Raw genomic sequence first — 131,660 nt, forward strand, 5'->3', positions numbered from 1 at the left:
GAGTCCACATTTGCTGAAGGAAGTATTATCTGCACCTGCTGCATGGAAGACGTTTCTCATTCAGGACTCTGAACAGTCCCGAAAACTTATCAGGCAGAAATTCTTTGAGTTTGGGGATAAACCGGGAAGATTCCTTGCTGACCTTGTCAAGCAGAGGGCAGATTCTCAAAATATAGTTTCTGTTACTGATTCTCATAATGTTATTCAATTCTAGAATCATTAACAAACATTTTACATCATTCTGTTCTAATCTATATACAGTTCTGAACAGCCTGACAATGCTGTGATATTTATACGCCACTTTTTTGCAGATCTGAGACTTAAGCTACAGAATATCATATATTACAATGAAATGCTCAAATTACTGGAGAGGAAGCTCTCCTCTTGCTTTGCTCTGAAATCTCTGCCTTCTGGTAAGGTGTGAGTTTTTTAAGGAGTTTAGTTTCATTCTTTTAGACCCTCTGCTGGCTCTGCCTAACCACTCATATGAAAATGAGATTCTACCTCAATCCCTGAGGGAGGACAACATTTCTCTCATCCTTAAAAAGGAAAATGCCTGGAAAACTGCGCCTCCTACAGGCCAATAGCCCGACTCAACTCAAACCAAAAACTGCTCTCCGAAATACTTGCAGAATACTCACAGGTACTCTTCAGAATGATGAACACTGACCACTCCACTTCCTTTGAGGTTGGCTCCTCTAACACATTTCACTGTTTCCTGATCTGCCTCCCTCCTGGCCCTGCTGGTGTTTTCTTAAATGACTTCAATCACTTTCTGTCATCCATCATAAAACTGGATAAAGTTTTAGTCCTTGGAGATTTCAACCTGCATGTTGATGATGGCTCATGTAACCCAGCAGCTGAGCTCTTATCTCTGACTGAATCTTTTAATTTTCAGCAGCCTGTGTCAGACTCCACTGTGGAATTTTTGGTGATTCAGAGCCAAAGATGACGAGTCAAGGTGCTGACACTGCACAAGGGGGATTTGTTGAGGATTGCAGAGGATGCACACACAAATCAGCTGATCGAGAGCGAGGCTGCTGCTCAGAGGAGAATCCAAACCAACTCTGGTTTAACTCCTGGCAATGCCTGGCAACGAACCTGGCGGTGAATAATTTCAGTGAGTTTTTGTTTTAACATTGGTCCAAACCCGGCAGACAAAATTCCGGTTCCAGCAAATGACAGTGATGAGATATTTATAGAAAGAAACTCAAATTCAATGTTCCTCAAAGCCACTGATGCAAAAGAAATAAGATAAACCCTTAAAGCAACACTAAGGAACTTTCAGTTTTCGTTGATTTTGGCGGTGCCAGTGGACAAAAGCGGTAGTGTTTTGCCTGAAGGAATACTGCAGTTCCCATGAGGAGTAGCGCGTGGTGTTGTAAAATGCTGCTCCCGGTGGCATGCTGTCAGACTGAACTCGCCTTCATTTGTTTCCAGTGGCTGTGAGAAGGATGGATAACGACGAGGTAATGAATCTAATGTTGGCTAAACAATGTTATATCATGATGTGACGCATGCCGTAAAGCAGTTCCCACATTTGGAGTTTTTTAGTGTGCAGGGTTCCTACCACCCTCCTCACAGCTGCTCAGTCCAAGTGAAAGCAATGCTGACGCCCTCAGGCCGAGACAGAGGGGTCATTCAACTAGTTACGAGGGGGGACCCAAAAGTTCCCGGACTGTGGTTATAACTTTTTATTTTTTTATTTTCACATTCAATCAAAGCTGTCACCTTCAAAGTACTGTCCTTCGGCTTGAATACAGTGCTGCAGCCGGGATTTCCACTGCTCGAAGCAGTCGGCAAACTCGTGCGTAATGATCGCTTTAAGAGCGTCCTTCGATTTTTTTTGCACCTCTTCCACGTCATCAAATCTCCGCCCCTTCAGTGCCTTTTTCATTCTTGGGAATAGAAAGAAGTCGCAAGGTGCTAAATCGGGGGAATACGGCGGATGGGGCAGCAGGGCCATTCCGTTTTTCACCAGGAACTGTTTTACGCGCAGAGCCCTGTGCGCTGGCGCGTTGTCATGATGGAGCCACCAGTCCCCCTCTCCCACAGCGCCGCCGCTTCAGCCTGACCGCTTCCCGGAGCGCCGCAGCACTTCCAGATAGAAGTCCTGGTTGACAGTTTGCCCCGGTGGCACAAACTCACTGTGGACCGTCCCTTTGATGTCGAAAAAGCAGATCAGCATGGTCTTAATCGCTGATCTGACCTGACGCGCTTTCTTCGGCCGTGGTGATCCCTGATGGCGCCATTGGCTGGACTGCTGCTTGGTCTCCGGATCATAACCATAGCACCATGTCTCGTCCCCGGTGATGATCTTCTCAAACAGCCCTCCATCATCCTCCAGCTGCCTTTTCAGCTCCTGGCACATGTCCACGCGAGCCTGTTTCTGCTCCGTGGTTCAGAGGCGCGGGACCATTTTGGCAGCGACCCGCCTCAAGCCCAAATCCTCACGAAGGATCCTCTGGCAGGAACTCCAGGAGATCCCTGTCAAATGTTCAAACTCATCGATGGTCCTGCGTCGATCTGCCATGACCACAGCTTCGATTTTGTGGACATTTTCCTCTGTGCGGGAGGTGGAGGGTCGGCCGGACCGAGGCGAGTCTTCAATGGACATCTGACCACTCTTAAAGCGCCCATACCAGTCGAAGACCTGTGTTCTCCCCAGAGCCTCATCTTTGTACGCGGTCTGGATCATGGTGAGTGTTTCTGTTGCTGTTTTCCCCAGTAGAAAACAGAATCTGATTCTAGCGCGCTGGTCTCACTTATCAGTGGGTTCCGCCATTTTCGCATTTTTCGAAGAAGGGGGCGGGACTGTAGTAACATAAACACTGCCTGTGAGCTGCCTGTGTGTCTTTGGGAGGTGAAATTTTTCACAGTTATGCTTAAGGCCTTGCTATAGTGACGTGTAATGGCCAAAAGTCTGAAAAAATTCTTGGTTTTTTTTTTTATAACCACAGTCCGGGAACTTTTGGGTCCCCCCTCGTATAAGTCGATGTATCATCACAAAAGATATTAAAATGTTTTATTACGGTTGAAAAGTTCCTTAGTGTTGATTTAAGAAATGTAAAAACAAAACCTCCACTGACTGTGATGGAATTGACATGTTGGTAACAAAAAAAGTCATTGTGGGTATTTCTAAACCATTAACTCATATCTTCAATCTATCATTTCAAACAGGGAAATTCCCAAATAAAACGAAAACAGCCAAAGTTATGCATCTGCACAAAAACACTGGCAGACACCACTTCACAAACTACAGACCTGTTTCTCTTCTCCCACAATTCTCTAAACCTCTCTCTCGAAAAAAAAAAAAGAAAAAAAAAGAAGAAGAACAGATAATATAATTTCATGGAAGAATTCAACCTACTGTCAGACAGTCAGTATGGATTGAGCTAACCATTCAGTAAAACTAGATCATAACTAACTGATCAACATCAGTAGATCAGAAGTAACCAGTCAAAATTACTAGATCAGGACTAACTGGTCAACGTCACCGGCTTGAACTGACATCATTGAAGAAATTACAAATTCTATAGACAATAAGAGATTCGCAGCAGGATTTTTCATTGATCTGAAAAAAAGCATTCGATACCATAAATCAAGACACATTAATAAATAAACTGGAGAAATATGGAGTCAGAGGAGCTGTACTCAGGCAGCTCTATTAATACAACTAGAGCAACATGTATGTACAGGATATAACAAATGCATTTATTCGGGTAGAAAGCTGATAAGTAAACAGAACAGGAGAATCTTCTTCATCGCAACAGACACATGTTGCATCCTGACACCACGGCTCTTTGCAGCAGAGCATCTGGAGAACATGGAGAACCTGAAGTGTCCGGATCCTGACCAACTCTGAGCTGCAGACGAACAGATCAGTAAAGTCATGATGAGTAGTGTGCGATGCAGCTTAATTAAAGATGCTGTTCAAAATAGAAATGCTGCTGTATTATAAAAGCTGCATTAAACCTTGAAAGTCTGATAAGTGATGAAATTAAATGTAAATGATGAGCGAGACTTCTATTCTCCTATTCTCAGGTCAAGTCATTTCATTTATCTCATCATTGGATTAGGGAGTGGTTTACACCACTTTCAGGACCTGTTACCAGAGCAGCAACATCTGTAACTGCACCTTGACTGCACCCAGCCATAGACTGGATACAGGAAGACTCCCTCGAGTGCCTGCAGCTGCGAGGTAAGATAATCAGAAAAAGTAAATTATAGCCAAAATATTTGCAGTTCTTTACATATCTCACTGCTACTGCTTGGGTTTCAGGATGTCCCCTCATTCGAGACTGGACGGTATCCCTCATCGTGTAGAAGTGCAGATGTGACGGGATGCTTGAACCTGAAACAGTCTCCTGTGAGAGCCGACACTCTGACACGTTCAGAGCTGCAGGCTCTGCATCCACGCATCACAGATCTAACTGTTCAGTTTTCAGAAATGAAACTGAAAGAAAACAAAAGCATCTAGTCCAATTCCAATGGGCTATATGCACAGCTCCATTACTTCCTGAAGTTCATACAGCACCTTTATTTCCTGTCTTTCGTGATAGGATGAACTGATTAATCCAGGTGTGTCTGGCCATTTACTGAGGTCAGACACACCTGGATTAATCAGTTCATCCTATCATGAAACACAGGAAATAAAGGTGCTGTCTGAACTTCAGGAAGTAATGGAGCTGTGCATATAGCCCATTGGAAAAAGAAAAAGATAAGTTTTTTTGGTCATTGAACAACAATGAGAGCTTAGAGCTGGAGGCCTGTTTCCATGAAACCACGTGACTTCTGGGAAGGCATTGCCCTGCAGTTCTCTCATTTGACCAGTAGGTGCTTCTGCTCACAGGGCATGCAGAGGCATTTCTCAGAAATCAGCCTGAACTCAGGAAATCCCCCCAAGTTTTCCTCCCATCAAACTCGCAGTGGCATTTAGTTTCACCCGAGGAGAGTGAAGGTGAATCATTTCATCTTTCAGTAACAGCCAGGGCTGGACTGGAACACTTTTTAACTTTTTCCAACCAGGAGTCAGTCATTCAGCAGGTCACACTACCCACAAGAACACACACACACGCAGTCTGTTTTTTAACTGTTCTGAGGACTACAAGTACAGTCCTCATTTGTGGACACACACAGAGCATGTTCATAATAGTGTTTTTGGCTGATCAAACACACACACACACACACACACACACACACACACACACACACACACACACATATATACAGAAAGCTGTCAATAACTGAGGCACTGGAAACTGCTAAGCAAAGACTCACAGCCCGAGCTGCCCGCCTAAAGAGATACATGAGAGAAGTAGTGACCAGGGGCCTTACCTATAAAGCTTGCGGCGCACAAAACGAGCCCCAAACTTTGCGCAGCGGCTCCTCTGCGCCAAAGCAGGTACCTATACACATTTTGCGAAGGGAAAAAATGCGCGTGACTTTGCGGTCCTCACCGCCAACAAAATAGCTGCCGTACGGGACCGCACAATTCAGAAAAACTACGTGGAGGCGACAAAGCAGAAGTAAACGCAATTGAAAGTCCTTTATTTGTCTCGCATGGGGAAAATGCAGGGCTGCAGCAGCAAGAAACGTAGAAAGAAAAGTAGAAAAATACAAAGCCCAACCATACAAGGAAAAGTTAAATATAATTAGATATAATTGCATAACAGGAATATACCGACCGACACAACTGATTATTTAAGTTAAATTAAATATCACGGAAATAAATCGAGGACACTTATAATTAAATAATAGATAGAAGCCTACAGATATAAATCAAACAGAATTTACACCAAGATCCAAGACAGATATAATGAAATGAATAACAGACATAAGTTCGATATAATTTAAATATACATTTAAGACAGACAGTGAGTGGGTGATGAGCACATGAGAGGAGACACTTTGAGGAAGTCACGTTTTTCAGTGCGCTTTGGAATGTTTTCATCCTGTACCCTCACCTTTCTGCATCTTCTAAAATAAACACAAAATAAATAGTTCACAGGGAGCAATCAGACACATCACGTAATAAAAACACGTACAATGTCTTTGTCTCTGCACTTACAAATACCGACTGTCACTTGTCACATAATTTTTCTCATGATACACACTTCAAATTGTTCTCAATTAAATGGCAAATTGGCACAAAAAATGTTTTCTATTTAGCCATGGCCATATCTGACGTCCGAACCCCGAATCATCCCGGGTTCACAGCCTCTATGTGCTGCAGCGCATTAAAACCCTGTTGACTCAAGAGGCAAAACAATTTTGATAATGCCTGGACGCACAATCATATTGTGCAACCAATTTCACTACATTTTTATGTTAAATTTTTTTTCTTTTTTTTTTTTTTTAAAGGTGTTTCTGCAGTGTTGAGACACTATGAATTATGACAACTCACCTTCAAGTCGGACCACTTTTTTTCACTTCAGCAGTAGTGGCCCGACAGCTCTGACCACGTTGTGGTCACCTGCTCCCACTCAATATTTTTCCGTTTGTCTCTCCACTGCTGTGTCCTCCAGAGAGGACAGCAGACCGGCTCTCCACCTCACCAATAACGGCAGCAGCATCACCTCAATCCTCCACAGCAGCAGATCCACCGCCTGCATGCGGCGCGTCTCACCTGCCGGCCGACACTTGTGTTCTGCCTGCAGCGAGACGCTGATCGTCTTGAAAAGGAAAAGCTGCGTTGTCCTCTGCTGAATGTGCGATTAAATTGTAAATGCCATGATCATGCACACTTTTGCTCGTTTGGCTGATCAAGAAGTGTTTTTCTATCGTTTTCGTTCGTTTCTTTATGTTTGGAATGAGATTTAAAATGTTACTTTTTTTTATTTGAGTGCTTCAGCAGCAACCCGCCCGAATGTCATTAAAATCTTAATTTTTCGACACTTCATCCGCCCGATCCGCTGTTATCTACAGGCTCATTTGGGTATATTAGACGGTGTGCTGCACCGTCTAATATACCCAAATTTCATTCATGAGTTCATTTGCATACCCATATATGGTGCCAAGGGGTGGAGTTGGGGCGGGATTGTGGGTGTGATCGGCCACCGTCACGTTCTCCGCAGGATTTGAAACCGTGACTTGGAAATTGCCAACAGCTGTGCGGCGGACTTTTTTTTGGCTCCTGAATTTTTTTTGCGGACAGAAGTTTGTGTTGCGTTTCCACGCACAATTATTGTCAGATTTTTCCGCAGAGTTTCATAGGTGAGGCCCCAGGACAATAAACAGGGTGTTCTCCAACAATCCAGCTAAGGTCTTGTGCTGTGGAATGTTTAGACAGGATCGGTCTTGGTCGGCACACAATGAACATACAAGACACTGATATGCTAGAGTAAAAGCGTCAGTTTATTCCCTGCAACACAGCGTATCACAATCACACAGTAATATTAAGCATAACAACACATTGTTATAGTTCCTTACCGCGACGCACGATCCGGGGACCCAACAGACCAGGCAGGAAACTCTTTACTGCATCAGTCCGAGTGAGTGTACATCTCCACGGAAGACTCCAACTAGACCACGAGCGCGCACCGTCTTTTATCCTGTCAGACCCTCCCCGTGGTGTCATCTCGAGATTGGCCAGATCTCACATGAACCAGGGAGGATGACCAGGCAAAAGAGTTCTCACACGCCTTTTTCTCCACCTGTCCCTACTCCCATACCTTGTTATGAGAACCAGACATAACAACCTGCGGGAAGAAAGAGTTCCCCCACATTTCGAACATGTTAGTGTAACTCTTACCGATAACGATATGAGAACATGTCACCCTGACCCTGCTTCCCGGACCACAGCATAAAAACATGTTTATTCCAAAGCATAGGCGGACGTGTAAAACCGCACGAACACAGAAGATACATGCAGACCTGGAGGGGGCTGAGGACTTTCATCAGGTTATGATAACTCCAGCTGAAAAGCAGCACTGTCACCACAGGTCTACTCTAAGTGGCAGGGTAGTAAGACCACAACAGACCCACCCAGGGCTGAGACTGAGCAATACTGGAAGAGTATCTGGGAGAAAGATGTGTCACACAACACCAATACTCAATGGCTGGCAGGCTGGCAGGCTTGCAGGCGGAGCACAGCAACCTCCCAGAACAAGAGCTAGTAGTAATTACAACAGCAGATGTACAGGCAAGAGTGTCCAAATGAATAGCTGGACAGCTCCAGGGCCCGACAAGATTCACACCTACTGGCTCAAGAAGCTAACTGCACTCCATGAATGCCTTGCAGCACAAATGAACCAGCTGCTAATATCAGGGACCCCCCCAAAGCAGCTAACCCAAGGTCGAACAGTCGTCATCACAAAGGACACCCAGAGTGGAACAATACCATCAAACCACCGGACGAAAACCTGCCTCAGCACCACATGGAAACTCCTATCAGGAATCATAGTGGCCAGGATAAGTAGGCACATGGATCAGTACATGAGTAAAGCACAGAAAGGGATGGCAATAACACCAGCTACTGGTTGACAGGACAATCGCCCAAGACTGCAAGTCCCGCAGGACCAACCTGTGCACTGCCTGGATTGATTACAAGAAAGCCTATAACTCAATACCACACGTGGATACTTTTGCTTGAAACTGTACAATATCAGCAGGATACTAAGGACTTTCATTCTGAACTCAATGGGGCTGTGGAAGACAAGTCTAGAGGCCAACTCAAAGCCAGTGGCACAGGTGAGCATCAAATGTGGCATATACCAAGGCGATGCCCTGTCCCCCCTGCTGTTCTGCATAGGCCTGAACTCCCTCAGCCAGATCATGACCAAGAGCAGCTTTGGATACCGGTTCAAGAGCGGAACAACTGTCAGCCACCTTCTCGACATGGATGACATCAAACTGTATGCCAAGAATGAGCATGACATCGACTCCCTGATTCACCTCACCAGGATATACAGCAATGACATCAGGATGTCATTCGGACTGGATAAGTGTGGACGAATGGTATCTGGAAGAGGGAAGGTGATCACAACTGAAGGAGTTGAATTGCCTGAAGGGAACATAACAGATGTGCAGGACAGCTACAAGTACCTGGGGATCCCACAGGTAAATGGTAACCATGAGGAGGCAGCTCGAAAGTCAGCCACAGCCAAATACCTACAGAGAGTAAGACAGGTCCTGAAGAGTCAGCTGAATGGCAAAAATAAGATCCAGGCCATAAACAACTATGCCCTACCAGTAATCAGATACTCTGCTTGCATAATATCCTGGCCACTGGAAGAAAGGCAAGCCACTGATATCAACATGAGAAAGCTCCTTACAATCCACGGAGGGTTCCACCCTAAGTCCAGCATACTGAGGCTGTACACCAAGAGAAAGGAGGGAGGCCGAGACTAGTGAGTGTCAGAGCCACTATCCAGGAGGAAACCAAGAGCCTCCATGAGTATACCAAGAAGATGGCCCCCAGTGATGATCTGCTAAGTGAATGCCTCAGACATCAAAAGCCCAGTAAGGAGGAGCCAGAACAGCTATCATGGGCAGACAAAGCCCTGCATGGCATGGACCACCGACACATTGAAGAAGTGGCTGACATTGAGAAAACATACCAGTGGCTGGAAAAGGCCGGACTGAAGGACAGCACAGAGGCCCTAATCATGGCTGCACAAGAACAGGCCCTTAACACAAGATCAATAGAGGCCGGGATCTACCACACCACACAAGACCCCAGGTGCAGACTGTGCAAAGAAGCCCCAGAGACAGTTCAGACCATCACAGCAGGGTGTAAGATGCTGGCAGGCAAGGCATACATGGAACGGCACAACCAGGTAGCGGGCATCGTGTACAGGAACATATGTACGAGTATGGACTGGAGGTCCCAGGGTCCAGATGGGAGACACCTCCAAAGGTGGTCGAGAACAATCAAGCCAAGATCCTGTGGGACTTCCAGATCCAGACTGACCAGCAGGTGATGGTCAATCAACCTGACATAGTGGTGGTGGATAAACAGCAGAAGACAGCTGTGGCGATAGATGTAGCAATCCCAAGTGATGGCAACATCAGGAAAAAGGAGCACGAGAAGGTGGAGAAGTACCAAGGGTTGAGGAAAGAGACAGAGAGAGTGTGGGGCATGAAGACAACAGTGATACCAGTAGTGATTGGGACACTGGGAGCAGTAACCCCCAAGCTGGGAGGATGGCTCCAGCAGATACCAGGAACAACATCTGAGAGCTCTGTTCAAAAGAGCGCAATCCTAGGAATAGCTAAGATCCTGCAGAACCCTCAAGCTCCCAGGCCTCTGGTAGAGGACCCGAGCTTGAAGGAGACAGACACAATACCGCCGGATGGCGAGAACACAGTTTTGTTTTGTTTTTTAATTTACTTATTGTTTTTTTTTTAAAAGCCCCAAATTATTTAGTCGGGCTTAAATATTTCTAGGTTGAAAGGGAGGTATTTTATCCGGTTATGACACTTGGGGGAGCAGGGTCTGTCATGGGATAAAATACCTCCCTTTCAACCTAGAAATCTGAAATTTTAGTAAGTTGTTCTGTCTTCTGATGAGATTTGCAGCATGTGTTCACACCTCTGTCAAAAAGTCATACGTAGCGTTTGGAAGCCCCACCTCCTTCCTGAAGCTAGTTCCTGTTTGGGAGAAGCTTATGGAATAATTCCTCCAGATTGTGATTTTATAGTTTCCAGAGGCATCACAGTTTAAGTTTCAGGTCTGTATCTGCTGTAGAGGTCAAATGAGAGAAAAAGAGCAACAGAGGTCAGAGGGCACAGCAGGCTTCATGTCTCAAATGGTAAATTGACCTTTTGGGGCTCATCTCAAGGACTGTGTGACACTATTCTTCTTTCAAGCCTCAGCGCACAAAGAAAAAAAGAGAGGCTTTGTGTTATGGAAGATTGTATTAAGACCACAATGCAGGAGGTTCATATAGGGACAAACATACAACAGCACACACGTACACACACATACAGACATGTACACACACGTACGCACATGTACATACTGTGTCGTTGCGGACGTTATGGCTGATTACACATTTCTCGTATCAATGACGTTGCAGACGTAGATGTGTCTCAGCATGTTTGACACTCAAAATGGTGAAACTAAAAAAAGCAGGAAAACAATACAATTAAAACATGGATTTGAGACCGTAATATAGCCTAATACAATGCACTAACATGTAAAAAATTCATTTCATTCATTCATTCATTCAGGTTATTTATTTTGAGCAGAATTTCATTCAAAGTGCTCAGCAGTAACAAAAAGTCAGTACAATCCAATACATCACAATACAATAATAATAAACACATTTATATTGGATCGAAAGGGATGAAGTAAAGCTGACTATCTCCCACCCCTCCTATATACACACACACACATATATATATATATATATATATGTTGAAATTGACTGAGGTCAGCCGTCCCTCGGGGCCCCCTTCAGCTCGGGGCCCGAGCCAGTTGCGGCGCCTCTGGCTGGAGAGAAGCAGCTGCTGCTCATTCCGCCTCGGATTTAAACAAACAAACAAAAATTCTGGGCAGTGTGGTGGTGGTACAGGATTTCACCCTAAAAGGGCCCGTGGGTTTTCATAACCCACCAGCCCGACGTAAATGACGCCTCTGCTGTGGATCCTCTGTTAATCAGTTCATCAGATTTTAATTAGTTGAGTGTAACTACACTTTTGGTTTGCAGTTGTACAGTTACTGTTCTCATATTGTTTCAACACATCATTTGACAGGTATTCTCAATTTAATTCATCTGGGAAAAGAAAGAAAACAAACAAAAATAAAATTAAAGATGAATCTGAATGTTTGTGCCATTATTAGTTAAATTTTTGCTGATATCGTGATAATATCGTTATCGTGATATTTTTTGCCCATGATAATCGTGAAGAGAAAATTTGATATCGTGACAGCCCATACATATATATATATATATATATATATATATATATATATATATATATATATATATATATATATATATATATATATATATATATATATATGTGAACACTGTACAAATGGCCGAGACGTTATCTTGCCGACCCTGCATTTCAGGCGATTAACTTAGTACAAAATCAAAGTCAGTCAAGTTTAACCTTAGCTGCTAGAGAACATTACAAAGATTAAATAAACATGTTTTAAATGTAACTAAAATACTGACCGGCGATGCAACCTCAAAATATAAAGACATTACGATCTTGGAGACGGCACAAATGGAGAGCTGTCATCGTCTGCTTCCCGAGCTGTTGACTCGTCACTTCCGCTACATAAAGCTCTTTTCAAAATAAAATGCACACCACATATAAGTAACAGGATTGTCCACTAGGGGACACCAAAAACACATGAAATATTGTTAAAACAAAAAGGGAAAACATTTTACATTTCATTAACATTTTTAACTCCATTCTTAAAGAAAAAATCCAGTCCGTGACACACATCAACCCCTTCCGGGTCAGGGGTCAGAGTCCTTAACAACCGCGACTGGTTGCTAAGGACGCAGCAGACCGACAGCTCAGCAGAGGAAGCCGTCGGAAGGAACGCAGAAACGAAAAAACTGCCTATCACACCCATAAACCGAGTGGAAACTATGAAAATAAAGAGTATTTTTGTCTCTAGAGAAGCTTTGTGTAAATTATAATACAGAGATTTCTCCATTCTATAGATTTATGTTTGTAGTTTTGCTTTTATGGTTCATATTGTGGATTCTGATCTGTTTCAGAAACTATTTCAGAGATTTTGTTCTGTTCTGAAAATCAAACTGAAGTCATTCAATGCAGAGAATTATATTTGTGGTTAAGTGTAATTATTAAGGGAAAGTCACTCCAGGAAAAAAACAAACAACCCTCCAAAAAACCCTCCATCAGTGTGTGGTGTCCGTGACATTATTTACATGGCCACTAGGGGGCGCTTGATTGAGTGGTCGTTTTCTAGGGGAAGACCGTTTTGTATTTCGCTGTACATTTGTCTTTTCTTTAATTTTTCAAGATGGTGGTTTTTGGTCATTTCCAGTGATTTGAGAAGATTTCTCCAATTGCTGTGACAGAATAAATACAACCAAACCATCAGTTGGAGCGTGGCTTTCTCTGGTCCAAATGAAAAACTTTGGGAATAATTATACAGTTGGACACGGATCAGTTGTCAGTCAAATATTCCTCTCAGAGCAGTCTTTGAAAAACCAGGACTTGTTCCCATGTCAGATGGATGTATTGTTCCATAGAGTCACATTCAGTGAGGTGAAAAGTTCTGAGTGAAAAACATTTTCCAGTACGGCAGCATTTCAAACTCTGTTAACGCCATGGACATCTACTGATGATACAATCTGTGGAGAGGAGGAAGAGGAGGAGGATGAAGAGGATCTTCAGAGCACACAGCATCCTCTCTGCTCTCGGTCACTCCTCCACCTGCAGAGAGAAGAGAGGTGATGATCAGAGTGTGTGAAGCAGTGAGGACTTCAGTCCTGTTCAGAGCAGCAGTCAGCAGCTCAGAGCTCATGAAGGACCACCACTGTCAGACCAACACAACAAGCCTGTGGCTCCTCTGATTGGCTGACTGTGTGTCCTCTGCTGTCCAATCCTGAAGCTGCTCAGCGTTCTCCTCTCACAGCCTCACTGAGAGTCAAACACTGGATCTTTGTTCTCACACTGACTGTGTTTAGTCCAAACCTGCTGAAAGCAGCATGGACTCACTCCAACCATCTACTGACCTCAGAGTCTGCAGGCTGCAGTCTGGACTCTGATGGAGAGCAACCAGCTGCTGCACATCTGGAGACCGCAGATGGTTGGAACGCAGGTCGAGTTCCTCCAAGTGGGAGGGGTTGGACTCCAGAGCTGAGGCCAGAGAAGAACAGCTGATCTTTGACAACTTGCAGCTCTCCAACCTGAATAAAGAGAGAAAGCAGCAGAATCACTGAGGAGGAACCAATCAGATGTATTGATGGAGAAATGAGCAGCTCCACATTACTGAGTCCTGATCAATGAGCTGTTCTGTTGTTGTGGATCTTCATCACACACAACATTCACACTCCTCCTCATGTCCACACACACAGCAGTCAGCTGCTGCTGAGCTCAGTCCACTCTCTCACTGCAGGATCAGAGTCTCAGATCAGCTGCTGACAAACATTTCTCCTTCTACAACAGGAACAGACAGTCAACTGACCTCAGAGCAGTGCTTAATTTGTAAATCATAAGGTAGCGGAACACATGGTGCACATGACAGCGTGGGAATATCAAGACAGATACAGGTCCCAGAACGCATACAAAAAACAGTGCTGAAAAAAAACCAAAAAAAAAAACAACAACAGCTGAAAACAACATACAAATGCCCACGTACCATGCTGTGGGACTTACAAGCCTAAATTTCAAATAGAAACCATGGTATAAATGTTCTGATAATTATATTATTATAGGGTGGGTAGGGGGGTTGAGGGGGGCCAACTTCATTTGGCATCGAGCCAATTTTTGTTTGGGTTTTTTTGCAACTGTCAGCTACAGCTCCCTTAGTCCTGAGAGCTACAGGATGGTCACTGAACAACCAGATGAAGATAAAACAATAACAGAACAGTAAACAGCCAGCTAAACCCATAAACTAAACCTACCAGAACAGTGTTTCCCTCGTTCTCTCCAAGCCGCAGCGAAGCCGCTCAGATCCTTCCTCTCAGAACTGAACTGTCCTCAATCACAACTTTTACCGTTCTGTCTGAGACGCTCAGCGTTTAAATCTTCTTTCCACATCTCAGAAGTTGAGACTGTGTCCCGTACACTGATGTTGGAGCACGAAGGAATCGTTCAAAGCCAGCTCGTTCGTCGGTGGCTAACAGCTAAGCTAACAGCTGCAGCAGGAGCTGCCAGAGCTTACAATGGATCACACAAATCTTCCATTGTTATCATTTCAAATCTGGCACAGCGGCCGAAGTACAGACAGTGTGCTTACCATATTTAACTGTCCAAAACAGCCCAACATGTCCAGGTTCTCCTCCCCCTCCCTGTTTCGGCTTGGTGTCATTTGCTGGTGTTATCGGACTCGTTTTGAGTCATCGTTCCCCTTCCTTCTTTTTTAAAATGACAGTAAATTTAACTGTCTTTTAGACATGTTTCATTCGCCCTTTGCTTACTCTCTTCATGGATAATCTCAGATGCAACAACTTTCTGTCAGAGTTGGGGTTTGATTCAGAGCATCAGCAGATCTGCGGCTCTTTTAAATGACTTATTTTTTTACTTTTAGTTGTATTAAACAACGTGAAATGAGTGACATTTGTTCTGTGAATTCATATGTTTATATATATATATATAACTTTATGCAATTAACGCGATTTTTTTTCTTCCTGTGACGAGGTACCGGATCCGCCCATAGAGGTCCCGGAACACAGACAGATCAAAATCAAGAGGTGCAGGATCCGGCACAAATTAACCCCTGCCTCAGAGTCTGCAGACCACAGAGTGGACTCTGCAGAAAACCACACAGCTGAGAAACTCCTGAATCCTGCAGAGGGTTACTGCTCAGGACCAGACGTTCCAGATGTTTCAGGAGGGAGGGGTTGGACTTCAGAGCTGAGGCCAGAGAAGAACAGCTGATCGCTGACAACCTGCAGCCCATCAAGCTGAATAAAGAGAGAAAGAAGTAAGATTAGAGGACAAAGTCTGATGTTGAAGTGATTGACTACGTTTCCATGCAGTCAGTAACCCTTTCAAAACTGGAATATTATCAATAACTTGGTTACACTCAGTCGTGTAAACATCACCAAAATCCTGAATTTGCTCATATTCTGGTTTTAAAAACCTGAATTAGACTCCTGGGTTCCTCCTTTTCCAACCTGAATATCTGGTCACATCAACACGTATCAGAATCTCACCTTTGAAAGGAACATTCATTTGTGTTCTGCACATGTTCTGAGCAGCGTCTGGCGCCAGACCAACCGGAAACACAAACGCAGAGGTAAACAAACACGGTGAAGGTCAGAAGCAGACACAGACGCAGCACCACACTTCTGGAGCCAGGAGGAAACAAATGTCTTCATTAAACGGTGGCGTGGATGTGTACAGCACAGCTCCGGCTCCATTCACACTTTCTTCTTCACATTCTCTCTTTAATGAAGACCATGAGGAACAGGAGTGTTCAGTACTGCTGCTGGGTCAGAACCAGCACCAAAGCACAAACAAAGGCCACTGCTATCGGCCTGGACTGTTCCTGATCCACCGTGCTGCTGCTGCTGCTGTGTTTGGATTTTCAGGACATTCTCTGTGCGTCGCGGTTTAGATGGGGATATTCCAACTGATCACAATCACCATGCAGCTGAAGCCAGCAGGAGGAGAAGAGCTCTCATCAACAGAGCTCAGTCCACTCCCTCTCACCACTGATATAGAGAGACAGAAACTTTATTTCCCTTCTTCACTAAAATCAGAAGTTTGTCTTGGACGTGGCTTCATGACAGATAAGAACACTCATTCAAACATTCAAACACAACAACAGACGGAGCTGGCGCACGTCAGCTGAGTTTGTTTCTGTGTTCCGGCTTTTGTTTTAACTTCCACCAGAAGTCGTGCTGCTCAGGGCCGTTTAAAAATGGCGCCCCCTGCTGTCAGTTTGGAGCTGCTCCCTGGATCAGCACACGCTATGAACGGCTCCGGCCTGCTTCTCCTTGTCACTGCTTTGGAAGCTTGGCAGATGTTTCATATGACGTTGCTCTGTGTTTCCAGCAGGCAGCATCAGAAATGAACGTCAGGTCTCAGCCGTGATCAGAAGTCTGGCCCCCGTCCAGCTGGTCTGTTGGGTCAGGGGACGCTACAGCAGGGAAGAACAGGGCTGCTGGTTGAGTGCTGTTTAAAGCACTTACTGAAGAGGAGATGAATGATTGATATTTATTCAGTTCTACATAGTAACTCACATATTGTGGCTTTTTATTAGTTTAGAACTGTCTTTAACTAAAAAAACCTGTTTTTATTTTAATGTTTTCAAGTCTGAAAACTTAGTTTTAACCTCTTCCACACAGAACTCAAATCCTTCAACATTTGCTTCTGAATATCTTCTGACTTTGGTTGTAAATGTGAGCTGAAATGAGTTAGAAATGAGTGAATCCTCTTTAGATGAGACTGATCAGACTGTTCCCTGGTGTCTATTTCTTCTTTTTCAGAAGGTTGGAGCTCTGAGGAAGTGAAAGAAGAACTGGGCTTCTTCTCCTCCCTGATTTGATCTTTGATCTTTTGGAGAGCTGAATTGATGTGAAGACCAAACAGAAGCAGAGTCCAGTGGAGGACATGTCAACAGCCAAGGTTACTGGACAGAAAGCCAACGAGTCCAGAGTCTGCAGAGCTGCTGAGAGTCTGGAGCTCCAGCTGGGAGATCGGTGACAGCTTGATCCAGGAGAGATCAACCTGCTCTGAAAGCTGAAGGTCAACATGGAGCGTGTCAGAGGTTCACAGTCCATGATCCACTGCGGTACCTTTCTCCTTCTAGCAAGCTTTGAAATGTGGAGCTGCACACGGCTCTGCCACCGTCACAGGACTAAAGACCAGAGAAGAAGCTCCGTTTCTCCTGGAGATCCTCAGAGTGGATCACTCTCAGATCAGCCTGATGTCTGACCTTTAGTGTCAACACTACTTTACTGAAACACACTCAAACATGGAGTCTGACCTCAGAGTCTGCAGACCACAGAGTGGACTCTGCAGAAAACCACACAGCTGCTCAACTGCTGAATCCTGCAGACGGTTCCAGCTCAGGTCCAGATGTTCCAGATGTTTCTGGAGGGAGGGGTTGGACTTCAGAGCTGAGGCCAGAGAAGAACAGCTGATCTCTGACATTATGCAGTCAATCAACCTGAATAAAGAGAGAAAGAAGCAGAATCAATGAGGAGGAACCAATCAGATGTATTGATGGAGACATGAGTAGTTCCACATTACTGAGTCCTGATCAATGAGCTGTTCTGTTGTTGTGAATCTACAATTCTGCAATTTTTATTTAGCAGACGCTTTTATCCAAAGTGACGTACAATGGAGGCAGTTCAGGGTTCAGTGTCTTGCCCGAGGACACTTTGACATGCAGATTGTGGGACACAGGAATCAAATTCACAACCACCCGATTGTGGGACGACTGCTCTCCCCACTGAACCACAGCCACCCCATATCTTCATCACATCTTCATCACACACATCATTCACACTCCTCCTCATGTCCACACACAGCAGTCAGCTGCTGCTGAGCTCAGTCCACTCTCTCACTGCAGGATCAGAGTCTCAGATCAGCTGCTGACAAACATTTCTCCTTCTACAACAGGAACAGACAGTCAACTGACCCCAGAGTCTGCAGAACACAGAGTGGACTCTGCAGAAAACCACACAGCTGAGAAACTCCTGAATCCTGCAGACGGTTCCAGCTCAGGTCCAGATGTTTCAGATGTTTCTGGAGGGAGGGGTTGGACTTCAGAGCTGAGGCCAGAGAAAAACAGCTGATCTCGGAGAAAATGCATCTCCCCAACCTGAATAAAGAGAAAAAGAAGTGAGATTAGAGGACAGAGTTTGATGTTGAAGTGACTGAGAGCTGAAGACGGTTCCGACTGGAAGACTTTAGAAATGTAAAGTCCAAACAGCTGAAGCCTCCAGGAGGAGAAGAGCTCTCATCAACATGCTGCAGAGCTCAGTTCACTCTCTGTCCAAACAACATCTGGAATCCTCCTAAACTCCTCTCAGTCCTTTGACCCCAACAGATTCTACCTTCAGACAGTGAACTCACCTCAGAGTCTCCAGTTTACAGTTTGGACTCTTCAGTCCAGCACTCAGAATCTTCGCTGATGAATACTTCAGGTTGTTGTAACTCAGGTCCAGATGCTTCAGATGGGAGGGGTCAGAGCTCAGAGCTGAGGAGATCACTTCACAGTGAGGATCAGAGAGTCCACAGCCAGAAAGACTGTAATGAGACCCAGAGAGGACAGGACGTTATGAGAGAGGACACTTTGTTGGACTGTTGGACATCAGACCTGCTCTCCTGTAGAAACTCCACAACCTGCCCCGCTGCACTGAGCTGCAGGTCTTTAGTCCTGTTCCTGCTGAGTCTGACAGGAATTATTTCATCAGATGGAAACAGTCTCAAGAAGATCAAGAGAAGATCTGCTGCTTTATTTTCACTTTCATTTTCACTTTTCATTATTCCCCCCGTGCAATGACAATGAAGGATTTTCAATTCTATTGTATTCTAGTGTATTCTATTCTTTGAGGGCTGATGAGATGAATTTAAAAAACTGGAATATATTTGAATTTTCCAGACAAGAACAGACTGAATGTGAATTAGAACATGAAGGAAGGCTGACAGCCTCAGTCTGAACAGATCCTGAGAACTGAGCCGACCTCTGGAGGGGATTGTTTACATTTAGTAACAGCAGTAAATTTAGAGAATAATGGGACGAGTGGACTGATGGGTTCTTCATGACAGATCATTGAGGAACATCTCCACAGAGGAACTACAGGGACTACTTTCTACAATCATCACTGAGACATTGATCATGAAGACATGTGGACTCACTCAGCCTTCCTGCAGTTCTTCACAGCTGGGATCAGTCTCCGTCGTCCCTCCTCTGATGTCTTGTAGTTCTCCAGGTCCAACTCCTCCAGGACCTGGTCTGACATCTGCAGCATGTAGGCCAGAGCTGAGCAGTGGATCTCAGAGAGTCTCTTCTCTGATCTGTTCTCTGACTTCAGGAACTCTTGGATCTCCTGATGGACTGAGAGGTCCTTCATCTCCGTCAGACAGTGGAAGATGTTGATGCTTCTGTCAGGAGACATTTTATGACTGTTGATCTCCTTCAAGTTCTTGATGACTCTCTTGATGGTTCTTGGTCTGATCTTTGTCTGACCCAGCAGAGCTTTTAAGAGTCTCTGGTTGGATTCCAGAGAGAGGCCATGAAGGAAGCGGATAAACAGGTCCAGGTGGCCATTTGGACTGCTGAGGGATATCTGAAGGTAGACCATCAGGAAAACATCAAGAGATGGGGCAGCAGGTACAAGTAAACTTGCAGTGATGGGATAGAGGACGTCTCTCCAATTGTTGGTGAAACGGTGGAACATGAAGACTGCAGCCAGAAACTCCTGAACACTCAGATGGACGAAGCTGTAGACGGCTTTCTGGAAGATCACAGACTCTCTCTTGAAGATCTGAGAACAGATTCCAGAGAACAGCGAGGCCTCAGTCACATCCAGACCATACTGCTCCAGGTCTTCTTGGTAGAACAGGATGTTTCCTTTGACCAGATGTTCCAAGGCCATCCTGCCCAGCTTCAGAAGAAGCTCCCTGTCAGCCTCTGTCAGCTCCTGTGGACCCGTCTCAGGTCCTTCATGGTACTTGAGCTTCTTCCTGTGAGTCTGGACCAGCACAAAGTGGGAGTACATGTCAGTCAGGGTCTGGGGCAGCTCTCCTCTCTGCTCGCTGCTCAACATGTGCTCCAGAACTGTAGCAGTGATCCAGCAGAAGACTGGGATTCCACACATGATGTGGAGGCTCCTGGAGGTCTGGATGTGGGAGATGATTCTGCTGCTCAGCTCCTCATCACTCAGCCTCCTCCTGAAGTACTCCTCCTTCTGGGCGTCAGTGAAGCCTCGCACTTCTGTCAGTCTGTCCACACATGTTGGAGGGATCTGATGGGCCGCCGCCGGTCGGGAAGTGATCCAGACCCGAGCCGAGGGCAGCAGATCCCCCTGGATGAGGTTAGTGAGCAGCTCGCCGACTGAAGACTGCTGGGAGACGTCAAGCAGCCGCCGGCTGCTGCTGAAGTCCAGAGAAAATCTGCTTTCATCCAGACCGTCCAAGATGAAGAGCAGCTTGCAGACAGCCAGCTCCTCTGCCGTCAGCTTCTGGAGCGTGGGATGGAAAACAGCCAGCAGCGAGAGGAGGCTGTACGGCTGCTCTCCCAGCAGGTTCAGCTCCCTGAAGGAGAGCACCACCAGCACCTCGACATCCTGGTTCTCCAGGCCCTCGGCCCAGTCCAGACTGAACTTGCGCACCGAGAAGGTTTTTCCACTGCCGGCCACGCCACTGGTCAGAACCACTCGGATGTGTCTGAGCTGCTGGGCCGAGGCTTTGAAGATGTCCTGAACCCTGATGGCAGAGTGATGGAGGCTCTCCTTCCTGGAAGCTGTCTCCAGCTGCTGCAGCTCAGGTTCCCTCTGAAGCTCCTCACTGAGTCCCTCTGTGATGTGGAGCTCAGTGTAGATCCTGTTGAGGAGGCTTCCTCCTCCTGCTTCATCACTTCCTTCAGTCACATGTTCACATCTCCTCCTCAGACTCTTCTTATGTTCTTCTAGAAGCTGCTGCAGACCCACACCTGCTCAGAGACAACAACAACAGTCACACTGCACACAAACAACAAGCTTTCATGTCTCTACAACACAACAACAAGTCCCAGTTCCTCAGCAGACACATGTCCACTCTTACTTCTGGATCTTTCTGGCTGCTCCTCACAGACATCAGTCCTCTTCTCTCTGTGGACACCAAGCAACATTTACTCTGAGCAACACAACACACAGCAGAGGCACAAAGATCTTCAACTCTCACACTGCTTCAAAATACTGGAGCTGAATCTGAAAGTGAGCTCAACATCTCTCACTCTGCTTTGGAGGAAATGACAGAAAAAAAACACTTTCTTACTTTGCGTCTAAAGGTCCAGGGTCAACACTGAAGTTTAGTGGAAGACCTTTGGACCAGTCACTGTTCAGAGACAACCTGCTGGAACCTGAAGACTCTGCTGTGTGTCTGAGGTGCTGATGCCTACACACACACACACACACACACACACACACACACACAGAGTTTGGTAAGCACAGCTCATGCTAATGTGGATCAATAACTGTCTTTGCTTCATGTCTGTGCTGCAGCAACACAACATCCACCTCCATCACCACCATCAGGTCAGTCACAGTGAATCAATCAGGAAAATGTTCTCTTCAACCTATCTGGTGGTTCGGTCAGTCTACTTTGTCGGTTTTCCCACTTTTAGATTAAATTCAGGAGCATCTCCATTCTTACTGGATCAAAATCTATCATCACACATTGAAATGTTTCAACTGTATCAGAGACAATTTCCTGCCAAAACACAGTCGATACACACTGGAATGGATGAAATGAAACAGAAACACTTTCTTACTTTGCGTCTAAAGGTCCAGGGTCAACACTGAAGTTTAGTGGAAGACCTTTGGACCAGTCACTGTTCAGAGACAACCTGCTGGAACCTGAAGACTCTGCTGTGTGTCTGAGGTGCTGATGCCTACACACACACACACACACACACACACACACACACACACACACACACACACACACACACACACACACACACACACACACACACACACACACACACACACACACACACACACACACACACACACACACACACACACACACACACACACACACACACACACACACACACACACACACACACACGGAGAGAGAGAGAGTTTGGTAAGCACAGTTCATGCTAATGTGGATCAATAACCGTCTTTGCTTCATGTCTGTGCTGCAGCAATACAACATCCACCTCCATCACCATCAGGTCAGTCACAGTGAATCAATCAGGAAAATGTTCTCTTCAACCTATCTGGTGGTTTGGTCAGTCTACTTTGTCGGTTTTCCCACTTTTAGTTTAAATTCAGGAGCATCTCTCTTAGCATAGCGATGCGCAGCAGCATAGGCACAAAAATGATTCCTTAAAATTGTCAGCGCCGCTCGGCAATCATCGGGTGCTTCCCGCATCACCAGAGACAGGCTTTTGTCATCGAGGAACTGGATGAGCTCCGCATAGGCCTCCTCGTTCTTTGCCACTTCAGCTTCATCCGCCGCATCTGCGGGCACTGTCAGGATGGTTTCTTTTAAACCTTGTAGGCGAAGATGCCCCAAAAATTTTGTCTCCCATAACTCATAGTTATTTTCATCGCCATCAAAAACCAAGCGAGACCAGCGGCTTGCACTCAGCTCTGCTTTCCTTCTTGCCGTCATTGTGCTGTGGCCACAGGTGTAGCTCCTTCGAGAGATTGCGCGCACCTTGGATCAATTAAGTGCTGCATTAAGAGTCTTTTCCAGGTTACAGCTTGGCTGGGCCCATAACCTCTTAGCATAGCAATGTGCAGCAGCATAGGCACAAAAATGATGCACACATTACAAGACGGAAGAAAATAATATTTGGAGACGAGACAGCGCCTCACTTTACGCAGCCAGCAGTGGACTGCCCTCAGTTTTTCCTGAGGCATTTTATTGAAGGCAAATGAAAGTGACGACACCCACTCACAGGTGGCATAAATTAAGTAAATTGCCCAAACACATTTGAAAAAAAAAATATAACAATGTGAGAGCATATCTTAACAATCTCCATTCTTACTGGATCAAAATCTATCATCACACGTTGAAATGTTTCAACTGTATCAGAGACAATTTCCTGTCAAAACACAGTCGATACACACTGGAATGGATTAAATGAAACAGAAACACTTTCTTACTTTGTGTCTGAAGGTCCAGGTTCAACACTTAAGGCTGGGGGACGACCTTTGGACCGATTACTCTTCAGAGACAACCTGAGAGTGAAATAAGAGGATTCAGAAACAGCTTTCATGGTTCAGTCAGTTCACTGGAAACACAGCATGACAGAGGTCAAAGGTAAATGGTCTACACTTATATAGCGCTTTTACACTGCATTGACACATTCACCCATTCACACACCAGTGGAGGCGGCTGCCATGCAAGGCATCCACTGGGGGCAGTTCGGGGTTCAGTGTCTTGCCCAAGCACACTTTGACATGCAGAGACAGGAATCGAACTAACAACCTCCCGATTGCAAGACGACTGCTCTCCCCACTGAACCACAGCCACCCCACACAGGTCACACCCACACAGCCCAATGAGGAGTTTGACAGCAGGTCCAAATGTTCTGTGGGCTCATTGACAGATCAGGGAGGTTCTAACAGTTTACACACATTCATCCAACATGTGAGACGTACATGTCCAACCTAGAGAGGAAGGTTCACACACACACACGCACACGCTCAGTCTTGTCTTCTATCCTTGTGGGGACCGTCCATTGACTCCCATTCATGTCTAGCCCCTAACCCTGACCCTTACCCTAACCCTAACCCACACCACAACAAAGCCTAACCCTAAAGAAATGTTTTTGCACTTTTACTTTTTTCAGTAACAACAACATGGTCAAGAAAACACTGTTTCTCCTACTTAGGACCGGAAAAAGGTCCCCACAAGGCACGTCGTTCCACGTTTTGCTATCCTTGTGGGGACATTTGGCCCCGACAAGGATAGAAATACAAGAACACACACACACACACACACACACACACACACACACACACACACACACACACACAAACAGTGGAAGAGTCAGTTTCCTCTGTGGAGGCAGGAACAAACACTGAGAGACAGACTGAAGAGAAGAGAGACTCCACAGGAGCAGCTGACGTCTCTTACCTGTCCACACCTGATCTGTCCTCCTCTTCATCCACACCAGACATCTTCAGTCAGAGAGGAAGCAGCAACACACACACACACACACACACACACGAACATGATATTTCTTCAAATCAATATTCAGATCAATAATCACCATTCAGAGGAACAGAACATCACATCAACCCCCCCCTTGCCTGGACCTCCCTCTGCCCCCTGGCCCCCGGTGTGACTGTCCTCAGTGGCCCCCAGCCACATGGCCCCACCAGCACGGGGACCGGCCCACGTCCCAGAAGGCCCAAGGGCTCTGTGGCGTTGTGGGCGACGCACCACACCCGTCAAAAAACACGGACCGAGGAGTCCAACGCACACGAGTCAGAGGGCGAAGGTGAAACCCCGCGCTGCCATGACAGTGAGGGCGGGGCTGTGGGGGAACCCCAGGGCCCCCTGAGGCCCCCCACAGCCCCGGGGGCACCACCGGCCCGTCTCACCCGCCCCGTCAGGGAGGTGGAGCTTCAGCCAGTGTGACAGGACCGCAAAGCCCTCAGTGAAAAAGAGATTTCTGATCAAACACGAGTTCAAACAGTAAATGATCAATAACCAGAGTCAGTAGAAAAGAGCAGAGTCTGTCATGTATCAGAGCTGAAATCAGTCCACAGAGTGAATCCAGAGAGTGAAGGGTGAGCCGCTCTCACAGCCGAGGTCTTCCAGGTCCAGGAACAGCAGCAGTCTGGCTCCAGGTGAGAAACTCGGCTTTTTAGGAAACCTCCTTTCTGCTGAAGCTCCTCAGAGGGTTCACACTGCTGCCTAACTGGACACACTGACCTCTGACCCTCAGAGTCCAGCTGGAGAACTGGCCTTGGACCAGTTCACTGAGGGGGTTCTGCTGTCTGAGCATTTGCAGTGCGCACAGAGGGAAAGAGGGAAGCAGAGATGAAAACAATCATCTCTTCTCAGCCTTTTCCGGGGATTTCTCAGCTCCTGCAGTAATTCTCGTCTGTATTCAGGTTGTGGCTCATCTATAATGATTTCTCAGCTTCTAAAAGTTTGATTTAAGGCTTGTGTCCGGAGTTTCCGTTCGTTTCCAATGTATGTATCATTTTTTAACAGAGCATAAATGTGTCAGTCTGGCTTGATATTATAATATATTAGTAGCATAAAGCAATATAAAAATGTATTTATGAGCCCCGCCTTCGTCTCATAGACCCCCATGTTATCCGAAAAAGCGCCGGTCAGCTTCAGCCAATAGATTTCGAGCTTCTGCTTTGTCATGCTGTCAATCAACGTGTGGAGCAGCCAGAGAGCACGGTCGCTCGCCCAGCAGAGGAGAGTTAGCTACGCAGCAGCCGCCGCGCTTTCCTCGGATATATCCACTGTCTGCTGAACATCCACCGTAAACAGCTCAACATGGAGGATGCTGTAGGAGTCGGAGGCTCTCATTTTCACCCGATGGATAATGTGCGTGCACAATTAAAGGGGCGTGGCTTGGTCGCTCACGAAAGAAGAGGGAGGGCGGAACCTGAGACGTTGGATTAAAAAAAAACTCTCATTCTTTCAAAACTCCGAACATGAGCTTTAACAGATGAACCAGGATCTCAAAGAACACAGAATTGATCATTTGAAAGGAAATTTCCTCCCCCTTTTTTGAAAACATTTTATTTTTGAGGATTAAAAAAACTCTCAATCCGTCAAAACTCCGGACTCGAGCTTCAAGGGGGTAGGACGTTTGTTTAAGGGGGGTCTGCCGCCCCTCCCCCACTATCAAGACCAAGTTGAAGAACCCAACAGCACCGTGAGGACTGATCGTGTCATGGACAGAGATGTCACTCCAAATAAACCAACATTTCAAATTTCAAGTTAAAAAACTTTTGATCATGAACTGTTGACCGTTAAAAATACATTTAGGCTCAGTAAAAATCTAAGATATGCACAGTTTATTGGATATATCCATGCTATGTAGGCTTATGTGTATGTTTTTCTCTGCATCCCTCAGGACGTAAGGTCACAGATTTCACAGCAGGAGTCCCCGTCGCAGTAAATCACTTTTGTTTGTGTTTTAGTTTTAGTTTTACATCATCTTACTCCTTAAAAAAATAGAAATGTGTCTTCAGAGTTGTCCTTGTTGATCACCTCTTTTCAACTTTTTAAACTGCCTTATTTGAAATGTAGAGATGACAACATATGATTCCATTAACATATTAGCTGATACCAACACAGGTATATGATTTACTTAATTTCTTGAAATGACAGTCTGAGAAACCAAGTTATCAAGATAAGAAATATTTTGTTTGAAATAATCTTTAATTTTTTTTTTTAATTTTTCTTTTTATATATATATATATATATATATATATATATATATATATATATATACATGTATATATTATATATATTATACACACACACCTCTCTATTATAAAAAGCATTGTCCTGACAGTTCGGTGTCTGGTTTTTCAACTGTGGCCCAATAGGGGGCGCTAAAGCGCCGTCCTCAGGGTGCGGTCCAGTGCTGTCTCCAGTGCTGCAGACATATATAATTGACTCTATTTGATCAGAAAATGATCATTCTGTTTCAGGCTCTGCCACTGATATCTTCAGGTTCTGGACAAGAACAAACCAGAGACTGGAAACCACTGAGAGCAAAGAGACTAAAGAAAGAACCGAAGCCTTTAAATGACTTTTTTACTTTCACTTTCACCAGGAGTCTCAGTTCTCAGTGAGAAAATACAGATAAAGGAAACCAAGCAAGGCAACTCAGAGCAAATGTGGAAGATAAAGCATGAAATCAATCCATGGGTTCAGTTTTCAGCTTGAAATGACACTAAAAGCAGCTAAACATCAGGACACAGGGAGACAGTGAGACTCATTAAAACTCACATTTCTTCCTGTGGACCAGTCAGACGGAGCAGAGATCCTGGAGACACGGAGACTTGTGAAGTGAACTGCGCCACGATCTGGATGTGAGACCTTATCTCCACCAGAGGAGCAGGATGTTTTTTAAAGGAGACGCAGCTCGCTGCTCCGGAGGACCGGTGACTGCACTCTAAAAAGAAATTTCTAGACTCAACAAAAAAAATCAACGCAACAGTTAGCATTAGTCTTTTTAAGTTATGGCAACCTCAGAAATTACATTGAATCAACAAACTATATTACTTTGAGTGAATTCATTTTTTGTCATCAGGCAAAGATCATTTTAAGTACTGCTTACTTAATAAATGCAAGATTTTTAAGTTGGTAACTCAAATGAATTGGTTGCCCACTTTTAAGTTGTTAAAATGGCCAGTTTCTGTTGATCCTTAATGTTGAGAGTATTTGAGAAGACGTTGCTGTCATGGGCACTGTGGACTGATTCTGCACAGACAATATCAGGCTATTAATAAGCCCAGAGGCAGATGGGAACTGTTCTGTTGAACTCTCTAAGATTTATAGCAGCAGCAGGAGCAGATTAAATGCTCAATACTTCTCATTCCAGGTTTGACACAAAAAGTAACTCAACTTTAGATTAACTGAACAACAAGAACACGACCAAACACAACTACCAATAACACTATTAACATCAGAACATCGAAATAAATCATGAATTCAATGTTTAAATCTTGAATATCTCATCCCAAACTCCCATGATGCATTGTGGCACTACCATCATCTTTGTTAAATTCTTCAAAGAGCCTGTTTCCTTTATGCTGTGACCAACTCTAACCATGCCGATGTGGTGTCCTTACCCTACTAAAAATGAATTTTAGTCACCATGAAATGTTGCTTGTATCAAGGTTTTTCATCCTGCTAACCCACTGTCCAACTTGTCCAGGCATGGTGTGTGGCGAGAGGGAACTTCAAATTGTGAAGTCAACGTTGACAAAATCAAATTATCAAGTCAAGTTTGTGAAGTTATAACAACTTGAATTTTGTTTTAAACCCATCAACAATGAATTTTGAGTTCAAACTGCAAGCAAAATTAAGTTGATGTAATTAAGAACATAACAACTTTTTCATAACTTGAAAAAAATAGGTTTGGAACTTAGAAAGTTTATCAAAATCAACTAATTACAAATTTTTACTTGGATCCATATATTAAATCAAGTGGTGTTAGAAGCTCCTCTGAGTTACTTTTCAGAGTGTGCAGTCAAGCCAGACGACACGTTGTTTAGTGGGGTGCACATATTCTCATCATTACGGTAAAAGCGAAACTGAAAGGATAACAAAATAAACATCCAGTGCTTACAAAATACATCCACGCTGTCTGCCCTGGCAGGGATCACAACTCACCTTATTGATCATTAATAGAAGACATATTAATACTGTTGCTAAAACACACAACTAAACTACGAAGTAAATTAAGGAAAGCTTTAATGCTGATTTTGACTCAATAAGTCAAAGAATCTAGCAGAAACTGACCTAAAACAAGACATTTTCCATGTAAATATTAATATAAACTATTGAAAACATTAACTCAAATACATTATCTCAAAGAAAGTGTATAGAATTGCATAAGAAATTAATTTGACTCCAAGTATGTTAAAATTCAAGTAACGTTTCCTTTAAAGGGGCTAATGGGCCATTTTCACAGCTCCACCACTTCCTGAAAATAGCTGTGCACATTCATTTCCTGTCTTGCATTATTGGCCAAAATGATTAATCCAGGTGTGTCTTGTTGCAGCAGTCTAAACAAGACACACCTGGATTAATCAGTTTGGCCAATAATGCAAGACAGGAAATGAATGTGCACAGCTATTTTCAGGAAGTAGTGAAGCTGTGAAAATACCCCATTCTGAAACCCTGAAGAGAAAACGCTCTGTTTCACTGAAAGTCTCGCCTCTTCCCCTGTGGGCTTTGACTGACAGCATACTTCAACCAATCAGCGCTTCAAAACAAATACCTGGTGAGCTTTAGCTCTTTAGCTCTAGCTTCTCTACACGCAAAGACACGCGAAAACATCTTTTCCTGTTAGAAACTCACCAAGCGCAGACCCTTCAGACTCTTGCTCTTGCTTGATTGTTGCTTTCAGACGATGGTCAAAGTTTATCTCCGTAACCGGAGATACAAAAAGCAGCAACGCTGATTGCCAACGGCCTGCGGGAGGGGGGCTCAGGGGAGCCATCTTCTCCGTGTGACGTCACAACCCAGTCTCACGGCAATTCGTGTAATGAGTCACGTAAATTAATCTATTGCATCGTGCCCGGGAGCACGATTTGCACAGTTTTTTCATGTCCCACGTCACTCTTTTTAAACTAATACATTTCAATGAGAGTCGCCTGGCCACGCCCCCCTCGCGATTAAACGAGGCTTAAACTATTGTTTCTTTTATCCAGACACTCAAATAATAGCCAGTTTTACTGTTTTATTGCCCTGTCCACGCTGAAGGTAACTTTAAAGATGTGTGCAGCCACACTGCTGAACAGGAACATGCTGGAAACATCGCGATAGTATCCATTCAAATATAAAAGGGGAGAAAAAAAATTATCCACTCTCTGTATGGTGGAAATACATATTGGCGATCTACGTGGTTCCATTCTCAGTTCAAATGTGTTCAAAAGTGAGCAAAGCGACATAACAAAGCGACTTTGACCGGGGAGGAACGGACATGCAGCGCAGGAAGTAGCTACGACTGCTCACCGGCTGCCGACAGCTCAGTTGCGGGCAGCCGGTTCAGCTGCTCCGCTGCTCCGCTCGTGGCGGCGGGCGGGCGGGCGACTGGGCTGTGCAGCGGCGCACCGGGCTCCCCGGTTGGGAGACTGGAGGACAAATTGTGTGATTCTGGTGACTGACAGGTTAGAAGTGGACAGTGTGCCCGGAGCTTAATGTTCGCAGTTCTGTGTGCACCAGCTAGCTTAGCTACAAGCACGCAGGCTCTGTTTGCTCACGTGACAGAACCGCAATGCATCATGGGAATCGTAGTGAAAAACAAGACGGGTGGTCCGATATGCACAATAACCCGCCGCGTGCCTCTCATATGCACATCTGTTCGGCAGGTTTATGCACCAGATCATCCGTGCTTCCACATCTGCCCGGGACGCTGCGCCAAAATCATCTTATAGACTGTCAGTGAACAAAACCCGCTCATCCAGAGAGCGAGACAGTCGGTATCGCGAGAACACAAGATCTCGCGGGAATAGCAACATTAGCAGTCACACAGTTGCTGGCAAATCACAGAAATAAATCCAGATCGATGTTTCTTCACACTCAATTCATAAGACACGCATTACCCTTTACCAGTAGCACATGTTCAGCTGTTCATACGGTTTATCGGCGTTCATAAGCTCATAAACGTAACCCTACGTTCAAACCCCATAAGGAACTACAAAATCGGTGACGTCATCACATAGACTTGCATCATTCCCGCCATTACAATTTGTAGTTCTATCTTCAAAATACCCCTTATCCCTAAGTAGAAGAGTAAAACATACAAAATAAGTACATTTAGGGGTTTAGAGTGATGAGGAACATGCTTCTTTGGATTATTTTTTCAAATGAAACTGACATACATAAGTGAAATTTAGTTTTTACCACATATCGTGATGCCCCCTGCTGGTGATAATATCAAGTCAAACCTGACAGGATAGTGGAGTTCAAGAGCTTTGTACAACAGTTGGTCCCATGATTCTAGCATTTTTCATTGTCAAAATAGAAGCTTTAAAGGAATACTCCGAAGATTTTGGACCCACGCCCAATCCCGATCATTTACAGAGTGAGATAAGCTCATAAATACCTTTTTGTGTCCGTTCGTCCAGTGGCTGGCTAACAGCTGTTAGCATCGTAGTTGCAGCCTGGAGTCCGGTCTGTGCTGCAGGGAGTCAGCTCACAATGACTCAAACTCCCAGGATGATCCAGGAACTCATCATAAAGGACTTTGCTGGTCCATGATGTTCACTAGATGAGACTAGAGGGTGGAGCTCAGGTAATCGGGCTCTTTTCAATTCTCTGAGTGAGTTTCTGTGGAACTGATTTGTCAATCTTATGTGTGTTTTTTCTGAAAGATGTCCGCAGTTGTCTGAATTCACATTTTTGAGCGTTTATGTATTTTCATTCAAACTTCATTTGTTTCTCCTGCAGTTCTAAATAATTAATTTAAGCTGAAATGGTGACATTTTAGTGACAGAAATGGAACATGTCCTGTGGGGGGATGTAACCAGGGTACAAGGCAGGGAGGTCCCTCTGTCAAAGCAGTAAAATAATGATAGCAGTAAAACAACAGACGAGTCTGTCTGCCTGAAAAAAAAAAAACTAAAACTAAAACCCTTCAATGAATCTGGGCAGAGTTGCACAGATCTGTCCGTTATACTGTAAAAGGAAAATAAAGAATTGTTTCCGCCCGGTCTCGAACCGGGGACCTTTCGCGTGTTAGGCGAACGTGATAACCACTACACTACGGAAACTGCCATACGTCATTACACAGCGGATAAGAGTGACGTCACTTTAAGAGCCGCTTACTCTTCGTGTGCGTTAGCTGGGAAGCAAATAGCACAGTTGGCTGTCGAGGGCCGCCCGTTATCCACGCTCGACGGAGCGTTTCCGTAGTGTAGTGGTTATCACGTTCGCCTCACACGCGAAAGGTCCCCGGTTCGAAACCGGGCGGAAACATGCTTATTGTTCTTGTTCCTTAAATGTTATCTGATGTTTCCCTTAAATTCGTATAGATTAATCATAGGTCACATTCCAAAAAGGGCCTCTTATTCAGTGTCTTTGTTCAGAGAATTCATTTTCAATGAACAAACAACAAAGTCAACATTTTCTGCACCTCGATGGCATTTTTTCATGGAGCAGATACAGAGTGCAGTTATAGCTACACTTTAAAGAAAGACAGTGAAAGGAGTTCCAGTGTTTCCATGGACCTGTTCTCTGTGCACAGCTGTGGTTATATTACAAACTCACAGCACCCTCTAGTGGTCTAACATGTAAACTGCAGCCTGTGTGAACTCGTGGTTTGGCTGATGAAGCTCAGATCTGTCCATGACACTGTGGATCAGTTTTATCTGGAAAATGTTTCTCCAGCTTTACTGCTTCTCTCCTAATTCACTTTAATCTGCCGTAGATTAAATGCACATGTGGCTCAGTTAGTAGAATGGTCCTTCCACATTTGGAAACTTGTTCGTTCGATTCTCCACACACTGAAGTGTCCTTGACCAAATAGCTGACCCCCTAACTGCTCCCAGTGGATGTATAGAGTGCCTTGCATATGGTTGGGTGAACATGAACTGCAGTGTGAAGCACTTTAGTCTGTGTAAAAGTGAGTAAATAACTGTTGCCCAGTTAAATGTTTGCAGACTTGAACGTATTCATCAAAAACAGGTTTATTGCCAAATGCAGTTTTTACAACACTGGGAATCTGTTGTGGTGGTTGGTGCAACAATAAATACAGCACAACAATAAATCGCAGAAAAGGAAAAAATGTATTAAGAAGAATAAAAATCTGAGGGAAACATAATCTTAAACATTAAAGTCTAAAAAAAACTGTGAAAAGATCATTTTTATCAGTCTGGGCTCAATGGACAGGAATTCAAATTGTTGGCACTTTAATTACAAAAATAACAACAATCAACAAGCAAGGATCAAGCATCAGTTGATGACTTTTTTATCTGTAGATCTTTCTCTGGGTTTAAGTTGATAAGCTTCAGAAAAGTACAAAAAACAGTTTCATCTGCATATAAAGTGCCATCACAATGCCAGAGGATCTCATACAAAGCCTTGTGGGACACCAGAATATAAACAAGAATGGAGGAATAGAGACAGAACAAGGATTAATTAAAAAAAAAAAAAAAAAAAACCCTCAATGTTGTCATTTTCAGGTTTACTATGATTTACAAACAAATGACTCGTCACCCTCGTCCTCTCGTGGCCAGAGAGCCCGGAGCAAATCAGTTTGGCTTCACCGTGACAAACGTGGATGATAGAGTCAGAAAAAAGAGCAGAAATCACAGCGTGCTGTCCTCCTCTTCCTCCTCTTCCTCCTCTTCCACCGACTGGCTGTGCTTTGGGTTCCTCTCCCATCGGGGATTCAACCTCCAAACTCCTGCACAGCACAGCACAAGTGAGTGGTCAGTTCAAAAATAAGAGAAGTGGAACCGCTGGAACCTGGTTCTCCCAGCGGCTGCTGAAGAAACAGCAGGAAGTCGGTCTCCTCAGCAGCTGTCAGCTTTATTCATGTAGAAATAGATCTATCTTTGAACAACTGCTCATGTGATTTTGGACGAGTTTCAGGCATAAATCATATTACTAGTGCAGTATTAGGCCAATTTGAAATTGGTTTCAGTCCTGGTTTAAATACATATTTTGGATGTGGTCAGAACTATTTAATGTCTGGTTTTGATCGAGGTGGAGACTTGATATTAGACTTAATTTGATGAGTTTTAGACCTGGTTCAGGTTGTTTCTACGCTGGTTTTGGACCCTACTGTCAAGCTTGTTTCAGACCTGGTTTAAGAGGGACGTGGTTTATTTCTAATGACTTTTAGAGGAAGTTGTGGAGATTTTCTAAGGTGGTTTTGGACTCGTTCCAGATGTTGTATCAGCCTTGGATTCAGATCTGGTCTGAGAGACTTCACAACAAAGCACCGAGAGACAGACTGGATGAAAGAGGAGGGAAATGTCCACATCTGGATGGACACGGGGGGAAGCCTGAAGTCTGAGTGTTACTGACTGTATGCAGCAGTGAGCAGCACCGCAGGGACGAAGACGATGAAGGACAGTCTGACTGTGTTACCAACGAACATCTGGAGAGTGTTTTCATTCTGCTGCTTCTGGATGGACGACTACAAACAAACAAACAAACAAACACTTAAGATCCAACACACTGAGATGACCAGATGCAACTGAACCAAAAAACCAAAGAATGAGTTACCAGGACCGGCGCGACCGCGGGCTCTGTGGCTGAACTGTCTGGCTGCCCGGTGACGGCTCCTGATAAACCACGGGAAAGATTAGTTCAGTGTGGAGTGTGTGAGGAAGGAGCTGACTGCTGGTAAATTGAGCGCAGTGTGTTCACCTGACTGCTCCTGAGCTGCCGTGGTCTGTGGTGCGTTCAGGGAACGCTGGTCCTTCCCGTCTGAGAGCTGTGGAGTCTCGGAGGCCGAGGGGCTGGGCCGGGCTGCAGGACCAGAAGAAACAACCAGTCAGAGTGGAAACAATGGGACCCGGCGCCGAGTGGGCGGAGTGGACGTACGAAGGACGATGATGAGGTGGACGGACGACGTCTCGTCGTTGAAGAGTCCCGGAAGCTGAACTCTGCAGTGATAGAAACCTGAGTCCGACTGCCGCAGGTCCGAAATGGACAGAGAGGAGGAAGAGGACACCGAGAACCTGGAGGGCAAAAACACAGCCCGTCTGTTCAGACGGTGTCAGATCTCATCTCATCTAATCCGGTTTGTGCTGGTCTGGTTCAATCCGAAGTGATTTAATCCAAACCGGTCAGGTGTGGTGGTTCTGCTCTGATTCCTCTCTAATCTGTTGACCTGATCTGACGTGAAGCGGTCCAGTCTGACTCAGTCTGGTGGGTTCTGATCTGGCCTGTGGAGGTGTACCTGTGTGACTTCCGGTACGTGACTCTGCTTCCGGCGCTGTACATGACGGTGTTGTGGCAGCCGAACAGCGAGGGCTCCCCCGTCCCCCAGCACACCTCCACCCCCGGCTGCTCCACCGCCTCCGAGCGACACGGCAGCGTCGCCGCCTGCCCGGCCACCCCCACCACCGTCTCCGTGGAGACGGCCGCTGAGACAAACACAATCACAAAGCACGGTGAACATCTCAGAGAACCGGCCTGGTTCCACAGGTCAGCGGTGTGGAACCTGCAGTTCCTCTAACATCCACCAGGTGCTGCTGCTGCGTCACTATGTGCTGCAGAGGCTGATGAGGGACACGTGGGGTCCAGAAACACACCTGAAAGCAACCTTTACAACCAGAAGACCTTTAAAGTCATTACCTGAATTATTCCAAACGTGACATTGACCTATTTCAGCTGCTAACATCTGAATGATAGTCCCTAGATTTACTTTCTTGCTCACCGTTGTGCCATGTCTCCCAAATGTGTGTGACGAAAGTGGGAGTGTGTGTTTATATGTGTATGCATTTGTGTGTGTGTGTGTGTGTGTGTGTGTGCGCGCGCGTGCGCGCGTGCAGTTTTGGTGCGGCTATGTTTTCATTTCATTATATTTTGATTTTTGTTTTAACATTGTAAGGCACTTTGTGTTGTTTTTGTGATATGGCAAAATTGATTTGATTCTTAGTTACAAAAAACTGTGTGAAAATTCAATGCACCCAACTCTTTCCTTAAAGGGGCTGTATCATGCAAAATTCACTTTTTGTATGTTTTAACCTTGTTGTATGGCTATGTACTCACCAAAAACACCCCCAAAGCATTTTTTTCCTTCGTGCCTGCGTGTTTGAGCTTTCCCCCTTGTTGTGCTGCTCAGAGAGGCAGCCCCTCCCGCACCCGTGAAAACGCTCTGTTTTCCGACATTCACGTCACACGGTGAAGATGGCTCCCCTGAGCCCCCCTCCCGCAGGCCCTCGGCAATCAGCGTTGCTGCTTTTTTCTAACTCTGATTACGGAGATAAACTTTAACCATCGTCTGAAAGCAACAGTCAAGCAAGAGCAAGAGTCTGAAGGGTCTGCGCTTGGTGAGTTCCTAACAGGAAAAGGCGTTTTCGCGTGTATTTCCGTGTAGAGAAGCTAGAGCTAAAGAGCTAAAGCTAACCCTTAGAGACGCTAACGAAGCGCTGATTGGCTGAAGTAGCTGTCAGTCAAAGTCCACAGGGGGAGAGGCGGGATTTTCAGTGAAACGTAGCGTTTTCTCTTCCGGGTTTCAGAATTAGCCCCAGAAAATCTTTTATTTCACACAAAATGACTTTTCCTTTGCGCCAAAAATAAACTATTACCATGTTAATGCCATTTCTAGGGTTTGGACGAGCTAAAAAAGCATGATACAGCCCCTTTAAAGTCCATGCACAAGTCATGCTACTCAATAAAGTCAAAAAGATGCTGCATTTAAAATATGACTTGCAAATATTAGCTTTAACAGACCAGTCAAAGATGAGTTGATAGTCCAACAATGCAGTAAAACTGCTAAAAAGTAACTTCGGGACAAAGGAACACTTCTGTCTGTCTCTAAAATCCAGATTGTTCCCTCCGTGAGGCTACCTGCAAGGTTAAATATCAAAGCTGTGAGAAAAACAGAGCTACTCAACTCACTAGGAACGCTGACTGCAAGAGAATGAATTCATAGTATTTCCTTTATAAATGTCATGTACGAAAGAAGAATGAAAGTATTTTCTCATTATTAATCCTACAGTGCCTACTTATTACATTTTACATTCGACTGAAGCACGAAAAAGCTGGTGAGCTGACTAACAATGCTGCTGGGCAATGAACACAAACTGCTGTGAAAACAAGAGCGCCAATTTCAGGATGAAAAATATCCAGTTGTTCCTTTTGGAATGCTTGTTATTAGCCTACAAGTTCTTAGCATTAGAATCTTAGTTACTAGCTGAACCTGACAGCTCGATTGCTTAGTGAGAAATGAAAAATGCTCATGAGTTTGATGCTTGTTGCCACGGTTTGAAAAATTGGACATTGCTAATTTTTACTTCTTAATTGTTCATGAAGGATTCCTATCTTCCAATCTGCTTACACTGCTAATTACCTGCTTAAGAAAGCTGACAGCATGGCTAAAGATTTAAGGCATTACGCTAGTTTTAAAATCCAGAGTGTTTCTTTTAGAAAGCCTGGTGTTGATTTTGGTTTCTGCGCGTCACTAAGCTAACAATGCACGCCTTTAGCTTCAGGCCTGTAGCCTCAGCTTCAGACCGCTGAAACGGTTAGCAGGAAAACATGGCCTTTAATTTTTATTATTGAGAAGCAAGTTCTTGATTGTTAACTTCTAAATGTGAGCGTAAGAATGTAAGTTGTCCAAATAAAAGTGCAATAATGCTGTTGATGGGTTACGATTTTATGTTTCTATGCTAAAATCCTAGCTTTAAAAATAAAGATGATTTTCTTTTTTTTTTTAATCATTATTAATTGTTGTCTTAAACTGTCAAGTCTTCAGCTTCAGACGTCTTAGTCTATCGATGTTTACTATAAATTTTGGAAGCTGCTTCTCAGTTACACTAAAATGCTAATGTTAGCCTAAGAACTTTTTTTTTTTTTCTTTTAAATTTGATAGCTGTGAGTTAATGCTTAAGACTTTCAGGCTTTAACCTGAGTTGGCTACTTGTAAATTAAAAAAAAAAAAAAGTTTTTTAACAAATAATTAGTGAGTCACTAATTGCATTAATAAGCTCCGCCCCTTTAAATCAGGTGAAAATGATGAGGGAAACAGAGAAAATCTGTTCACACAGTCACTGCAGGAGCTCATCTCCCCCTCGCCTCACGTGCATCCTGATAAACGGTGTTTATACACGGTAATCCATCTCAACACGTCTCATTTCTTGAATTCAGTCCATATGTGGCGAACAATGAAAGCCTCCCCGCTGGTCGACTGTTCCAGGCCATGAAAAGCTTCTTGGTTTCTCTCATCTGCCTTTGCAGGAGGAAGCAGAGTGTGTGTGTGTGTGTGTGTGTGTGTGTGTGTGTGAGCTGTCAGACCCACCTGAGAGGACGCAGACGCAGGTGAAGGCGTGAAGCAGCAGCGGCAGCAGCATGTCGTCCAGTCTGCCGGCCGGCCAGGAAACCGGCCAGACGTCGACTCACTGCTCTGACTTCCCCTTTCTGATATTTTTAGAGTCAGACTGCTGCTGCTCAGCAGGCCTGGAAAGCAGAAGATCCAGCAACACACAGGAAAACAAACGCGGTGAGCCGTCGACACCCCGGAGCCCCAAACGCAGCACGAAACAAACTGAAACCACAAATATTCAGTCAGAAGCTACAAGAATCAGGTCCGGCTGTAATAAATCTGCCCCTGTCGCCATCAGACAGTGGGAACGTGGTCTGGAGAAGGCTTGACGGTGGCTTTCTAAAGTCTGGACTGGCTTTTCCTAAACTTCTCTGTGATGGTTTTACAAAGTCTTTACAAAACATATCACCCGCATTGCACAGACAGTGGGATTCCAGATGTTTCCAAAAATGATCCCAGACAATGGGCTTTGTGAGGGGTCAAGACGTTGTTTTTGAGAAGTGTTCACAGATAAAGGTTTTCAGATATGCTAACAGATAGTGGTTTTCAGAAGTCTTCACTGTCTTTGTACGCAAGGCTTTTAAGAATTGCTCACATGCAGTGGTTCTTGTTCTCACAAAGGTTGTTTTTTTATACAGTATAGTATATACAGTTGTCAATACATAATGTGTATTAGGTGTACACGGACAATGGATTAAAAAGCGGTTCCCGATTGCTCTCAGAAGTGTTCACAGACTGTGGTAATCAGACAATGGTTGTCTTCAACGAAAAGGTTTACTATTTTAATTAAAAGTGTTTAGTTCATACATTTTTTGTTTTTGCAAAGTGGGTCTGCAAAGGGTCTACAGACAACAATGTAACAGCTGGACACAGGCAATGGATTTCCATTTCCAGATGTTTCCAAAACGCTCACAGACAAATCATGGTTTTATAAAAATGTTCTCCGACAATGGTTTTTGTAGTATTCATAAGGTTTTCAGAAACGATCAAAGGCAGTAGTTTTAAGATGTTTTCACAGAAACTGTTTTCAGAATAGTTTACAAACCACATGGTTTTCAACTTTTTTCACAGATGATGGTTTTATAAAATTGTTCACAGACAATGGTTTACAGATGCGTCACGCAGTGACAGATGCGTTCATTGTTCCACAGACGATGGTTTTCATAAGTGTTTACATATTACAGTCCTCAGAGACAACGCTGATGTGTGTACAAACGGTGGTGCTTCAAAGTGTTCACAGACAGTGATTTTCAGAAGTGTTCAGAGACAGCAGCAGTAGAAGTTTTGTTCACAGGCAATGGTTTGTTTTATTTTGAAAAGGATGAGTGTGTTTGTAACCGGTGGTCATCTTGGGTTTCAAACCTGCATTTCCACTCGATGTTCACAGAAGGAAACCATGGAGCTCAGTCACAGGGTGGATGGTTCGATTTCCCCTGCTGCCCTGCTCATCAGATCAACTCTCCTCTCTGATAAAGTAAAAACATTCAGAGGTGAAAGGTCAGTTATTTCTGGCCTCTCGTCTCTCCGACAAGATTTTATCCAACATTCCACTTTAATCACATTCCTGCTCCTGGAAATATAAACACTTCATGTATTTATATATTTGTACAACATATTAGATTGTAACATCATCATCATCAGGAGCAGGAGAAGCTCCCATGGTGCATCAGTCTGTAGTCTTTCCCTCAAAAGCAGCAGGGAGTGTGAGTTCTGTGTGATTCAGAGGGAAAGGAGCCTCGCTCCTCTTTAATGAGTGTTTTCACTGCTGCGGGTGTGTGGATCAGAGCTTCGCTACCATCAATAAATCTCCCCGTCCTGAACAGCCCGGGCGTCATCTGCTCTAATCGCCATCCAAACGTCAGCGTTGACCTTCGATTTTGATTTCATCCCTCAGTAAGTTAGAGTAATGAAACATGAAGAGCTGCTCCCCACAGGAGCAGCAAACCTGAAGCGTCGGCACTTTTACAAATGAATGACGCTCATCAAAGCAGTGTAAATGAATACATCATCCAATATCCCCTCCCTCCTTCTCATCCCCTCATCCCAGCCTCCTCCTCTTTGAGTCCCAGCCTCTCCAGCTCACATTAGCATCCTGATAAATGGCTCTGAAGCATCACTAATGCTAACGACATGAGCCCTCTGTTTGGTGTCATTAGCATACACCTGCTTGTTAGCTTTGAGTGTTTCTGTCAGGATGAAGCTCCAGCAGCTGAACAAACACCACAGATATCGTGCACAGAAAATGTTAAGTACGACAATAACTCATCTTTTGAGACAACTATCCAAAAATAATTTGTTTCATGAAGTTTTTAACATTCAGAATTCATTTCAGTAACTGGTGGAAACTCATATTAAACCTAGATTGTAGCTTTAAAAGGTTAAACAGATAGATTACAGTCTGAATGAGCTCCGGTCTGACCCTTTGCTGCAGGATGAGCGCCCCCTGCTGGTTGCTTCCTCCTGTGAGTCGGTCTCACAAATAAAAACATGGCCGCCAGGGAGACACCTGATATAACCCTCATGCAGGTCGTCACGGCAACGGCCAATGAAATGACATCAGCTGGCGGCGAGCTGAAGGTCGACCTCGCTTCTATCCAACTGCGTCACGCTAACGAGACTCTGACCTCCATCCGTCTATCCAGCGCCACCTCTCCCCCCGCCCCCCACCCCCCGGCCCCCATCCACACCCGCAGACCGTGTGTTGTTGTTGTTGTTGTCGTTGTGGACGTGTCAGAAAGCTACAAGATGTTCACAGCCACTAATGAGCAGCTTAGTATTCAGTCAGCTTTAACCTGTTTGGTTAGATAACACACACACACACACACACAGATGTGGCAGGGGTGACATCCTGGAGCTCCTCACTAATAGATGCATCGATTGCGGGCGTAACGGTGTGTCTGCGCTCAGTAATTGATTATGTAACCTTCACAAAAATGATGATGATGATGATGATGATGATGATGAGGAGGAAGTCACTGCCTCCACTCAGCAGCTGAAGTCGTGTCACTACTGTCCTGATGCTGTAAATCCATCTTGTTCTTTCCTCCTTTGCTCCACCTGGTTGATGAAGAGTCTCGCAGCCACTGAATCGTTTTACTGGGAAACAGAAACAGCACAGCGGCATCATGGGACTGGGATAAGTTTCAGAGAAACTCAGATAAAGAACTCTCCGTTTAAAATGTACCCACAAACGCCTCAAACACGTAGGTAGATGCTGCATTTATAAATATTCCTGAACTGCGTGCCATGCAGCAGTACAGCATGTTATCTAACCGATGGTCGGACCCACGGACTCTCTGTATCGCTTGATGCTCCGGCTGACTGATGCTCCCTAAAAACTCCACAGGCACTATTAGGAACTATTGTTTACAGCTGTTGGATAAAAACCTCACTTATACCAGTCACCGGTACAAATCCATTTACATTCAGTGTTACGGGGTGACAGTTGAAACGCTTCTCGTGTACTGACAGACGTTAAACTCACTGAACTCTTCGATTTAACAGTTTCAGAAACGCCTCTCACTGTTCGGTCGAGGCAACACCTTCCTAAGGTTTTTCTAAAAACCTCATTGTTATTATGCTTCGATTCCAGACGGGGTTTTGTTGAACTTTGAATGTCCACTTACACTGACAGCGGTGCTTGGAGCCACTGAAAAGGCCACCTTTTGGAAAACAGCTCCTGGGTTGGAACTTTTAGAAAATACTCGGACTCCGCTTCCATGTAAATGGGTGAAAACGAGACTTTCTGGAAACGCTCGCTGCCCGTGTTTCTGTTGACAGCAGAAATGCTGCTACTGCACATGCACACCAATCATAGTTTTTCTGCTCATGCACGAGTATGCCACGATTTACAGATGTTCTACAAATGCCTCACATGTATGCTCCTTTTTCCAGATGTTTTCTCAGTGCCTCGGAAGCACGAGGAGATGCTTCATCACGTTATCTGAATGTCTCACGTAGAAGACATGCTATGACTTATTGATGTTCCCAAAACACCACAGATTTGGAGATTTACGTGAAGACTTCTGATGCATTAACCAGGAATGTGTAATCAGGAGCAAGCGAGGCTGAAGCAGGCTTTCTGTGACTGCAGCCTGCAGCGGAGACAAAGAGCTCCGGTAAGCTTGAGTGCTGTGCTTTGAAGTGGCCGTTTGTGCGCTCGCCTCTCCGAGTGTTTACGAGTCAGAACAGCAGATCAAATCCCTGAAACCTTTTAGGAGCGGAGGCGAGTGCAGACGGTGGATTAAAGAGCGGCTGCCCTGCGTCTCGGCTCAGTTTTTAAAGGGCTGCAGTGGAACCGATTAAATGACGGCGACGGACCTGTATGTGTTCAGGTGTCGTCTGCAGAGAAACTCAGACAGTGGCTTTCACCCGTACAGTCCGGCTGGTCCGTCACCAGGCCCAGCACGGCCGGGCAGCAGGGCCCATCGCAGGTGCAAACAGAAGCAGGTGGATGACGGCCGCTTGTGACAGTGCAAGTTATGACAAGTGCAATGTGGAGAGGCACAAAACAGAGCCAGAAGCGGAAGAAAACTTGGAAACAGTTTCCCGCTACTGAAGAACATCTTCCAAAATTTCTCAGTTATCGATGTTGTTTGAGGCCAGTAAGCTGTAAAAGTTGTTTCTGTAATGAAAATAACATCCTCTACCATCTTGCACTGAATAGAATCTGTACGCTAGGCTGGTTTTAACTGCTGCTGAGGCATGCTTCAACTTGATTTTGTTGAACTTTTGATTATATTGCTGTTTTAGAGTCTGTTTTAATTCATTCTACGCTGATGTTTGAGTGCATGTGGCTTGATTTTAAACATGTTTTCTTTGAGAAGTAGTGTAAAAAAAGGAGAAGTCAAGGTTGGAGCAGATTCGCGTTGAGACACGGACCCTGTCCTGCTATGCCCTGTCTTTTTGATAAAGAAGCTTTCATTTCCTCATTCCAGGGAAAGTTGAACATGACATGGGCAAAGTTTTACTTTTTATTTAGTTTTTGCTCATAAAAAAACTCCTCCTCATCAGATTTAGCCGGTTATCGTGAAGAAGCGGTGACTTCTTATCACACAAAAATGAGCAGAACTTTGCTCTTATGAATTTATGCTCATGGGAGTGTGCTTTCTCAGATGCTGACTCCCCTTCAGGCATTTTCTTCCCTTTGAAGCAGACTGTAAGAGTACTTCGGTTATTGACTTACAGACACTTTGACGGCCCGTCTGTCCTCCGACTGGAAGGACGACGTTCAGTCTGCAGGCTTCACCTAATCTGATTATGTCCGCTGAGACTCTCGGACTTCACTTATGTAACACAGAAACCATTTTAATCAGCTGGACATATTTCCCTGTCAGCTGGAGCAGATTCACGTCTGTGCTCAGAACCAACAGGTTAAAGAAAACAGGGAGTCTTATTTAGGAAACCAGGAGATTCACAAAGTTACCAGCAAGAGTCACTGGGAGCTTCTGGCAGCCACAGCAGTTGTTGAGGGACACCGACGGATGAGAAGATCCAACGACATCCCCCCAGGAGTCGCCGAGTCTCCAGGAAGAAACACAAGTCACCAAGAAAAGACAAACGACCACGAGCCTACAAGAAGTCCCACCAGGAGTCACGAGACATCAGGTCCTCCGGTCGCTCTCCAAAAGACAAAATGTTTGCACTTCCTCAGCTCTGGTCCAGACTTGTTTTGTTTCAGGGTTCACCTGAGACGGCCTTACTGGACGCTCTGATGGCATCAACAGGCTGAAGGCTTTGGACTGACCACGGTTTGATGTCAACACATAAATCGTGAGTCTGACTCCTTGACAACAATAAAAAGATTCATTTGATCCATCCAAACATTTTCATGGTTTTACAGGGCTCACCTTCACCACGTGCAGCCTTCTCTGCTTCTCTTCTTTCACCTTGATACAAAGAGCTCGAATTTGAGCAATAAGTCTGTCATTGCTTCAATGTCCTCTATTGTTTTGTTACTTTTTTGTGCTGCATACAAATTGTGACACAGGAGTCTGGCCTTGGAAAAACTCAACTGTAATAGAAAGCAACCAAAACAGTGCAAATAGGGACACAGTAAAAACCAGTGAAACACACAAGTGGCAAACATCACCTGGAGTAGAGTTGGGTGATTCAGTCCTCAATCATGTCGTCTGATTGCTTCTGCGATCACCAATACCCAACCTGTGTCTGCTATGTCACCATGGTAGATTCCAGTCTGACGCCTTAAAGTCAGTGATCACAGGTTAAAAATAAATATTCATTATGCCATCTTTCTCTTACAAGCAGTAAGCAGAAAAAAAAACTGTTGCTGCTCTTTACTTTGATGGCTAATGTACAGTCAGATCGTCAGTCACCATAACCCCAAGTCAGAGCCACCAAGAGTCTCAAGAATCAACAAAAGTCAACAAGTTACCAAATCCACCAAGTTCTCAAACAGCCAACAAGAATGACCAAGAACCAAGGAGCCTCCAAGACTTACTGAGAGTAAAAAAAAAAAAAAAAAAAAAAGTCACCAAGAGACAATCGATTAGCAATCAGAGAATCAACGGGGGACATCAGTAGGAACTCATCACGAGCCACCGAGCGCCTCAGACCTCCATCAGAACCGCCAGGAATCAAAGACCCATCAAGAGTTATCAAGGACAACAAAAACCCAGGAGCTTTCTGGAGCCACCAGGAGTCTGAGAATTAAAGAGACATGAGCAGCAACACAGGATCAACAGCTGTCAAACGGCAGGATGCTTGTTGGTGTTTTGGGCTCTTTTCAGTTGGTTCGATCCTTGGTCCTGGGGGCTGGGGGTTTGGTCCTGGGGGCTGGGTCCAGGGTTCTGGGGGCTGGGGGTTTGGTCCTGGGGGTTAAGGGTTTGGTCCTGGGGGCTGGGGATTTGGTCCTGGGGGCTGGGTCCAGGGTTCTGGGGGCTGGGGGTTTGGTCCTGGGGGCTGGGTCCAGGGTTCTGGGGGCTGGGGGTTTGGTCCTGGGGGCTGGGTCCAGGGTTCTGGGGGCTGGGGGCTGGTCACCTGGAGCTGTCTCGGTGTGTACCTGCCCAGACAGCTCGACAGACTTCATGCTGCAGACATGAACAGACCCAGTGGGCTGGAACACACCACCCTTTAATAGAACCTCCTGATCCTGACGTTAAACAGTCTCTGCTCTGGATGACGTTGAGAGCTACTCTTCTTGTAGGACTATGTGCGTTGACCTCTGACCTCTGTGCAGCAGAAAGTAGTTTCCATAGAAGGAGCAGCAGCTGGATTGGAGTGGATCCCACCCTGCTGGAGGACTACTGTGCTCTCCCTGCAGACACACTGATTTACTGCTGATGGTGGAGGGAGGACGTCCAGGGTTTGTTGTCGAGCCGCTCTCACAGCGGAGTATGCGGACGGGACATTAACCTGTCAGCGCCGAGCACAGCCTCCTCCCCCTCCACACCCTCCTCCTGACTTATTAGCTGCTGAGCTAAAAATGGCAGTGCGCTCTTTAAATTTCAGCCGTGCATTCCTCGAATGGCAGCCTCCAGCACGGAGCGGTCGGACAGCTCATAAACACAAACACACCAGCGGCGGTTCGTAAAGTGCCTCGCAGCCTAAACACGCTTTATTCATCCATCTATTTATTACAGTGATCCTTTCAAAACAAACACAAACTGCTGGAAAGCATCACTGTGATGCAAAATTCAGAGGAGTAAACAAAACACCAATCAGTAGTGATTTTTTCTCTTCTAAGAACGTTGTTGGTTTGGTCTGAGTTAAAAAATAACAGCATCCTGAAGAAACTGAAAACAATGAAAAGAGAAATACAACCACAACAAAACAAGCAACACAAATCTAGCAGAACTATCCCCTCATTAGAGGCACACTTCCTTCTTCCTGCACCTGCAGCCACATTTCAGTGAGGTTTGGAGTTTTCCTTCAGCTGGACGGAGAAGCGAGGACGTGCAGGTTGTGCTGTAAATGTCTGAGGAATCGTCTTCACAGCCAAACTCAGACTTCTGAGTTTTTATTGAGTTCCTCTCAGCTGCAGTTTGTCCTCCTCCGCTCCAGCTGGAGCTGAGTTATGGCAGCGAGCAGCAGCTCATACAGCTGACGGAGGAGGAGGAGGAGGAGGAGGAGGAGGAGGAGGAGGAGGAGGAGGAGGAGGAGTAGATCCTCTGATACTTCGGACTCAGATTCATGAGAAGCAGTTATGTAAGAACAGGCTCCTTGCAGAGTTGACCACCAGCAGCTGAAACGGGCTGTATGACGGGTGACGACTGTGCAGAGCGTCCTGCGGAGTGTTGCATGACGATGACATTAGCAGCTGAAGTCCCGGAGAGCTCTGGACGTTCGTCGTTGAGGAATACAGCTGAAGAGCTGCAGAACTGTCTTCATCATACTCAGTGAGGCCACGTTAGCATTACCATTAGCTCATATCTGACCCATTCCCTTTCACTGATGAAAACACACCATTTCTGCATGGTTGTTTCAGAAAGGTTTGATGTTTTTAAAATCAATGTCTGTTTACACAGAATGCTAGGCCACACGTTGGCGCCAGTGGTTGTCTTTGTAAAGAAGAATATGGACTGGGAGTCAAGACGTGGCTCGGAGCACCGCTGTCCTGTTGCTGTTTTCACTTGAAAATGTTGCATGAGAATAATTCAGAAATGCTTTTAAACAGAGGAGACAGCAGCATGTGGACTTGTTAAAGAGCTGCAGAGCTGCTGTCTCTGTCTGCTCTGCTCAATAAAACGACTCTCCCCTTCAGCAGTGGCACTTTGTGAAGCAGGGGAAGCTGGGTGACCACAGGAGTGTCAGTGGAGTTAGGACCCACGCTGATGGAGGATTTAAAGAAGCGAAGGAAGAGTTTTTTTAGCGAGCAGACCGTGGCGTTACATAATCGGATGATTCAGAGCGGGAACGGGGACAGAAACAGAAGTGAGGATGAGGATGGCGAGCAGCAGGTGGAGGTCAGGATGAAGAGGCGGATGCTGCTGCTGATGGTGGTGGTGAGGACGAGGTCCAGCTGGAGGCTGACGGCTAATGCAAGAAATCAACATGTTTTGGTGGGGGAGGAGACACACACACACACACACACACACACACACACACACACACACACATTGGCATGAGTGGTTTCCTCGCCTCTAATATTAACTTTAACTGAGAACTGGCTTTAACCCAGTAGTGTCTTAGACCCTGTCAGATATTATACGTTCGAGCAGACCAGCAGTGATGTTTACAAAAACTTCTGTTTTTCAGTGTTTTCACATAAACAAAACCCCAAAACGCAGAAACAGCTTTGTGTTTTTTCCCCATGATACCTATACAGGGTTAACAGTCATGAACTGTCTGGGAAAGCTGGTAAAATAAGATCACACACACACACACACACACACACACACACAGAACTGGCTGAGAGCTGGTTTCACAGTAAGGACCGGTCCTCACAACATCTGAAACTTTCCATAGTACCTCCAAATACACACACACACACACACACACGCACACACACACACACACACACACACACACACACACACACACTGAGCGTCTATGATCCCGTGGACTATTTTTAATCCTCACTGAGACATTTGAGAACTTTATAACAGCATCTATTTTTCATCAGCCGGCCTCAGACTGTTTGTGTAAATCACCTCAAATTGCTTTGGCTCGGCTGCCTTCAAACGGCCGATAATCAGAGATCCCGCTCTGTGAAAACCGACCAGCTGAACGTGGGAATGCTGCGTTGACACCTCCACATTTGTCCGTTGGTTCGCGAGAGACATGCTCTCCCAGCAGAGCGGAGCTCCGACTCCACGCGCTCATAAAACAGGAATGCATGTCGCACGCGTGTGACCCCGGAGAGGACGAGCACCGCTACTGTGTGAGGTGGTCTGACGTGAACCTGGAAAGACACCAAACACACACTCACTCACACACACACACACACACACACACACACACAGCCGAAGCAACTAAAATTAGAGCTGAAATGTCAGAAAAGAACATTGTGACGACAAAAGGGACAGCAGAACTACACATTTCGAACAAACGACATAGAAAATGTCCATAAGTGGACAAAACGACCTCTACAGAGCTGCCGTGGGTCTTTCGGTTTCAGGTTGAATTCCCATTCATCCACATGTTAAAGTGTCCGTCGACTGGATGGACTGAGGTTCCTGCATTGGTGTGTGTGGGTGAATGGATGAATGTGGCAATGGTATAAAGTCTATGTCCAAAAACTTAACTTAATCATGAAATGAACATAAAGTTATTTTTATTAAACACAAAAGCCTAACTGCCTTTGAATACACTTTTAAAGCAGTCTTCTGAAAAATACCTTTTAATGTATTTTAATTTGAAAATGCTTAAAGTTTCCTCCCTTGTTTCCAGGTTTCTGTCGAGCAACAGATTGAGAGTGATCTGTGAAGGAGCAAAGATCTCGTTCATCCTCTCTGCAGTGTCATAACAGATGGAATGCGATGAACACTCTTGAATATCTGCAGCAGGTTTTTCAGTGTGTTTCTGACTGGCGCTGCAGTCGGCTTCGTGTTTGGCCAGACAATAGGAGCGAGTCCTGCAGGAACAGTCCGTCAGCGCTCATTATTCCTGCAGCCGTCACTTAATTTAGCTTCAGACGCCAAAGTGTGAGAAAAACCTCCCCGACATCATCTGTGTGGACGTGATGGAGCAGGATGTGTTTAAAACAATGACACTCAACACAGCTCGTTACTGATTACTGGAAGGAAGACAAATAAACAGCGTTTGTCTGAAAAAAACTGAAGGAGCCCAGAATCACTACAACTACAAAAAGACACACAGATACACGGGAAATATAAAGAACATTAAAACTGCAGTGTGTGGTCATAAAACTAAAGGAGATTAATGCTCTCTAGAAAATTCCTCTGTTGTAATAATGCTCGTGGAGTCCGCTGGAAATCCTGATTATTCCCCTTTGAAATGGCGTCAAATTGAAACAGCAGATGAGTAAGTGGCCTAAGACTGAGATGGATAAAGAGGTTCAGAAGATGGATGGATGGATGGATGGCTGGTTGAATGATGGATGGATGGATGGATGGATGGATGGTTGAATGATGGATGGATGGCTGGTTGAATGATGGATGGATGGTTGAATGATGGATGGCTGGATGAATGATGGATGGATGGTTGAATGATGGATGGAGGGATGGCTGGTTGAATGATGGATGGCTTGTCCACCTGCTGCAGATGCCTCCATTGTACATGTCTTCACGTTACAGTACTGTTGGCTTCTTAAAGGAGCTCTTAAACTTCATCGTGGTGTTGGGCTTCGGAGTTTGCAGGTTCAATTCCCACAGTGGAAAATTCACAACTGTGGCCGCTAAGCAACCCTTGAGCCCCACCAGCTCCCCTGAGCGCTCTGATGGATCTGCCCACCACATCCTAGAAATAGGACGGGTAAATACGGTGAAGGAATTTCCCCAAGAGGATCAACAAGGAATGAATGGTTTAGTTTTAAAAGTCATTAATAGCGTCGAGTGTTCAACATAAACCGTTAATCTACAATAACTCAAAGACTCACAACGCCATTGTTGCTTCAGTAAACTGCTAAAATACAACCAAAGTTTGTTGCTGTTAATTGGAAACGATGCCGTGTGAACAGGGCCGTCGTCTATCGCTCAAATCAAGAGTGGAAAAAAACAGCTGCACTGTTTATTCCTTCAGTCATCAGCCTTTCAACATATCATCTTTTGATATACCCATATATACAGTATACATAATTTAACATGTTTAATTCATACCGAACCTGGGGGTAAACATTACCAGCTACAGCCACGAGAGGGCGCTGTGAAGCATTAACTAAAAGACAGCTGAGGAAGACTGAAGACCTGTCCCTTCTGTCCAGCCGGGACGCTCACTGCTGTATTCGTTCTGCACTTTCCTGGAAGAACATAATCCGGAAAATACGCTAAATCAGGGATCACTGGCAACGGCACCCAGTGGTGCAGATCAGCCAGCCAGCAGGGGGCGAGCGGGAGCATCGGTCAGGCGCTTGGGGACGCGACACAGCAGGCAACCATAAATACACACAGCTTTTTCATTTATAACTCATAAACAACAACGGTTCTCCACATGGACCGGCAGAACACTCCGCCTCATCTTCCAGACTATGATTTGTGTCTGAGTTGAAGTCACAACTGTCAAAAACTGCATTATGAAGTAAAAAATACATTGAAATGTCTCTCTGGTTTATGGGAACATTTATTCTGAATGTCCTGCTGGTCATCCAGCTGCCGCTCCTCAACCTTCTGTGAGTTTCTTCCTCAGCTTCCAGGCCAGCGTTCTCTGTTTCCTCACCACTGTAACAGTTTCATGTCTTCATGTGACTTTGATTTTCATTGTGATCAGATGAATTCAACACAAGCTACTCATAACCATCAGTCAAGGCATTCTTAATGACTAGATCCCTGCAGTTCTAATCTCTGCTGAGCTTCACATTCTTTAGATTTAATTAATTTCTGTATGGTTTCTGACTGTTCATGGTGTGTTTTTGTCTGGTTTCTGAGTTTACACTGTTGTAAGAAACGAGGAGGAAAAAAAACTAAATTTGATGAGAAGCCAAGATAAGTGGCGTCTGTGTGAGAGAGAGTACTGAATGACTATCACTGCAGCAGCTGAACTGTGTGTGTGTGTGTGTGTGTGTGTGTGTGTGTGTGCTGACATCAGCTCCTCGGGTTGGTTCTTCTCGCAGGACTGTCGCAGTGTGTGTGTGTGTGTGTGTGTGTGTGTGTGTGTGTGTGTGTGTGTGTGTGTGTGTGTGTGTGTGTGTGTGTGTGTCCTGCGGTTGGTTCTTCTCGCCCCTGTGAGTCCACAGTGTTCAGGCAGGACTGTCGCAGTGTGAGGAGTGTGTGTGTGTGTGTGTGTGTGTCCTGCAGTTGGTTCTTCTTGTCTCCTATGAGTTTGCAGTGGTCGGGCAGGACTGTGGCAGTGCCCTGGGCGCAGCGCCCCCTGCAGGGCCCGTCTGAAGAGCCTGTTGATCAGGGTGGTGACTTCGGCGGCGGCCATCGCTCGCTGCAGCTCCAGAGCTGGAAAACACACCATGGTGTGCATCCAGCCTCTTCCCATGCCCCCCTCCAGCTCACTGTCTGATACTCAGCTCCGGATTACCCTCCTGAGGGGCCCCATGGTGCACATTTGTTGCCCGTCCCCCGTTAAATATATATCCTATATCCGTTCCTTTACCCAGAAAGCATCGGGCACTCCTCCGCTACTGACAGGATTCAGCCGGTTATTTCTGTCACAGCCCCCGGCGTTCCTAGAAAATATTCCCTCAAAACCGTTTCACTCAAATTTTTGAACTTTTAAAGTAAATGTATGCCTTCTGTATATTTTCCCATGAAGAGGAGGTTTATATTAATGTGATTTAAAAGGTTATTATATTCAAAAATTTGGGACCTTGCACAGAAAAAAAGAGAGGGATGTAAAGTAACCACTGAAATAGCCACAATAGACACAAGTAAGAAAATTACACAAAATAGTCCACATTAGGAGATCGATCAAAAACCCAGACAGAAACTACTAAAAAAAACGTCCGAAGCAGTTTAGAAACAAGTCAGAGAGCAGAGTAAACTCCAGATACAAAAAACTATCATCAAACTACAAATCAGCCAACAACACAAAGAACACTATACATCTATTTGAAAATGAAACTTATCAGATATCAGTCAGAAACCAGTCAGAGACCAGTGGAAACTGACAATAAACCTCTGATGAGAAACAGTCCAACAGCAGCAAGAAGAAAACCTGAATGTAGCCCAGAAATCAGCAGGATTAAGTCAGACGTTTGACAAAGAAAACCCAAAAATCTGATAAGACATGAGTCAAGTCATGGATCAAACCAAAACAGGAGTCACAAACCAGTTCTAGATTAATGGAGGAAAAGTTCCTCAGTCTGACCTGAGACCAGTCAGAAAGCAGTTAAAAAGTCATTAGAAAACAGTGAAAACCAAACTAAAAAAAATAAATCTGATCCTCAACCAATCAGATATCAGCCAAATCCCTTCCACAACGAACAATCAGGAACTAGTCCGGAGTTAATCCCAATTTGTGAAGCATGAGCCGTCTGGAAAATATGATCTACTAATGATCAGAATTCCCAGAAAGTCGACACAGACGCGAGTCAGCAATGAGATTAATGGTAACAAAGTCCATCAAATCTGATCTGAAACCAGGAAAAACAATCAGCCAACAAGTCACAAAAAACAAAAACAAATCATGGACAAGTGGTTAGAAAGCAGAGTGAATCTAATCCAACCAAAAATAACCAAATACTCCTGATAGAAACCACAAGAAAAGAGAGGCGAGGGCAAAATTCTGTACAGAGATGAGTCAGAATTGGTGTAAAGTTAAAGATCAGTGAAATCCCAGTACAGCTCTATAAAAACTACCAGCACGACAAGAAGACTTTACCAAAAACCAGTCAGGAGGTGATCAGAGAGCAGGACTGAACCTGGAGCTTCAAACACGTTTTGTTTTGAGCTTTCTGAGGGTTCTCTGCTCCGGGCTGCACTGACTGAGGCGGCCGCTGCTTGATTTGTGCGATATCGGCTTGAATAAATGGGACGAGGCCCGGGTCGGGCTGATTTATCTCAGACCAGCACTTGAGAAGGACCTGCGCTCTGATTGGCTGCTGCTCCGTCCACGCAGCGACACCTCAGCGGGAGGTTATTGTTGTTGTGCTGCCGACAGCATGGCGCACATTTCAGACCGATCTGGAAATAGACGGCATCTCACACACACACACACACACACACACACACACACACACACACACACACACACACACACACACACACACACACACGGGGTGGCTTATATCACCTGAAACTGGTCGACCTTGGCTGGAAAGGAATGAAAACTGCTTCCAGTCGCACACTCACATATTAACCCTTCATCCGGCTGTTTTGGTTCTTCATGTTCGAATAAATCAGCTGCACTTAAAATCCTCTGAGTCTAAACAGTCCCTCAAATAATCTGAGTTTAGTTGATATTGGATTAATTGTTACTGATGCTGTTGGTCTAGTTTGAGTCGGGGGCAGGGTTACGGTCAGGGACTCATTTAATGAATCTGGGTCCATGTGCACAGAGCTCAGGTGTCTTGAAGAGTGTAATCCTGAAAACTCCAAGCTTAGTTTGAAGTCTGTTCTTACTTTCCACTGTACGATCTACACACACTCTAGTAACAGTGGAAGCATCTTTCTTTGTCTTTGTCTTTGGGAAGTGAATCCAACCTTGTGCCTCTGCTTCCCCACATCTGGGTGCAGTGGGAAGGCCAGTTTGGGTTTCTGTAACGTACAGGTGTTACAGGAGCGGATTACTATTCTACAGGCCTCAGCCGGGAGGGCCAGCAGATCACTCTAAATCTGGTCTCTACCTGTTCAGCATCGGTGACCCTATGGGAGGACTGGAGCACTTGCTTCTAGAGGTCCGAGACTCAGACAGACTGTTTCATAGAGTCTGAGAGATTCATGTCTGTCAGTGCATGTCCAGCTGAGAGAGTCTGCCTCTGCTTTAAGGAGTTCAGCTTAAGTTTAAAAGGTCCACATCTCTTATAGAATTCAAATATTTTGTTTTTACATTGTTTTAGCAGCCGACAACAGAAGCTGAACGTACTAATAACTACACTGATTTAAAAATAGAAGCTTTTATGAGGACGTTAAATCTCCTCCAGTCCTTGACACATCACAGCCTGTGGTGAACTCTGGGGCTCTATCTCCACATGTTATCGGGTTTTATGCAGCGAACAATCAGCGATGATGAAGATAATTGCTGCTTTCAGGCCCCGACCACTTCCCCAGGACAGATCAACATGCCCTCCATCGTAAATTATTCCAAACATGGAAAAACCTTAACGCTCCTTGAACAAACACGCCGCTATAAGGACGGCTGTGATGCTGTAATGTGATGAAAAAAGAGTCACATGGAAGACTACAGGTTTTAACAGAAATATATTCCTGATTTCTTAGATTTAACAACTCCATAGATATAAAGCCCATAATCACAACAAATGAATAATGTGTACATCTTCATACTTATGTCAAACTTTCAAGTTAAAGTCCACATCAATATATTCAGGAGGTTTCTTGTGAGAACATGTAATTATTACCATAAATAAAAACTACACGTTTGGCACTTGTCAGTCAGAAGATCAGACTAATGAGTCCCTCTAGTGGTCATGGTGGATATTACAGCAGCAATGTTGGAAAGAACAGAGGAAATGTTGTTTGATCAAAATCATTTCTTTTTTCATTGACTAAAGATTATTGTTTAAAAAGTAATTCATAAATGAAAGATGTGTCAAAAGATTTAAAAGTTCCCATGTAATTTAATGTAGTGACAGAGCTAAATCACGGCTACAAAAAAAGTAATCAGTGAAGATGAGTGATGCCCCCCAGTGGCCATAGTGGTTACTGGAGCACCAATGTCTTAAAGCTAGGGTCGGCGATCTTGGAAAACTAGCATGTATTCGAATGTAACATCTCCCAAGGCTCCGCCCAGCTCCCAACCCATTGGAGGAGCTCCCGTTGGGAGCGAACGCACTGGACACGGAAGCGCCGCGCGCACGGAGTTTGTGATGGCCTCCAATGTTATTAAACTTTCTGACTGCCTGCACACAACGCGTATAGGAGTGCAGCGCGCCCGCTCTGCTTCCTTCTATTTTTCACGCGAGCCGTGAGCGAGAACCAGGGCCAGTGCACGCCATTGAAATGTACGCGCAGGGGGCTGGAAGAACGGTGAAGGGATTTGATTGGTTTCTTAAGAGCGGTCCGCGCCTTATGATTGGTCGGAGTTTTTACACTCCTTTGGCCGCTACAGTTGTCAGATTTTTTCCGTACCTTTTTCCGTCCACATAATGTATTGACTTCTCCCAGGGGGCAGGGAGCATTTCACTCAGTATGACAAGAAGTGCTTTTGGACAACATCGCCTACCCTAGCTTTAAGGCATGAGAATAAACAAGTCAATGTGTGTGTGAGAGGAAGCGCCTGCGCATCGGTGGTGAGCATACGCTCCAAAGCGGATGCGGGGAGCATGATCCAGGCTTTAGCCTCTGATAGCAGAAAGTGAAGCCCGCTGGGAGGCAGACATGTTGGATTTTTGGAGACAGAGGAAAAAAAAAAGTGAGGGAGTGGGGCCAGAGAGCAAGAAGGGGCGGGGCTGACTGAAAAAGCAGGACTGTGGTGTTGTGTCATAATGTGATGGAAAAGGGGCGGAGCAAGAGACAAGAAGGGGCGGGGCTGATTGAGAGCTGGACTGGGAACTAGTAGTGGTGTCTGGGATCTGTTTGGAGAGTCACAAGCTTGAGGGTTTGTGGAGAGAAGAACCGCCGGGCCGCCGCTCAGCTGCCTGCTGTTTCCTGATGGATCAATTCATCTGTCTTCTGACCATGAAATGCAATTAAAGAAAATACCTGTGAGCTGTAGAAACTCAGCTGATCCAGAATTATTGATCAGAATCAGAAACAGGTTTTATTGCCAAGTATAATAGCCTATATGAGAAATTTGTTTTCGGCGGTGGTGCAAACATAAAAAAAAAAGAAGGAACTTGTTCAAAAGGCAGAAGTATAAAATAAAAATAGAAGGAATTAAGAGACCAACAAATAACACAATAGCAATAAATACGATGAGGATTTACAGGGGATTGTCAGTGGTGGACTGATGCTTCATTCTGAACTGAGTCTATGGAGCCACAGCCTTTCTGGACCAGCCCCTGATGCATGCTGGGATATTACAAGTTTTTGACACTTCTGGGGACGCTTCATTTTTAGACCCAGATGCTTTGGCCATCTTTTATACAATCAATGGTACAGACAGACAACCAAGTAAGACTGTTATGGTGACTGTCAACTCTAAAACTGCCAAGTGCCAAGAGAATCTGGACCAGGATCAGGACCAGGAGAATATAGACCGGGACCAGTACCAGGAGAATATGGACCAGGACTAGGACCAAGAGAATATGGACTGGGACCAGAACCAGGGCTGGGACCGGAGCTGGCCCGGGCTTGTTATGCGCCCCGGATGAGCCCGAGACGAGCGCCCTTATCAACGGGGAGGGGGGGACTGCGATGCGGAACGGTGCTCACACGGAGCGTAGGAGCGACGCCCACGTGTGCGGCCACGGCGGCCCCCCTGTACACTGCGCCCTAGGCGGCCGCCTAGTTTGCCTTTGCCCAGAGCCGGCCCTGGTCAGGACCACGAGAATATGGACCAGGAACAGGAAAATATGGAATGGGACCAGGACCAGGACCAGGAGAATATGGACCGGGACTCATGACACCTGGGAGGCTGCCATTGTTGTTATTAGGTGGGGCAGCAGTATTCACGGCGGCCGTGGTTCCCAGGTGCAGCAGCAGCGTCTCTGGTCTACAGGGACGGAGCCCGAGTGTTTTCAGACCCCACCTCTGAGTCTGAGCGTTTTCCTGAAGTTCCGCCTGGGAGCTGTTGCCAAAACTGTATGTTTTCAGTGACTCAGATTGCTGTTATCGTGTAAATGGAGCCCCAGAATGCAACAGAAGTTTTGAGATTTCTCTTGGAAATGCTGTTGAGTAAACGATGTCAAAAACTGAAGAGTAATTATTATTGAGTGTGATTGTTGCAAACGTTTTAATAAGAACTAGAATTTGGCACTCAGAGAGCGCAGGCCTCCGCCACAGCTCAAATCAGTCACCAACAACAATAAGAACACCATATAAAATGAAACAACGTTGTGATCGAGGGTGTGATCAGAGCGGAGCGCTGCGGCGTGCGGCGCGCGTAGCGGTGCAGCGTGCGGTGCAGCGTGCGGTGCAGCGTGCGGTGCAGCGCGCGGTGCGGCGCGCGCATGCAGCACAGGCCCCCTGTCGGCGGGCCTGCCCAACTATGTCAAAGACTGCCCTGTCTCTCAATGATAAAGAATCATTTAAAAAAGTCTTGGATCCAGACAGTGATCCGGATCATCACCAAAATTTAATGGATTCTAAGTTAGCCCAAGACCCACCTTTCCACAAAGTTTCATTGCAATCCGTCCATAACTTTTTCCGTAATGTTGCTAACAAACAAACCAACAAACCAACAAACCGACGTGATTACACAACCTCCTTGGCGGAGGTAAAAATGAAAACACAGCAGTATTTGATTCTGTGACGTGAAGTTCTGGATCGGTTCCATGTAATAAAAAGTGAAACGAAGAGGACCAGACCTCATAACTTTGAGCTGATAAGAAGAGCGAAGACAAGAAGGTCCAGGAAGCTGCATCCATCATTTTCATGGTTTAAGTAAGTTCACGTGTTCCATATCCATAAAGGACGAGTGAAAACACTGAAACCTCCTCTTTTAGACTCTGAAGGCTTATTTAACACCAAGTTGGGGGGAGTCGGGGTGGAGAGAGAGATGGAGAGAGAGAAAGGGGAGGGGGCAGAGAGAGAGGCAGGGATGGAGAGAGAGAGAGAGAGAATGAAGAGAGAGAGAGAGATGGAGCAAGAGAGTCAGGGAGAAAACTGTTGGAAAGAGAAACAAGAGGAAGAAAGAGGAGGAAGGAATGAAATAGAAGAACCGCCAGAGGAAAGGAAAAAAATAAAGGACAAGAAAAAACCAATAGATAGATAGATAGATAGATAGATAGATAGATAGATAGATAGATAGATAGATAGGGGAGAGAGAGAGAGAGAGAGAGAGAGTGAGAGTGAGAGAGAGTGAGAGAGTTGTGTCGGTGTCCTCGGTGGGAGAAAGATGCCGCAGTTTGTGTCTTCGTGTCTTTCTCTTTTTTTCTCCTCTTCACTCGGAACTTTCCCACATTAAACACTTGGACCATAAAAGGACACAGAGAGCCGTGACCCGCGCCTCAATCACCGCATTACACCCCGAGGAGGAGCTGCGTCGGCCCGCGGGAGGGCCGCCACACAGCCCGCACGCCCCGAACCGGAGCCGGAGCCGCCGGAGCCGAACCGCCGGAAACACCCGAGCGGAGCCGAACCCGAGGCGGAGGTATCCACCTGCCGCCGCCACGCGCTCCCCGAGCGGGGCCGACCGACCGCCCGACTTTTACCGAAAATACCCGAACTTTACACCGACTGGAAGGAAAACGGAGCTCAGTTCAAGTCATTAAACTGTTTTTTTCCCCTAATATTTGAAGTTATAAAGAAAAATTAAGGATAAATTCCTGTGCCCCCTCACCATGAGCCTGTGGACTAACGGGTCCTCCGTGGATCTCTACGCCGACTCCTCCAACTCCTCAAACCGGAGCGACGGGGGCTCCCCGCACCGCCCCGCCCCGCTGGACCTGAGCCGGGCGGTGCCGGTGGGCATGGTGCTGGCCTTCTTCATCATGTTCGCCATCGTGGGGAACATCCTGGTCATCCTGTCGGTGGTCTGTAACCGGCACCTGCGCATCCCGACTAACTACTTCATCGTCAACCTGGCCATCGCCGACCTGCTGCTGGGCACCACCGTGCTGCCGGTGTCCGCCACGCTGGAGGTCAGTGCCCGCCCGCCCGGCGGCCGCCCGCCCGGCGCCCCGGGCGTCTGGCCGCCGTTCACCCGGAGGAGAGACGGGGGGGACAGGAGGGCTGCCAAAGTGCAGGACACAAATCAACAGCTAAGACATGAATCATCTATTAAAGGAAGATTTTAAAAAAACGTATAAAAGTCTGCAATTATGCACATATATCCTGAAATCCTTGAATGCATCACGATTCGCCTCTTTTACAGCAGATCATTAAAAATGCACGAGGTGGCAGATTTGTTCGTTTCTCAAACAGTTTGACAATAAAGGACATGAATGTTGAATTTCATATTTCAGCAGATAAATCTCAGCCGAGATCTTTAAAACTGCTAAACTGTCATCAGAACATGATGGGAAAATTATGCTTCTAAGTATGGATGATGAGGACAATTCTAACGTCCAAAACAATGACACGTGGACAACATGTGGCACAAAAAAACTCTGAATTCCACAAATAGATTTAACTAAAGAAAGATATGGCCAAAATTAGCTAAAATCAACAATATCGAACTGAACCAAAGTGCAAAATATTTTCAAAGCTGTGACACAAAATGAAAGAAAAACTGATAATGATGAGGAAACACGTGACAACAGTCATGTAAAATTAAACACGTTTTTTTTCACCTTGATCTTGCTTATTCTGACTTGTGCTTTAGTGTGTTTCTGGTACTGCAGAGCTTCTAATCAAAATATATATATTTTAAAAATGTCAATTTTTTTAATTTGGAAATATAAAAACATTACAGACATAACCGACCTTACAAGTGTATTCAGGTTCTACTTTCTCAGGCTTTCGACTCAGCTTCGATTAGGTTCACTGCATGCTACAAGTCTCACAGAGTTTGGTTTGGACAAAAAAATTGTCAAAAGTCTTGACAAATTAACTCATCGAAAATTTATTGTAGTCTGGTTTCAAAACTGGCACTAATACAAAACCTGTCTAAATCTAATCCAAGACAAAACACTAAACTAAAACCAGCATTGAATCTGTCTTATACCACAATAGCCAGGTGAAACCCGTCAAAGACTTATAGATCTCAAAACTCGATCATAATTGACCAAATCTAGTTTAAAACCTGTTTGATGCTTGTTAAAACCAGCCACAAGACCATCTGAAACTTGTCCAAAATGAGTTATCAGCTCTAAAAGGAGTCCAGAACCATTCTGAAACGAGTCTAAAGCTAGTTCAAGACCTTTGTGACAGTTCAAAATTAGTCAAAGTTCTGAATTGATGTGATACTAATCTTGAACCTAGAAGTAAAGCTTGTCAAAAAACAGACTAAAACCATTCCTGAACTGATCTTAAAGGACTTGGTGAATAAATCCCACCTCCACCTAGTCTAACAGTAACCTTCCCACACATACACATCTAAAATTAGTCAAAGGTAAGTTTTTAGTCAGTTAAAACTACTTCAAATCTGGCCTTAAGCTGGTCTAGAACTAGTTTAAAACCAACCCTAAAATAATTTAAAACCGTCATAAACTAACTCTAAACATGTTAAAACTAGTAGCAGAGTATAAGAGTAAAACCAGCTCAAAACTTTCTTGCTGCTCCAATTCTATTTCAAAAAGAGTTTTAAACGTGGTCCAAAATCTGTCTACAATTAGTCTGACAGTAAAACTAATCTAAACCTGGTCTTAAATGAAGACGTTGCTCCGCCCCCTTCCCTCCCCGCAGGTGTTAGACCGCTGGGTGTTTGGCCGGATCTTCTGCGACATCTGGGCGGCGGTGGACGTCCTGTGCTGCACGGCGTCCATCATGTCTCTGTGCGTCATCTCCATCGACCGCTACATTGGCGTGCGCTACCCGCTGCAGTACCCAATGATCGTGACTGAGCGGCGGGCGCTGCTCGCCATGCTGGGCGTCTGGATCCTCGCCATTGTCATCTCCATCGGCCCGCTGCTGGGCTGGAAGCAGCCGCCGTCACAGGTACGGCGAAACGCCTCGCACGACTTCCAGTACTGCCAATCAGTATGTGAAATACTGAGTTTGATAAACAGATCAACACCCTCAAATATGTGACAAACGTTCACTCTCAGCTCCTTATGATGGCAGGTTAGCTGACACAAAGCTGCAGTACCGCTCTGTACCACAGGGGGCGCAGTGAGACACTTGAGGCCATGATAGAGGAAGGTTGATAATGATGGAATCAGTTCAAAACAACGACTTGAAACTTTTTTGGACATTTTCTGTGGCCTTTGGAATATTTTATATGTATAAAAATGTTTTTGTGCATCTTAAGTACATGTAGTTTTTTTCTACATTTTTGCCTCTTTTACTTATTTATTTATTTATATTACACTTTTTCTTATTCTTTTTTTGTTAATGGAATTCACTTCACATTTTCTTACTGCTATGTTTTTCACATATTCTTTTGTGAAATTGATTTTCACTACTTTAATTGTGCATTTCTTCTGTCTTTTTTCACACACGTTTATCTTTTTCATGACTTTTTTAATATACATTTCCTGTTAACGCTTACATTTTTCATTTCGATACACACTCTTTACTGCTGAGGAAGAGGAGGACATCTTCCTCACTGCTGTGATGTCTGTCAAGATTTGTTGTCACTGTGAAGCTTCTCCTGTGAACTTGTTGTGTTTGTTACACTTCCTGCTCTGGTGAAACCTCCTCAGTGTCAGAGAATGTGCGGACTCCGAGCCTGAAATGACCCTTAAATGTCTCATTATCTTTCAGTTTCTACTGAACGCGTTATTAAATCTATGGTTATGAAGCCGTATGCAGACCATCTGTGGCTCCCTGCAGCTTTCACAGAATTCTGAGAAAATAAACATTTTTATATGACAAATTTTTAACGTTTTCTCAAAAATTGGTCGAAACAGCTACAAGGACTTAAACCAGTTAAAAGGGTTGAATAGGATAAGTGTATTTTGGTGGAAAGTGGGTAAAAATGACGATCTTCGGCGACCTCTCTCCCCTCCTGCAGGATGACTCGGTGTGCCTGATCACGGAGGAGCCCTTCTACGCCCTCTTCTCCTCGCTGGGCTCCTTCTACATCCCGCTGGCCGTCATCCTGGCCATGTACTGCCGCGTCTACGTGGTGGCGAAGCGCACCACCAAGAACCTGGAGGCCGGCGTGATGAAGGAGCGCCAGCAGGACTCCAACGAGCTCACGCTGAGGATCCACTGCAGGAACCAGCAGATCCAGGACATGTGTCCCGCCTCCAAGTCCGGAGGGGGCGGAGCCTCGGCCGCGCGCAGCTCGCTCACCGTCAAGCTGCTCAAGTTCTCCCGCGAGAAGAAGGCGGCGAAGACGCTGGGCGTGGTGGTGGGCATGTTCATCCTCTGCTGGCTGCCCTTCTTCCTGGCTCTACCCATCAGTACGTCCACACCGACACGGCTGCTAAACCTGCTTGCTGTCACTCTCCTTGCTGTTGCTGCTCTGCCAGATCTGCTTCTTCTGCTCTGCTGAACCTCTGGTTGCTGCTCTGCTACCCCTGCTGGCAGCGCTTGAAGAACCGTCAGCCAGAGCCGTTTTTATCCGTCCATGTTGCAGCTGTGTCAGTAACACATACAGTGTGAAACAAGGCGTGACAGTGCTAATATGACTTTAATTTCCTCACATCATGTTTGAAATTGTGCTTGTATTTTCACAGTTGGCTCATTGTTGCGTAACACCATGAGATTTTTGAGCTGGTTACCATGGTAACCTGAGAAATCGGCACTGGCGATGCAGGTTGTGACTCCTGGCCGGCGTGTCCGAGCCGTTAAAGTGAGACTGATGTGAGAGCACGCTTCCCGGCAGCCTTTACAAACAGCACATGGAAAGCTGATATTTCAGATCTCTTCATATTTTAAATATTTGGCCCGAACAGCGAAGCCCGGGGCCGACGTCAGCGGCCAATCAGCAGGCCCCGTTCTCTGGGAGCCGGTCGCTCGTTTCCCACAACGCGACACAATCAGACGTAAACAGACGAGATCCGAGCCGCTTCAAGGACAAGCGCAGCAGCAGATTTCCCAGAATTCACTGCTCTCCGATCAGTCAACCATGAAGCGCAGGTCACTCCAGACTGGGACTGCTGCATACACAACCAAACACAAAGCCACTCCACTCCATTCCATCTTCAATTCAATTAACATCCCGTCTTTATTTTTATCCGTGTCGCTATTTTGATGCCATAAACACATGTGCGCTCACAGCATGAGAGCCACGTTTCTCCAGTAAATCCCTTGAGTTCCTCTTTATACCTCTAGAAAAGCTGCGTCCACGTGAGGCCCTGCTGACACAACAGTGAACGCTATTAACAAGGAAATAAAGAACCGGAGTAACGTTTCCTTTGTCAGTGACAGACGGACCCTGCAGGAGTTACTACATCTCTACAAAGCTTCTCTGTGTTCATAACAAAATCAAAATGTCACGAATCTGAATTGTGTTACCTCAGATTCAAACTTGATTCCTGATAAGTTTCCTTTAAAAGGTTTGCTGGTTCGGAGCTTGATTTCCTAAAAAGGGTGGGCGAATGTCTCCTGAGGACAGACGGGAGCGGTAATCCTGGGATCTGTCTGCGGGACCGAGCTGTGAATGAAGGATTACCACTCCTTCACACACTTCAATGCTCGGAGAAACACACCTGTGACCTCAGGACGGCGGCCGTGCCGTCAGGCGGACGCCAGCCGGCGGCGGTGAAGCGGGCGGTGGGCCTTAAAGGTCTGGGACCGAGAGCAGAGGGTCCCGGTCCAGTGGGATTGTCTCTGCGGCGTGGCCTTTCCTTTCTGCTGAGTCATCATCTGCACTGCGTCCTTCGTAAATCAGGACCGCGGCGTTAAAAGAGCACTTGTTGTGATTTAACGCCGCGCGTCCGCTCGATTGCCCTCTTCTCCCGAGCCGCTGTTAAAGGTGAGGATGTAGAGAGTGAGTCAGCTGTTCACCCAGTCGGGGTCGCCGCCGTCAGGATGGGAGCAGACGTCACCCGCTGCAGTTTACAGGCGCCGCCGAAACGATTCATGTGGAGCAGGGCTGTAAAGCACGCTTTCGTTAACGTCCAGCTCCATCGTGAGAGGGCTCTCCTGGTAAAGTAGTGTCATAATAACCTTGCAATTTATCTTTATGGTTTTTCTTTGTTGCGGCAAAGTTTATGTGAAAAAACAAACAATTGCTACAGGAAATGACTTCAGTGTCAACATGAAGCTGATTTTAATGAGACCTGATGCAAAATGCAATAAAATATCCACAGAACTTTTCTTTATAGTTCATTAATTATGTTTTTACAAACTCACCCTGACAGCACTAATGCTCGCTCGCCCTCTTCCATTCGTTCAGCGTTGGGTCTGCTACCTTCAGGGAACTGTTGAAAAAAGTCAGTTTTCTCCGAAATTCTTCATCATTTTGCTGTGCTTTGCTTTGCTTGGTGGCTTGGCAGTCCGGATTGAAGCCTCTTGCTATTTGCTTTTGGTCCACGGGCCTTATGTTTGACAACCCTGATCTGGAGACTATTGACACGCTGAAGTTTTAAAAGTTTTTGAAACATGCAGACTATTAGTAGTCACTAGAATGTCCTGATGTTCCTGCATTTCATCCAGACTGTTGATAGTTTAACTCACGCTCCAGACGAACCCTCACGCTAACGCCCTACATCAGGAAGCTGCTGCCTTTATCACCAAAAGTGACGTTTGTGTGGTTTTTTCCCTGCAGACGAAAAAAAAGAAGTGAGATTAATATTAGTCTTTGGCCTCCAGAGGTAAACGGCTCCTTCCTGCTCTCTAAGGTAGCATCGCCTAACTTGGAGCCGGCGCTGCACGGCGGCGGCGGCAGGTGTCACGTTGTTCTCTCTACCCGCAGCAGGTTTCCCGACTCATCATATAAAGCCCGAAGCAGCGGCCGCAGGCACAGGTTACCTTACAAGTCCATGCTCAGGGAGAAATAATCCACGTGCTCCTCGGTCCGCCTTATCTGAGGAACCTGATCCTCCCAAATCCCCCGACATCACCCCCTCACCCCCAGCTCAGCCTCGGGTCAGGGCTCCTCTTCCTCCGCCGTGTTTACCTTGGGAAAGACGTGAAGGGAAAATGCATGGCGTGCCGAGAGAGAAGGCACTGTTAACGCTTTGAGCCCTGACTTGATGAGGACGGTGTCTGTTCGTCTCCAGGTTCCTTCAACAGCAGCCTCCGTCCTCCGGACACTTTCTTCAAAGTCATTTTCTGGTTGGGATACTTCAACAGCTGTCTGAACCCCATCATCTACCCGTGCTACAGCCGCGAGTTCAAACAGGTAACGCCGCCCGCCGCCGGCGTGACGCGCACTGCTGGTGAGATGTCTGACTGGCGTCACTTCCTGTCCCCAGGCCTTCATCCGGGTCCTTCGCTGCCGCTGGAAGAAGAAGCGCCAGGGCTGGCAGGCGTACTACAACTACCGCAGCCAGCAGGGCTCCAACAGCTCGTCCTTCCTGAACGGCAGCCAGCAGACGCTGTCCTCCGTCAGCCCCAGCCCGCGCTGCGCCGCCCCCCGGCTCCGCCCCCCGCCGTGGCCCTCCTCCAACCGCAACCTCCTGCCCGGCTCCGCGGGGAACGGCGGTCGGCGGGAGACGGGGCCGGTGGCGGGGAGGGGGACGTCTCCGAACGGACGGAGCGCGACCACAGAAAGAGAGGGGTGCTGAGCCAACAGGAAGTACTGAGCGACCGGCGACGCCCACTCACCCCTGCTCCACCCTCCTCCAGCCGCCGCTAGCAGGAAGTGGACTTTAAAACACGCACAAGTGGACTCAGGTGGCTACGGTCCGACCTGTTAAAGCAAACTCTTTCAGTGGTTTTCAAAATATCATATTTTGTACTAAAGGCCATCAGAGACAAGCTTTTATTGTGAAAGTCTTACCTCTCAGGTTATGTCAGAGCTCTTATTGTGAAAGTGTCTCCTGAGTGTCGTTGTCAGACAATTATTGTGGAAGTAATTATAATGAAACTTTTATTGTGAGAATCATCACGAGTCTTATTGTGAAAGAGCACGACACTTATTACAAGCCTTTTGTTGTGAAAGTCATTCCTTAGTCATTAAAATGGGACTGTTTTTGTGGAAGGTTTTGATGACCGGAGGTCTTACTCCTGATGGCAGTGTTCATAGCAGGACTTTTATTATGAAATTCTCAGCAGTGTTGCCTTGATAATGATCCTAAAATGCTTTTATTGTAAAAGTTTGCCTGTAATGATCGTTAGAGAAATTGTGAAGGATCACAGAAAAACTTTTAATGTGAAGTTTTGTCAAGAATAACACTCATATTGAGAAAATATGAACTTTAGACCACTTTTATTGTGAAGTTTTGAATAGAATGATGACTTTATTTGTGAAGGTCTGTGGGCAACACTTTTAAAAGTAAATGCTTGGTGGTCACTTACTCTTACTTTGTAGTCCCTCCCTACTACCTGTTTTCCTTTTGTTTTCCATCTTTGTACTAAGCAAAGCTACGGTTTTCTTTTTTCATTCTTTGTACTAAGCTAGGCTAACAGTTCTCATTTCTTTTTCATTTTTGAGCCAAGCCAGGCTAACAGTTTCTCTGCGCTTTCAGCAGTTTTCCGATTATTTGCAGTCTCTGTACTAAGCTAGGGTAACAGTTGTCCATCTCTGCGCTAATCTAGGCTAACAGTTTCCCCTTCATTTTCAGTCTTCGTTCTAAGCTAGGCTGACAGTTTTTGTTTTGTTTTCCATCTCTGTGCTAAGCTAGGGATCAGAGTCACGTGACAGTCAGTGTTTGAAGTGTAAGTGAAATTATTTAAATGAATTAAACACGATCAAACAGCCTTCGTGTTTCTCCTGTGTTGAATGGTGCATCTGATAATTAACTTTAAACATAAACATATAAAAGTACAAACAGACAAGCATAAGTGCAATTATAGACATAAATAGAAACATAAATACAGTAAAGACTCTTTGATGGATTAGCCTGGTGGCCATATTGGATGAGGACATGCTTCTTTTCTAATAAAGGAGACCTTTACTGTTGAATTTACAACACATTTTCACCTGGTTTGGTCTGATACAAACAGCAAACATTTCTGTGATCCAAGATAAGCTTAAGATATGTGTCATACTAATTTTAACAACTGTTCAGAAACAGTCCTCCTTTTTCAAATAATACTTGTGAATTTTATCTTCAGCAGCTCACAAAATACTGGATGTCTAATATATCTATATATCTGGATACATATAATTTTTGAAATATTAAGACTTAAGAGAAAAATATTAGATAATACATTTATAATCATTCCACAAGTAACTTCTTTCATCATGTTGTTTATAACATAAAAGTCATAGAATTATAAAAAATGTTAATGGCAGTATGGAAACAAAAAGGACAATGATATGAAAAAATACTTTTAAAAACAGCATTAGAAAACCCAGATAGATATGAAGTATTAAAAGTACTGCAGATTTGAGCCCACAGTTAGCTTCTCATTGATATTGGGGGTAATTTTCTGGTTAAATCCATGGTTCATCAGAACCCAAAGTCACAAAGAGATGGAAACAGTGCCATCTAGTGGTTATAATTGATAACTGGTACCCAACCAGGGGTAGTAATAAAAAAAATGTGTAGGCATCAAATATTACACATTTGTTCAGTATATGTGCATTTTACAAACAGTAAAGTTGACACAGGCTGTAATGATATATAATTATATCCAAAGTCGCAATAATGAGTAAATAACAGGAAGATCTGCTTGGTTGTTAGAATAATTAGTTAAAATTAAAAGCAAATCATAACAAAATGTCTTAGACTTTCAGAAATTATTATAAACTACACTTACTTGCATTCATGACCGGGTTTACGTACACTACAACACGGAAGAAAATGTTGAGGAAGTGAGAAGAGCTCCGATTGGACGATCGGACTCGCGACATAGGTAGCCAATCAGCGAGCAGTTGACACACAATAAATACAGGACGCGGCCTCAGCTTCAACATATTTCTCTTTCGTTCAATTCGAAATAGAATCAACTTCAAAGATGTCAGGACGCGGCGGTGGCGGAAAAGGTGCCGGAAAAGCGCGATCTAAGGCCAGGACTCGCTCCTCCCGGGCCGGGCTGCAGTTCCCGGTGGGCCGTGTTCACAGGCTGCTGAGGAAGGGCAACTACGGGGAGAGAGTGGGCGCCGGGGCTCCGGTGTACCTGGCGGCCGTGCTGGAGTACCTGACCGCTGAGATCCTGGAGCTGGCCGGTAACGCCGCCCGGGACAACAAGAAGACCCGCATCATCCCCAGACACCTGCAGCTGGCGGTCCGCAACGACGAGGAGCTCAACAAGCTGCTGGGGGGAGTCACCATCGCTCAGGGCGGAGTGCTGCCCAACATCCAGTCCGTGCTGCTGCCCAAGAAGAACGAGAAGAAGTAAAGGCTGCCCGGACCGTCTGCTCACACAACGGCTCTTTTAAGAGCCACACACTCCCACATGGAGGGCAACCATCAGAGTACCGTGTCCGTGATGAGATGAACATACACAAAACCTCATTTGAAGCGTGAAATAAGCACATTGACACTCCGGAAGTTACACTTGTAACACAAGGTATCCCAATTGCTTCCCACTTAACCTTTAGTAATGTGTTAATTCAAACACGTCTATTTAATCGCTGATGTTGACAGTAGGATCAAGAAGAACAAGGTTAAAGTGACCTTCGCGTTGTGAATATTCTCCTTCTTGAGTTATTCCATGGTGTAAAATCCCTACGGGTACGCCAGCATTTCTAAACGCTGTCGGTGCAAATTACTTCCCTGTTTTCACAAGTTGAAACTTAAGTAACACTATCAGTTGGCGCCATTTTGACTCCACCCGACCTCAGTTTCATAAACCAACTTTTCACTCGCTCAGCTCAAGTTGCCTTCAGTTAAAGCTTCATTTAAAAAAATAAAACTCAATCGTTTATCGCTGAAGTCGTGAAACGGGTACACTGAAAGGTTTCTCTGAGCTCGTCAAAAGCCAACGCGCTTCTTCTTGTTTGAGGTTTTTTCAATATTACTTCCGCATCGGTGTCAAACATGTTCCAGCAGCTCAGTTTGACAGTTACCGAAGCACTGCGCATGCCCAACTTGACCCGCAGATATCAGCCAATCAGAGAAGGGCAACAGCACAGAAAAATTTACATAAATTCGTTCATAAATACTGCGGCTCGGCTTCTAGAGAGGAATAAATCGGTTTACGATCGATCATCGCAGAGATGCCAGACACGCCGAAAGCCTCCAAGAAGGGCTCGAAGAAGTCCGTCCCGAAGCCGAAGGGCGGCAAGAAGAAGCGTCGCGCCAGGAGGCAGACGTACGGCCTGTACGTGTACAAGGTGCTGAAGCAGGTGCACCCGGACACCGGCATCTCGTCCAAGGCCATGAGCGTCATGAACTCCTTCGTCAACGACATCTTCGAGCGCATCGCCTCGGAGGCGTCCCGCCTGGCGCACTACAACAAGCGCTGCACCATCTCCTCCAGGGAGATCCAGACCGCCGTGCGCCTGCTGCTGCCCGGGGAGCTGGCCAAGCACGCCGTGTCCGAGGGCACCAAGGCCGTCACCAAGTACACCAGCTCCAAGTGAGGAGCCCCCCGCAACCAAAGGCCCTTTTCAGGGCCACTCACTGCTCACGAGGGCGCAACTCCCAAAGCTCACGCACTACATCTACGTTTGTTACATTATTGTCATTAATAAGGCAGAAACTTCTTACTGAATGTCTTCTACACTTTAATGAATGTTTACTTTTTCTGGCATGGCATTAACTTGGAGCCAGATCACTTTAAATTCATGTTCCTGAGTAAAGTTTATGACAAATAATTACAACAGGGTGTGAAATTACAGAAACGTGCTGTGGTTTTATGCTAAAACTGATGTAGTCAAATATTAAATTGTTGATATATTAAATACTTATTACCAGTACTGGTGTCCTTTTATGAGTGGAAATAACATTTGTATAACATATTTGTAACGTCTTTGTAAGTATATATATGTAGTGTGTGTGTGTGTGTGTGTGTGTGTGTGTGTGTGTGTGCGCGCGCGCGCATAGTACATTATTTTATTAAATTTTTTTATGTGGTTCTTTTTACAATTTGCACAGTCCTTTTTTATTTCTTTGTTTTTACTGTGTGTGTGTGTGTGTGTGTGTGTGTGTGTGTGTGTGTGTGTGTGTGTGTGTGTGTGTGTGTGTGTGTGTGTGTGTGTGCTGTGCCAAATACCGCTGCTTGCAACACTAAATTTCTCCACATGGGACAGTCAGTACATGCTTATTCTGATCTTATCTGCTTATCTAATCTGATCCACTCATTGTTAGTCTTTGTTCTCCAGTTTGCTTGGACCTTTTCAGAATTAACAAACTGTGAGTTAGTCTCAGACGATCTCAAAATTAATATTTTAACTTCTCAGTAATTTCCCTGTCGGTTCTTTCTCAGTCTATTCATATGCAAGTTGAGAAGTTTCCTGGATCTCCCTGAATTCATCAGATGAATGGAATCGGCATCAAACCCTTTTCATCTATTTTCCCTTTTTTCTTGTCAAACTGATTCAGAAACTGGCTGAACTTTTACACATTAGATTGAATGGAAGTGCTTGTTTTGAACTGGAAATCTTAATTTCATGGAGAAATATTTTGAACTGACCCTGAACTATTTGATTTGATCTTGAGGGATTTTTGTGTTGTATTCTTTCATCATTTAATTTATGGTTTGAACTATATTCCACATTTATTTTGAAGCAATAATGAAAAAGAAGTCTGGCCTTAAATGATTAGGTGACTTCCTGGTCTTTTCTGAGTAAACCCCATTAAATCCAATTGCATTTTAATTATTACTTACATGCCTTACCTTAATTACCATGCCTTAATTATTACTTTGTGCAAAATAGAATGAATAACAATAGGTAAGATATAAGTAATAGTTAACTACATGCGTTTTTTTTACTTGTCCCCCTGTCCCAAAAAACACATGCTTTTTTTCATAATAGAACTGGCTTTTGTGGTTAGAAAAGATGGACGAATAATAAATTTTTTTATTGATCATTCACAGGATAATATAATAATATAAAGACACAAATCACAGCAGAGCTGCATTTCCAGATGTTTCCAGGACATTTAATGAAAATCAACGTCAACATTTATTCCAAATATACATGTTCAGAAAAACCGAGGTTTTCACCTTCACTGCAGATCAAGTGTGACACAAACTTCTTCTTCTTCTGCAGGATTAATATGCTGCATGTAGAGAACTTTAGTCTCTAAAAACAGTTAAAAAAAAAAAAGAAGAGTCCAAATTTAACAGGAAATTAGGCGTCTTTGCGCCATTTTACCGAAAAAGCAGCTGAAAAGCAGTTTTCTTCTGAGGAACCTCTCCCAAGCAGGTGCGGCTGCTCACTCATTGGTCAAAGTCACACCTGGCGGGAGAATGTGGGCGGAGCGTCGACCGAGCTGAGCTCTGATTGGTCCATATCGGAGCAGCGCGCCATATAGCTGCTCCGCCATTGGAGGGAAAGCTTTTGAAATTTAAATTTTTTTGTATTCTTTTATAAAAGTTTTTTACAAATTCACAAAAAGTAGAAAAACAAGATTCATGAAAATATTCCACAAAGTTAAAACAAATAGCTTTGCTGATCGAGGACAGACAGAAAACCTGCTCTTTTAACTATGTACACATTTCTACACATTACACATTACTATTGATTTACATAATTTAATTCTTCTGCTGCACTGAAGAGAAAGCATTAAAAATGTGGAACACAATAACAGCTCTCACCTGAAATCTTCCAGTGGAACGTTATCAGATGTTGGTGGTTGTCAGGCTACAGGTGGATCCCGGTGTTTTTGGTGGTCTACAGGGGGTTCTTGGTGTTGCTGGTGGTCTACAGGTGGTTCTCGGTGGTCTACAGGTGGTTCTCGGTGGTCTACAGGTGGTTCTCGGTGGTCTACAGGTGGTCTGCAGCTCTTCAGAGGGACCTGTGGTGGCTCTGAAAAGAGCCGTTGCTGTTGGTTTCTGGTGGTTTTACTTCTTGCTGCTGGTCTTGGCCCTGGATCTCTTGGTGGGCGTGGCCTTCCGGCCAGCGCCGCTCTTCTTGGGTCTGACGGTCTTTCTGGGGGGTTTCCCAGTGCTGGTCCTCTTCTTGCTGGGCTTGTTCTTGGTGCTCCTCTTAGTGGACTTCTTAGGGGACGTCTTGGTGGTCTCCTTCTTCTTCCTGGTGGTCTCCTTCTTCTTCCTGGTGGTCTCCTTCTTCTTCCTGGTGGTCTCCGTCCTCTTCTTGACTGACGAGGGTCTCTTGGGCTTGCGGCTCCGGGGCTTCTTGGCTGAGAGCCGTTTCCTGGGCTTGGTGGTCTTTGAGGTCTTGGACTTCCCGTCCTGTTTGGCTTCGAGGGTCTTCTTGGCCAGCACGAAGGAGCCGCTGGCCCCCACCCCTCTGACCTGCTTCAGGACCCCCTTCCGCACCAGCCGGACCAGGGCCAGGTTGATGCGTGTGTTGAGGGCGCGGACGTCCACCCCCCTGCTGAGCAGGACCTTCTTGACGGCCTGGGTGGAGACCCCCCTGCGGCTCTGGCTGCTGCCCACCGCCTCCACGATCAGCTTGGAGAGGGGGGTCCGGGCCTTGCTGGCCCGGGGGCCCCTCTTCTTCTGGGCTTTGACCGGAGCTGCAGCTGCTGTCGCGTCTTCCGTCATGTCTCGTGCGATCGATGAGTCTGTCGGAACCTCCGCGCGCCGCGCGCAACTTATGACGCACATGAGAACCGTGGAGAGAGAAGCGGCCGCCCGCAGCGCGCCGCTCTTTGTGTTTTCTCTCACACGTTTTGCGTTGAAATCCCGCACGAAAGAAGCGCGTGCAGGCGCGCGTGCTGCGGGAGCGGAGAGGAGCGCCCCGGCCCTCCACCCCGGGCCCGTGTCCCTCCTCCGCCCCTCCCTCTCTGCTGCTCGGGGGGCTTCAAACCGCCCACTGCCGCGCTCACGCGGAGCCGCTCGCGGACTCTTCCACGCACGTTTGGCCTCGTGAACGCGACAAAAGAGGCGCGAATAAACGACGGAGCGCGTGTTCCGGTCAGCGGAGGAGTCCGGGGACAGATGCAGAGCGGGCTGGTCCCTGCGGGGGGGCTGCGGGGGGGGAATGGGGGCAGTTGTGGGCGGAGGTAAACACAGAGCGGAGCGGGGCGGAAGACCGAGCCTCAGCTGCAGCTCACCTGATCCGCTCCAGAGGGAACGATTCTACTGCAGCACGACAGAAAACTCCCTGTGAGCAGCAGAAGAGAAGACCTGCTGCTCCTGCCTGTTGATTACATGAGATTCTCTCTTTCTGGGGCCTCAGGTGGGAATTTACAGCTGGTTTAGAGGAGAAGGAGGGTCATCCAGAAAGAGTAAAAGTCAAGACAGATTACTGTTGATTTTCAACACAATGTGCTGTTTTTAATTCACAATGTTAAAAAATACAGAATAAAAATAACTTAAGTAGGATTTATTGACAATACATTAAAAAAACATCAGTATAGACAAATCAATGATATGAAACACAACACAAGCAAGATCTTGTATTAAGAATAAAATAAAATAAAATAAAATAAAATAAAATAAAATAAAATAAAATAAAATGTTTACAGAAATGTGAACACAATACAAAATAAATGCAGAATAATAAATTTCAATGTTTAATTATGTTGTCATCAGCACTATAAACACGATGTAACCTAAAAATGTGCAACATTTTACTCTTATGTTGAATGACAGTTCGATGAAGATCTAATGAGAAACTGTCCAAAATTCATCTATAAGAGAAATGAGCGGCATTATGGGTAAACCCAGGAATCTGGTCTGATCTTTCAGTTGGTTCAATAAAGTGACTCTGAGTCCAAAAGTGAAAGTTGGACATCTGAGCAGGCTGTGATGAGAAGCTAAAATATAGGAGAATGATCAGAAATATTAAGAAATAAAACAAGAAGTGAATCAGAGAGGAACCGTTATCCAGAGTTTACATGATCCAGAAAAGTTACAAGCAGATGTTCAGACTGGAGGATGGTCGTTACTGGTGATAAATAAATAAATAAATAAATAAATAAATAAATAAATAAATAAATAAATAAATAAATAAACGTTTTTGCAATAAAATACCCTGTTTCAGTAAATATTTATGCTTTCAACATAAAATCAGCTGGAATATAAAGGGTGTAACCATCCTCTCAGAAGTGAGGGGGACACATTTTTCACAGGTCTACTGAGTGATTTATCATCCTCGCCCATCTAACTAAACGTGTCTTTGGTGAAGAAGGAACCACATAATTATTCAGTCACTGCACCAGCAGAGTGACTTCAGTTCTTTATTATTCTAAAGTTTCACTGGAAATTATTAAATGGCAAAACTAATCAAGGTGAAGTACAATAGCATCATGAACTGTACCTGCTGCTTTTTAGAACACAAATAATGCAGTAATCAAATACTATCTGGAAAAATAAACTAACTAAAATGTGTCAATATAAACTACATCTTTAAACATTCATGTCAGTTTTTGCTTTTGCTTATCCCAGTTCGGTCCTCAGGCCTCCAGTGCTCCAGCTCCTTTTGCAGAGCTTGATAACCTGCAGGTCATTGAAGTCAGAAGGAAACATATAAAACCTGCAGGATGGGGAGGCCGGAGGAGCGGATTGGGAAAAGCCAATCATTAGCAAGTCACAACATCAGTTCCAGATTTCATTTAGAACTCAGCAGAAGCAATAATAATATAACTCAAATAAAATAAGTTATATTGCAAAAACAAAGTCATTTTGTTGTCGGTCATAGTTAAATAACTATGATGTTAAAGGTGCCTGAAGGAGTTTGCACGTTTTATGCGAAACAGCGCCCCCTGCAGGCCTTGGGCGTAATGCAGCTTAGTGAAACACTCATGCCATGCATGGAAGAGGGGGGCTCCTTCCTTGTTCTTTAAGTAGCGCTCCTGTAAAATTTAAGTTTCTTTTGCCTGGTGGGGTCTGTGCTGGAATTGTGACAGTGCTAGAAGCCAGTCTTTTCTTACTTTCTGGAAGATCCATCCTCAGTACTGCTCAGTTGTTGCCCGTTAAGCATCTGGCGGAGTAATGGCGGACAAAACGAAACTTAAGGAAACCAGGTCAGTGGGAGCAGCATCACATCATTTCTAATTCTCCCCCAAAAAATTCTGGTGCCGGACCGGCACTGCAACTTTCAAGTGACAATTTAGCGCTGTTAGAGGTACTTGCAGTTAATATATCAGGGCACATTGTACACATCATTGAATACTTGTAACATATTTATGGTGGAAAATAAGTATTTCTAAAGTTGAAAAACTCCTTAATGCACCTTTAATGTTTGTGGGTCAAGACCAATGTAAATGAGCAGTCTGTCTCTTCTGGTCTGTGTCCTCTGGTCTGTGTCCCATGTGGAAAGTTTTATTGAGCACAAGTTCTGCACAGAAATGAAAGAGGACTGGTAACATGAAAGGAAGGGAAGTAACGTTGGGAACAACATTCCTTTTCTGATTAACTCTCTTGACATATTGACCTGTATTAACTAGTCATCATTTAGCTGAAACGGTTTGTTTGGGGGGAAAGCTGCAGACTTGCTTCCAGCAGCTCCTCCATCCATCCACAACTGGGCGCTCATGATGCGTTTAATGACAGCTCGGAAAAAAAACCCACTGCTTGTTAATAATGGATTATGTGACTGTAACGGCTGAAGAAAAGTGCCGGGACGGAGGGGACTGACACGAGAAGTGCGGGGAATATGTCCACAGTGTACCCCGCAACAATTACGTCCATGATTATTGGTGTATGATTGACATGTTTGATACAAATTGTGCCAGAAGTACAAAAAAAAAGTGCGTTAAGGGAGGGCACCTTGTAGCCGTCAGAGGAAAAGGCACTTTCCATAAGGACAAAAACTGTTTCTCTTTAAATTCAGTACTCAAGATTAGGTCAAGTCTTCCAGAATGACGAGGATCTGGTTCAGAAAGAACACTGTCACTGCTTCATGTACTTTAATTTGAAATCAACATTCACATAATATCAGAAATGAATAAAAAAAAGTGCAATAAAGGCGGCACCTTGTGGCCATAAGCGGTAACTGCACTTTGTGCAAAATGAAGATTAAGAAAGTATTTTCTTACGTTGCAGTGCTTTTCTTGGAATTGGTTTCAATACTGAACGCTTTTTCTGAAAATAAACCGGATCTGTGTGGGACTTCTTCTCCGAGTCTAAACTTCTGTAGGGAACTGAAGCGCTGTCTGGACCCGAGCCGGACTGGGACTGTGCGCCTGGCCCTGGTCTGGTCCCGTTCCGGATCAGCTTCAGTGACACTGAAAGAACACGTACTGCTCTGCTGCAGCCTGCGGCCCGACGTTCAACGGAGCACGCGCACCTGCAGCAGTGTGTCTCCAGGAAATGAGTATCATCACCGTAAGGGGCGCAAACACGGATTTAATGAGAACTACAGTATGAAATGGTATAAATCATGTGGCATTTCACTGCGGCTGAGCAATGAATCGACGTTATCAGCCTGGTGACTGAAAATAAATATCTATATGTGTGTGCGTGAGCTTTGGAAGTTGCGCCCTCGTGAGCAGTGAGTGGCCCTGAAAAGGGCCTTTGGTTGGGGGGGGGGGCTCCTCACTTGGAGCTGGTGTACTTGGTGACGGCCTTGGTGCCCTCGGACACGGCGTGCTTGGCCAGCTCCCCGGGCAGCAGCAGGCGCACGGCGGTCTGGATCTCCCTGGAGGAGATGGTGCAGCGCTTGTTGTAGTGCGCCAGGCGGGACGCCTCCGAGGCGATGCGCTCGAAGATGTCGTTGACGAAGGAGTTCATGACGCTCATGGCCTTGGACGAGATGCCGGTGTCCGGGTGCACCTGCTTCAGCACCTTGTACACGTACAGGCCGTACGTCTGCCTCCTGGCGCGGCGCTTCTTCTTGCCGCCCTTCGGCTTCGGGACGGACTTCTTCGAGCCCTTCTTGGAGGCTTTCGGCTGATCTGGCATGTTGAGATCTATGATTCCAAACACGGAACAGTGTGCTCTATTTATACAGCAGCTTATTCAAATATCGCTGTGCTGTTGCTCTTCTCTGATTGGCTGATTCGTGAACTTGTCACGTTGAGTGGTTTCAACATGTTCGAAATGTGACACACGGAAGCGATGTGAAATGTTGATTTTCAGGAATTCGGAGAAACGTTTCAGTGTTTTTATGGAACGGAATATTGGCGCGCACGACCACACGTTTTTTTTTAAATCTCGACTCAGTAAGATAAGTTTGAGAGAAAAAGAACTTTCGTTAAAGCGAGTTTGAACTCGGTGACGCATGAAACTGAAGTTATGAAAAGCAAAAATGGCGCTGCTGTTGGAATGACGATAATCTGTTCATCTGTTGGCGCGTTAAGTCACTTAGAAGAAGATAAAATTCAACTATCCTTCCAGTTGTTCAACAGGGTTTAACTGTGGGGACTAATTAAATAAAACGCTGATTTAAAAGTGGTGTAAGTACCAAAACGTCATTAATCCAAGAGTCAAATTGCGAAAAGAATGTATTTTGTCGTTATATATGGGATATTAACTTCGTATAAAACGTGAACCTGTAAGTAAAAACAGATTCAAAAATTTATATTTGCGTTCAAACATTATTTTCTGAACTTTTGTCAACAGCAGTGCACAAAATTCGTTATATATAACAATATATAAATGAGAAATTAAAAAAAAAGTGTTTAGGTACTGTTAGCTGTTGGGAATATAAAAAGATATTCTGATGTACCTTTTAGATCTAAATCATAAGAAAACATGGTGAACAAATTAAGATGTTTATGAATTTGACATTTGATTTTAGGATTAAGATTGTGCGTCTGTGACAGATAGTTTAAATTACTGAATCACAAAAAGTCGATTGTCACCACATGAAGGCGTGTAGTAAGGCATTTTTATAAACAGAATATGTGTTAAGATAGTAAAAGTAATGAATAATGAATGAGTGATTCGAGATTAATGAACGATGGCTGTTAATTTTCACTGGGAGTCCGAGTCGCCTCCTTACAGAGACAGAAAGTGTCAGTAATAACACTGATGGCTGTCAGCAGGATGTTTGTCCTCCATGTGGGAGTGTGTGGCTCTTAAAAGAGCCGTTGTGTGAGCAGAGGATCCGGGCAGCCTTTACTTCTTCTCGGTCTTCTTGGGCAGCAGCACGGCCTGGATGTTGGGCAGCACTCCGCCCTGAGCGATGGTGACTCCCCCCAGCAGCTTGTTGAGCTCCTCGTCGTTGCGGACCGCCAGCTGCAGGTGTCTGGGGATGATGCGGGTCTTCTTGTTGTCCCGGGCGGCGTTACCGGCCAGCTCCAGGACCTCCGCCGTCAGGTACTCCAGCACGGCCGCCAGGTACACCGGAGCCCCGGCGCCCACTCTCTCCCCGTAGTTGCCCTTCCTCAGCAGCCTGTGAACACGGCCCACCGGGAACTGCAGCCCGGCCCGGGAGGAGCGGCTCTTCGACTTTGCACGGACCTTTCCGGCACCTTTTCCGCCACCGCGTCCAGACATTTTCAAGAGTTATAGTTTCTTTGATTTATGCGAATAGAAGAAATATTGCTTGAATGAACCTGAGAGTTGCTTCCTGTATTTATTGTACGACAGCTGCTCGCTAATTGGCTGGCTCTATCGCAAATCCGACCGTCCAATCAGAGCTCTTCTCGCGCTCCCGCTCAACTGACGTTGAACTTCTCATAAGCTTTAATGAAACACGATTTTTTTTTTAATTCAATGCAATAAATAATATTTGCTGTTGATAAAATGATCACAATTCAACAACATATTTATATCGAACATTATTTATTCATAGCTCATTATTTAAATGCAATCTGAAGGCCACTTTTTATTATTCATGCAATCTCATGCTGTTTTTTTTTATATAGGCTATGTTAGGGCTGTCGAAAGATTATTTTTTTAAATCATAATTAATCACATTTTTCCACAGTTAATCACTATTAATTACCTTTTGAATTGCATTTTAAAAATGATGTTCTGCATATGAAGGCAGTTTTCAGCCCATAATGTAAAACATTCATCAGTCCAAAAGCTGAATTTAGTCATTGTCGAAGGCTCATCAGAGCGACTTCCTGCAGCCACTGATCTCTGACAAGAGCGTATTTATGGAATCAAAGTATTTCTTTTTTCACCATGTTGGATTTCCTTTCAACATAAAGTGCCATGTAGACGAACTTAATGCAATTTCTCTGTTAGAAGTACAGTTTTCAAACCGAAAAAAGACGAAATCCTAATTATGTGATTAGTCACGATTAAAAAATTAAACATTAGTCATCCCAACATTGATTAATCACAATTAATGCGATTTAACTCTGACAGCCCTAAAATGTATATTTTCCTGTCATCTACTCTTATCTGTATGTTGAAAAAAATGTTCAAAAATTTACAACTACTATGAAATGTATTATCAATATTATTACTATTTTCAAATATAAATGTAGGCAGAAAGTTTCCAGTTGTGTTGGATATTTAGGTGTTATAACACTGCGATGGGCTGTGCAGATACCGGTATGTAGAAGTGTGTGTTTAGAAATCCAGAAGAGTTGTGTGTACAAGGAGGAATCGTCTCAACTCGAGAGCAGTGGAACGACTTGATTATGAACAGTCTCTTTGCGCAAGCACGTTCACTACCACTTGTTACAGATAAAGAGGAAAATAAACAGCAACAGTCTTGAGCCTGGTTAATGACATTGTTAAAATCTAAACAAAAATAGACATGTAGATGTAGTGCGTGAGCTTTGGGAGTTGCGCCCTCGTGAGCAGTGAGTGGCCCTGAAAAGGGCCTTTGGTTGCGGGGGGGGGGGGGGGGGGCTCCTCACTTGGAGCTGGTGTACTTGGTGACGGCCTTGGTGCCCTCGGACACGGCGTGCTTGGCCAGCTCCCCGGGCAGCAGCAGGCGCACGGCGGTCTGGATCTCCCTGGAGGAGATGGTGCAGCGCTTGTTGTAGTGCGCCAGGCGGGACGCCTCCGAGGCGATGCGCTCGAAGATGTCGTTGACGAAGGAGTTCATGACGCTCATGGCCTTGGACGAGATGCCGGTGTCCGGGTGCACCTGCTTCAGCACCTTGTACACGTACAGGCCGTACGTCTGCCTCCTGGCGCGGCGCTTCTTCTTGCCGCCCTTCGGCTTCGGGACGGACTTCTTCGAGCCCTTCTTGGAGGCTTTCGGCTGATCTGGCATGTTGAGATCTATGATTCCAAACATGGAACAGTGTGCTATATTTATACAGCAGCTTATTCAAATATCGCTGTGCTGTTCCTCTTCTCTGATTGGCTGATTCGTGAACTTGTCACGTTGAGTGGTTTCAACATGTTCGAAATGTGACACTCACACGGAAGCGATGTGAAATGTTGATTTTCAGGAATTCGGAGAAACGTTTCAGTGTTTTTATGGAACGGAATATTGGCGCGCACGACCACACGTTTTTTTTTTTTAAATCTCGACTCAGTAAGATAAGTTTGAGAGAAAAAGAACTTTCGTTAAAGCGAGTTTGAACTCGGTGACGCATGAAACTGAAGTTATGAAAAGCAAAAATGGCGCTGCTGTAGGAATGACGATAATCTGTTCATCTGTTGGCGCGTTAAGTCACTTAGAAGAAGACAAAATTCAACTATCCTTCCAGTTGTTCAACAGGGTTTAACTGTGGGGGCTAATTAAATAAACCGCTGATTTTAAAGTGGTGTAAGTACCAAAACGTCATTAATCCAAGAGTCAAATTGCTAAAAGATTGTATTTTGTAGTTATATATGGGATATTGACTTCATATAAAATGTGAACCTGTAAGTGAAAAAAGAGATTCAGAAATGTATATTGGCATTAAAACATGTTCAGAATTTTTCTCTACAGCAGTGCACAAAATTCACTATAGATACAAGAAAATATGAAAGATAAATCAAGCAGTGTTTAGTCAGAAATACTGTTTTAGTAGTTGGGAATATAGAAAGATAATGAAATGTACTATTTAGTTAAGTCATAAGGAAACATGATGAACAAATTAAGGTATTTATGAATTTGAGAAATGAAAGGATTTAAGTTTACCGTCATAGATGCACAGTTAGAGTAACAAAGTTGTTTGGCGCCACATAATAAAGTGTAATAAGGCATTGTTATAAACAGAATGTGTTAAAATAGTAAAAGGTAATAATGAATGAGTGATTCGAGATTAATGAACGACGGCTGTTAATTTTCACTGGGAGTGTGAGTCGCCTCCTTACAGAGACAGACAGTGTCAGTAATAACACTGATGGCTGTCAGCAGGATGGTTGCCCTCCATGTGGGAGTGTGTGGCTCTTAAAAGAGCCGTTGTGTGAGCAGACGGTCCGGGCAGCCTTTACTTCTTCTCGTTCTTCTTGGGCAGCAGCACGGACTGGATGTTGGGCAGCACTCCGCCCTGAGCGATGGTGACTCCCCCCAGCAGCTTGTTGAGCTCCTCGTCGTTGCGGACCGCCAGCTGCAGATGTCTGGGGATGATGCGGGTCTTCTTGTTGTCCCGGGCGGCGTTACCGGCCAGCTCCAGGACCTCCGCCGTCAGGTACTCCAGCACGGCCGCCAGGTACACCGGAGCCCCGGCGCCCACTCTCTCCCCGTAGTTGCCCTTCCTCAGCAGCCTGTGAACACGGCCCACCGGGAACTGCAGCCCGGCCCGGGAGGAGCGAGTCCTGGCCTTAGATCGGGCTTTTCCGGCACCTTTTCCCCCAGCGCGTCCAGACATCTTTGAAGTTTATTCTGTTTCGTTTTGATCGAAAGAGAAATATGACGAAGTGGATGCAGCTTCCTGTATTTATTGTGTGACAGCTGCTCGCTGATTGGCTGCCTCTGTCGCAAGTCCGACCGTCCAATCACAGCTCGTTTCGTTCTCCCGCTGAGTCTTTAGGAAATTCTATCCTTACCAGAATTAATAATCTTTTTTAAATTACTCTGGTGTTTAACCGTAATAGAAATAAGTACTGTTTTTTATTTTTCTTAAAGGGTTAAATAGCCATTAGATGAGATTAGATTAGATTAGATTAGATTAGATTAGATTATTACACATTTTATTTATCACAATTCTATACGCACACATACACAATACATACACAATAAACACTTTAAAATACTATTAACACTGTAATAACATTAACATTCAGGGGTTTGCAGCAGAAGTTTGAAAAAAATCTATAATAAATTTAAAATAAACTTGTTTATGAAGATAAGCTGTAAAATGAGATTCAAAAGAGATCAGGAATTGAAAGCTTCTGATGTTGGATTCGAGGGAGGTATGGTTTATTAACTTGTAATAAACAACCTGAAGTCTGAATCACTTTTGAATATTAATGTTATCAAAATTATGTGGTATCTATATATCTAACATTATTAATTTTTCACAACTTATCGTTTGAATGAAGCCTGAATACAGATTTTTTTTTATGCAGGTATTCTAAGGCTGTTTAAATGTATTTATGCCTCACCTTCCTTTTTACGCTGTCAATAATATTGTCAACAAATCTATTACTGTTGTTACAGTATGCATATGATGTTTTCAAACTGATTACATTTATCTCGACAGCTCAGGAGTCTGAATATGACCACACAGTTAATTTCCTTGTGGTCGATGTTCAAGCGTTAGTCTTTATGTGCTCATCTTGCGATGTTATGCTGTCAATCAGGCACACATTAATCCCATTTCATCACATTCTCCCGCAAATAACACTGAGAAATGGACAGACTTTAAAATTTGGATTTTTACTGTTTCCTCCAATGATGGAGCAGCTTTGTGGCGCGCTGCTCTGCTCTGGACCAATCATCGCTCAGCTGAGTCGACGCTCCGCCCACATTCTCCCGCCAGCTGTGACCCTGACCAATCAGTGAGCAGCCTCACCTCGCGTAAAACGTTACTGAGGAGAAGGTTTTGTGGTTTCGTTTTGATCTAATCATTGATATTAGCTTCATATTGTCCGTGGAATACAAAGATGCAGAGTTTTATTTTAAATGTTTACTTCACACATTATCTCCACAGCACAAGTTATTACTTGATTATCACTGGAACTTTTTGACGAAATTCCCTGAAATATGAACTGCATCCCCACTGCCATAAATGTCTTTTTATTTTCTACCCTGTAGGATCAGTACAGTTAAACTTTGATTGATTCTGATTGTCTTTTTTATTTACAGGAAGAACAAATTTGGACTGTAAATCGTTCAGAAAAAATCAATAAGAATTCTAGGTCTTACTTCATGGATGAGAATTGAAATAAATGGTCTGAGTCCTCGCGGCAGCTTGGTGAGTAGTGAACAGCGACACCTGGTGGATAAAGAAAAGAAAGTGGACAATCTTATTAAAAGTACGGGATGTTTAAAATATAACAGCACGATTCAGTCAGACTGATTCAACCTCCTCAACTCCACACACTGAGGCCTGACGGTTGTTTTCAGAATGATCATGGTAATTCAGTTTAGTTTATCTGACTATAAACCTGAATCATCAGGTATAGTTTATGATGCCATTTGATCTTATCTTGACGAGTTTTGCCATTAAATGAAATGATGTGTCTTATTACCTGTCAATGTGTCACTTCCATGTGTGCCCAGTAACTATTTGCTGATAGGAATGATGTTCACTGAACATTTTATTGTTATAATTTGGCTATTCGTGATCTGGCTTCTTCCCTGTAGATGTTTCAGGGTCATTTTGGCAACTTAATCAGAGATTTCCAGTTGAACTTTAGAATTTGTTGGGATAAAGTATAAATAACTCAAGTCACTCTGGTGCTGTGACTGAATGATTATGTGGTTCTTTGATCACCAAATGAATGCGAGAGGAATTCAACACAAGTTCAACATAAGGAAAAATGTTGCACATAAGTAGGCTGCATTATAGTGCTGATGACAACATAATTGTACCTTGACATTTATTATTCTGCATCTATTTTTCTTTGTATTGTGTTCACATTTCTGCAAATATTTTATTTTATTTTATTCTTAATATAAGATCTTGCTCATATGTTGTGTTTCATATGTTTCATATCGTCTCTATACCGATTATGTTTTTTTAATGTATTGTCAAAACATCATATATTTATACCTATAACTTATTTTCATTGCATATATTCTATAACATTGTTAAAAATAGCACATTGTGTTGAAATTCAACAGTAATCTGTCTTGACTTTTACTGGATGACCCTCCTTCTCCTCTAAACCAGCTGTAAATTCCCACCTGAGGCCCCAGAAAGAGAGAATCTCATGGAATCAACAGGCAGGAGCAGCAGGTCTTCTCTTCTGCTGCTCACAGGGAGTTTTCTGTCGTGCTGCAGTAGAATCGTTCCCTCTGGAGCGGATCAGGTGAGCTGTGGATCAGCTGAGGCTCGGTCTTCCGCCCCGCTCCGCTCTGTGTTTACCTCCGCCCACAACTGCCTCCATTCCCCCCCCGCAGCCCCCCCGCAGGGACCAGCCCGCTCTGCATCTGCCCCCGGACTCCTCCGCTGACCGGAACACGCGCTCCGTCGTTTATTCGCGCCTCTTTTGTCGCGTTCACGAGGCCAAACGTGCGTGGAAGAGTCCGCGAGCGGCTCCGCGTGAGCGCGGCAGTGGGAGGTTTGAAGCCCCCCGAGCAGCAGAGAGGGAGGGGCGGAGGAGGGACACGGGCCCGGGGTGGAGGGCCGGGGCGCTCCTCTCCGCTCCCGCAGCACGCGCCCCTGCACGCGCTTCTTTCGTGCGGGATTTGAACGCAAAACGTGTGAGAGAAAACACAAAGAGCGGCGCGCTGCGGGCGGCCGCTTCTCTCTCCACGGTTCTCATGTGCGTCATAAGTTGCGCGCGGCGCGCGGAGGTTCCGACAGACTCATCGATCGCACGAGACATGACGGAAGACGCGACAGCAGCGGCAGCTCCGGTCAAAGCCCAGAAGAAGAGGGGCCCCCGGCCCAGCAAGGCCCGGACCCCCCTCTCCAAGCTGATCGTGGAGGCGGTGGGCAGCAGCCAGAGCCGCAGGGGGGTCTCCACCCAGGCCGTCAAGAAGGTCCTGCTCAGCAGGGGGGTGGACGTCCGCGCCCTCAACACACGCATCAACCTGGCCCTGGTCCGGCTGGTGCGGAAGGGGGTCCTGAAGCAGGTCAGAGGGGTGGGGGCCAGCGGCTCCTTCGTGCTGGCCAAGAAGACCCTCGAAGCCAAACAGGACGGGAAGTCCAAGACCTCAAAGACCACCAAGCCCAGGAAACGGCTCTCAGCCAAGAAGCCCCGGAGCCGCAAGCCCAAGAGACCCTCGTCAGTCAAGAAGAGGACGGAGACCACCAGGAAGAAGAAGGAGACCACCAGGAAGAAGAAGGAGACCACCAGGAAGAAGAAGGAGACCACCAAGACGTCCCCTAAGAAGTCCACTAAGAGGAGCACCAAGAACAAGCCCAACAAGAAGAGGACCAGCACTGGGAGACCCCCCAGAAAGACTGTCAGACCCAAGAAGAGCGGCGCTGGCCGGAAGGCCACGCCCACCAAGAGATCCAGGGCCAAGACCAGCAGCAAGAAGTAAAACCACCAGAAACCAACAGCAACGGCTCTTTTCAGAGCCACCACAGGTCCCTCTGAAGAGCTGCAGACCACCTGTAGACCACCAGCAACACCGAGAACCACCTGTAGACCACCAGCAACACCGAGAACCACCTGTAGACCACCGAGAACCACCTGTAGACCACCGAGAACCACCTGTAGACCACCAGCAACACCAGGAACCACCTGTAGACCACCGAGAACCACCAACACCTGCAGATCCTCCTCTGCTATGTGCATCCTCACTCTCAGTATTTTCATAAATAATATTTTTATTATTAAATAAAAATGACTGAAGGGCTGAAAAAGACTTTAACCAGTTTTAAACACAGACTAGTCTTCATTTGAATTTTTCATTTTTTTTTTAATTCAAAATGTGTTTTGTTCCGTAAATCCAACACAATTAGATATTTTCGTCTTTAGATTGGATTCCATAAATCCAGGAAGATTTGTTGAAAGTGTGAAACAGTTCTTTTGATCCTCCACCTCTCACCTTTATTGGAACCTTTCACTTTTGGAATGAGAACAAAGTTAGTGGCTCAGTCAGTGAAGTGTCCTTTGATTCGTGCACGGACATGAAAACATGTCAGACAGTCTTCTGTATGTCTGGGATCAATACCTCTGAGCACGTGGGGAGTGTCAGTGGGATCCGTGTCAGAGCGGATGAGGAGAAGAGAGAGCAGCCTGTCAGGGCAGGACAGGCCGCGGGGGTCAACTGTCGCTTCTGGGAATGTTGCTCAACTGCCTCTGCAGGAATCTTCCCGCCCTGCCCGGAGACTCTGAGCTTAGTCACTCCCAGACTGCGACCTGCCCAGGAAAACAAGCTGCAGGAAGCCTCACCTCACTTCCGTTTCAGACTACCACAATAAAACGTTGACAGGGCGGGAGAAAACCTCCAGCCAGGTTAGACACGTTCACCACTGTGGATAAAAAAGAACTTTTCTTTGCAAAAAAGAAAAAAATCAACTCAAATATAGAACACAGAATGAAACCTCCCTCCCACCTGCTGCCTTTTCTAAATGTTTTTCTCTTTATGCAAAGTGTCAGATACATAGAAAGAGACATCTAATTACAATTTGGTTATAAAACGCGTTAACATGAGGAGACTGGGCCTTGAAAGCATTCATTCAGAGTTATTAAGCACCAATACTAATGACAAGCAGTAAAGCAAACGGTGTAGTTTCCAACAGGAGGACAATGTCTCATAAGGTTTAAGTTTGGAGGAAACCTTACACAAAATTTCAAAATGCTCATTTATTCCTCTAGCGAGGTTCTCAGTTGTAAAACAAAATTTAAATAAAGATGCAATGACAGGTCGCTGTTTTTCCTCCATAATAACACTGAAACATCCATTCCAGAGTTTACATTTCAAACACAAACTGCTTTTGTCTTTGACAATCGCTACATTTAAACTTTGGAACATTCTCGCGCGCTGAAATCAAGCGATCACTCTCATCCTCGCGCCTGTCCGCATGGAGGCTCTCTGTTTATTCTAACATGAAGGAATCTGCCGGCACGCGGAGCTGAACGGGGTCAGGGGGATTAGCCCCCCCTCTGGCTGTAATCTGCTCGGTCCTGCCGCGCTCTCACTGTGAAGGCGCCGCTTCCAGAGCGCGCGCCGGCGCGCCAGCAGCTTGGACTTTGGCTTCCAGCCGGACTTTGGCTCTGGACTTGACCCCCGTCACGTGGAGCGGCACACGGCGGAGCACCGGGGCAGAGATGAGCGACCTGTGGGTCTCCCTGGCCGTGGTGGGGGTCGCGGTGCTCCTCAGCGAGGCGATCCGCCGCGCGGCCGCGCGTCTTTTCCCCGGCGCGTGCTGGATCTACCTGCTGGAGGCGGCGTCCACCTTCCAGCTCTGCTGCTGCACGCACGAGCTCAAGCTGCTGGGGGAGACGTCCGGGCTGGATCTGTCGGTCGGCCTCACGCTCACCTACACCGTGACGGTCGTGCACCTGTGGACGTTCCGCGAGGCGACCTGTAACCCCGCCGGGGTTCTGGAGAGCGTCTGCCGCGGCGCCAGAGGCGTGCGCGCGGCCGGCGCCGTCGTCGCCTGCCAGGTCGCGGCCGCGATAGCCGCGCGGCACTTCGTCGCGTCCGTGTGGTCGCTGGGGCTCTCGGACGTCCACGAGGGGCACCGGAAGATCGGGTTCCGGTGCTCCGACCCGCTGGGGGGCACGGTGCTGCAGGCCGCCGCCGTGGAGATGGCGTACGCCTTCACGCTCCAGGCCGCGGTCACGCAGCTCCACAGGATGGACAAGAAGCTGCGGCCGCACTTCCTCTCCGCGGTCATCACCGCGCTGGTGTACGCAGGTAGGACACCGACCGCATCCGGAACATCTGCCGGGTCAGACAGTTCAGAGAATCAGAGGCAGAGGAGAAAGAGGTCAGCTGGAGGGTCAGGAGCTGACCGACTCTCCCGCTGACCCTGGTGACCTCTGGATCCTGCTCTTATCGCAGTGATATCGGATCTGCAGGTCAAAGTGTCTCAGTCTGTGTTTCGGACTGACCCTGAGCTGCAGACTTCATGGATTCGTGATCCTCTGTTTTCAGCCGAGCTGCCGCACGTGCTCCCTCACTCCGTTTCCCTCTCTCCCCCCGCAGATGGAGGCATTTCGGGCGCCGTCTTCAACCCGGTGCTGGCCTTCTCCGTGCAGTTCCCCTGCAGCGGACACACCTACCTGGAGTACTGCTTGGTGTACTGGCTGGGGCCCGTGCTGGGTAAGACCAGTCTCACCGCCACCGGGGGAGGGAGGGCTGAAGCTTCAAGACTTTACAGTCAGAATAAAGATGCACATTACATAATCGTATGCTTTGCAAACTGGCATAAAACTGAAAAAAACTCATTCATGACCTTTTTTTTATGATTGTAGAACCATTACTGCGTACTGCTGTGCTGCTGTACAGTGTTTACATTAAAAGAGCATTAACTATGTCCTACTGACTGGGTGTGTTAAAAATAGTCCGTTTCTGTGTAAACTGCTGCCATCCCAGAAACATTTGTATTTTTTTAAGATAACTCCACCAGTCAGGTGTTTTCACTGGAGGCGTTGTGGTGTAGACGAGGCCGACGTGGATTATTATCAAGCACTGGGTTCCGCCATGTTTTCCCAGGCTTGGCGAGCTGCATCCTGCTCCTGGAGAAGATCATCCCCTTCCTGTCTGGAAGGGGCGGCGTGAGGCTGGGCGCCGCCGCGGCGCAGAAGCAGAAGACCCAGTAACAGCTGCCGGTTCCACGTCGACGTGCCTTCACCGTGAGAACGGCGAGTCCAGGAGTCCAGACGCCAGTGTGTTTCCTGCTGAAGCACTGAATGTGGCCTGGAAGCCTCTTTCGATCAACACCAAGCTGCTGCGTTTGCTTTTCTCCGGCGGGTTCGGTTGCGGAGAAGCACTCTGACGTTCTCTCCAGACTTTCCTTCATGCTGACAGTCGTGATCACGGGAAAGAACCGCGGCCGAATGCTCCTGAGGGCTGGAGGAGCAGGACCAGGCTCACTCTGACGTGTCGGAGGCTGTCTGTGTTCAGTCAGCTCAGGGATTGATTGAAGTTGATTGAAGGGGAAAAGCACAAACTGCTGCTGTAACTCAGTAATCATACCAATGATTTCAGCCTGAAAGACCAAAGCTCTGCTGTCTGTTAAATTATGATTCTGCTGTTTGTTTCTTGTCAATGCTGAGAGAATAATTCACTCTGGGATCATGTTGGGTATATGTCTCTGATTTCTTCTCCATGGAAAAAAAAAATGTCTGAATGAATGATATTAACTGACAGCCTCAAATACCTCAAAACATTTGTATTTTAATTATGAATATAATCATAAGTGGGCTTTCAGGTACTGATGTGATTTAAATCCATTTTTTAGCATCCTGACTGGAAGTTTTCCAATAAAATGATCTATTTATCAAAGTTTCATATCAAATTAATCCATCCTGAAAGGTCTCCAGCTCTGCATTTCCTGACAGAACCAGCCAGTGAAAGACGCTAAACAGCATCGTTCACCTGCAAACACAGATTAATCAGATTAAACATGAATCATTTGACTGCACTGCTTTGTTCTAATCTGGTCTCAAGGGAATCAAATGCTCAAGTTTCAGTTCACTTAAAGCTAGGGTAGGTGATGTTGTCCAAAAGCAATTTTAGTCATACTGAGTGAAATGCTCCTTGCCCCCTGGGAGAAGTCAATACATTATGTGGACGGAAAAAAGTGCAGAAAAAATCTGACCACTGTAGCGGCCACAGGAGTGTAAAAACTCCGACCAATCGTAAGGCGCGGACCGCTCTTAAAGGAATACTCCGAAGACTTTGGACCCACGCCCTATCCCGATCATTTACAAAGTGAGATAAGCTCATAAATACCTTTTTGTGTCCGTTCATCCAGTGCCTGGCTAACAGCTGTTAGCATCGTAGTTAGCTTAGCTCAACTACGGCAGGTGAAGAGGAGACAGAGCCAGACTGAGAAAGTGGACAAAATCCTCCTTCCAGTGGTCCAGGGCACGGCGTATTAGCACGCGAAGTAAATCCGTATGGTTATAAAGCATTTTAAAAGACGTATTTTTTTTTTCAATCCGTTAAAATGATTTTTCGATCCACACAGACCTGCGCATGCGCAGTGCTCCGCGGAAGGATATACCAGAGCACAGCAGTAGAAGCCATAGACTCAGCCGCTGTGCGCCTGGTATATCCTTCCGCAGAGCACTATGCTTGTTCAGTTTTGTGTGTATCAAAACGCTATTTTAAGGGATTGAAAAGAAAACACGTCTTTTAAAAAGTTTTATAACCATTCGGATTTACTTCGCCATTCCCTGGACCACTGGAAGGAGGATTTTGTCCACTTTCTCAGTCTGGCTCTGTTTCCTCTTCACCTGCCGTAGTTGAGCTAAGCTAACTACGATGCTAACAGCTGTTAGCCAGGCACTGGACCAACGGACACAAAAAAGGTATTTATGAGCTTATCTCACTTTGTAAATGATAGGGATAGGGTGTGGGTTCAAAATCTTCGGAGCATTCTTTTAAGGAACCAATCAAATCCCTTTAACGTTCTACCAGCCCCCTGCGCGTACATTTCAATGGCGTGCACTGGCCCTGGTTCAGAGCGCGCGTTGCCAAGGCGCTCGCGGCTCGCGTGAAAAATAGAAGGAAGCGGAGCGGGCGCGCTGCGCTCCTATGCGCGTTGTGTGCGGCAGTCAGAAAGGTTAATAACATTGGAGGCGATCACAAACTCCGTGCGCGTGGCGCCTCCGCGTCCAGTGCGTTCGCTCCCAACAGGAGCTCCTCCAATGGGGTAGGAGCTGGGCGGAGCCTTGGGAGATGCTACATTTGTGCTACATGCTAAGTTTTCCAAGATTGCCGACCCTAGCTTTTAAGAATTTATTAACTCTTTAACATTCAACAAAAAGAATTTTCTGACAGCACTGGTAAGAGAGCTGGACCGAGACACAGGCTGTCAGAGGTCAGAGGTCATCTCAGTGATGGCTCTCCAGTGACTTGGATGTAATCGGGTTTCAGAAGGTCGAAGTTTCAGTAACAAAACAGAGTTTCTTCAGGAAAAGGACATTAAAAAAATCCTTCAAATGAAAACCCTGAAGGTGAAGAAACCTGTAAATCTCCTTCCTGAGGTCTGGATTCTCCTCACCTTCCAGAAACAGCTGAGTCCACATGGTAGCCGTTACATAACCTGACCCCCCCCCCCCCCCCCCCCCCCCCCCCCTCCTCCTGATTTCACTCTCGGACTTTAACAGGCCCTCGTCTGTTCGCTGCAGCCATGATTCTTCACACACAGGAGACACGTGATCGCCGTGCGTCCGCCTGCAGTCTGTCCATGAACCCTGCAGCAGGACGATCGCTGGAGGACTTCCTTTACATCTCTGTCCTTCAAAGCCGGTACAAAAGCCACGCATTAGAAAATGAGGCACTTCAGTCACAGAAATACTGTGAAATAACACCAAGAGCGTTAACACTCGTGTTCAGTACAGTCAGCGTCCCTGATCAAACCATCTGATGCACTTTGCCCTGGAAGGTGTGAGATCCTCGCTGCTGCAGGACTTTCTATAAGTGACGACACCTTCCTGTAACATTCAGGATCATTATTCAGTGATTTAATATTCTCTCGCTCCTCTTGATATTGAGGGATGGGAATGTTTCATGTCACTGGGGGAGAACTGAAAATGTTTGGATTACAATTTAGGTGCAGATTATCACTTCATTACTTTTCAATAGAACTGACAAGAATCGCTCATTTCCTCATCAGCCAGACACATTTCAAGTTTTACAGTCCTCTCACCACAATGTGGACGACAAACTGTCCTCTAGTGTGGCATCAAGGATCAATGGGTGGTGAAGCTTTGATCAGAAACGTGACGCTTGTCCTGCAGCTCAGGTCTGAATCCCCTCAGCAGCTCTCTGCCGGGTTCCCTGTGAGCCTGGCAGTGTTTACGACGGCAGCTCAGCCTTTTCTCTCTGGGCCCGAGTTTACTGCAGCGCAGCATGAAACAAAAGGCCAAGGGGACGTCCACAAACACTTTTAGCTCCTGGAGTGGAGCTGTCGCCAGACTGAAATATCTCAAACAGCCAGCGGACGACCTTGCAGCAGAACTGTCTTCCTCCATTAGAGCTCACGCCTCTATTTGTGGTTCTTCACAGCCTGGTGTCTGAAGAGACGGTGATCCAGGCCTTCAGCAGGTCTCAGCTGGATCTCTGGGTTTCTCCTCAGTCCTCCCTCTCACTCCCCTCTTTGCTGACCTGCTGTCTGATGTTCATTGCCTGCATAGTAATTTGGTGGAGGACAGAACTGTTCCAATCAGTGTGTTAGACTTCATTGTTTCAATGCTTTATTTTGCACTGAAGCTTTAAATCAGCTGACAGTGACTGTATATTAAATCATGAGTTACCTGTTTTCCAGCTGTTGGTATTCATAATGTTGCTCATTTTCTGATCACAAGGATCACACCTCCCATGTTATTTGTGATCTCATTTCTCTGTTTTGTCCAGGTGAATGGAAGCGGTCAGTTGTTTTCACATGATTCACCTTTTCCTCTCCACGCTGCCACGTAGCTGATAGTCTCTGACAACAATCTGTCGAATCATACGAAATGATCTTTATATTCGCTTTTTCACAGCCATGCTATTGAATCAAAATCAAGAAATAGAGTTGTCCTTATCAACAGAGAATAAAGAATCTTAAACCACATTCCTGTTCAGTAGTGACATAGATATTTTAAAATTAATGGACAAATGAGGAATGGATGTAAAGTAAAGCTGGTATTAAATGGACCAGCAAAAGACAATAAACAGCTATTTTTATTGCTGAAATGTGTCTAACAATACATCAAACAAACACAACAGTCTACACAGAAATCCTAAATATGTACAAGAAACTTATTTTCTGAAGTTCTTAAATAAAAAATTTGCAGCAACAGTCATTGAACAAGAGAAAGATATTTTATCAACGTTATAACTGTAAACAAGAAATAAGTTCATGCCACCTAATTTGGATTATATATGTAAAGGAATAACATTCCATATTGAAGTGCGTTTTTTATACAATTAATCTTAAATGTATTATTCAGAGTCAAAAATCCAGAAAGTGAAGCCACCACGGTCACAGACTGGAGGCCCAGAGAAAACTCCAACAGGAATTTGGTTTTCATCTTTCAAGAACCGTGTGGTGTCATCTGCCAGGTGAGTAGTGATTAGTTCCCCGTCTGGCAGAGAAAGTCCTTCAATCAGAAGAGACATGGCGAGGCCGGACAACCTGGATTTATACCAGGGGACAGACTAAATCTAGGGGGACGTCCCACCAGTTTAATGGAGCTGTTACTGTTCATATGGGTGGGGTTTTTATAGCAGAGGAGAAATAATTACCAAAGCAAGAATGAAATTGTGTTCAACGTATCGAAGGCCTTATAAACGTCTAAGAACTAAATACGAGGGGGTACCGGAAAAAAACGGACAGTGGTTATAACTTTCAATGTGTTTAATTGTAACAATTTTTCAAAGCTGTCGCCTTCAAAGTAATCCCCGCTGGTTTGAATACACCGTTGCATCCGTGTTTTCCAGCTTTCAAAGACGTTTGAAAACCCGTGCGTATTGATCCCGTTCAGTGCGTCCTTCGATTTTTGTTTAACCTCCTCGACGTCCTCAAATCTCCGCCCCTTCAGCTCTTTCTTCATTCTTGGGAAGAGAAAAAAGTCACAGGGGGCTATGTCCGGCGAATAGGGTGGATGAGGCAGCAGGATCATCCCTTTTTCTCCAGGAACTGCATTACGCGCAGGGCCCGGTGCGCCGGCACGTTATCGTGGTGCAGCCACCACTCGCCATCCCGCCAAAGCTCCGGACGCTTCTGCCTCACTGCTTCTCGGAGCCGCCTCAGGACTTGGATGTAGTGGTCCTGGTTAACAGACTGCCCAGGCGGCACAAACTCACTGTGTTCGGCTTCCAGAAAAAAGATCCTCGCGGATCTTTTCCTGCATGCATGAGGATGCGGGTCGTCCGGAGCAGGGCTGGTCTTCAATGGACATTTCGCCCCTTTTAAAGCGCCCATACCACTCGAAAACCTGCGTTCTCCCCAGGGCATCATCTTTATACGCCTCCTGGACCATGCTGAGTGTTTCTGACGCTGTTATTCCCAGCAAAAAAAACAAAATCTGATGCTTGCGCCAGGACCGTGTCTAGCCAGGCATGTATGAGGGGGCAGCCACAAATGTTGAGGGGGCATTGTGCTCCAGCACCTTTTACCATGTCTAACTGACAAATTCACTCACTAGGATGCGGGTACACTGAGCAAGTACCTTGTAAAGTAGTGTCGTCTCAAATGCTTGGCACTTATTTTATTGTAGTTATTGTTGTTAGACTAGGGCTGGGCGATATGGTCTCAAGTCAATATCATGATATATTGAGCACCTCACCTTGATAACGATAAATGGACGGTAATTCTGATAATTCTCTATATTATTAGTACTATATTATTCATATTATTAATTTTCAACTTGTGAAAAGTAGGAAATAACTGATTTAGGGTTAGGGTTAGGGGGATTTAGTTTGAGGGGGCACAACATTTATTTGAGGGGGCCAGGCCCCCTCTTGCCCCTGCGTAGACACGGCCCTGGCTTGTGCGCTGATCGCATTTAGTGATGTGTTCCGTCGTTTTGTGCTTTTCCGAAGAAGCGGGTCGCACTGTGTTGACGTTAGTGCTGTTTGTGCTTTCCCTGTGTAATTTTGTGAGACGATACTTTGCAGAGATCTGCACAAGAACATGCTGTAGCGAGATTTAACAACCAGAAATCTGAAATCATTCTTGTTTTAATTTTATAAACACAGTCCGGTTTCTTTCCGGTACCCCCTCGTAAACCCACTGTCCTCAAGAGAGTTGAGAGCCTCGCTGCAGCGACTGTAACATACACGTCCTCCTCTGGCTGGCGTCGCCTGGCGTTGCGGCTCCGGCGGGCAGGCAGCATGGACTCCGAGCAGCCATGACGCTAACAGGATCCTGCCAGCCTCCTCCGAAAGACCCCGGTAGTCCGTAGTCCGCACCAACGACGAGGTAGCCAGGGCCGTCCGGACCGGAGGCGGCCACTGGCACAGGAACCGCTGGATGAAGAGGAACGAGGCATCTCCAGATCCCAGCTGCATCAACATATTCTCCATCAACTCCGTGGGTTTGCTGTCTCCCAATCCATGCAGCGACAGCAGCTGCTCCGCACAATCTGCATCTGACAGCTGGAAGAGCCGGTGGAGCGGCGCCTTCAGGGCGGCGGGCCTGCTGTGCGCGGGCAGATCATTCAGGAAACCCATAACACGGCGGGCGGTTGTCGAATCCAGAGCCACCACCATGTTATGATAAAATGATTGATTTCTTTGCCCTTTCAAGATGGCGCCGCCATCCCATAATGCATTGCGCGGTGACATCGGTTCCAAAGCTCTATAGACCTTTCCGGGTTTATGTCACAATCGCGTCACAATTCAAAATGGCGGATCGGGTCGGTGAAAACAAGACTGTCGTCAGTGAGAAAACACATCAGACTCAGAGCGATTTTGGCTTTTTTTGGTTTTTTTCTTTAAAACTGTGGCGGAATGTAAGAGTACTACAGCAACCTGCCCAGAGAGGCAAAAGGCCGCTACAGAACTAACAGAAATTGGACGTGATAGACGTAACTTCAGATGAATGTCCGTACAAACTGCAGAGAGGTGCTTGGAGTAATGACCCCACGAAATGGCCAGATACGGAGTATGGGGACCTGTACACCTATCTCACTAACACACCAGGTAAGTTCTTTTATAATACATATGCAAGTTAAAACCATTAGCTGGAGTGTACCTTATAAGCCTTTTGTCAGAAGTGGATTTACATGCTGTGTGTTGTTTTGTTTGTTTGTTTGTTTCAGGAAAGTTCACCAGGGACAGCATGAAAAACAAGAGTCTGGAAGACTACCAGTACTTCCAATCTGGATGGGTGGAGAACATCTTATGTTGCCACATCCCAGAGACCAGATACACGTTACTACATGCCAGCGTGAAACCGTCACAGAGAGACACATCAAATTACACATCACATCAAATATGTGTACACAGCCTTGTAAGTGGTTCAACCACATCTCACTGCCATCGTGCATGTGCATGTGACAGATAAAAGCTTGGATTTTCCAAACTGAATGAGGAGTCGGCGGGGCTGGTTTACGAGGCTGATGAAATGGGTTCCCCACATCAATGCCATAATAGAATGAGTGTTGTAAAATAGACACAAAAATACACCCACCTAAAGTTATTTGTTTAAAAAAAAACACTATACGTTCACCAGTTTTCAGTCCTCCAACACTACTGGCATTTCTTTAAACCGGAAAACATTGATAGCGTTACGGTATTAATAACTCAGAAGCTAGATTGTCGGGGTTAGAGGAATCTTATCGTGCAGATAACTCTGGGGATACTCTTAATGAGATATTGTCAACTGAATTGGAGTACAATTCTATCCTTCGAGAGCAGCTTGAGAATTGTATTCGCAAGCTTAAGCAGAAACACTTCGAGCTGGGCGACAAACTGAATAGCTTACTCGTTAGGCAGCTGAAAGGCGTTCAATCGGACAGAGGTATCTGCAAAATTGCCACCTCAACTGGGGCGCTAATAACCGATCCTAAACAAATAAATGACAGATTTCTTGAATTTTATAGACAGTTGTACACCTCCAAATGTACCGCCACCGAAGCAGCTATTGAAGATTTTCTTAATTCTTTGGACATTCCATCTCTTAGTGAAGTAGAAATGCATGATTTGGATTCTGATATCACCTTAGAGGAAATTAAACTTGCCATCCGCTGTTTTCCTAACTGTAAGGCCTGTGGCCCTGATGGATTTACTATAGAATTCTATAAAGCCCATATTGATGTTGTTGCCCCCCTTTTACATCGTATGTTAACTCATTCAGTGGAATCTGGTGTCTTTCCAAATACTCCCTATGACGCTCATATTTGTCTCATTTTGAAGAAGGATCGAGACAGTACTGATGTTTCATCATATCGTACCCTGAGCTTGTTAAATACTGATCAAAAGATCATTGCAAAGGCTCTCGCAAATCGACTAAATAAGCACATTGGTTCATTGATCCATCCCGATCAGACGGGTTTCATCCCTAATAGATTTTCTTTCTGTAATACCCGGCGTTTACTAAATGTTATGTATACAGCCAACCCACCTAACTCTGCTGTTATCTCTCTGGATGCACAACAGGCATTTGACGAGATCAAGTGGAGATATATGTTTGCTACTCTCGTCAAATTCGGCTTTGGTCCTAAATTTATGCCACTGTTACAAATTCTCTATGCTTCCCTTAAATCTTCGGTAATGACGAATCGTGATTGCTCTGTCCCCTTTCTGTTGCAATGCGGTACCCGACAGGGATGCTGCCTTTCTCTCGCACTTTTCGCCTTGGCTCTTGAGCCTCTGGCTATTTTCATCAGGGCCAGTCCCTCAATTGCTGGAATAAAGTGTGGCAGAACTGAATGCACTGTTGGCTTATACGCGGACAATGTGATCCTGACTTCACTCAATCTCAACATCATCATCACCTTCGGCTGTGCCATCATTTCAACAACAGACAAGGATCCGCATCACATATGGTGGCAGTGGTGGGATGGCAAGCCGAAAGAAACGTCGATCCCAACAGAGGAAACATGAGGAGGAGGAGATGGCTGTCTGCGATGACAGTGGGAAGCCTGGAGCTGCTGCAGGAGCACAGGAACCAATGGGGGAGCTCCTTGGCCTAATGAGAACCTTCCTGACAGAGCAGCAGAGGAGAGAGGAGGGTCTCCAGGAGGAGATTTGCAACCTCCGCATCTCGCTCCAGCCAGGCAGTCCTGTTGGCAGCGACGCACTCGGGGAGCAGCTCTTTGATTCAGCCAGCCCGCGAATGATGCTGCCCATGAAGCAACCTGCAGGAGAGACCGCCACTGTGGACCAGCTGCAGTATGGTGGAGACTGGAGTGGCTTGCAGCTGCAGCCACCTCCGGATCAAAGACTATACACCATGAAGCCGAAGATCCCACCGTATCAGATGGGGGAGGACATTGAAAATTATCTGCTGCGCTTTGAACATATCGCCAAGACATGGAGATGGCCGGAGACTGAGTGGGCATGCCGCCTTGTGCCACTGCTGTCTGGGAAGGCACTCGAAGCATATGCGGCGATGGACGAGGATGAGGCGCACTGCTACTGGGAGCTAAAAGCAGCTCTGTTGGCCAAATTTGACATTTCCCAGGAAACGTACCGGCAGCGGTTCCGGTCCACCATCGTGCCATCTGGAGAGACGCCCACAGAGACGTACCACCGGCTGAGAGGGCTGTACAGACGGTGGATCCGACCAGACCAGCTCACCAAGGAGCAAATTGGGGAGCTCGTTATCCTGGAGCAGCTTCTACGGGTCCTGCCTGCTGATGTCTGCACCTGGGTCCGGGAGCATGAACCTGAGGATGGCCTGACTGCAGCAAAGCTGGCGCTTCAGTACCGGAATGCTCGTTGAGCAGCACCACCGTGCTACACCAGCTTGGCGCCGCGACCTCCTCAACATTCTGCACCAGCCCGGCACAGCAGAGAGATTGGCCCTGATGCACGAGGTAACCTCAGCTCACCTACGAACCAGCCAGCATTAGGTAAGGCTCTTGTTTGCTATTATTGCCAGCAACCGGGACATAAAGCCTCTGTATGTCCTGTACGGAGGGGCAAGCTCACTGGTGCCTGCTATGCACCTCGTTCGGAGAGTGAACTCTGCACTAACAACGGTCTGAAGGAACAGACACTGCGAACTGTGACTCTGAATGGCAAGCGTTTGGTTCGCATGGTTACACTGAAGGTAACGGAGAGACCAATATCTTTTCAAGAATTTCCTTTTTTTTCCCCTGTTCCTTTTGTACATATTATAAATAGTTTTGAGCTCCTCATTTTGTTCTTCACTTTGGGATTACGTTTGGTGAAATAAACAAACTCAACATCATCATCACCTTCGGTTGTGCCATCATTTCAACAACAGACAAGGATCCGCATCACATATGGTGGCAGTGGTGGGATGAATGGCCAGCAGGTGACAGCACTGCTGGACAGTGGTAGCTTTGCCTCACTGGTGAGGAGGAGCTTGGTTCCTGTGAACTGTGTGGATTATCATCTGAAAACTGACATTGTCTGTGTCCATGGTGATGCACACGCATACCCGACAGCTGAAGTTACTCTGATAATTGATGAACAATCTTATCTGCTGACTGTTGCTGTGGTGGAGAACTTGCCTGTTGACCTTGTGCTTGGTACCGACTTCCCTGTACTTCTGAATCTTTTAAAGAAAACAGAATGTGATATGGGTGAGGTGAATGTGATTGATGTGGCTGATAAAGTTACATGCCCTGTGGTGACTCGGTCACAAGCTAAGATGGGTATAGAACCTCTGCCAGACTTGGACGACAGTGTGTTTGAAGGGGGCACCAAAGGTTTTCGAAAATCAAAACGTCAGAGGCGATTTGAGAAGCAACTGGGGTTGAGCAAACAGGATGCCGAGAGTCTAAATGTGGGTGATTTGTGGAAGGTACCTGACAATATTGCAGAGTTACAGAGGCAGGATGTAACTTTAAAACCCTGTTTTCAAAAGATCGGTACTAAAGAAAATGCAAACGCCAATGTCACGGGTAAAGAGCAGTTCCTTATGGTGGGTGACGTGTTGCATGTCTGTACCAATGATCAGAAACGAACAGTTGTCCCTGCATCTTGCCGACAGTTGGTCATGCACCTTGCACACACACTCCCATGGGCGGGGCATTTTGGGCGCCATAAGACCTATCTGCGTGTGAGTTCTCGTTTTTACTGGCCCGGCATGTATAACGACATTCACATATACTGCGCCACTTGCCCTACATGTCAAAAGACGGCACCAACACGCAAATCTGACAGGGCTCTCCTTCATCCACTCCCAGTCATTACCACTCCATTCCGCAGGATAGCAATGGACATTGTTGGGCCATTGGTCAAGAGCGGGCGAGGCCATCAGTACATCCTCGTACTCTGTGACTACACCACCCGATACCCTGAGGCTTTCCCCTTGCACACCATCACTGCTCCTGCTGTTCTCCGTGCCTTGGTTCAGTTCTTCTCCAGAGTCGGGATCCCAGACAAAATCCTCACGGATCAGGGAACTAACTTCACTTCTCGACTGTTGCAGATGTTTCACAAGCAACTGGGGATCACGGCCTTGCGAACGACACCGTATCATCCACAAACCGATGGTCTGGTAGAACGGTTCAACCAGACACTGAAAAGGATGCTGCAGAAGTTCGTGAGTGACACTGGAAGAGACTGGGACAGATGGCTGCCCTTCCTTCTCTTCGCGTATCGAGAAGTACCCCAGGCTTCGACTGGATTTTCACCCTTTGAGCTCCTGTACGGTTGGGATGTGCAAGGACCATTGGACTTGTTGAACAAAGCATGGACTGCAGAAGAACCCAGGTCCAGCGAGTGGGGGATTGTCCAGTACGTGCTGCAGATGAGGGACCGCTTATCCAGTTACCGGGAGGAAGCTAAGGAGAACCTGAAAGAAGCCCAGAAGAAGCAGAAGACCTGGTATGATCAGCAGGCCAGACAAAGAGAGTTCCAGCCTGGCCAGAAAGTTCTGCTGCTCCTTCCGTCCTCCAGCAGCAAGTTGTTGGCCAAGTGGCAGGGCCCGTACACCATCACCAGACGGATGGGGCCGGTCACTTATGAGGTGCAGCAACCGGACAAAAAGAAGTCCAAGCAGATTTATCACGTGAACCTCTTGAAGGAGTGGAAAGAGGTTCCGCGGGATATGCTGGACGCCGCATTGTTGGTGAGGAAGGTGGAAGAGGAAGAGGAGGATCCCGGTGTTCCTGTAGTGACCGAAGCCTCAGAACCTCTTGTGACCCATCTTCCAGCCGACCAGACTGTTGACCTTTTGAAGGTGTTCCAGGAGATGCCTGCACTCTTCAAAACAGAACCTGGCAGAACCACCCTCACCGAGCATGTGATCAGGTTGAAGGACCGCACTCCCATTCGCCAATGTCCGTACCGTGTCCCTCAACAGCTTGTGGCGCAGCTCAGGAAAGAGGTGGAATCAATGCTGGAACTTGAAGTCATCGAGCTGTCAACTTCAGAGTGGTGTAATCCAGTTGTCATCGTCTACAAGAAGGATGGGTCCCTGCGCATTTGCATTGATTTCCGCAAGCTCAATGCCATCTCGGAGTTTGATGCATACCCAATGCCCAGGGTGGATGACCTCCTGGACCGGATTGGCTCAGCTTCATTTATCATCACTCTGGATCTGTGCAAGGGTTATTGGCAGGTACCACTGGAGGCTTCCAGTCGGCCCTACACAGCCTTTCGCACACCTGCAGGACTGTTTCAGTTTATGGTAATGCCATTTGGACTGCATGGAGCTCCAGCAACCTTCCAGCGCCTGATGGACAAAGTGCTTCAGGGTGCGAAGCTTTTAGTGAAGCCTACATCGACGACGTGGTGATTTTCAGTGGCACGTGGGAGGAGCATATTCAACACCTGAGAATTATCCTGGAGAAGATACAAGAGGCTGGGCTAACCCTGAATGTGGCCAAATGTGCGTGGGCCCGCCACAAGACTCAGTACCTGGGCTATCAGTCACAGGGGTCTCCCGGCCTCCTGGTGTAGACTTCTGCTCTCTCTGAATATGGCTTGAACTACTGGCTTTGGTATCTATTTTTAATTTTCCACATGTGTGGATATGTACATTTGCTCATGTGCATGTGTATGTATGTATGTGTATGTGCATATATGTGTGTGTATGTGTATATATATAATTTATTTACGTACTTGCTATCATTATTATATCATTATTATTATTACTATTATTGCTTTTTTCGTTTTTGCTTTGTTGAACTGGCATCTGGTGTGTGTTGTGTGTGTGTTGTTTTGTGTGTATCTAAAACTGAAAAAGCTATAAATAAAATATGAAAAAAAAAATAACTCAGTAAACTGACAACAGAGCGCTGGCGCTAAGTCAAAAACATGTTGGGAAGAAAATAACCCCCAAGACGATTGTTCCCATGCACTGAGGAAGTCTTCACCACAAAGGACTGTTGTGTGGGCTGGCGTCCACTCCGAGCCGCCCGGTTCCACGCTCTTCACGCCGTTTACCCACTTTCTCCAACGATCAGGGTCCATGGGAAAGATGTGGAAAGACAATGTCTTCTCCTTCATGCTGTGGTTAGAACATCTAACTGCACAACAACTTTTCGACATGATTTCTAGAAAACGTTTACAGCTGTCACAAAGCTACTACTAAGGTTTGTTTACACCGAGGAAAGCTTCCTTTAAAAAGTCTGACTTCAATCAACATTATCAAAGTTATGAATTTATTATTATCAGATGGGCCTCCCCGAGCTGTAAAAGACAAACAGAAAATATTCATCAACAGTCAGTTAAAATCAATACAGTGTTTAGAAGCAAAAGGCATCAACAGAGACCAGCAGGTGATGTGAACCTTTCATAGCTCTCTCCACTACAACACACACACACACACACACACACACACACACACACACACACACACACACACACGCACAGCTGGTTTGCTGAAACGGACGCCGATCGCCAGGCTCCCTCTTCTTTCCTCAAAGCAGAAGTCAGCCTTTGATTCTGACACCGTGAGAACTGTTCCCACAGAGATCAGACATGGAACCAGCAGGTCAGATACATGGAATTTCCATCTGCTACGTCAAGTGTCATGTCTGTGTAACCCCCAGTTTAAATAAAGCTGTTAAAATTGAAAGAAGAAAAACAATTGTTAATTTGAATAAATATTTTATTTAATTCATTGGTTTAAACTTAAAATACATTACGTTTGTTCATTTTGTAATTTGAAAAATTAAAATAATTGATTTAATATTTTGGGGGGGGGGGTTATTCAGGAAATACTGCTGGCAGCGCCATTATGTGTTGCAACTTCCGGTTTACTGGCTCTGCTCTGTGTTGACATCGAGTTCACCAGCTATATTGCTCACTTTTATTAAGTCTGAACATGACCAGCCTCATCTGCTCCGTCAATGGATGCCACAACAACTTCAAGAAGATGAAGCTTTTGCTTTCTCAAAATTGTTTAGCACGGGAGCCCCAGATCTGAATGCTGCGGGCCAGCAAACTTTGCACCCACCTCCGTCTAAAGAAGAGGACCTCTGCTGCTGGAATAGGGCGCTCTTTCTTCCTCAACAAATCTAACTATGCCTTCTGAGAGATAAAACAAACATATATGTCTCTGTTATATTAAAACTCAGGGTTTTAGGTTAACAGGAGCTCGCAGCCACCACAGGCTAACATGCTAAGCTATCGAACAGCTGCAGTGCACGACAGAGGACTTCATTCATAAAAATTAAAAAAAAGAAGGTGCCCAGCTCTTACCTCGTTCTGAATTTTGAGCCAGATTTTACTTCAGTAGATTTTCAGGACCGTCCCAACCCCGCGATAAAAGAGCATCGTGGTCTCCACGGCTCTCTGTCACTGTCAGCTGTCACCAGCATCCTGCTAAATGTGAAGAGATCCTGGCCTGACTTGGGCTAACACTGGCTTTAAAAAACCTATAGTCCTGTTGCTGATTTAAAAAAAAAACAGCCGACTTTCCCACTGTGAAGATATTTGTAAGCTCTGTGCTCTTGTAGTTCCTCATGGCTGAACCGTCCACACCCAGCGACAGCACAAAGTCATTAAAAATATCACCATACATGACTGGAGACCACTTCCGCATGTCATCCTCCCACTCTGTTAAAAGCCTCGGGTGAGGCAGAGTTGTTTCATTGGAGATTTTAAGAGAAATTTGTTTCTCCCGACTCTATTTTCTCGTCTGTTTATACCGCAGTTGTCGCTAACCGGAAGTGCAAACACAAAGCGGAAGTCCCGCCCCTAGAGAAATGGGCGGGCCTGAATAAGGTGAAAAACCACTGAAACTCCGTGCTGCTGCTTCACGAGCGAGCGGAGCGGAGAGGTGAACGGAGCATTATAAAGAGTGGAAATACACTTTGTGAAACTGTAATCATTTCTTGTGCATCTTGAACACGTTCTGAGACAGTTTTGGTGAGTTTATGATTTTTTTTGTGTTGAATTAAGTCCTTAATAGTGTGGATGCGTGCCTAGCAGAGACACTGCAGCACCATTTCTTTTCATTGTTTTTATTTCATGACGGTTGAACTTAAAGAATTGCACAATTCAAGCTTTGTTTTAAAATAATTTTATTTTGTGTACGGCCTGTCGTGCAGGCCAGGTTTTTCGTGCTGTCCGGGAGACCTTTGGAGCCGGTTGAAGCTGCATATGGTCCCTGCTGAATGCGCAGCAGCATGAGGAAGCGCTGCACGTGGACGACTTCCAGACCAAAGCTTCGGATTTGAACCGTCGTCTCCATGCAGCACCATTGCTGCATCAGTCCAACTGGGCTTGGTAGAGCTGAGTTTCTGCATCACTCCGGCGGTAGGATCTGGACCGTTCTCTCACTCACTGAATCATTGAAGAAGAGAAGAGGAGTGAAGTCCAGGATTTTCTGGATCAGTGTGTCCAGGTTTGAGAACAGAAGATCCAGAATGTGTGTTTAGCGTTGAGCTGGGTGGTTTTCTGTCAGGAGTGCCATCATGGTGGTCAGGGAAGGAGGCAGCGCCGTCTGGAGGCTGGCTTGGCTGGGCCAGCTCCGTATCCTGGGCTTAAAACCCAAAATACTGACGAGGAAAGAAAAACAACAGTAAGTGTGAAGAATGAGCAGCAGATCCTCCAGGACGGACCTGGTCCTGGAGGGGCCCTCCGGGACGGGGCCAGGTGCTGTGCTGCTGGAGAAGGCAGCCCGTTCATTTGGAGTGGATGATGCTGAAGGTCCAAACCTGACCCTGCAGCTGGCCAAGCACCCAGGGCCCCAGGAGGACTGGGAAGACCTGAACCCTGAGGCGGGGTCGTCACACTGGTCCCACTGACGGTTCTGTCAGCCCAGGATTCTCTCTGGAGCTGGTCTTCATGTGAGCGGGTGCAGAAAACCTCGTCCTCCTGCTTCCAGGTTGTCTGAAGTGACTCCTCTTGCGCTTTGCTGGTTCTGCTGGTTTTGCTGGTTCTGCTGGGGGGCCAGGGACTGGGTCTGGTGACACTGGTCAATGTGGCACTGGAGTGACGACCTCCGAGTGGTAGAAACTGCACTCAAATCCGTCTGCACCTTGGAAAATAGACACAAATACAGTGAACAGGACAATGAACATGTGAGTGTGTGGATGTAGATTTTCCTGAAGCCAGAGTGTCTTTCAGGCCGTCTTCAGCGCCCCCTGCTGCCTGGGTCAGGGTGCATACAGGGCATTAATGAACAGTCAGCACAGTATAAAGATCCACAGCAGCACACCTTCTGCACCATGCTTCTCCCGTCAGTGCTCTTTGGTCTTCTGGTGTCTGTTGTCGGCCTTCTTGGAAGGGACCGCCACATTTCCTGTGGTGGCCAGCTGCCAGGACTGGCATGTGACCACGGGGTCGAGTTGTGGAATCCATTTGGATGTTCTCACTGGCAGGTGGCTTTGTGGAGCGGAGGGCTGAAGACTCGCACACTGCAGGAAGGACTACTGGGACGGAGCGGCTCCATCCAGCCTCTGGTCCGGCTCCACCTCATGATGATGTGCTCAGCTGTGTGCAGCCAAGGTGTCGTGGTCGGGGAACAGGAACCCACACGCCAGGCACATCTCAGAGGAAGCGACCACAGGCTGCGATGGAGCGTCCTGGTCTCTGGTTCTTGTTCTGCCACGTCCCTTCTCCTTGGTTTTGTGTGTCTTCAGATGGTTCTTCAGGCCTGGAACCACTCTATATCGCCGCCCACAGACATGGCAGCAGTAGGGGAAGTGCTCTTTGTGCCCCATGGTGTGATTCTCCGGCTCAGGCGCCCCTGGTACTGTCTGGCCACAAACACAGGGGTGAATGTCTGGAGCCAGCCCGTCCGGGCCGTTCATCAGTGGCTCCAGTGAGAGTCCATCCTCCCTGGGTGCTCGGTGGTGATCGCACTTTCAGGGGTGAACAAGTACCTGGAACCGAAAAAAAAAAAAAAAGGGAGGTCATTGTCTTCAGTTTGTATCCACTATTTAAAACATCCAATAGGCAGTTTAGACTCAGAGTTAATCTGATAAGTTTCAAGCAAAACTCATTCAAAATGTTATTTGAGCTGTAAACATTGGTCACATTTCATCAGCTCGAGATGAATTATTTTGGAAGTTTTTTCTGGGTTTTTTTTTTGAATGTTCAAAATTTGCTACAATATTATGCATATTTATGAACTTTTTTTTTAGATTAGAAGGGATGAAACGTGTAAACAACACAAAACAGCTGTGGCCAGCTGAGAGTCTTATGACCACCGGGGAGAGTCCATTGGCTGTATATTTATGGGGGAGTCATGTCTTAATGGTTTCTCCTGGACTAGAATCAAAAGCTGAACGACTTCTGAGGGACATAAAGAATAGTTTCTAGTGGCGCTGGTCCCTTTATTTTACTGTTATGATGGAAGAAACTAGAGAGACCACTATTAAAGCCAGTCACCAGAAAACCCTCCCCTTTTCTGCTCTCAGCCAATCACAGATGGACTCTCCTCTGTTGTGCTGTTGCCATGGTAACAATGTTTTTAATGCTGCATAGTATCTGGTCCATTCGTCAAACCTTTTTTAGTTAAAAGTAAAAAACTTAATTTTAGTTTAACTTGACAAACTTAACTAATTTAGCTAATTTAACTGTTCTATTATGACTTGTGGTGTTAAAAAAAAGAACTTTGTCAGGTTACAATTCATCATTACACACTTTACTTGGACTGTAATGGGTATAATTTCCCTAATCTTTTCTTACACGTGTGTGTGTTCTGTAGTCTCTGTTCGCGGTCAGTAAGTCAACCAGATTGCTCTTGCTCACTACTCTATATGGTCGCTGTATGGTATTGTCACGGTACAGAGGTCTTTTGTTGGGCTGACTGATAAATTGTGTACTCAATCATCAAATATTTAAGATATGTGAGACAATAATGGAAAGTATGTATTATTTTCATATAGTATGCCATAGCCTATAATGCAATTACTAAGACGTTATATGGTTTCATTAATATGTATTAAGACTATTTGGCTATTTTACTTGAATACTGGTCAATAATAATTAACTGATATTCAGTCCTATATTGGTGATATTATTATTATTACTGTTACAATTGTTAATATAATTATATCATCAACATATATGATACTTTGTTATTACTACATCTATTAATATATCTCAAACCTGCACAATACCTTGATATTTTGTTAGAACTGTATTGTCAATGCATAACATGCTATATCTACGTTGCAAACACAAAATCAATACAGAAAGTGATGATGGTGCTAATCTTAAAGTATATTCCAATCAACAAAATCTTTAACATAGGGCAGCCAAGGGGGGCTCTGCTGCTGGGAGGTCACCACATCTAGCAGTAGACTCCCAATCAGTTTCCTTTTTTTTCCGCTCGGTAGACAAAGTTTTTTTTCTGTCTTTTTGGTTCTGCCATCCGTGAGCACCTAAGGGTGACGTTGCTCACGCTAGCGAGGGTTTCATGTTTGTTTTACGCGCTTTTGTTAAATCTTCTGCAGCAGCAGTTCCTCACGCTGCCCGGGAACTTCCTCCAGTTGCTCCCTCTGTCGCAGACATGCCTGCCTCGCACACTCGGAGATATGCTGCTTTCAGCTCAGTGCAGCGAACTCACTCACGCTCACGTCTACCAGAGGAGGTGCCACTCCTCTTTATTTTTCAGTTACCAAACGGAAATTAGAACCAATCAACACATCATGCAAAGATCGTCTATTGCAACACAATGACAGATATCGCACTCCAACAGCTTTTATACTTGTAATCCCGTACGAGTGCCGTAAAGCAGGTTTGTTCTCGCGAGATGTAGTCGGTCCGCTCCTCTGAAATTGCAAGCGCTGTTTTCAGGACCCAGACCCCGGGGGGAGTGAAGGGACCGGCGAATCACCGTGACAAGTCTTTGTTTACCCCCACAGGGATTCTGAAACACATTTATTGAGGTAAAAAAGTTGCAAAGTTCTGCTTTAATGCACAGTACAGGACACACAGCAAAGGGTGGTCCTGTTGCCTGAGGACTGCCCCCCTCTGGCAGCAGGTCCACATAACACCTGGGCCTTTGAAGGTATGTCAAGCACTAGCAAATCTAATGCTTAAACTTTGTGTGTGTGTGTGTGTATATATATATATATATATATATATATATATATATATATATATATATATATATATATATATATATATATATATATATATATATATATATGTATATATATATATATATATATTGGGCCCTTGGACAAGGTCCTTCACACATACATGTCCACACCTCAGCATGAGCGAAACCAGAAATGACAGAGTCATACCGGCTCGGACGTCGCCCGGGTTAACAAGGTCCGCGTCAGTTGTTGTGGAACCAGGGCATACTGATGACAAATTGGCTACTGGAACAAGACACTCGTGGAGCAGGTCGGAGAACAGAGCGTTAATGGAATGCTACTACAGCAGTAATCCCAGTGAAAGGGGATACATGCAGAGAATGTGGGAACAATGGTTACTTCGAAACCCAACATCCAAGCTGACTAAGAAACAGCTACTAAGTCAGTGCTCGAATATCCGCAAGAGGAACTTACTGTCACAGTTGGAGATTGATGAGGTGCAACAGGAATGGGTACCAAGACCCAGCACCTCACCCACGGTACAAGATGCTACATCATGGGGGAGCCAGGACGACAGGTCATACGAGACTGGGTACCAAGCCCCAATAACAGAGCTGAACACGAGAGCAGGTGACCTGAGAGAGAAGATCATGACGTCCTGGGGGAATTCGACACCCTCCTGGCTGCCAAGGCTAAGTAATGATAAAGTACCATCGGAATCTCTACTGGAAGATGTGAACACAGCACTGCTAACAATCCCTACCAACACCATCACTGAGACCAATCAGCTGATATATGCAACAGCGACAGTCATCCTAGAGATGCTTGGCTACAAGATGAACAGCATGAGTAGCCGGAGTGACCAAGAACCTCCATGGAAAAGAAGGCTAGAGGCAAAAATCATGGCAACACGGAGAGAAGTCAGCTTCCTCGCAGAACTAAGCAGAGGGGTGAATCTCAAGAAAGAACTGCCCAAGAAATACAGAAAGCTGTCAATAACTGAGGCACTGGAGACTGCTAAGCAAAGACTCACAGCCCTAGCTACCTGCCTAAAGAGATACACGAGAGAAGCGGACACCAGGAGAATAAAAAGGGTGTTCTCCAACAATCCAGCTAAGGTCTACTCTCAGTGGCAGGGTAGTAAGACCACAGCAGAACCCACCCAGGGCTGAGACTGAGCAATACTGGAAGAGTATCTGGGAGAAAGATGTGTCACATAACACCAATGCCCAATGGCTGACAGGCTTGCAGGCAGAGCACAGCAACCTCCCAGAACAAGAGCCAGTAGTAATTACAACAGCAGATGTACAGGCAAGAGTGTCCAAATGAAAAGCTGGACAGCTCCAGGGCCCGACAAGGTTCACACCTACTGGTTTAAGAAGCTAAGTGCACTCCATGAACGCCTTGCAGCACAAATGAACCAACTGCTAATATCAGAGACCCACCCAGAGTGGCTAACCCAAGTTCGGACAGTCCTCATCATGAAGGACACCCAGAAGGGAACAATACCATCAGACTATCGGCCTATAATCTGCCTCAGCACCACATGGAAGCTCCTATCAGGCATCATAGCGGCCAAGATAAGTAGGCACATGGATCAGTACATGAGTAAAGCACAGAAAGGGATTGGCAATGACACCAGAGGGGGCAAACACCAGCTACTGGTTGACAGGGCAATCGCCCAAGACTGCAAGGCCCGCAGCACCAACCTGTGCACTGCCTGGATTGATTACAAGAAAGCCTATGACTCAATGCCACACACGTGGATACTGGAGTGCTTGAAACTGTACAACATCAACAAGACTCTAAGGAGCTTCATTCAGAACTCAATGGGGCTGTGGAAGACAAATGTAGAGGCCAACTCAAAGCCAGTGGCACAGGTTAGCATCAAATGCGGCATATACCAAGGCGATGCCCTGTCCCCCCTGCTGTTCTGCATCGGCCTGAACCCCCTCAGCCAGATCATTACCAAGAGCGGCTTTGGATACCGGTTCAAGAGCGGAACGACTGTCAGCCACCTCCTCTACATGGATGACATCAAACTGTATGCCAAGAATGAGCCTGATATCGACTCCCTGATTCATCTCACCAGGATATACAGCAATGACATCGGGATGTCATTTGGACTGGATAAGTGTGGATGAATGGTATCTAGAAGAGGGAAGGTGATCACAACTGAAGGAGTTGAATTGCCTGAAGGGAACATAACAGATGTGCAGGACAGCTACAAGTACCTGGGGATCCCACAGGTAAATGGTAATCATGAGGAGGCAGCTCGAAAGTCAGCCACAGCCAAATACCTACAGAGAGTAAGACAAGTCCTGAAGAGTCAGCTGAATGGCAAAAATAAGATCCAGGCCATAAACACCTACGCCCTACCAGTAATCAGATACCCTGCTGGCATAATATCTTGGCCACTGGAAGAAATGCAAGCCACTGATATCAAGACAAGTAAGCTCCTCACAATGCACGGAGGGTTCCACCCTAAGTCCAGCATACTGAGGAAATACACCAAGACAAAGGAGGGAGGCCGAGGACTAGTGAGTGTCAGAGCCACTATCCAGGAGGAAACCAAGAGCCTCCATGAGTATACCAAGAAGATGGCCCCCAGTGATGATCTGCTAAGTGAATGCCTCAGACATCAAAAGCCCAGTAAGGAGGAACCAGAGGAGCTATCATGGACAGATAAAGCCCTGCATGGCATGTACCACCGACAAATTGAAGAAGTGGCTGACATTGGAAAAACATACCAGTGGCTGGAAAAGGCCAGACTGAAAGACAGCACAGAGGCACTAATCATGGCTGCACAAGAACAGGCCCTTAACACAAGATCAATAGAGGCCGGGATCTACCACACCAAACAAGACCCCAGGTGCAGACTGTGCAAAGAAGCCCCAGAGACAGTACAGCACATCACAGCAGGGTGTAAGATGCTGGCAGGCAAGGCATACATGGAACGGCACAACCAGGTAGCAGGCATTGTGTACAGGAACATATGTACCGAGTATGGACTGGAGGTCCCAGGGTCAAGATGGGAGACACCTCCAAAGGTGGTCGAGAACAATCGAGCCAAGATCCTGTGGGACTTCCAGATCCAGACTGACAAGCAGGTGATGGTCAATCAACCTGACATAGTGGTGGTGGATAAACAGCAGAAGACAGCTGTGGTGATAGATGTAGCGATCCCAAGTGATGGAACATCAGGAAAAAGGAGCACAAGAAGCTGGAGAAGTACCAAGGGCTGAGGGAAGAGATAGAAAGAGTGTGGGGCATGAAGGCAACAGTGATACCAGTAGTGATTGGGACACTGGGAGCAGTAACCCCCAAGCTGGGAGGATGGCTCCAGCAGATACCAGGAACAACATCTGAGATCTCTGTTCAAAAGAGCGCAATCCTTGGAACAGCTAAGATCCTGCGCAGAACCCTCAAGCTCCCAGGCCTCTGGTAGAGGACCCGAGCTTGAAGGAGACAGACACAATACCGCCGGGGTGGCGAGAACACAATTTTATTTTATATATATATACATATATATATATATATACATATCAAAGGTGGTGGTGAATGACAGCCAGCTGAAGTTTACAGCATATTTGCACTGATGACTGGAGCTGTTTAAAGCATGTGACTCTCTTGATGCAGCATGTGTTTTTAAAGTTTTGTATTTATCATGCTATTTGCTGTGCATTTTCAGGTTGTTTTTTTTTTTATTTATTTATTTATTCACTGTAGTATAACTACTCGTGATATCCAGGGCTAAAAAGGGGACCTCAAGGCTCAAGCTCATTGACAAAACAGCAAAGAGCCAAAAGTATTTTGCACTATGGACTGTATTTTTCATGAATATTTATGGGTAATGGTACTTTTTGTTGCACTGCTGATATTTTTAGTTTTTCTATTATATTTTTAGTATTGACATTTTTAGTGTGAAAAAGGCAAAAAGAGTTATTTCATATTGAAATGTTGGCGGTCCGTGCATGAAGTATAATTCATTGTTGTTGCTCACACTGTACAAAGAAAACACTCGTTTTCGGGGGTATTTCCTATTTCACTGACGTATGAAGTGAATTTCAATGCTGCACAACACAGCGGTGCCAAGCGGCCGCTTTCCCCTTCTCCAACTTGCACAATGAAAATTAAAAAAAGGAAGTAAAAGCCTTCAACGAGCCTTCAAAGTAAAGCATGGCGCTTGTGAGTTTGATTTCCTGTTAAATTGATATAATTAGATTCCATAAAACTCGTTTAAACTCGTATTTTCGTTTTTTGAAAAAACTAAAAAAAAAAAAAAAAAAAAACGAGAATTCAACTCGTTTTTTTGTTGTTCTTACGTTCTGACACTTTCCAGATTTCCTGTTTGACAGGTGGGCGGGGCTTACGCCACTGTCGTCCAAGTGTTCTCAACACAGCGGTAAACGTGTGACTGCTGCTCCAGCCTCCTGTCGGACTGTAAATATCTCATAGTAGTAATACTGCTACTGCGCACACATGATTACTCTGTGCACGGACCTTTTTCGTTCTCTGCCTACATTCTAACTGTACTCTACAGTGGACACAGGCAACAGATGTGCCTGGTGACGCTTTTCCATACCGCAGTGCTAAGTAGAAATGAGGCATTACTGGAGCTAATGAAATCGCTGAAGCCTAATACAGAATGGTAAATTTCTTTACAATGGTCAGTATAACTGCAAAGTTCTTTTTGCCTGCAAAAACCCAGGATTGAACCAGGGACCTTCAGAATTTCAGTCTAACGCTTTCCCAAATGAGCTATTTTGGCACAAATTCCTCATAAAATTCAATTTGATTGTGGCTCAGTAGATTTGCAAGTACGCTAATAAGTAATATTATGTCATATAACGTACTCCTACATACTACATATAACTCCTCCCCCTCCTCCTCTCTGGAGGGCGTCGTGCAGGTTGACAGTTTGAGTTTAGAGAGTTCAGGTGCTTCACCATTGTAGCGCGCAGTCAGAAAATATGGATTGCTGCACTGCTTATTTGGCAACCTCAGGAACTCACATACCGGTATGATTGGCTCTGGAACCCAGAAGTGTGACAGTCCAGCCCAGCCCATCGGAGTTATTCTTTCCTGAAACTGAAACTTCTGAAAGAAAAGAAACTTGATGAAGACATTTGTTGATGGAGACAACAGATTATTGAAAGGGAATGTTTCTTCGATGACATGTGAAAAATGGGAAGAGTAAATTTCTTAGTTATGGTGCCTTTCAGCCATCAGTTTGACAATGGCAGCGTTCACACAGTCACTGATTGGCCTCGTCATTGGGTTTATTGGAGGAAAGCAGTGGAATGCCTTTCAGGCTTTGCACAGATGCGTTTCTGCATACAAATTCTAATTGACAGCTATCTTACACTTTAAAAAATGCTTCCTATCCAAAATAATGTAATTCAAAATTAATTATGCGCACTTAGTTTTCCAAAATTATTTGGCTCCCCAAAGAAATCACTTCTGGTCCCCAAGTGGGGTCGGGACCCCAAGGTTGCGAATGGCTGCCGTAATTAATAGATCTATTGCACATGCGCGAGGAGACGGACTATATGGACAGTGGTGGCTAAAAATCTGTGTTCTTGTCATTGTTAATGTGTGTTGTTTTCTGCATGCATGTGTGTGTGAGGTGTCATTACTAAAACAAACAGCGCTGACTTGTGGCCTGATGTGAAAACGACAGAATTTCAGAATTTCATGTCAGCATCAGTTTGAAGGCGGCAGTCCGGTTGAATGGTATCTACCAATGACTCCTTTTCACGCAGCAGAGGCATTTCAAGAGCTTTACCTGGACAAATGCACACAGATATTGATGAGAATCTTCACACTGCCCTATGTTGATTATTGGATCGTGGTTATTTCTTTCTGCCAACCAAAGTTGCAACTTACACTGACATATATGTTTGATGAAATACATAAACGATAACTTTCTCAAGAAACTACATATTCTTATTAGAAGTAGATGTTAAAGGGGAAGAGAAACACACAGAATACTCCTGATCTATGGAAGAATGGGATAAAGACCTGTAATGCATACAATTTCTCATGAGAAAGAGAAATTACAAGACCAAAAAAAAAACCAACAACAACAACAAACACTGTGAGTGATCCAGAGGAGGAGAGGTTATCAATAGACTGACAGTGTGTGTGTGTGTGTGTGTGTGTGTGTGTGTGTGTGTGTGTGTGTGTGTGTGTGTGTGTGTGTGTGTGTGTGTGGAGATACATGAAACACAATGACTCATCCGTGCCGTCGGTTCAACCTGCATCATCCAATATGTACACAGAAATGTAATCAGAAATAATCATGGTTCCTGTTGCTCTAAATGGTTGCATTTGAAAAAAAGATTTAAAAAAATAGAGAGGAGCCTCAGGACAGGAAGTAAACAGATCCTGGCGCTGGAGCTTTCTCTCTTTCTGTCTCCGTTAACTTTGATGCTACAGCTGTATAATATGTCTGCATAGATATGCTTCAGTCCATCCACTCTTTTCATGATATACTTCTACTGAGGCTCTCGTGAAATAAATGTCTGGAGGGAACAAGCCTGTGCAGAATGAGCAGAATGAAGTCCTGTCTAATTTACATATGAGACATATTAAAGCCGCTCATTAATTAGAATAAACTGGCAGGTTAATTCCAAATAAAGGTTTTAGGTGCTTTCATGGTCATTTTAAAGCATAATTAACTTATTTTTTTCTTAGAATTAAAAGTCCCACAGCCATAGCCACCCCGCCCTCCCCACCCCTCAGAGCAGCTCCAGCCCGGGGCGCTAACCCAGCTCGGACCGCCGCTGCTCTCAGCTGCTCCGCTTGAAGAACGAGGACCAGAGTCCACAGCCTCCGTCTCCGGCTGCAGCCTCCGGTTCCTCACCTCGTCTGCTAGAGACTCTCTCACGGCCGTCACCGGGGCAGCAGGCGGGGAGGCGGTGCGGCGCGGGGTTCCTCGGCTCGGCCTGACCCCGGAACGTGAGCTCGGAACCGGACCGATCCGCGCTGCGTCCCGCCCCGCCGTCACTCCGCGGGCCCGCCGGGTTCATAACCCGACCGTAGCCCGGGTCGGGCGGTGGGATTAGTGCTCGCAGACTTTCAGTACATTAATCGTATCGTGCATGCACGCGCACATCACATACACACACGTTCACATATTTTTCTTTTTCAATCTGCGTTTGGGGGAAAGCATCTCGACTCAAGTCCAAGTCAAAGTTAGTCAACTCGAGAATCATCAAATTCATGAACCGAGTCAGACTCGATTCCAGGTCATGTGACCAGAGTCCGACTCCGTTTCCATAGCAACTCTTTGATCCATTCAAATCTGCAGCCAGTTTGAACTGGGTTTCATTTTAAATTTTTTCGTCGTCCAGTGCAGACATACAAGCTCTTGCTGTCGACCTTTAGGATCTAAACATTAAAAAAACTACCCTTGTAGATGCTGAACGAGCTTTTGGTTTCCAGTTCTCGGCTATTTCAAGTTTTCCAGGGCGTTTGGCGGAGGACAAACCATCAAGAGAACCAACCGCTCACTGAGAAATGTAAGAACCCTTGTTTTCAAGTCAATATTTCACATTATTACTGGAAATAAATAACAAAACCAACGTTTTCTGAATTGGCAGCACTCCACAACAACTTTACTGGCTTTTAATGTTTCCTTTTGCTCATATTGTTAGATTTAGCAGATGTGTGTGTGTGAGACAGGTGTATATTGGACATTTGTGAGAGCAACATGTTCTGAACCGATGTATTTACAGCAGTCATCCAAGATGAACCAGCTTGCACCAAGTGGGCGTCAAAGAGAGCCTAAGACGTGCCCCCAGCTGGGGTCCCAGGCGCGTAACCACCGGAAGTCCCGCGTGCGGCCGGGGTTTGAGCCGTACTCTCACCCCCGACTGGAGCGCCACCCACACCCCCTGCAGGAGCTTCCTGCAAGCCTCCAGCAGGAGCCCCACCCAGGCACCCAGCAGAAACCCCACCCGCTGGGGCCCCAGGTATGGAGATAATTTAGTTTCTTTGTTGTTCAATCGATCATGGAAACATGCAATCGGAGTTCCATGTAGTGGCTACGCACTTCCTGGCAACACATAAGGCCAAAGCAAGAAACTTCTTTTGAGTTCTTCTCAAATGAGCTTCAATATTTGTTAAATCCCTTAACAAGCACATTTGAGAACCTGATGAGAGATGTACTCCTAGGAGTCTTGTTCTAATGTCTGAGAAATCATGCCAGAATGTATTAAGTTTAGTGGAAGACCATGTGCAGTGCAGGAAGGAGCCCTCTTCAAGACCACATCTAAAGCACAAGCTGGATACCTCAGGTTTATTTTTATGCAGCTTCTCTGGCGTGATGTAGGTTTGATGGAGAAAGTTATCATTGGTCAGCCTGTATCTGGAATTAATTGTGGTAGTTCAACTTTTTTGACATAAGTCAAACCAGAACTCTGGACGAATTGACATATTCAAGTCCGACTGCCATATCTCCCTTGACTTATGGAGACCTGGTTTTGAAGTATCCTCCATCAGGAGAGAGTACACTTTTGAAATAAGACGAGGTGCGTTGCCTTCATGAAGTCGTCTCTCCAGCTCACTGAGTGTAGGCAGAGTCATCGGATGTCCAAGAGTAGTTTTAAGAAAGGATCTTAACTGTAAGTAACAGAAGAAGTTTCTGCTGGACAGATCTTCCTCCTCAGGTCCTCAAAAGACATAAGAGATCCATTCTCATAACAGTCCTCCAGATAGCGGACTCCTTTCTGGTGCCAGATTTCCAGGGTCTTATTGTCCAGTGACATGGGTATGAGTCCATTCTGTTTCAGAGGTGTTTTGGGCGACAAATTATTTTCCAGTCCAACATCACCACGCTTCCATTGTGGATGATCTTCTTTCTCTGGAGATCTTAGCGGCTATTCGGAGAATTCTCTCCCGATCCTGATACTTGAGCAGGCAGATAAGAATGGGTCTGGGCCGTTTCTCTGCCGGGGAGCGGAAGGTCGGGGACCGGTGCGCCCGTTCGATAATCAGCGGCTCGGGAAAGTGCTCTTTTCTCAGCACAGAGGGAATCCAGTCTGTGGAGAACTGCACCGGACCGTTCCGTCTCTGCCTCCTGCAGGTTAACAATGCGTAGATTGCTGCGTCGGCTTTGATTCTCCAGTTGATCCACTTTTTCCATGAGAAAGTCCTTCTCCTTCTGCAGGCGGAGGACACTGGAATGTCTGTTCGCTTATCCTCAGCCGCGCTAATGCGTTCCTCCGCCTCCGTAATGCGTGTGCACATCCCGTCTATCACCGACTTCAGCCCCGAAATAGACTGATTGATTTCAGCAGTTTTGGCATCGAGTTTTCGGGAGAGTGCTTCGTTACCACGTTTTATCTCTTGTAGTATAGCATAGCTTCCGTCCACCTCACCTTGTTCCTCCGCCGCCATGTTGCAGTCGGTGCCAGCTTCACGACTCACTGCTTCCCGAGAGGAAAAGTGATCAACAATCGAGCTTTGAGTCTTGTTACGAGATCTCAAATCCATATTTCACCTGTCAGGTGACGTTGGAAGTAGAGCGGGTGTTATTTATAAGTTAAAATCGAGTTTTTCTCAGGAGCTCCTGAGCAGGCGTCTTCCTAGCTCAGCTGCATCACGCGACCCCCATTCATCTCCATTATTAACCATCACGGAAGAATAGGAAATTTTGGAAAAACAAATTTCCGAGGACTTGGACATATAATGAAACTTTTTCCTAATCAATGCTAAACATGTTTTTATTCTGGTCTAAACCATTCAATCTGGGGACAAAAAAAATGATTTAAGACATTTGGTGATTTAAAAAAAGTAGCTTGTTTGTCACAGACTGCTATAACTTATTTCTATACTGTTCCTCTCTGGAGTGGAAAGTAAAAAAAAAAAAACAACAACACATGAATAAGCTAAATTATTATCAAATGCGGGAGCAAATTATAAGGGTTTGATCTTTAATGAGACCATGAGCTTTACAGATGGAACTAAGTTCCTCTCAGAGTCTGCAGGGAGAGCTCTAGGCTCCATAGTGAGTAAGATGAAAATTGTACCTGACCTTTTTCGGTATTCACAAAATTATTTAATTCTAAGGTTAGTTCAATTTTGTTTTATGTGGCGGGTGTGTTGGGCTTTAAGGAAAGTTTTTTTTTTTTTTTAATGTGCTTCAGAATAGGGCAATCCGGATTTTCCTTGGTTTGCATAAGTTCAGTACTAAATTAGCTCTGGAGGGGGACATGGGATGGTATCCGTGCATTGTGAAGCAGAAAGTGGAAATGGTGCGTATGTGGAACCGCCTGACTCAGCTGCCAGAGCACAGACTGAACAAGAAGGTCTTTAGGTGGGACTGTTCAAATCAGTATCCTTGGGCTAAAGAAATGGCAACAATATTTTCAGACTGTGATTTAAACTATGTTTATAGAAACAAATTGCTTTGCAATCTAAAATTATTAAATGAAAAGTTGCTGATTGGTTTTAAAGTACAGTGGAAATATGATCTATGTAGAAAAACTAAATTAAGGCTTTATATTCAATTTAAGGATGAATACAAAACAGAATCATATATTCTTTTCAATCTAAGTAGAAAACAAAGGTCCCTCTGTGCCCAATTAAGAACTGGGACTTTGCCTCTGGCAGTGGAGGTGGGCAGGTTCAAAGGCCTTCCTGAGGAGGAAAGATTATGCACACTGTGTGATTTAAATGTGGTGGAGGATGAGTTTCACTTCGTTCTGTACTGTCCACTTTACTCTGATTTACGGGAGATTTTGTTCAGACAGGTGCAACATAAGAACACAGATATATTCTGGTTTTCAAATGATAAAATGTTGAGTCAGCTTTTTGAAAAGCATGTTTTTGCTTTAAAGAACGACGCCGATGCCGAGATGAATGAATGACCCGAGGGAATGAGCTCTTCACTTATTATTAATAGTGGAGATTAATGTGAACACAGGACTGAAGGGAAACCGCTCACAGTCAAGTTTGACTCCACGAGATTTGGAAGAGTGAGGAGCCGATTCTCTGATGAAGAATCTTCTAGTCTGTTCCACAGCGACTCCACACACTAGAAGATCAGGAGAGGAAGATCTGGTGCGATCTGTCCTCTGTTGTCTTCGAGTGTGTGGTCTCTGAATCGGGGAAGACTGAAAAAAGCCTGTAATGTGTACTGGCTTTTACCGAATGTGGAAGCAGCCAGCAACAGCGCGGAGACAGGCGGTGGAGCGAGGTCAAAATGACCAATAGGAGCTCTTCTCTCTTCCACCAGTGTTGGCCCCGCCCATTGGGTTCAGTCAGATTCGCAACCAAAACTTCTGAATTAAAAACCAAAGCTTTTTTTCTGTTTTGATCTAAAAAAAAAAAAAAAAAATTTGGTGGGGTTGCCACTTAAATTATTTACTTCTCAGATCTATTCTGTTTGATTGAACTTTTATTTTTTAAGTGCAACTTTATGTTTTTTGGTCTCAACTCTCTTTCTTGTTTGCAAAACCGTTTTTGATTTATTGAATAATAAAGAAACAAAATATCTCCATACCCAGGCACGTTCCCGACGAGAGCCCCGCGTGCGCCCGGGGTACGAGCTCTACAGTCACCCCCAGCAGAAGCTCCACCCAGGACCCCAGCAGAAGCCCCACCCAGGGCCCCAGCAGAAGCCTCACCCAGGGCCCCAGCAGAAGCTCCACCCAGGAACCCAGCAGAAGCCCCACCCAGGCCCCCAGCAGAAGCCCCACCCAGGGCTCCGGCTGAAAAACAATATGTGCCCGAACCTGGAGCCCAACCCACGTTCCCGGCGAGAGCCCCGCGTGCGCCCAGGGTTCGAGCCCTACATCTGCCCCCACCAAAAGCTCCATCCAGGCCGACAGCATGAGCCCAAACCAGATCCCCAGCAAAAGAAACACGTCCGCCCCTCAGGCCCCCAGCAGCAGCCCCTCTCAGGCCGCTCAGGCCCCCACCAGCAGCCCACCTCAGGCCCCCCTCAGGCCACCAGCAGCAGCCCCACTAAGGGCCCTCAGGCCACCAGCAGCAGCCCACCTCAGGCCCCCCTCAGGCCACCAGCAGCAGCCCAAATCAGGCCCCCCTCAGGCCACCAGCAGCAGCCCCACTCAGGCCCCTCAGGCCCCCAGTAGCAGCCAACCTCAGGCCCCCCTCAGGCCACCAGCAGCAGCCCACCTCAGGCCCCCCTCAGGCCACCAGCAGCAGCCCCACTCAGGCCCCTCAGGCCCCCAGTAGCAGCCCACCTCAGGCCCCCCTCAGGCCACCAACAGCAGCCCACCTCAGGCCCCCCTCAGGCCACCAGCAGCAGCCCACCTCCGGCCCCCCTCAGGCCAACAGCAGCAGCCCACGTCAGGCCCCCCTCAGGCCACCAGCAGCAGCCCACCTCAGGCCCCTCAGGCCCCCAGTAGCAGCCCACCTCAGGCCCCCCTCAGGCCACCAGCAGCAGCCCACCTCAGGCCCCCCTCAGGCCATCAGCAGCAGCCCACCTCAGGCCCCCCTCAGGCCACCAGCAGCAGCCCACCTCAGGCCCTCCTCAGGCCAACAGCAACAACCCACCTCAGGCCCCCCTCAGGCCACCAGTAGCAACCCACCTCTGGCCCCCCTCAGGCCAACAGCAGCAGCCCACCTCAGGCCCCCCTCAGGCCACCAGCAGCAGCCCACCTCAGGCCCCCCTCAGGCCACCAGCAGCAGCCCACCTCAGGCCCCCCTCAGGCCAACAGCAGCAGCCCACCTCAGGCCCCAATCAGGCCACCAGTAGCAGCCCCACTAAGGCCCCTCAGGCCCCCAGTAGCAGCCCACCTCAGGCCCCCCTCAGGCCACCAGCAGCAGCCCACCTCAGGCCCCCCTCAGGCCCCCCTCAGGCCACCAGCAGCAGCCCACCTCAGGACCCCCTCAGGCCATCAGCAGCAGCCCACCTCAGGCCCCCCTCAGGCCACCAGCAGCAGCCCACCTCAGGCCCTCCTCAGGCCAACAGCAACAACCCACCTCAGGCCCCCCTCAGGCCACCAGTAGCAGCCCACCTCTGGCCCCCCTCAGGCCAACAGCAGCAGCCCACCTCAGGCCCCCCTCAGGCCACCAGCAGCAGCCCACCTCAGGCCCCCCTCAGGCCACCAGCAGCAGCCCACCTCAGGCCCCCCTCAGGCCACCAGCAGCAGCCTACCTCAGGCTCCTCAGACCCCCAGTAGCAGCCCACCTCAGGCCCCCCTCAGGCCACCAGCAGCAGCCAACCTCAGGCCCCCCTCAGGCCAACAGCAGCAGCCCACCTCACGCCCCCCTCACGCCACCAGCAGCAGCCCCACGAAGGCCCCTCAGGCCCCCAGTAGCAGCCCACTTCAGGCCCCCCTCAGGCCACCAACAGCAGCCCACCTCAGGCCCCCCTCAGGCCACCAGCAGCAGCCCTACTCAGGCCGCCCTCAGGCCACCAGCAGCAGCCCCACTAAGGCCCCTCAGGCCCCCAGCAGCAGCCCACCTCAGGCCCCCCTCAGGCCACCAGCAGCAGCCCACCTCAGGTCCCCCTCAGGCCACCAGCAGCAGCCCACCTCAGGCCCCCCTCAGGCCATCAGCAGCAGCCCACCTCAGGCCCCCCTCAGGCCACCAGCAGCAGCCCACCTCAGGCCCTCCTCAGGCCAACAGCAGCAACCCACCTCAGGCCCCCCTCAGGCCACCAGCAGCAGCCCACCTCAGGCCCCCCTCAGGCCCCCAGCAGCAGCCCACCTCAGGCCCCCCTCAGGCCACCAGAAGCAGCCCACGTCAGGCCCCCCTCAGGCCCCCCTCAGGCCCCTCAGGCCCACCAGGCCCCCAGCAGCAGCCCACCTCAGGCCCCCCTCAGGCCACCAGCAGCAGCCCCACTGAGGCCCCTCAGGCCCCCAGTAGCAGCACACCTCGGCCCCCCTCAGGCCACCAGCACTAGCCTTCCTCAGGCCCCACTCAGGCCACCAGCAGCAGCCCACCTCAGGCCCCCCTCAGGCCACCAGCAGCAGCCCCCCTCAGGCCCCTCAGGCCCCCCAGGCCCCCAGCAACAGCCCACCTCAGGCCCCCCTCAGGCCACCAGCAGCAGCCCACTTCAGGCCCCCCTCAGGCCCACAGTAGCCCCCCTCCGGCCACCAGCAGTAGCCCACCTCAGGCCCCCCTCTGGCCCCCAGTGCAGCCCACCTCTGGCCCCCCTCAGGCCAAAAGCAGCAGCCCACCTCAGGCCCCCCTCAGGCCACCAGCAGCAGCCCACCTCAGGCCCCCCTCAGGCCACCAGCAGCAGCCCACCTCAGGCCCCCCTCAGGCCACCAGCAGCAGCCTACCTCAGGCTCCTCAGACCCCCAGTAGCAGCCCACCTCAGGCCCCCCTCAGGCCACCAGCAGCAGCCAACCTCAGGCCCCCCTCAGGCCAACAGCAGCAGCCCACCTCACGCCCCCCTCACGCCACCAGCAGCAGCCCCACTAAGGCCCCTCAGGCCCCCAGTAGCAGCCCACCTCAGGCCCCCCTCAGGCCACCAGCAGCAGCCCACCTCAGGCCCCCGTCAGGCCACCAACAGCAGCCCACCTCAGGCCCCCCTCAGGCCACCAGCAGCAGCCCTACTCAGGCCCCCCTCAGGCCACCAGCAGCAGCCCCACTAAGGCCCCTCAGGCCCCCAGCAGCAGCCCACCTCAGGCCCCCCTCAGGCCACCAGCAGCAGCCCACCTCAGGCCCCCCTCAGGCCACCAGCAGCAGCCCACCTCAGGCCCCCCTCAGGCCACCAACAGCAGCCCACCTCAGGCCCCCCTCAGGCCACCAGCAGCAGCCCTACTCAGGCCCCCCTCAGGCCAGCAGCAGCAGCCCCACTCAGGCCCCTCAGGCCCCCAGTAGCAGCCCACCTCAGGCCCCCCTCAGGCCACCAGTAGCAGCCCACCTCCGGCCCCCCTCAGGCCAACAGCAGCAGCCCACCTCAGGCCCCCCTCAGGCCACCAGCAGCAGCCCCACTAAGGCCCCTCAGGCCCCCAGTAGCAGCCCACCTCAGGCCCCTCTCAGGCCACCAGCAGCAGCCCACCTCAGGCCCCCCTCAGGCCACCAGCAGCAGCCCACCTCAGGCCCCCCTCAGGCCATCAGCAGCAGCCCACCTCAGGCCCCCCTCAGGCCACCAGCAGCAGCCCACCTCAGGCCCTCCTCAGGCCAACAGCAGCAACCCACCTCAGGCCCCCCTCAGGCCACCAGCAGCAGCCCACCTCAGGCCCCCCTCAGGCCCCCAGCAGCAGCCCACCTCAGGCCCCCCTCAGGCCACCAGAAGCAGCCCACCTCAGGCCCCCCTCAGGCCCCCCTCAGGCCCACCAGGCCCCCAGCAGCAGCCCACCTCAGGCCCCCCTCAGGCCACCAGCAGCAGCCCCACTGAGGCCCCTCAGGCCCCCAGTAGCAGCACACCTCGGCCCCCCTCAGGCCACCAGCACTAGCCTTCCTCAGGCCCCCCTCAGGCCCCCAGCAGCAGCCCACCTCAGGCCCCCCTCAGGCCACCAGCAGCAGCCCCCCTCAGGCCCCTCAGGCCCCCCAGGCCCCCAGCAACAGCCCACCTCAGGCCCCCCTCAGGCCACCAGCAGCAGCCCACTTCAGGCCCCCCTCAGGCCCACAGTAGCCCCCCTCCGGCCACCAGCAGTAGCCCACCTCAGGCCCCCCTCTGGCCCCCAGTGCAGCCCCACTCAGGCTCTCCTCAGGCCCCCAGCAGCAGCCCACCTCAGGCCCCCCTCAGAGCCCCATGAGCAGCCCTCCTCCGGCCCCCCTCAGGCCCTCAGCAGCAGCCCCCCTCTGTAAATACTTTTTAATTTTCTGATATCTTCATTCTAAAAATGTAAGAAAAAATAAACTAAAAAAAAAAAAAAAAAAAAAAAATGTTGAAGAATCTCTTTGAAAAGTGCAGTTTGCATGTTCACATGATGGAAGAGGAGTCTGAAGAACCTATTAAGCCCTACACCTCAAGGTCTTATGCACTGTTGTCAGCAATTCTGTCAGGTTGTTTTGAAAATTGGGGGGGGGACCTACAACTGTATATGTGTGTGTGAGTGAGACAGAGAGAGAGAGAGAGAGTGAGAGAGAGAGAGAGAGAGAGAGAGAGAGAGAGAGAGAGAGAGAGAGAGAGAGAGAGTGTGTGTAAGTTACATGATATACAAAGACTCATCCGTGCCGTCGGTTCAACCTGAATCACCGAACAACCCAGCTTCACAACCCTGAATCTTGACACAACACTTCCAGATGTTTTACTCTTAACACACACAGGACTGAGGGCTGAATCCTTGGTCTGAATATGTGTGTGAGAGAGTGATATATTTGCATCACAAAACCGTTGTCGAAAAAGTCAGCTTGGCACTATTTTCTCTCCCTTCTTATCACTCCGCACCATGCTAATAGCTAGAGCTAGCTAGCTCTTTACTAGCGGTAAACCAAGTGAAACCAGCGCAGCTGCCAGCTGGAGGCGGCGCGGAGTGATATGATGGGAGAGAAAATAGTGCCAAGCGTTTACGAGGTCTGACTTTTCGTCAACAATGGTTTGTGATGCAAATATATCAGTCTTTCGCACACACATTGGTTTGAGAAGAAAAACGCTTTATTTTCGGGACCCCAGCAAACTTGCCGGACTACTTTCCTCTGGACCTAAACTGGACAGGATCTCCGCTCACTGGATGCTGTCAGGGGTCAGTCTGTGTGAATGAACAACACTGCTGACGGGGATGCCATACAGATTCATGTCAAAAATCCCGATTTATGCCTTTAAAAATAATTTTTTTCAAATCACTCGATCAGCTCATTGGTTCTTTTCTATGGGGTAATAAAAATCCACGAATCAAAAGATCAGTGTTACAGCTTCCTAAACATCTTGGTGGTTTAGCGTTGCCCAATCTCTTGCACTACTACTGGTCATGTAATATTCAGAAACTTTTGTACTAGATCACCGACACATCAGATGAAGAGCGCCCTGCATGGGTTGATATGGAGTTGGCATCTTCCAAACTTTTCTTAATTCCCCGGTCTGCTCCCAACTCCCGTTGACTGTCTCCAACTTTACCTCAAACCCAATGGTAACTAACTCTATTAGAATCTGGATTCTAATTAGAAAAAACCTGGGCCTCCACAGGACCTCAGATCTTTCTCGTGTTGCAAATAATCACCTATTTCTGCCCTCTTGCACTGATTTAACCTTCCAGATCTGGTCTGAAAAAGGGATAACTAAACTTAAGGACCTTTACAACCAAGGGACCTGAATGTATTTTTTAGCGCTCTCGGAGAAATTTGATTTGCCCAAGTCTCACCTATTTCGTTTTTTTTTTTTTTTCAGATCAGACATTTCATTCAGAATCAGAACCCCAAATTCCCTCGTCGCCCTCCAGAAACTCTAGTTGACTCACTGTTAAAATACGAGTTAAGCAAAATCAGCCATTTTCTTCTAAACACCTTAAATAGGTCATAAATGTGTTTCTTTACAACATATAAAAGCCATTCCTCCATTTATGATTCAATTTTGGAGGTAGACTTCACAGACTTTTTTCAGCGCTTCTGTGTTCAGGATTTAATGGGCGTGTCAGAACGCGGCCCTCATTGGCATAAACCCGCCCCCTGGATGCTGAGCGATATAAATACATCTAGCGGAATTAGCATTGGTGGTTTTCCCTCTAGCTTTCGAGTCTCAGATAGCATCTCGTACGACAGTTTGCAGCGCTCTAACCAGTCAGCTAACCAGGCATGTCACCTCCACGTCGCTCGTGCATCTTTCCTGCGTGCCACAGTGTGCAGGGTAACAATGCCGTGAGCTAAATAAACCCATGAGTTGCCCTCGTCCCCGGGGGTGTCGGGTCACCCCGGGCCCGCCACCGCGTCGCGAGGCGCGAGCGGGTCCGGGAGGCCTCCTTGCCAGGGGTCGCGGGAGTTCCTCCGCGGGGCGGTGTCCGGCACCGCCGTGGAAAGCGGGTCGGTTTCGGAGGGGGTCGGGTCGGCGGCGGCGACTCTGGACGCGCGCCGGGCCCTTCCCGCGGATCTCCCCAGCTGCGGACCCGCGGGTGGGGGACCCGCGGGTCGACTCGCCTGGCGCCTAGCAGCTGGCTTAGAACTGGTGCGGACCGGGGGAATCCCACTGTATAATTAAAACTAATAAATTACTATTCTGATGGAGACTGTGAGGAACGAGGCTGAGCACTCTCAGCATCTGACTCAGTCAGTTTCTGGCTCTGATGGCTCAAATTGGTAGGGCTGGGTCCGTCTGAGGCTGTGAGCGCTAGCCTCCACTGTCAGTTACATGGAGGCGGCTCCGCCTCCCGCTGTGGGCGTGGCTCCAGCGCTTCTAGCTGACACGCCCCCAGCGTTTCACAGCAGAGAGAAGTGCTTGTTTTTCCATGATTTTGAGACCTTATTTTATATACTTAGCAATTTTTTGAATCATTCAAATTTGGCTCAGTGGTTAATGACACATGTTTATGCAGTGTGACAAACTCATAACACAAATTTATTTCTGCTTAAAGCTCGTGTCCGTTCGTTTCCGTTCGTTTCCGTTCGTTTCCAATGTATGTATCATTTTTTAACAGAGCTTAAATGTGTCAGTCTGGTTCGATACTTTACTATAATATTAGCATAAAGCAATATAAAAATGTATTTACGAGCCCCACCTTTGTCTCATAGACCCCCATGTTATCCGAAAAAGCACCGGTCAGTGCCAGCCAATAGATTTCGAGCTTCCGCCTTGTCGTGCAGTCAATCAACATGTGCACGCAGCCAGAGAGCATGCGCACTCGCCCAGGCAGAGGAGAGTTTGCTATACAGCAGCTGCCGCGATCACCTCGGATATATCCACTGTCTGCTGAACATCCACCGTAAACAGCTAAACATGTAGGATGCTGTAGGACTCGGAGGCTCTCATTTTCATCCGACAGATAATTCGCGTACACAATTAAAGGGGCGTGGCTTGGTCGCTCATGAAAGCAAAGGGAGGGCGGAACCTCCAGACGCTGGATTAAAAAAAAACTCTCTCTTTCAAAACTCCTGACACGAGCTTTAACTCAGACTTTAACTTTCGATCCTGAACAAAAACGACTAGTTTCCAGCATTTATAACCTCCTCAGTTCTACTTCTAACAGTCCAACTACTGGCCCCAAGGCCTCGTGGGAGCAGGAGCTTGGAATTACACTGCCTGAGGATTACTGGCAGCAAGTTTTACGGTTGGTTCACTCTTCGTCAATATGTGCTAGGCATGGCCTTTTACAGTGTAAAGTTGCACACAAAACTCACTACACTAATTTAAGACTATCTCGGATTTACCCCAATGTAACTGATTCTTGCCATAGGTGTAAATAATCTCCAGCCGACCATTCCCACTTGTTCTGGTCCTGTCCAAGGCTTGCCACATTCTGGTCTGAAATCTTCAGAATTCTCAGGGCAGCATACAACATTACTATCTCCCCTGAACCTCTCTTGGCTTTGTTTGGAACCCCTCTGGAGCCTCTGACTTCTGAAGTTATACAAACTGTTCTCGCCTTTACCACCCTACTAGCTAGGCGACTCATACTCCTCAACTGGAAAAACCATCACCCCCCGTGTCATGGCAGATGGATGAAGGAGGTGTCAGGTTCTTTTCTTTAAAGAAAATTAGGACACGAAAACAGAATGAAACAGGCAGAAATCAAAGATACTTGCAAGGACAGGAGAATCCGTTCGCTCAAGAGCTCACTTCATTTCACTCTGCCTGAGCTAAGTTTTCTCTCAGCTTTTATTCACAAACTCAGGGTGGGGCTTACAAGTGTTTGGGATAACATTGGTTTCAACATCCTGCTTGTTTAGAAACAATGCAACAGATGCATCAGTGGCAACAGGAAAAGGGTAACACACACTCTGTCAGCACAGATAAGATGCTCTCAGTCAGCATTCTGGAGAATGCAGGTAAGTCCCTCATCCTGCTGAGTCCACTTTAGCTTCATGTGCAGTTCAAGACAACATTTAACAATGAACGCATTTAGCAATGATAATCAAACAGAATATTTCCAACAGGAGGTGCTACTGTCCATTTTCTCTTCATGGTTCCCCAAATTTGTTTAGGAAGACTTGGAGACCTCTCTTAAAATACACTGAATCATTGACATCCATGCCTGATCGTGACGACTGAGCCCTCCCTTCATTTTATGTTTTATTGATTTATTTTAGGACTTATTTATTTTGATTAATTAATTAGATTTTTTTTAATGTCATTTAGCTTTTTTTTGTTGTTTTTCTTTTGCTTCTGTATTTGTTGTATATTCTGTGTTGTTTCCATTGGGACAATACACATTCATTGAGAACCTCTCTCCTTTGGGGTGGGGTAGGGGGCGGGTGGATGTTTAAAAATATTGGAAAAAATTATATTCTGGAAGTTCTGTCCATCACACTGTATCATATGTTGTATTGAAATTGCTTCCAATAAAGAGAGTTAATTAAAAAGTACTCTGTAATGATCATCCTGCCCCAGCCAGGGACGGGATTATGTTGTTTTTTTGTTTGGTTTTTTTTTTTGCAAGAATTCTGTAAGGCATTCCATAAGTCACGCCGAATTGTGCCTCATACTTACCTTTATTAAGCCAAATTGTGTGTTGAAGGGACGTGTACTTCACTTTGCGTGTTTTGAGCGCCTGAAGACTGCCCAGGGGGCAGAAACGTCACGCGGCAAAACATGCGATTGAACTTTCACTTTTGTTGTTGCCATATTTGCGCTCCTTATTTCAATTTGTGCCTTAAACCAGCCTTTTCCCGTGATTTTTCTGATAATTCGGGCCTGGTTCAATATGGCAAATGATGAGGAATGGACCGTGTTTCACTGCTAAAAGCGCCGTGGCCTGTGTGTTTTTTGACGCTCAGCCGGAGCGCGGTGTGGAATGTTTGCTGGTGTTTATGGAAGCAGTGCATTAACGTGCCCAGCCCTACAATAAATAATATATATTTAAAGAAGTAACAAGCTTTTTGGGAAAATGTAAGAAGTAGAAAGTACCAATATTTAGATTCAAAATGTAGGGAGTAAAAGTAAAAAGTTATCAGAAAAATAAATACTTCTAAAAGTAAAAAGTACCTGAAAATTTTACTTAAGTACAGTAACGAAGTATTTGTACTTCGTTACTTGCCATCACTGGTCATGGATGCACAATTTAAACAAATCAGCATACCATGGGACAGTGACAGCTGAAAATACCTTCATGCCAAACGATCAGTCCTGGTCCAGGCCGATCAACCAGGAAGGCAAAACACAATCCGTGGCTGCGATGTGTCCAACCAAGCTAATCTAAGAAAAGAAAGAAAAACCATTAAAACCAGCAAAAACACTGAACACAACAAAACATTGAACATCTGGTCGTTCTTGTTTCTGTCATTCTCAAAGTTGTTAAAAATACATGGATGTAATTTGCTTGATACTGACATCTAAAAATACCACGTTCAGAAACCGGAATTTGGTTGTAACTTTTTATTTCTTACATTTCAAAATAAAACACCACCGTCTCCTTCAAAATAATCTCCATTCGCGTTAATGCAACGCTCCAGCCGCTTCTGCCAGACCCAGAAAAGATGACGTCTCTTTCTTTAGTCTGTAGTGGCAGATTAGGCCACAGTTCAGGTCTTCCCAAAGACCAGATCCTCTTTGTTGTGTCGAAGGGGAAGGTCGAGATAAACCTGTTGCTTCTGTCTCCTCCACTCAGTTTGAAAACCGGGAATGTGACCTCCAAGTTATTTCATTAAAACTGCAACGAGGAGATCAATACAGGGCGACCCCTGCTGGTCATTTTCTTAAACTACTTTCATGAAGTCGTGAATCCAATAAATGCACTTTTTTGTCGAGAATTAGAACCAAAGAGCAGTAAAAGACAGAGTAATCATGTGTGCGCAGTAGTAGTATTACTACTATGCGATATTTACAGTCCGACAGGAGGCTGGAGCAGCAGTCCCACGTTTACCGCTGTGTTGAGAACAGTTGGACAACAGTGGCGTAAGCCCCGCCCACCTGTCAAACAGGAAATCTGGAAAGTGTCAGAAGTAAGAGCAACAAAAAAACGAGTTGAATTCTCGTTTTTTTTTTTTTTTAGTTTTTTCAAAAAACGAAAATACGAGTTTAAACGAGTTTTGTGGAATCTGATTATGTCAATTTAACAGGAAATCAAACTAACAAGCGCCATGCTTTTACTTTGAAGGCTCGTTGAAGGCTTTTACTTCCTTTTTTAAATTTTCATTGTGCAAGTTGGAGAAGGGGAAAGCGGCCGCTTGGCGCCACTGTGTTGTGCAGCATTGAAATTCACTTCATACGCCAGTGAAATAGGAAATACCCCCGAAAACGAGTGTTTTCTTTGTACAGTGTGAGCAACGACAATGAATTATACTTCATGCACGGACCGTTGGCATTGTTGCAGCATTCTTGTGGAAGTTAATAAAAATTGTTCTTTTATTTGGTTAAAATCTTCGTCCTGTGTTTTAGTTTTTCTCAAATGCTAAAACACCAAAGTCAATCCTCTAAACCAGGGGTGGGGAACCCTGGTCCTGGAGGGCCGCACCCCTGCATGTTTTCCATGTCTCCCTGCTTCAACACAGCTGACTGCAGTGAGGCTCCTTATCTGGCTTCCTGCTGGACTTGGCCATGAATCTTGATTCGATTCAGGTGTGTTGAAGCAGGGAGACGTGGAAAACATGCAGGTCTGCGGCCCTCCAGGACCAGGATTCCCCACCCCTGCGTCTAAACCAAATGACCACTTGTCTAAAAACATTCACTAAATCTAGCCATCATTTGCCAATATCATAAACACATTTCACATGAAGACACAATTCACAAAACACAATCCTCCGTTCTCATAAATCTAAACACATTGTTCCTTGCTAAAACACAATTTGCAAAAAAACTCTGCTCATATTCTCAAATGAAAGTTCATGTGATTCAAATGCTTGCCACAGGCAGCAATATTTGAAAACAATGAACACGCCTGGCGTCATTCATTACACACAACGACTCAAAATTGAAGACACCTGTTGCTAATGCATCCTCCTGGACCACCAACAACCCCATCCTGGGCCCCCACACCGCATTTATGTATGATTTGGGACAATGTCCGCTTCCACAGAACAAACCAAATCAGAGAGTGGTTCACCACCAACAGTAAGCAGTTTTTAAATGTCTGTCTGCCACCCTACTTCCCTTTCCTGAACTCTGTAGAGGAGTTCTTCTCATCGTGGAGATGGAAGGTTTATGAAAGACAAGGGGGGGCAGAGGTGGGCGTTGCCATGCCCACTGGGATCGTGTGAGAACCATATTACCCTCTGTGTTATGAATAATTTGCAGCTTACCTGAAAAACACATGACACATGGCTGTCACCTCTGTCTGGGTGTGTTTCACAATATTGGCTCAGACAGGTTTCTGTAGGGCCCTACTCACTTTTGGGGATACTCCCTCTGGTGGTGAAGCGGGGGTACAAGCCTATGTGTCTGTTATTTGATGGGAATGGGAATACAGTTTTAGGAAATGGAACAAATTACAATGGGAACAACTAAAAGTAAACTAATAATAATATGGGGGGTAGCCTATGTTCCCCTCACATTATATTCGGGCCAATACGGTAATAACTGAATAGTGCTCCTCTCTCTCTCTCAAATCACTCAGGCTCAATGTGCTGCTCAGGTAGGAGTATTAACTCCAGAGGACTGGTTAGTGATGAGGATTAACTCCAGAGATGGCCTCCAGGTTTCCCCCAGTGGTTTAATCAATAAGTTTTCCTCCAGACCAGCTGTTCTGTGAAGCTTCTCAGAAGATGGAGTATTAAGAAAAATACAGAGTGACGTAATGAAGTCAAATGTTTGGATTACAGTACTGAGGTTTTCTCCTCATTCTTACAGTTGTCAGCTGTAATTATTCAGCTTTATATTTGACTTCTAAACCATGTTTGGTACCTTGTGTGAGCCACATCTGTTCATTTACATAACATTCTCAGGATTGATCTGTTTTTTGTTTGTTTTTTTTTTTGTATTTTATACTGTCTGTTTTGTAGATTTTTATTGTAATGAGATGTTCAGTGATTTTTAGTTGTATTTCTAGTTT

The 131,660-nt window shown here is 46.3% G+C and overlaps 10 protein-coding genes, 1 long non-coding RNA gene and 3 other non-coding genes across 14 annotated transcripts; 5 read left to right on the plus strand and 9 right to left on the minus strand.

The window, feature by feature from the left end:
- Positions 1-11,886: 11,886 nt before the first annotated feature.
- Positions 11,887-21,260, minus strand: LOC115395956 (NLR family CARD domain-containing protein 3-like; the record flags this gene model as incomplete). Its single annotated transcript, XM_030101667.1, has 5 exons — positions 11,887-13,368; positions 13,671-13,844; positions 17,594-17,776; positions 18,688-18,861; positions 19,474-21,260. Coding segments are annotated over 5 exons (2,361 nt in total), but the record flags the coding sequence as incomplete, so codon positions are not given.
- Positions 21,261-21,368: 108 nt separating this feature from the next.
- Positions 21,369-27,365, minus strand: LOC115395957 (uncharacterized). The gene is made up of 6 exons (XR_003932337.1): positions 27,271-27,365; positions 24,415-24,458; positions 23,439-23,513; positions 22,088-22,207; positions 21,592-21,711; positions 21,369-21,425 (listed from the first exon to the last, which is right to left on the minus strand). It is a non-coding gene; the product is annotated as an uncharacterized LOC115395957 (long non-coding RNA).
- Positions 27,366-31,693: 4,328 nt separating this feature from the next.
- On the minus strand, positions 31,694-31,766 carry trnav-aac (transfer RNA valine (anticodon AAC)). Its single transcript has one exon. It is a non-coding gene; the product is annotated as a tRNA-Val (tRNA).
- Positions 31,767-31,898: 132 nt separating this feature from the next.
- trnav-cac (transfer RNA valine (anticodon CAC)) lies at positions 31,899-31,971 on the plus strand. The gene has a single exon. It is a non-coding gene; the product is annotated as a tRNA-Val (tRNA).
- Positions 31,972-32,735: 764 nt separating this feature from the next.
- LOC115395007 (hepatitis A virus cellular receptor 1-like) lies at positions 32,736-38,024 on the minus strand. The gene is made up of 7 exons (XM_030100345.1): positions 37,973-38,024; positions 34,907-35,093; positions 34,549-34,685; positions 34,372-34,473; positions 34,228-34,286; positions 34,027-34,138; positions 32,736-33,400 (listed from the first exon to the last, which is right to left on the minus strand). Exons 1-7 carry the CDS (start codon positions 38,022-38,024, stop codon positions 33,303-33,305), a joined length of 747 nt encoding a protein of 248 aa, XP_029956205.1. The 3' UTR covers positions 32,736-33,302.
- Positions 38,025-58,123: 20,099 nt separating this feature from the next.
- Positions 58,124-65,770, plus strand: LOC115395877 (alpha-1A adrenergic receptor-like). The gene is made up of 5 exons (XM_030101550.1): positions 58,124-58,442; positions 60,148-60,399; positions 61,418-61,811; positions 64,578-64,699; positions 64,773-65,770. Exons 1-5 carry the CDS (start codon positions 58,143-58,145, stop codon positions 65,082-65,084), a joined length of 1,380 nt encoding a protein of 459 aa, XP_029957410.1. The 5' UTR covers positions 58,124-58,142; the 3' UTR covers positions 65,085-65,770.
- Positions 65,771-67,399: 1,629 nt separating this feature from the next.
- On the plus strand, positions 67,400-85,405 carry LOC115395879 (histone H2A-like). Its single transcript, XM_030101552.1, has 2 exons — positions 67,400-67,802; positions 84,796-85,405. The coding sequence occupies exons 1-2, from the start codon at positions 67,423-67,425 to the stop codon at positions 84,932-84,934; spliced, it is 519 nt and encodes a 172-aa protein (XP_029957412.1). The 5' UTR covers positions 67,400-67,422; the 3' UTR covers positions 84,935-85,405.
- On the plus strand, positions 67,809-69,392 carry LOC115395883 (late histone H2B.L4-like). The gene has a single exon (XM_030101556.1). It carries the CDS (start codon positions 68,627-68,629, stop codon positions 68,990-68,992), a length of 366 nt encoding a protein of 121 aa, XP_029957416.1. The 5' UTR covers positions 67,809-68,626; the 3' UTR covers positions 68,993-69,392.
- On the minus strand, positions 70,507-77,964 carry LOC115395880 (histone H2A-like). Its single transcript, XM_030101553.1, has 2 exons — positions 77,552-77,964; positions 70,507-71,557 (listed from the first exon to the last, which is right to left on the minus strand). The coding sequence occupies exons 1-2, from the start codon at positions 77,926-77,928 to the stop codon at positions 71,419-71,421; spliced, it is 516 nt and encodes a 171-aa protein (XP_029957413.1). The 5' UTR covers positions 77,929-77,964; the 3' UTR covers positions 70,507-71,418.
- Positions 75,993-76,542, minus strand: LOC115395884 (late histone H2B.L4-like). Its single transcript, XM_030101558.1, has one exon. The coding sequence runs from the start codon at positions 76,387-76,389 to the stop codon at positions 76,024-76,026; it is 366 nt and encodes a 121-aa protein (XP_029957418.1). The 5' UTR covers positions 76,390-76,542; the 3' UTR covers positions 75,993-76,023.
- Positions 79,217-79,651, minus strand: LOC115395881 (late histone H2B.L4-like). The gene has a single exon (XM_030101554.1). It carries the CDS (start codon positions 79,634-79,636, stop codon positions 79,247-79,249), a length of 390 nt encoding a protein of 129 aa, XP_029957414.1. The 5' UTR covers positions 79,637-79,651; the 3' UTR covers positions 79,217-79,246.
- LOC115395882 (histone H2A-like) lies at positions 80,421-81,176 on the minus strand. The gene has a single exon (XM_030101555.1). The coding sequence runs from the start codon at positions 81,141-81,143 to the stop codon at positions 80,763-80,765; it is 381 nt and encodes a 126-aa protein (XP_029957415.1). The 5' UTR covers positions 81,144-81,176; the 3' UTR covers positions 80,421-80,762.
- Positions 85,406-85,693: 288 nt separating the features above from the next.
- Positions 85,694-88,807, plus strand: LOC115395878 (aquaporin-11-like). Its single transcript, XM_030101551.1, has 3 exons — positions 85,694-87,262; positions 87,554-87,670; positions 88,064-88,807. The coding sequence occupies exons 1-3, from the start codon at positions 86,671-86,673 to the stop codon at positions 88,168-88,170; spliced, it is 816 nt and encodes a 271-aa protein (XP_029957411.1). The 5' UTR covers positions 85,694-86,670; the 3' UTR covers positions 88,171-88,807.
- A 23,546-nt stretch (positions 88,808-112,353) lies between these two features.
- On the minus strand, positions 112,354-112,426 carry trnaf-gaa (transfer RNA phenylalanine (anticodon GAA)). Its single transcript has one exon. It is a non-coding gene; the product is annotated as a tRNA-Phe (tRNA).
- Between the last annotated feature and the right edge of the window lie 19,234 nt (positions 112,427-131,660).

Source organism: Salarias fasciatus, chromosome 10 (assembly GCF_902148845.1).
Source record: "Salarias fasciatus chromosome 10, fSalaFa1.1, whole genome shotgun sequence".
Classification (NCBI taxonomy): domain Eukaryota; kingdom Metazoa; phylum Chordata; class Actinopteri; order Blenniiformes; family Blenniidae; genus Salarias; species Salarias fasciatus.

Coding starts and splice junctions, on each gene's coding strand:
- LOC115395878 (XM_030101551.1), top strand. CDS start 86,671: ATGAGCGACCTGTGGGTCTCCCTGGCCGTGGTGGGGGTCGCGGTGCTC. Junction 87,263..87,553: donor CACCGCGCTGGTGTACGCAG/GTAGGACACCGA, acceptor CTCCCCCCGCAG/ATGGAGGCATTTCGGGCGCC. Junction 87,671..88,063: donor CTGGCTGGGGCCCGTGCTGG/GTAAGACCAGTC, acceptor ATGTTTTCCCAG/GCTTGGCGAGCTGCATCCTG.
- LOC115395007 (XM_030100345.1), bottom strand. CDS start 38,024: ATGCTGCTGCCGCTGCTGCTTCACGCCTTCACCTGCGTCTGCGTCCTC. Junction 34,139..34,227: donor CCGCGGTCGCGCCGGTCCTG/GTAACTCATTCT, acceptor GTTTGTTTGTAG/TCGTCCATCCAGAAGCAGCA. Junction 33,401..34,026: donor GCTGCTCACTGCTGCATACA/GTCAGTAACACT, acceptor TGTGCTGTGCAG/GAGTTTGGAGGTTGAATCCC.
- LOC115395881 (XM_030101554.1), bottom strand. CDS start 79,636: ATGTTTGGAATCATAGATCTCAACATGCCAGATCAGCCGAAAGCCTCC.
- LOC115395884 (XM_030101558.1), bottom strand. CDS start 76,389: ATGCCAGATCAGCCGAAAGCCTCCAAGAAGGGCTCGAAGAAGTCCGTC.
- LOC115395882 (XM_030101555.1), bottom strand. CDS start 81,143: ATGTCTGGACGCGCTGGGGGAAAAGGTGCCGGAAAAGCCCGATCTAAG.
- LOC115395880 (XM_030101553.1), bottom strand. CDS start 77,928: ATGTCTGGACGCGGTGGCGGAAAAGGTGCCGGAAAGGTCCGTGCAAAG. Junction 71,558..77,551: donor CCCAAGAAGACCGAGAAGAA/GTAAAGGCTGCC, acceptor CACTAAGAGGAG/CACCAAGAACAAGCCCAGCA.
- LOC115395879 (XM_030101552.1), top strand. CDS start 67,423: ATGTCAGGACGCGGCGGTGGCGGAAAAGGTGCCGGAAAAGCGCGATCT. Junction 67,803..84,795: donor CCCAAGAAGAACGAGAAGAA/GTAAAGGCTGCC, acceptor CACTAAGAGGAG/CACCAAGAACAAGCCCAACA.
- LOC115395883 (XM_030101556.1), top strand. CDS start 68,627: ATGCCAGACACGCCGAAAGCCTCCAAGAAGGGCTCGAAGAAGTCCGTC.
- LOC115395877 (XM_030101550.1), top strand. CDS start 58,143: ATGAGCCTGTGGACTAACGGGTCCTCCGTGGATCTCTACGCCGACTCC. Junction 58,443..60,147: donor CGGTGTCCGCCACGCTGGAG/GTCAGTGCCCGC, acceptor CCCTCCCCGCAG/GTGTTAGACCGCTGGGTGTT. Junction 61,812..64,577: donor CTTCCTGGCTCTACCCATCA/GTACGTCCACAC, acceptor GTTCGTCTCCAG/GTTCCTTCAACAGCAGCCTC.